At 43.2% G+C, this 144179-nt stretch overlaps 2 protein-coding genes and 2 long non-coding RNA genes across 20 annotated transcripts; 3 read left to right on the top strand and 1 right to left on the bottom strand.

Moving 5' to 3' along the window:
- Positions 1-13288: 13288 nt before the first annotated feature.
- Positions 13289-16513, bottom strand: LOC308589389 (2-oxoglutarate receptor 1-like). The gene is made up of 2 exons (XM_081198594.1): positions 16482-16513; positions 13289-14359 (listed from the first exon to the last, which is right to left on the bottom strand). The coding sequence occupies exons 1-2, from the start codon at positions 16496-16498 to the stop codon at positions 13306-13308; spliced, it is 1071 nt and encodes a 356-aa protein (XP_081054720.1). The 5' UTR covers positions 16499-16513; the 3' UTR covers positions 13289-13305.
- On the top strand, positions 14141-17200 carry LOC308589523. Of its 2 annotated transcripts, none has more exons than XR_014009351.1 (2): positions 14141-14229; positions 16520-17200. It is a non-coding gene; the product is annotated as an uncharacterized lncRNA (long non-coding RNA). The 2 variants fall into 2 exon arrangements; XR_014009352.1 differs by lacking the exon at positions 14141-14229 and adding an exon at positions 14352-14466.
- Positions 17201-33278: 16078 nt separating this feature from the next.
- Positions 33279-62001, top strand: LOC308589515. 2 transcript variants are annotated; one of them, XR_014009341.1, is made up of 4 exons: positions 33279-33337; positions 34675-34749; positions 58728-58960; positions 61868-62001. It is a non-coding gene; the product is annotated as an uncharacterized lncRNA (long non-coding RNA). The 2 variants fall into 2 exon arrangements; XR_014009342.1 differs by lacking the exon at positions 61868-62001 and having other exon boundaries at positions 58728-59079.
- Positions 62002-65209: 3208 nt separating this feature from the next.
- MBNL2 (muscleblind like splicing regulator 2) lies at positions 65210-142493 on the top strand. Of its 15 annotated transcripts, none has more exons than XM_081198545.1 (10): positions 65211-65343; positions 85387-86153; positions 103504-103668; positions 106155-106355; positions 107823-108086; positions 111950-112003; positions 112636-112789; positions 118822-118857; positions 122637-122731; positions 137473-142493. In XM_081198545.1, the coding sequence occupies exons 2-10, from the start codon at positions 85980-85982 to the stop codon at positions 137485-137487; spliced, it is 1158 nt and encodes a 385-aa protein (XP_081054671.1). In that variant the 5' UTR covers positions 65211-65343; positions 85387-85979; the 3' UTR covers positions 137488-142493. The 15 variants fall into 15 exon arrangements, with proteins under 15 accessions (XP_081054676.1, XP_081054677.1, XP_081054671.1 ...); XM_081198552.1 differs by lacking the exon at positions 65211-65343 and adding an exon at positions 75148-75292; XM_081198554.1 differs by lacking the exon at positions 65211-65343 and adding an exon at positions 75152-75173.
- The last annotated feature ends 1686 nt before the right edge of the window (positions 142494-144179 follow it).

Genomic DNA, 144179 nt, shown 5'->3' with positions numbered 1-144179 from the left:
AGGCTCTGTGGTTTAACCCACAGCGCCACCCGCGTCCCTTCATCATGCTTATAGGGAGAAGCATTTTCAGAAAAAGTGACCTAAGCCTCCATATAAGCTTTGGTGGGTGTATTTTAAGGATTAAATGCTGCATAAAGTGTTGGTGCTGACTCTTACTCCAGAGACTCAGGCCATTTCTGGCACCTTAAATGACATGTTCTCTTCACGAGCCGAGCCTTGCTCTTGCCCTGAGGTATTCTCTTGTGTAGAAATGCCTTGCAAGCTGGCCAGCCAATTAGTACTTTGCATTTTCCTACAGCAAAGGTACATGCTTCGCTGCGCAGATGAGAGAACGGCCTCTTCTTCTGAACTACTGGAAATATTGAGTGAGCCCCTAACAGGGAGCATGGCAGTGAATGCCTTTTCACGGGAACGGTTCATAAAATCATTCCAGCACTGGGGTTTATTTAGCAGTGAGGTTGCTCTGGCCTGGATCCCTTTTATACATAGCTGTCAACGTTTTCCTTTTTTTAAGGGAAATTCCCTTATTCCGAATAGGATTCCTTGCATGAAAAGGGAAAAGTTGACAGCTATGCTTTTAGAGAGATGTCCTTAGACAGAGTCAGAGCATTGATCCAATTGGCTGACTGTTGTCTACACCAGGTATTGCCACCTTTGGGGGCCAGTCAGTATATCTGGAAATTTGAGAAAGCGGATTTAGGAGTTTTGAACCCAATACACATCACTTTTGTACTAGCTTACATTGAATTACGTTTGCCATTTTAATGCACGTTTACACAGTTTGGAGATTTTTCCTTGAGCTCCTTCCAATCCTGTTTTATTCTTACAAGCCTGAAGAATATGGTGCCATCATTTTAAACTGCACTTACTGATATATAAGAGACCTGTCCTGTTATCCTATGACTGCTAAGCTTACACAGCAGGAGTGGATGCTTCATGCTTCAGAACTGGGGAGCGGAGAACAGGTGGGGGCGGGGCTGGCGTGCATCCTGGGGGCGGGGCATGCCACCTGCAGGGGCATGGCACCCAGCACGGGCGGGGGGGTAGCCGCGATGGCACCCTACCGGGATCGTGCTGCCAGGGACGGTGCGCTCCCCCTGCACTCCTCTTCCTCCGCCAGTGCCCAGCAGTCTTTGGTGGGGGGTTTAATCAAAAGCCTTTTGAAAGTCTCAGTATATAATGTCTACTGGCTCTCTCTTCTCCATAAGCTTATTAACACACTCAAAGAACTGTAAAAGGTTAGGGAATGAGACGTACCGTTGAGAAGCCATGTTGCTTTTTTCTTCGTGGAGATTTGTTCTTCTATATGCTTTAGAATTCTGTCTTCAATCATGCGTTCTACCGGCTCCACTGGAACAGATGTTAGATTAACCAGCCTCTAATAACCTGGAACATCAAACCTCTTCTAAATATTGGTGTTAGATTGGCCACTTTCCAGCGCTGACTTATGGAGACTGACTTTAGAGAAGTTACACATTTGTTGTTGTTGTTAGAAGAGCAACAATTTCACATTTGCCTTATTTAAGAACTCTCAGCTAGATGCTATTCCGGGCTTGATTTCCTTTTTTTAAAAAAGAAACTTGTTAGTAAGCTCTAGAATTTCAATCTATGCCTTGGTTCCTTTCCTGAGAAAGTTAGTTTAAGCACAGAGATCTTCTATCTTCTTCTGTGAAGAAAGATGCAAAAGGCTTCCTGTCCTCCTGTGTACTCTCCTTATTTACAGGCTCATCCAGATTTCCTTTTGCACTTCCAGGCCCAGTTCAGAGCTTTAAAGCTCCCTGGCTGAGTTGGGGGTGGGTTTTTGGTCCTTGTACTTTCCCAGGGAAAACCCACATTTTTCTGGTGAATCAGAGCAACCAGTCATCTGCTGAAAACCCGATTGCTGTTTGCTCCAATTTAGTAGTGAAACATGGACTTTCCTGGGGAAAGCACTGGGATTTAAATAATAATAATGATGATGCTTGTACACAGAGCTTTAAAGCCCAGACCTGTGCCTAGAAATGCAGCGCAAGTCTGCATGAGCCCTTCTTTTAGCACACCCTTAACTTCCTTGTCACCCAAGGGTCTGCTGCCTCTCTTAAATAGTGTACCTGCACAGTGTACCTTTAAAGCACATCTGAAATATATTCTTTTCCTCAAAGAATTATGGGCAACACAGTTTGCCCTTCACGGAGTTGCATTTTCCAGCAACCCGTGAACTACAGGGCCCAGAATTCTTTGAGGACAGAATGTGTTTTGAATGTGCTTTAAAGGTACAGTGTCTACATAGCCATACAGTACTGTATTTAAATAAGTATGTGTGGATGGTCTCTTTTGGGTTTTGTTCTTCCAGCTGTGTTACTTTGCTGCCATCCCATGGTGAGCAGAGATATGACGTGTGCTCTAAAATGCTTCTCCAAGGGATCAGCTGTGCCAGTCCAGGACAAGAAAGCAAGGATACATTATTATGCATTTTTGAGATGCAGAACTAACTTCCAGGTCGGATGCTGTCATTAAGGGGGTGGAGGCAGCTGACAGAAGTGCCTTTTAGGTAGCCAGGAGTAGTGATCAGATTCTTGGCAGTCAGTGCTGTTCATGTTACTTGCTATCCTTGCTGCCTGAGCATCATAGAATTAAAAACATTCCTTTTTTAAAATAAAAAAGTTACACAACCCAGTAGGTATCATTGTAAAGGTAAAGGTAAAGGTACCCCTGCCCGAACAGGCCAGTCTTGACAGACTCTGGGGTTTGTGCGCCCATCTCACTCTATTGGCCGGGGGCCAGCGCTGTCCGCAGACACTTCCGGGTCACGTGGCCAGCGTGACAAAGCTGCATCTGGCGAGCCAGCGCAGCACACGGAACGCCGTTTACCTTCCCGCTGGTAAGCGGTCCCTATTTATCTACTTGCACCCAGGGGTGCTTTCGAACTGCTAGGTTGGCAGGCGCTGGGACCGAGCAACGGGAACGCACCCCGCCGCGGGGATTCGAACCGCCGACCTTTCGATCGGCAAGCCCTAGGCGCTGAGGCTTTTACCCACAGCGCCACCCGCGTCCCAGGTATCATTGTAGACTTTGTTAAAACAAAACAAAAATGCAAGGGCCTTGAAGTTGTCCCTCTGCAGGTGGCATACTAACTGGACAGGCTCTGAACAGATGCACAGCTCATGGTCTTCCCTGCTATGGTGAGATGTAGTTTACTTCTACTTAAATGGTCTAAATTTCCACGGAGGTGTATAAATGAACATATCAGGTGTCCCTATTTTCCAGAGACAGTCCCAGATTTACAGAAGCTGTCCCAGTTTCTGACTTGATCCCGGAATGTCTCCCGCTTTTCCTTAGGACGTCCCTATTTTCATGGGATAAATGTTGGAGGTTATGATATGCATATCTCTGTCCCTTGTTTTGGCAAGGCACAAGTCATTTGCCTGCCAGTTACCATATTGTATCACTGCCAAGTTGGGTTGACTACAGCCCATGAGAAGGTTGCCTTCGACTGCTTGGCTCTCTTCGGGGACTCACCCAGACCTACAGGCACTTTACTATAGTGGGCCTCTTCTCCTTGATCTCAATGGTGTAGTTACTGCTTCATAGGGTGCAGACCTGATGGTCTTCTGGTCTCACGGAAGGACTGTTCGGTATTCCACTTCATGGCCCATGCACTGACATGACACATGTGCCCCGTGTGGACAACTGAGATGTAGGTACAATCAGCATGCGTGGGATACACTGGGACGACAATAACAAGCCCCACCTGTATCTTCTAAGCATGGTGGAGAACATGTGTAAGTTCTGTGCTCAAGGCCCAATCAGGAATGAAGAGGGAGCCCTGATCCCCATTCTATGTGTTCACTGTTCCAAGTTTTCAGGCATCGACTCAGCGCATGGGCATAGCCAGGATTTATCTTTGGGGGTGGGCAGGACACCCACTTGTCACCATCCTCTTTCTGGCTCTGTCTAGCAGATCCGGAATGAAATGTCTCAACGGCAGTTGTTTTAAATTGCTCTCTTTTGACTCCAAGTGCTCAGAAAGATCTGTCAAAATCTTCAGTCATTTGCAAATACAGATAAGTGGTAAACAGATGAAAACATTGGCAGGATTATTGTAATATCCTGCAGTTTTATAAGAGTATATATTCAAAGACGATGAATAGTTGAGCAAATTAGGGTTAATGTGGATATGCAGAAGATAATAAAAATAAATTTAAGGAACCACAGAAAGAGGGGGAAGGAAGTCAAGTTTTGAAATTTCAAATGATTGTAAAATTATTGAAATGTATAAAATTAGTGAAATGCATAAACTTGAAAAGTGTGTGTGTGTGTGTATAATCTTCAGTCATTTGAAAACTAGGAAGTTAAATAAAAAATAACACCAGGGAGTAGCATCCACGCAGTTAGCAAGTATATTTTGCAAAATTACAAAGAAGACGCCTTTTTTCATCTTTTAAAAAAATCTAAACTAAAACAAGTTTTCTTGGATTTGCTGAAAACGTTTTCAGTACTTCCTTCTCAAATTCCGCCTTTTTTCCAATACAGTTTTTTGGTGCACACTCATTAATCCTAGCCCATTGAGACGTTACCCTGTCATTGTCGACCTTAGCTAGGTCTTCACCCTCCGCAGGATACTGAATAACAAGTGACCTCAGTGAGCATTTCAATTTCAAATATTCTGATTATTTCTACTTTTAGTTAAGTGTTTTTATTTATTTACTTGACTTAGGCAGGGGCGAAGGAAGACTAACCGGCACGTGGTGCAGGGTGTGGGGCAAACTGCCCGGCGGTGCATATGCGTGCGCTGTATGTTTGGTGCATGCGTGCCGCCGCCACGTACTGTGTATGCACGTGCGCAGTACGTAGCGGTGGCGCACATGCGCTGCGGGGCGGTTTGCTGACAAAGCTGCTCAAGCGCCGTACGGATGGCGGCGGGATCCTCTGCTCATGGCTGGAGTAGTGGCAGGGGGATCCGTAAGAGTGCCATATGAGCCACTCAGGCACCGTGCAGACAGCGATGGGATTACTCTGCCACAGCTGTGGTGGCGCGACGGCTGAGGCTTGTGCCGCCATTCCCGGGGGCAGTGGGGTGAGCCCCCCGCGGGGTGCCTTCTTGTGCCCTTAGAGATGGCACCTGGGATGGTCCGCCCCCTGCCCCCCTTCCTCGGCAACTGGACTTAACCGAGTGCTCCCCTGGCTACGTCCATGGCTCAGTGCTTCACTAACTGTACCCTGAAGGCTCAGGAAGTAGCTCATATTTCCCCCAGCAATTGCCTGAACTTCCTTACAAAGACCCGGTCTCACATTTGGAGAACTGTGGTCTAAAATCAGCCTTTAGCCAATGGACTACACCCAATCCCTAAGACATGTTTTGTGCTGCTAGAGGACTGTTTATCAGAATGCTGGAAACCTCTGCTTTCCTTTGCTTCCTGTCTTTCTCGATTGCAGAAGGAGCAACTTTGAACCCAGGCATGCTGCATTTTCTAAAGTTCCAAATAGGCCATTCTTTTTATTCTCGCTCTCCAAAATCTGACACTTGGATTCCTCCCCACCCCCACTGTGCAACAACTACGAATGCTGATATGATCCATGTTGCAGGGATTCTATTCCCCGGGGTCTGTTTTTGGTATTAGAGATTAGTAGTTGTTGTGAAAACACAGAGTCTCAAAATGAGATCAGAAAAGATAAGTGCCTTTCATCTCACCTTTAGAGGTTCCAGGAGTGCGGGCTACAAACTAGTACACGATGTGCTTGCACTTGGCATTCTCACATCATCTTTCTCGGGGCGCCTAAACCGTCAACATTTATTTTGTTTGGTTGCAGTTTTGAAATTTTTTATTACTAAAGTTGTCCCAGTTTAGTTCCTAGTCAGGCTAATGAAAGCTCTGCAGATCTGGATAAATGCGATTTTGGTTCACACAGGAGAATCCATAGTATTATGCCAGTTTGCAGATGTGTGTGGTAGGATGATGAATAGACTTTTTGTTGTATTTTTTTTAACTGATCTGCTGCATACCATTTTCTTTGTAGCCTTGGGTCGGCTTTCATTTTTATGCCTTTTTTTTACTCTTCAGTTATTGCTTTGGAATTGCTTGTATTTCTTGTTTAATACTGTTGCTTTATTGCTGTTTTTATTGATTTGTTATGCAGTGTGCAACCTTGAGCCCTCCATGTAATTTAATATCTGGGAAATATACATCAGGCAGTGAATGTTTGGGCATGTCTTCTCTGGGGTGGCACCCTGCTTTAGTGTGTCCCTTGAAATTCAGCTAGAGCTTATGCCAATGGTATTTAGATACTAGCTTAAAACATAATTTTTTACATGGCCTTTTAGAAATTTTCATTGATACTCAGCTGAGAGTTTGTGATTCAGTGTGCTTTGCACTGCTCTTTTTATATAATTTTGTGGTTTACTGATATTATGATTTTATGGAAGTTTATTACTCATTGAGTTCTTTAGATTAAGGGCAAGACAGAAACCGTCCAAATAAATAAAAATAATAGGGATTATAATTAAAAGTAACAATTACAATGCACTGCTTTGAATTTAGTTCGACTCTTTCTATAGACATACAAAAATGTATTTAACAGATGGGCATCTATTGGTCAACTCCAGAGAAAATTATCTCATGATTTCTGCCAGTGGAAAAGAATATGCCTCTAGCATAACTTTTCATATGGCTTCCCCCCGCAGCCGATACCCTTTCTCTCTTTGTTTTCAAAGGGAAATTACAGTTGCTAAAAAAAGAACACACAGACGACTTCTTTCTTTGCAATATACAAAAGGAATGAGTCATACAGAGCCATGCTCTTAAGAGAAAAAAAAGGAAACGGAAAAGCAATTCTCTCTCCAACTCATCAAATTTCTCATCCAAAGGCTTACATCTGTAGTGTTTTTTAAAAGCTGCTTTCGCAGGCTGGTTCCCACTTCTTGAGGCAGATATCCTTCCGACTTGTGTGCTGATTACCTGGAAACAGAATCATAGAATTGTAGAACTGGATGGAACAAAGAGCGCCATCTAGTTCAACCTCCTGCAATGCGGGAATATTTCACCCAAATATAAAACCTCAAAAAAAATATAGTGGATGAGAGATCGACTAGAGATCCCTTGCATCTGTCATGTCTGAGGCATGAATAGCTGAATAGCTAATTCAGCTGGCATTTAATAGTGGGGTAAAAGATAATCATCGGAGACCTTTCTTCAACTGCCCCCATAGTGGGCTAGGAGAGCTGAAAATAATGCAGAATTAACACCAAATACACTACTTATGGTAAATGAGCCACCATCGCCACTAGAGGGCTGTGAAAATTTGTGTCCCAAGCTTTTTAGACTCATCTACCCGTGTACTATCTGATACCAAAGAGATGCATTAGTTGCCAGATGTGAAATATATTGGCATTATTTTCAGCTCCCCCTACCCCACTGTAAAGCCGAATGTATTGAGTTTCTACCTTCCATAGCCATATGAGACCTCCCCCCCAAAAATGATCGCATATCTGAACTTTGTGATGCAGTTCTCCAACAAGAATGTTTACCAAAAAAGTCTGCATTACTATGACTGGAATGTAATTGAAATTAATAAGATTTTGGAATGCAGAAATAAAGAATCTAGCACGCGGGTACTAATTTATCTAAATTATATAATTCGGTATTTGAAAAATTGGTATTAATTGTGTTATAAATTGGTATTGTTATAATGAGGCTTTTATTGGATTGTAATTGAAAACTAATAAAAATTATTATTATTATTATTAAAAACAAAAATGTCTGCATTAAGGACAGGAGGGCATAAAAATCATTCTATTAGTGAAAACAACATACAGGAGCACATTGCAGTGTGAGAAATTGCTTGCAAAAATGTGTACATTAGTCGATGTAAATGCTACCTTTGTACAGTAGACTAGTTTGTACACACACTTGCAGCCGCCCTCTCTGCCTTCCATTTAATCAAGGAAAAGGCAGTTTCAAGGACTTCCCTGCCAGGCAGTAGCAGTCAAGCAGCAGGACCAGTGAGGGGTGAGGCCTGGAGAGGGGTGTGTGGTCTGGGGAGAGTCCTGAGGGCCACCTAGAGAGGCTCAGAGGCTACGTTTGGTTTTCTTATGGTCTAGTCTAAGATTCTAAATGATACAGGCAGAGGCAGTTTGAGAGTAACACAGCCGGTTTAGTTGCCCTGGCCTCCATCCTTTAGGGGGCGCCACAGCAATGCTGTAGAATGGAGTGACGGGGGGGAGCACGGAAATTTAGTGTCGCACAGGACACCACTGAAATTTGAGAGCCCAAAGTCTGCCACTGACACAGGGAACCCATGCTCATGCAGCAGTAGGGGGCATTGAATTTTTCAGCTTTCATGTTCCAAAACTGAGGGGTCCTAGAAAGTTGTAAGATGTCTTGGGAATTCATGATATATTTTGGTCAAATTAATACCATTTAGTTTTGCTTAGAAATTAGAATGTGTGTAGAATTGCATAGAAATCATTAAAAATGGGGGGCCGCTAGGGGGTGCATTGGAAGATGGCTGACAATACCATCTCTCCGGCTCACACAAGGTAATTAAGAGGCTGTTATGGGAGTATGCAGCCTCCCTCGTTACCCCAAGGGAATGGGGAAAGCTGCCTTGCCTGCTGTGCCCATAATTCACCCCCAGATTCAAAAGGGGGTGAGGGCACTAGGCATAAAAGCCCTCGTGTGGGTCGGCTCTCCTGGACGCTGTCTCTGATCTGCGCAGCTAGTTGCGGGAACTCAAAATAAACAATTAGGACAGAAGCAAACGCACATTCTTCGAGCGAAGATCGGGAGTAAAGACTGCTAATTAAAGGGATCTCTGGGAAGTGGAGCGACGGGCTGGACTTAACAATAAATTAAGAAGAAGAATAAATCAAGAAGAAGATTCATCAAAGGATCGGTATGTTGAGCGAGACTGAAAAGGAGGGGGGGGAGAAAAACTTTTCTTTTTTTGGTCTTATGTGAGTACCTAATAATCCCCCCCCCAAGAATCGTTGCAATTACTGCTAACAAGCAGGAGGATTAAGAACTGTGTGGAAATTAATTACTATGCAAAGACGTGGCTTATGGGTGCATCAGAAAACGAAAGTAAGTCCTTTGTGACGCAGTCATAAAAAGAGATTTATCATGGCAGGCCCACCCTCAGGAGGATTCAGGGGGAGGAGGACTGGCTGTTACTATGTTGGAGTGTGGGTTCAGCCTAGCAGGGCCCCCTGAGAAAATTTACGAGGTAGCGGCGGGCCTGAGGAGATCAGGACAGACTGTTGGAATGTTTTGTACGGAGGTGTTGATATGGCGTCTGTCTACTTTTATGGCTCTTGGAGGAGTGCAAAATCTACACAGGACATAACAACGTTTGTTTTCAACCCGCTTGTGGAGACTATCAGAGATCACAAAGAAAGGAATACATGATAACAACAGGAAGATGAGGGAAACAACGAAGAGAAGATTGAACAGAACTGCGAATACTATTTTGACAGAACTGTGTAATTAAAGCAGCAACAAGAGAGATGATTGGATCGCTTTCGGAGCTCAAAGCATGGGTACCCCCAACAAAAATTTAAAAAATTTGGCTGTGTAATTTGGAATTATTGTGATTTGGAGTTGATGTGATTTGATTGGCCTGTGAATAAAAATTATTTTTAAAAAAGAAAGAAATCATTAAAAATGATTGTCAAGTACTTGTATTATTATTATTATTAGCATTATTAGCATTATTAGCATTATTAGCATTATTAGCATTATTAGCATTACCTGAAATTTTCAGAAGGTAAAATTAAAATTCTTTGGTTTTACAAAGCAGTTTATATGCTTCTTCATCAAACGTAGACTTACCAAGCTAAACTAACTGTTGTCCAATCACAAAAATAATGGCAGATTTGAATTCCTCACACCCAAATAAATTTGCAAAAAAAAGTTTAACCCTCTAAAATGGCATCAGCCTCCCTTCTGCAAACGTTCGGTCCTCCACCTTGCAGAGGGCAATGGGGCTGGTGAGCCAATGTGCTTGTCATAATAATAATAATAATAATAATAATAATAATAATAATAATAATAATAATAATAATAAGTTTTGTTATTTATACCCCGCCCATCTGCATGAGGGATTTGAACACTGCATTAGGACTGTATATAAGACTCTGAGGCAGTGTAGCCATGCCCAGGCTATGTCTAGTGCAGCCAGGTAAGGAGTGAAGGTGAAATAATGTGAGGTAAGAGACCCTCAAGGAAATGACATATTTCTTGTGGGATGCCTCTGATTTGTCTAGCATGTGTCTAGCAATTAGTAAGTGGTTAAAAAACAAGGTAAAAGGTAAAGGACCCCAAGGTGACTATGGGGTTGTGGCGCTCATCTCACTTTCAGGCCAAGGGAGCCAGCGTTTGTCCACAGACAGCTTTCCGGGTCATGTGGCCAGCAGGACTAAACCGCTTCTGGCACAAGGGGACACCATGGCAGAAACCAGAGCGCACGGAAATGTTGTTTACCTTTCAGCCACAGTGGTACCTATTTATCTACTTGCACTGGTGTGCTTCCGAACTGTTAGGTTGGCAGGAGCTAGGACAGAGCAATGGGAGCTTGCCCTGTTGCGGGGATTCGAACCGCCAACCTTCTGATCAGCAAGCCCAAGAAGCTCAGTGGTTTAGACTACAGCGCCAATTCTAACCTCCTAGTAGGTGGTGCACACTAGAATTTACAGTATGTGATAATCACTGCAAGCTGCACATTGATGCTTCCTGTTCACTGAATTAAAAGGAAATGTTTTCAGCTCAGTGGAGAGATTTGGGGTTTAATGTAACTGTCGCATTCCTAGCAATCTTCAGGCAACCACCTTTTGCGTGAAGTAGTCTTGCCTTGCCTTTTTGGCTCACTCAACTTTCGCTGCCCAGCTCTACCAATCCAATAGCAGCCTGTCCCCTGTCAGAACACAGCCATGGTCATGGTAAGGAAACATGATCCCAACAGTTGAACTAAATCCCATCCTTAGTCGCTCATGGTCCAGAAGGGAGTTTTGCCTGGATTTGGAGAAGGAGTTTGCAGACAAGTATGGAGATGTGTGTCCTGAGATAGCATGGTAACAACCCACGCTTATCTTCTAGGGATGTCAGTGAATTCTGGTGAAAACAGAGACAGGAGTGAAAATTGCAGACGCCTGCTTATTTCATATTAGAAATGGAAATCAATCCAGAAAAATAATATTCGCTGATGTTGCTGCTTTCAGGCCACAATCGATATGTAATTGATTATATTTCCACACCATCTGCATCATGTTTCCACCACATTCATTTTGAGGCAAAGACAACACAACTTAGGTTAATTATGCAATCAATTATGCAAGTTATGTAATTTTGCCATCATGGGGCTGCTAGACAAACAAGAGCAGAACAGAAACAATGGGACAAAAACAGGGCAGGAATGGAAAAGGATACATACCTACATCCCAAGTCATCTCCACCGTTTTTCATGGCATGGCCAGGCGCTGCTTTTCCACACTAATATTCCCAACTGCATTCTTTGTACACTAATCCCATAAATCTTTTCTGAGAGACGCTAGAGATATCATGCCTGGGTGCTGTCTGGCTCACACATATATTTCTTTTTCTCCCTCGAGCTCTTTGGTGAGTGATATCCTAGGGCTGCTATACATCCGGAATTTCCCCGGCATAGCCAGGATTCGCCCGTTCAAAATGGCGCCTGGGTGGAAATTTCGGAAAGTGGCTAAAATGTCCTGGGGAAACCCAGGCATATGGCATCCCATATTGGAAGTGCTGGTTTTTTGGCAATTCTCCTAAAAAGTAGGTAAATAACTTCATATTTTTTTTGGTCAGGATTTTCACTTTTTGAAATATGGCAACCCTGTGATATCCAGACAACTCTGCTTAAGCGTTGTGCCTTCAGGTCACTACATGCCGCCTGGGCTTGTGCCCCGGGGAGGTCACTCAGTGGTTTAACTTTACTCTGGAAATGCACTCCATTGTCTATCGAGACAAATGGATGCCAACAAAAACATTACACTCTATTGGCAGCACTTGGTGCTTCCTAATGCACAGCACTCAGTGATTTTGCATTTTTACATTGCCTTTGGTCACTGCACTTTCTGTTCTAAGGTATGAGCAGTGCCTGCCCCATCCGTATGTGCAAACTATGGAACTATGGCCTAGGACCCACGTACCTACAGGACCGCCTCTCCTGGTATGCCCCGCAGAGGATCTTAAGGCCCACAAATTACAACATTTTGGAGGTCCCAGGTCACAAGGTGGTTAGATTGGTCTCAACTAGGGCCCAGGGCCTTTTCAGTACTGGCCCCAATGTGGTGGAACGCTTTGTCACAAGAGACTAGGGCCCTGCGGGATTTGACATCTTTCCGCAGGGCCTATAAGGCAGAGCTGTTCTGCCTGGCCTTTGGTTTGCACTCAGTCTGACCCTTATGTTTCCCTCCCCTTATGGTCTTGATTTATCGGCTATTTTAAAATGAGGCTGCATTTTAAATTGCATTTTAACCTGTATTTTAAATTGTTTTTTTTTCTTTCTCTTTTCCCCCTAATACATTTTTACTGTGATTTTATTGGTGTTAGCCACCCTGAGGGTGGCGTATAAATAAAATGTATTATTATTATTATTATTATTATTATTATTATTATTATTATTGCTACTACTACTACTACTACTACTACTATTACCATTACCTGGGCTGCCAACATTCTTGGACCACGTGTCTTAGCTATATAAATGCCTTGCAAAAAAAGGTAATGCTTCCTGCAGTGTTGAAGGAGGCACCCAGAGGCAGCTTAGCAGGGATATGAGCCGGAGTTTCTGATCTCCAATGGATGCCCAGGGTACTTTTGCAAAAAGAAAAGAAGCAGCAGACACAAATGAAAATAGCATCCCAGTTAGCTCTTGCTGATTTAATGCGCTACTGTTAGGCTGCTTAGCAAGTGATAAGAGACACATAGCAAAATGTGCCCAGAGACAACCTTGGGCCACCCAAGCAACCATTCTATACAACTGAATTAAGTGCTCTGTTTTTTGCCAGTCCTTTGAAAGACACATGGAAGAACCTATGTCCTATGAGGCTGCTTTACTCATCGGGTTCATGTGAGCCAGAGATGGAGAACCTGTGATCCTCTAGATGTTGCTCGACTCCAGTTCTCATCAACCCCAGCCAGCATGAGCAGTGGTCGGAGATGATGGGAGTTGTAGTTCAACAACATCTGGAGGTTGGTTCTACACCCCTGATAAAAGCCACTCTTAAGACTTGGCAGCTGTGTTCAGCCTCTTTCTAACTTGTTTTAGGAGACAACCGGCACCAGAGCTACTGAAGAGAAATGCATGCATTCACAATTTTAATATTCCAGATCTATTGAAGTCACTGCTACCCCCTGTCTGCTGCATTAAGTGGCTCAACTTGCATCTCAGAAGAGACTGAACGGCTTGCTGGAAATTATCGCTGATTATGGCGTAAAGTAACAAGTTTCCACAGGTGTTCAGGGCAGCCAGCGGTCTGGATAGAATGTAGGCAGCATGGATATGGTTTTCAATATCGCAGCTGACTCGGTACAGCCTTAGTTCAATCCGAACAACCCTAAAAATATGGAAAGGTAGAAAGCACACATAAAAGACTACCAGGAGGAAAAATGCAAGTCTACGAGCCTTCTGCTTATAAGGGTTTTGAGTGTGGGGCCCTGTAGCCAAGGTATAGATGATCACAGTGTAGCAAAGAGTCACCGTTATTAATGGCAAGTAGAAGGCCAGGCCAGTTAAAAACCAGTTGTACCACCGAATAACATCCACGTTTTCAGAACTGGTAAGGTCGAGGCAAAGAGATTTGTTCTCCTCCATCGTCGAAGTAAACAAAAAGTTGAGAGGACCCATGGCCAGCAGCGAAATTACCCAAGATGCAACGCAGGCCGCAACAGCCCATGCCTTTTTCCGAACGGAAAAAGACTGTATTGGGTGGACAATTGCAATGTATCGGAAGATGCTGAAGCAGGTCAGGAAGAGAATGCTGCTGTACAAGTTGAAGTGGAAACCAAAGCGGATGAACTTGCACATGAAGTCTCCAAAGACCCAATGCTCTCCATTGGCGTAGTAGTGAATCAGGAAAGGAAGGCTGGATAAGTACAGGAGATCTGTGCAGGCCAAGTTGAACATGATAATGGTGCTGCTTTTCCAGGGCCTCATCTTGAACGTGTACACGCAAATCGCTATGATGTTGCCTGGGAATCCCACGGAGAAGATCATACCATACAAGGGTGGCAGGTAGGATTTCCTGAGTCCGTGCACGTCGTCCGTGCAGTTCTCAACAGCAACTGCAGCATAGTTTGGCAGTGCGCTGGTCTGGTTGGTTGCAGTTTCAAAGGCAGTTGCGTCCATAGCAACCATTGTGAGACTTCATGAGGGCGGGAGAAAGAAAAGAGGGTGGGTTTGGCTTAGACAAGTTTCAAAAACAACATGCTCAAGTTATTTTGCTATAGGAAGAAAACTTCTGGGGATGCAGTTAAGTACAATATAATCAGGGTGTTAGCTCTGTGAAATGTTCTAATGGTTTTGTTCCCCAAGGATGTAACACATCCAGAGAGAACGAGAGAGGACACCCGCTGCTGTATGCCTAAATGCTCAGACAGACATGGATGCAGAGGGTGGGCTGTCTTTTTCTCAATTCTCCTCCGTCCTTCCATTCCCTCAAGAATTGGAATGGAGGAAAAATTAAATTCATATTTCACTTAAAAGTGAACTCGCCAAATTTGCTCTTTCTAAAACAATACAAGAGCTGAAACATGACCAATCTTTGAAATTTGCACTTTTCTGAACTTTGCAATGCAAGTGATACAATCACTGTATTAAAGTATGCACGTAAGTGCATATATGAGCAAAAAAAAGTATAAAATCCATTGCGCTGCTTTGTTATTTGCCAAACCTGCACAATTTATTTTTTTTAGGAGAAATTCACAATGGGAGAGATAATTTTCATAAGGACCCCACCATCCCTAATCACAAATATGGAGAACTGAATTTAAGATTGGAAAAATGAGAAACAAAAAGAACTCCAAACTTTGCAGATCCCTCCCTTCCTGCTCAAGAGACCTTCACACATCTTAACCCCAAGAGCAAGGAGGTTCTCAGAAGCCTGAAATTAGAACGTGTGGAAACTGCTGGTGGTTGGGGGTGGGGAAGCTGGGTATATGTCTTGACCCTCCATCTTTAAGGAACCCCCAAATTTAGGGTTCTGTGCACGATCGGAGCATCTGCAGAAATAGGATCTATGCCGGGCTGTAGCCAGCCTCCAAGTTTGGGGAATGGGGGAGAGCGGATGCCAGAAAAGTAGAGAGACAGTTTACACATTAATGTAATACCTAAGATTCATTAAGGCTATATTAATGATAATAATGATTATCATTGTTACCGTTACCTGTGCAGGCCTTGTTGCAGGTAAGAGGGCAACTATTTCTGGGGTTGCCAGAGTACAGCCTCCTCTTCCTCCTATTGCCTTTCCTTTACTTCTTTCCCTCCTTCCATTTCCTCCTTCCACCCACCCACCTTCTGGTTGCTTTCCTACCTTTCCCCTTTTCTCTTCCTCAACTTCCCTTCACTCCTTTCATTAGAAGCCAGTGTGGTGTAATGGTTAAGAGTGGTGGACTCGTAATCTGGTGAACCAGGTTCGTGTCTCCACTCCTCCACACGCAGCTGCTGGGTGACCTTGGGCTAGTCACACTTCTTTGAAGTCTCTCAGCCCCACTCACCTCACAGAGTGTTTGTTGTGGGGGAGGAAGGGAAAGGAGAATGTTAGCTGCTTTGAGACTCCTTTGGGTAGTGATAAAGCGGGATACCAAATCCAAACTCCTCCTCTTCTTCATTTCCTTGCTCTGCCCATTCTCGGTCCTTCCCTTCCTTTTATGTTTTCACCAGGACCTTTTAGAGGCAGGGGAAGGGGATTTCCTAATTTTAAAATTATTTGTAAAAAAAGAGGGAGCAGAGAAGATTATGGGGAGGGCAGCCCCCCCCCCAGCTTCCCTCTGGCTACAGGCCTGGGTTCTGTATTCAGAGTTTATTGGTTAGATTGACTCTGTTTTTTAAAAAATTACGTGATTAAAAAGGTGCATTCTGACTAACCAACCCATTTTTTTATTTTTAAAAGATGAAGTTGATTTTTAAAAATAAGCATTTAAAGTAACTGCAGGTAGCAAGCACAGACTTCGAACAAGAAGTCCCTTTTTTAAAAAAGAAGTTGGTTTTAAAAAAATAAGCATTGCAAGCACAGACTTGGAACAAGGGGTCCCTCTTTAACTCTGACACACAAGGGAATACTACTAATGGCTCCTTCACCACCTCAGCTGAGTTTGTGCATTTTCTGTATTCTCACAATCCCATAATAGCAAGTCAGCACATGATTTTGCATGGGATTTGTTGCATGATGCTGTAATCGGCATGGAAATCCTACGTTATAAATCACACAGCATTTAACATTCCCCAGCTTTCTCTTGGTTGTTTTTAACGTCAGAAGGTTTGTGTACCTGTCAGTGATTTGCATCCCCTCTGATCCTCTTCATAGTTGGAAATGAGAAGGCAGCAAACTAGTTGGCTACAAAGGGAGCTGGATGGCAAAAGACGACACTCCTCAACTACTGGAGCAACTTTGAAGTTCCACGGAGATCCATTTCCATATTTGCAGGAAGAGAGAGAAACAAATGCTTGCACTACGGTCTGGAAAGGGAGGAACTCTGCCCTACGTTGACTCCTGTGCAACATAGTGCAGGTCTATATGTTTGTGTCTAGTTGTCTCCTGTCCCACCCTTTGCAGCAGAAACTGCTCACAGCCTGTCCAGTTTCGCTGTTATGGGTGTCTAAGGTTTACCAGGCAATGTTTCATGGAGGAAAGGTGATGAATCAGTCATATAGCTCTAACCATCCACCTGGGAAGATTTCTCCCACAGGAATGTAAGCAAGCCATCGTTCTTCTGCGTAGCTCATTGATGTGAGGGAAATACTTTAATCCTAGTTTCCTCCGAGTGTCTGTTTATGCTCCCTGTGCAACGAATTCCTTCTGCACCAAGAAATAAGAAGCTTGATAGCCGAGAGGAGCAGAAATGGAGAAATACATTCACTTGATTTGCCCTCTGCTTCTAATGATGGAATGCCACCCTGTCATCGTAGACCAACTGTAACAATCAGAATAATACGGTAATTAAGGAACTATGTAGAGGCAGGAAGTCAATAAATATACTGAACATTGTTCAAGTCCTGCCTAGTGATCTAAGAAGGCCACAATTTTCATTCTTAACTGTCTTTTTCAGAAATTTCCTACTTCCCACAAACAAATCAGAATTCATGCTGACTTAAAAGAGCCAACATTGTCTATAGTCTCCCAAACTTTGTGCAAACAAATCAGGATGAATGCGCCAAAAGTGGGTTATCTGGAATCAACCTTAATTTCTAATTCTACAGAAGTATTTCTTGGTCCTAAAATAAGATCTTGCTGTCACTTTGTTTATATAACCATGTCAAAGAACTGCTACAGAAGTGTTGGGTGGAATCTACACACATATAAAAACCTGTTTTTTAAGTGTTTTTAAAAATACATTGAATTTTCCATAAGGTTCACCATTGCCATCGAGTGTCACGTTGTATATTGCACTTAAAACACAGTTAAAACATTTTATTTGCAGCTGTACAGCAGCTGAGTCCTTGGTGTGGGCAGGAGTAATATATCAAGATCTAGAAAAGCCTCAGAGCCTGTGACAGGGGGAAAAGACTCATTGATTTCAGAAACAGGTTAGCAGCTGGCTTCCTTACTTCTTCCTTTTGATTCATGTATATGCTCTGCAGGATCTGTTTGATTAATGACATGGACCAGAACTGGATAAACTACAGTAGTGAATTAAACAAAATGCATTCGGTTATGTACACTACCCATTTACAGAACTGTGAGCTTTTACTTGGTGCCATACCTAAAGTCAGGCGTGTGAAACTTTAGCGATGACATCAAAAGTTTGAAATTAATATATTTTGGTTTGACACTTTTGAATAGTTCAATAACTTTGTATACTGTTTTTGACAAAGGTGGCTTTAATCTGCATGTCCAAAACTGCATTTTTTAGGTGTGTTGGATTCTTTTTTTAAATTAAATGCGGTGAAATTGTCACTGGAGTCCAAATTATTGGGTGGATGGATGGAGATACCGCTTTTGTATTCTGCTCTCATGACTCTGTTCCCACGGTGACTTACATGCCCTGTTAAAAATACAAAGACAACCCAAAGTTTAAATAGAAAAAAAAAATCAAATTAAAATTAATACAAAATAGCACCCACCTAACAAAAATCTGCTTTAGACCAGTGGACAGACAGTTTGCAAAGCCAGCCTCAGGCAGAAAACTGGAGTAATCGAACCATGAGGTCATCCAGTTTTGGACAACTGGAACAAGACTCCCTGTCTCCATATAGCTGTGTGCTTGACAAGTCAACTATGTGCTCCTCCCCAGCTTTACTTTTTCACTCGAAATGCCTCTTGTTTCTCTGCCTGCCCATTTTCTGCCTGCTTGCTTCTCTTCTGTGTCACAATCTGCTTCTGTTTTGCGATAGGCTCCCTTCTCTCGGCTCTCCCCGCCACATAAATCCGCTCGGTCTCTCCTCCTTTCAGTTTTATTTTATTGTTTCAGCAGTTTACATGCCATTAAACGTTTTTTAAAGGTCTAAGAGGTTTACAGTGTTGATCGTAAACCTTGTGCCAAAGGGATGGGCAGAAATCTTAGTCTCGCTCCTGCAGTGGAGAATGACCCGTGTGGGAGAGTGAGGCGATGCCCCACTAACCTCATTTGGTCCTCTGTCAGTGACCACCTGCCTGCCTTCTTATTTAGAATAATAGAACTGTAGAGTTGGAAGGGACCCCAAAGGTCATCCAGTTCAACCCCTTGCAATGCAGGAATCTCAACTAAAGCATCCATGACAGATGGCCATCCAACCTCTGCTTAAAAACCTCCAAGGAAGGAGAGCCCACAGCCTCCCAAGGGAGTCTGTTCCACAGCCAAATAGCTCTTCCTGTCAGAAAGTTCTTCCTGATATTTAGTCAGCATCTCCTTCATTGTAACTTGAATCCATTGGTTTGGCTCCTATCCTTGGGAGCAGGAGAAAACAAGGTTGCTCCATCCTCCATATGATAGCCCTTGAGATATTTGAAGATGACTATCATCTCTCCTCTCCGTTTCCTCTTTCCCCATGAAAGATACTCGGAGTCGAGTGTGGATTTCATGCTCTTTATTCAGCTCATACATTAGTTACACAATGGGCCCCACGTGATTGGCAAATTCTGGGATTCTCTTGTAGACCAATCAGGTTGCGGATTCACTTCCACCTGGAGTTGGATTGGGTCCTGCGGACCAATCAGACTGCTGCATTCTGGATCCTATGGACCAATCAGACTGCTGCATTCTGAATCCTATTGTTCTAGGACCAATCAGACTGCTGCATTTTGGGTCGTATTCAACTCAGTACATAACACCCCAACTCCCTCAACTCCCCATAAGGCATGGTTTCCAGACCCTCCTCTGCACACCTACAACCAGTGCAGGGCCTGGCATTGGTTTTCAGCTGTCGTCTCCTCAGTCTCAGTGTGGCCTTTGCAGAACTCAGCAGAGAGAAGGATGAGGACAAAACTAGAATGAGTTCGCTCAGCCTGTTGTTGACTTGGATACACATGTTGTGCTCAACTAATTATAAACATTTTTAACACAATGACATTTCCACAATCCGTTGTCTTGCATTGATAGACTTGAAAGCGACATGAGGAAATCAGAAAAGGGGTGCTTCAGAATAAGGAGGATGCAGGGAAACATTTATAAAAATAATTAATGCTATTTTATGGTAATGTGTAAATGTAGGCATCATGCTACATTTTTTATGATTGATTTTTATGAATCAATTTGTCTTCTTACTTGGACCCAGCTGTACACCTGCAAATATAATGTTTTAAGCGCATTATACAAATGTGGCACTAGATGGCAATGATGAGCTTATGGCAAATTCAATATATTTTTCAAAATGTTTCTTTTTAAAAAAATGGTTTTTTCACAGTGTTTTTTTTTATATGTGTCTAGATTCCACCTTAGTTGCACCTTAAAATGAATTCTTGACTTATCCCACAGGATCAGCATGTCTTAAAATAATTTATAAAACAATCCACTCCTGCTATATATTAGCTGAGATGGCTGATATACCTAATGAAACAAATCCATATTTCATTGCTTTCAGAAATTGTAGCAGGGAGTTAGGAAGAAGGCAACACATATCTGACCTGGTACACTTTATTTCCGGAGACCCATGCCCATCGGTCCAGCCACTGTATTCTGCCCCAGCTGTAGTAACTGAATAGCCTTAAAGCCATGAAGAATGTGTTGCAGCAGCAATTGCATTATCTCAATTAATTGACCATAACTGCTTTAGCTCTTTGCTGTGCTCATAATGAAAACTGATCTTCCAAATCTGCTCTTTGCATTAGCGGGAAAGTTCCCATTAATGTCAGTGGAAGCTTCCTCCCCAGTGCGAATAGGGGTGTCATCAGCATTGTAGCATGGGAGAAAAGAATTGCTGTTTCGTTCCTTGTGGGTCCCCCAGTAGCTGCTATTTGCATTTCTTTAAAGCATGTGTGTTAATTGCACCCATAAAACACATTGAGAGCCAGTGTGGTGTAGTGGTTAAGAGCGGTAGTCTTGTAATCTGGGGAACCGGGTTCGAGTCTCCGCTCCTCCACATGCAGCTGCTGGGTGACCTTGGGCCAGTCACACTTCTCTGAAGTCTCTCAGCCCCACTCACCTCACAGAGTGTTTGTTGTGGGGGAGGAAGGGAAAGGAGAATGTTAGCCGCTTTGAGACTCCTGAAGGGGAGTGAAAGGCGGGATATCAAATCCAAACTCTTCTTCTTCTTCATTTAACATTGTGGGGAAGCAAGAACACTGTACTCTCAGAAAGATCTCTGAATTAAACCATGAAATGAATGTCGTATTGTGAATGGTACAGAATTTCTTAATAGTGCAGGCTTCCCAATAATCCACTGGCAATTTTTGATGCACCAAGATCTCACTGTATCTCAGATTAATCTGTTTTCCCCTCTCGAAAGGTCAGCTTGGCTGATGTTTCCAAAACAGTTTCATATATCCTCCATCATGGTGCCTGTACACATTCCCCTTCAGTTTACACAAGCTGAGGGCAAGATGAGTTGCCACATACTTCAGATTTCTTCCAAGGCCAACTCTAAGCATTTCCTTCTCCTGCTCATGTGCTGAGACAATTTTTATAACTTGCTTGGCATTATTTATTTATCCACTTATTTTTGCAAGGGTAGGAACACAAATTCCAGGGTTGTAACATAAAAGAAAACAAAATTATTGTATATAAAATACTATCTGGAGTTTCATTTAAAAAAAAGAAGAAGAAAAAGAATGGCTTTAGAAGATGCTGAATTAATTAAACACAATATTCTCCACCCAAGAATATGGCCACTCGACAGACAGAATATTCCTGGTTTAACATAACATCTGGCATACATCATGCCTAAATTAAAGTTATTGGACTCCCAACTCTCATCACTCCTGACTGTTGGTCATGCTGACATATTCATTTGGAGTCCAACAACATCCACAGATTCCCCACCCTGTATTCTGGCTGCATCCAATCCATTCTTACATTTTCTGCTAGCAGGCTTAGCTGTTGACTCCGCTGTGTACAAAGGTGCATGCCTTGCCACATATATCTAGCCAACATAGATTTTTGCGGGGCAATTACGGGGCAATTCTATGGCAAGATGAAAGGATGCGGGGGGCGCTGTGGTCTAAACCACAGAGCCTAGGGCTTGCCAATCAGAAGGTTGGCAGTTCAAATCCCTGTGACGGGGTGAGCTCCCATTGCTCAATCCCTGCTCCTGCCAACTTAGCAGTTCGAAAACACATCAAAGTGCAAGTAGATAAATAGGTACCATTCTGGCGGCAAGGAAAACGGCATTTCTATGTGCTGTTCTGGTTTCGCCAGAAGCGGCTTAGTCATGCTGGCCACATGACCCAGAAAAACTGTCTGTGGACAAATGCTGGCTCCCTCGGCCTGAAAGTGAGATGAGCGCCACAACCCCAGAGTCGTTCGTGACTGGACCTAATGGTCAGGGGTACCTTTACCGTTACCTATGGCAAGATTCAAGGGGATGGGCAGCTTAGAACGCACTGGCTCTTCAGCACAGCCAGCTGATTCCTTCTGCCTCAGATGGCATTAAGTCCCCAACCCTGGCTTAGCCAAAGATACACCAGTGTTGCTTGGCTCAGTAGGCCATGGCTTAGCCAAGGCTCATGCAAGGTCCCCAGAGAGCGACTTGGCAGTGTCATGGCAGAAGCGGGACCAGAGCAGAGGGACCTAGGCTGGATCCTAAGCCCGTTCAGCTCAGTCACATGACTTGGCTGTTTTAAAGGCTTGCTTTTCCTCTGCCAGGCTTCAACAGTACAGCAGCAGCAGCATTTGGACCTAGTGTAACTTTACACCGACTTAACTTAGGACTCAGCTGGACCCATAAAGAAAAAGCGATTTATATGCTGTAGGTGCCACCTACAGCATTGTGCCACCAGATGGTGACGTGGAGTCTCGTCTTCCTCCACCCAAGAATATGGCCACTCGACAGACAGAATATTCCTGGTTTAACATAACATCTGGCATACATCATGCCTAAATTAAAGTTATTGGACTCCCAACTCTCATCACTCCTGACTGTTGGTCATGCTGACGTATTCATTTGGAGTCCAACAACATCCACAGATTCCCCACCCTGTATTCTGGCTGCATCCAATCCATTCTTACATTTTCTGCTAGCAGGCTTAGCTGTTGACTCCGCTGTGTACAAAGGTGCATGCCTTGCCACATATATCTAGCCAACATAGATTTTTGCGGGGCAATTACGGGGCAATTCTATGGCAAGATGAAAGGATGCGGGGGGCGCTGTGGTCTAAACCACAGAGCCTAGGGCTTGCCAATCAGAAGGTTGGCAGTTCAAATCCCTGTGACGGGGTGAGCTCCCATTGCTCAGTCCCTGCTCCTGCCAACTTAGCAGTTCGAAAACACATCAAAGTGCAAGTAGATAAATAGGTACCATTCTGGCGGCAAGGAAAACGGCATTTCTATGTGCTGTTCTGGTTTCGCCAGAAGCGGCTTAGTCATGCTGGCCACATGACCCAGAAAAACTGTCTGTGGACAAATGCTGGCTCCCTCGGCCTGAAAGTGAGATGAGCGCCACAACCCCAGAGTCGTTCGTGACTGGACCTAATGGTCAGGGGTACCTTTACCGTTACCTATGGCAAGATTCAAGGGGATGGGCAGCTTAGAACGCACTGGCTCTTCAGCACAGCCAGCTGATTCCTTCTGCCTCAGATGGCATTAAGTCCCCAACCCTGGCTTAGCCAAAGATACACCAGTGTTGCTTGGCTCAGTAGGCCATGGCTTAGCCAAGGCTCATGCAAGGTCCCCAGAGAGCGACTTGGCAGTGTCATGGCAGAAGCGGGACCAGAGCAGAGGGACCTAGGCTGGATCCTAAGCCCGTTCAGCTCAGTCACATGACTTGGCTGTTTTAAAGGCTTGCTTTTCCTCTGCCAGGCTTCAACAGTACAGCAGCAGCAGCATTTGGACCTAGTGTAACTTTACACCGACTTAACTTAGGACTCAGCTGGACCCATAAAGAAAAAGCGATTTATATGCTGTAGGTGCCACCTACAGCATTGTGCCACCAGATGGTGACGTGGAGTCTCGTCTTCCTCTACCTGTTTTCCCTCTTTAAATTTACGCTTTAAACCGAAACACTTCTTGGATCCAGCCATACACTGGCTTGTTTTACTCCAGCTTCTTGTGCATAGGCATACTCTCCCTTCCTATTTCCATCTGTGATATCAATGGTAGGTTGTTGCTGCGTACTTCAGGCATTGGAAAGCACAATGGTTTCCGGCTGGGGAGGCAGACACACATACTGCAAACTTTGCAAGCAACCCTGTACAACTGGGTAAGGCGGGGACTGATTTGTGGGGAGTTTAGATTGATATGTACAGGTGCCCTCAGCACTGGCAATAAACAAGTACATCTTTACCCTACAATTTCCCCTTGCTTGGGCTCTTCTGACCTTCTTTAAATGTGCCCTTGGTGGTATGAAAACCTTGTTTATATTGCACACTTCCTAGATGTTTTCTTATCTTCCTTCTCTAACATTCTTTCCTAGGTGTGTATCGTTCACATACCTGGCTCTGGGAAACTTTAAATGTGTTTAGCCTCTCCTGTGCCCACACCACCCGGTGTTTATTGGATCCAACGATAAATATATTTATATTTACGATTCTCTATATATAGCCACAAACTTTGGCTTTGTTTCTTGGACTAATTTTCACCAAGGTGTGTGGGTTCTGTGCCACTTCAGGCTGTGGTTTGGGTTCATTTATCCCTGCCCACAAGATTTCTATACAGAAAACAAGACTAGCATCGCACCTTCTCCTTGGGCATACAGTATTCAAAGCAGATTCCTCCCCGCAAAGAATTATGGGTATTGAAGTTTACCCCGCATGGAGTCACAATTCCCAATTTAGACCCTTGCAAATCTCTTTTTAAACAGACTTTCACCTTGCCAGCTCAAGGAAAATGTGGAGCTAAACTTGATTTTAGTGAAGAGGATGAATGAGATATAATCTGTTTATTCCTAACCTATAACCTGTTCTTAACCTATAACAAGGACAAACATTTTTTAAAAAATGATAACATGACTTTCTTGAGACATGACTTGCCAGAACTCTGAACTACCTTCTTCCAAAATAGTTCCCGTGAGGAGCAGATATAGTATAACCGCAGAGGACATTCAATATCACCTGTGGTATTAATTTATGAGCAGTGGGACAGCAAGTTAATCTGTGACTATTAAACTTCAACACTAGGTGGTAGTGTCGGCCCTCATTTAAGAAGCTGTATGTCTCTCATTCGGCTTTTCGCATCTTTCTTTCACAAATGAAAATTAAGCAAGGTTGTGTCAAGGGTACCTGAGGCAGAGGATACTGCTCTGGGAACCTTGTGGTGGACGGGCTGATCTGAGGGGCAGAGAGAGAAGTTGGTATTATGGGAAGGAAGATGCTGACACAATGGGCCTAGCCACACCACAGACTTAAACTGGTTTTGCTGTCCCCCGTCCCCAAACAAACATTATGTGGGGTTAATGGCAGCAAAAGAAGGGCAGGGAGTAGAGCAGGGTTGCATTTCTGGCTACAAGCCCTCTGCCTACTACTTGCATTCACAGACCCTCCCATAGCTGTCAACGTTTCCCTTTTTTAAGGGAAATTCCCTTATTCCGAATAGGATTCCTCGCAAGAAAAGGGAAAAGTTGACAGCTATGGGCCCTCCAAGTGTCCCGATTTTCCAGGGACATCCCTGATTTAGTGAAGCTGTCCCGGTTTTTTATTTGATCGCAGACTGTCCCACTTTTCCTTAGGATGTCCCTATTTTCATCAGAGAAATGCTGGAAGGTATGGAGTTATCCGACCCAGTCTGAAGGCAATCCTGTAGAGGGAAGGGGTTTTTTATGTTTAATGTTTTATTATGCTTTTATATATATTGGAAGCTGCCCAGAGTGGTTGGGGCAACCCAGTAAGTGTGGGGTATAAATAGTAAAATTATCATTATGGAACGGGACATCCCTATTTTCCTCAGAGAAATGTTGGAAGGTATGCATTCAGGATGTGGGCACACAGCCTAGACCCTGCTTCTACACTTTTGACTGAGCATAATGACACAAGACCAGGGCCGGATTTAGGTGTGATGAGGCCCTAAGCTACTGAAGGTAATGGGGACCTTTATATGTCCAGCTGTCCTTTGTCGGCAACAGATTATTGCTGTTTTTTTGTGCTGAATATATGCTATATGGTAATTTATATACCTAATAGGTATCTAAAGCCATTTGCACATAACAAATAGGAGCCTACACAACGCAAAACACTATTGCTGTATGTAGGTTTTATTTTATTTGTTTTTTATCTTATATTTTGGAAATGTACATCCAGGGTTTTTTCCCCCCTCTAAATTTTTTTGGGGCCCCCAAGAGAGTGGGGCCCTAAGCTAAAACTTGTTTAGCTTATATGTAAATCCAGCACTGCACAAGACACTTAGATTTGTTTTATACCCGTTTCACTGCCTCTTTGTAATACATATCTGTCGGAACTGACATCGGAGCTAGAGGCGGAGGGAAGGCTCTCAAATGATGCTGGAGAAGGGCCCAGCAGGGAGAGAGGCAGCTCCGCAGATGGGGAAGCAAATCAGCGCAACACCAGGGATATAGAGGGGCTGATGGGGGAATCGGCGAGAGGGCTCCAGGACTCTTCACTGGACACCAGCGGGGAGAGCACGGGTCCTCCGCTACCCACGCCCACCCTGCGCAGAAGACTTCCACGCAGAGAGAGTAGGAGGAGACTGGGTGTCAAACAACTTTTATGTTGGGAAAGATTTAAGAAACTCCCACTGGCGGATTCTGCTAGCAACTGAGGCAGCCACGAAGTGAAGGGCTGCCCAGACTGAAAGGTTTAGCAAGGCAACAAAGCCTGGAGAGGCGGCAACTTACGCACGAGCAACCCATACACATTACAATATCCTAAAGCAAGCATGTCCAAAGTCTGTTTTGGGGACCTAATCCAGCCCAGCAGTCGGTTAAATCCTGCCCCCATGGCAGTTTATTTTCTGGGGTAAAATTCTAAAATAACCTCAACAACTTCAACCCTAGAAAAGGTCAACAACTTCAGCTGGCCCTTTGGTCGGCCCTCACGGCCCTTCACTTTATCAAATCTGGCCCTCTTTGAAAAAAGTTTGGACACCGCTGTCCTAAAGGATCTTCACTGGCTCCCAGTACATTTCTGAGCACAATTCAAAGTGTTGGTGCTGACCTTTAAAGCCCTAAGGGGTAGGCAACCTAAGGCTGGGGGGGCCAGATGCGGCCCAATCGCCTTCTCAATCCAGCCCACGGATGGTCCGGGAATCAGCATGTTTTTACATGAGTAGAATATGTCCTTTTATTTAAAATGCATCTCTGGGTGATTTGTGGGGCCTGCCTGGTGTTTTTACATGAGTAGAATGTGTGCTTTTATTTAAAATGCATCTCTGGGTTATTTGTGGGGCATAGGAATTCGTTCATTCCCCCCCCCCCCAAAATATATATATAGTTTGGCCCACTACATGGCATAGCTGTCAACTTACAGATTTGAAAATAAGGGACCAGCAGCCAAAATAAGGGACCTGCAGCCTCGCCTGTTCCAGGCACTCCAGTCTTCCTGTCCTCCTGCAGTCTGGTCAAACTCATGCTGGTAGCTTCGAGAACACTGTCCAACCAACTTTGTAACCAGAGGTTCAACTGAATAGAATCTGAATCACATGCACCACAAGGCCTATGCAGCCTCAACTTAAGATGGCTCCCCGGCCTGGCTTTGCACTGCAAAGTTTGTAGCAGCACGTGCAACAAAATGGCGTCCAGCATTCAAAAAACCCCTCAGCTTGCATTAACTAGCCACACACGAGGCATGCAAGCTCCACCCCCCCAGTCGTTCTTAGACTTCTTATTGGGTGAGCAACACAGCCAAGCAACACAGTTGGAGCCTCCCTCCTCCCTGGGAGGGAGGGAGAGGAGTTGCTTCCTTTGAAATTTAAGGGACATCATTTAAGGGACATCCATCAATAAGGGACAGCAGCGGGACATGGCGCTGGATTAAGGGACTGTCCCTTCAAATAAGGGACACTTGACAGCTATGCCACATGGTCTGAGGGACGGTGGACTGGCCCACGGCTGAAAAAGGTTGCTGACCCCTGCCCTAAACAGCCTCGGCCCAGGATACCTGAAGGAGCGTCTCCACCCCCATCATTTGCCGGGACCCTGAGGTCCAGCTCTGAAGAAATTCTGGTGGTTCGCTCACTGTGAGATTGCATGGAACCTGGCAGAGGGCCTTCTCGGTGATGGCGCCTGCCATGTGAAATGCCCTCCTATCAGATGTCAAGGAAATAAACAACTATATTGACATTTAGAAGACATCTGAAGGCAGCCCTGTTTACGGACGTTTTTAATGACTGATGTTTTAATGTATTTTTAATCTTTTGTTGGAAGCCGCCCAGAGTGGCTGGGGCAACACAAGCAGGTAGGTGGGATTCTTCTTCTTCTTCTTCTTCTTCTTCTTCTTCTTCTTCTTCTTCTTCTTCTCTTACACATACAAATTCCAATTAAACGTTTTTAGACTGTGAGGTTTAGGTCTTAATTCTTTATTTAAGAGCCTAGTCCAGTGCTTCCCAACCTTTTTTTGGCCATGCCTCACTTAAGCATCTCTAAAATCCTGATGCCCCCCCCCCCCGGTGACATATAATGATTATTATTATTCAAAAAGTGAATTCCTGTTCATGTAGAGGAAGCCTAAAAGGCCATTAACTTGGTCTAAACAAGCTTCCAAAGAACATGGCATCCATGAAAGAGAAAAATAAAAGAACAAAAGGACAGTTGAAGTACTGAGGAAGAACTCACTAAGAAATTGTCAAGAAGAAGAAGAAGAAGAAGAAGAAGAAGAAGAAGAAGAAGAAGTGATATGATAAATAGCAAATAAAGTTTCAGAACATATAATAGAGAACTGAAATGCATAAATATAAAATACCGTCTTTTCCCATCTATAAGACGCCCCCATGTTGGGGCAACAACCAATCGCCAGTCCACCCTTGGCACTATCCGTGTATAAGACACCCCCTAATTTTTGACATTATTTTTTCGGGGGGGAACCTAGTCTTATACATGGAAAAATACCGTAATTTTAATGGAAGCTTTTTCTGTAATACTTTGCTATTTTAATTACTATACAATAAAATAAAGGTACTTAACAAATTCAAAATACAATTTTCTCGAATTTCCCCCCTTAAAAATCAAATTGCCCCCTGTGGGGCGTGTGGGAACCACAGGCCTAGGCAAACTGGTCCTGTCTACCACCTCTCTTCCCTGAGAACTTTCCCTTCGGCTTGAGGGAGTATACCATTTACCAGCCCTGTGTGGCTGATCTTAAAATGACAGAACTCAATATTCTACGATGCAAAGGAAGCCGCTCGCTGTTTAGCCTAAAACTGCACTGCCTCCCTTTTTGTTTGTATTGAAAGATGGCTTGCTTCCGCCAGCCATTCCAATCTAGTCCAGTAAAGTATGTGCATTTAAAAGCTGTCTTCCCCCCAAGTGCCTGGCAGCAAGTGGGTCCAGTGAAAGACATTCCTTGCCCCTCACATTTGCAGCGAACGTTTGTTTCATCGCTCCCCATGAAGCCTCCTTTCAGCCTGTAATGTATTTCTCAACCCTCTCTTCTGAAGACAAGGAGAGAAGGTTAATGCAACCTTCACAAGCGGGTTAAGAATAGCACTTCACTTGCGGAGACCATCAATAAAGTCTTCCCTGGCTGTATAATTATCTTATTAATTGGAACATTATTTACAGGGAGAGCTTCCTGCACAGCAGTGCACCTCTTTTCTGTCACGCTTACAGTGCCCAGCAGGCTGCCTTTGCATAAAGCCCAAGTTGAAGCAATAACAAAATGGCCAGTAAAAGGCTCCTTAATGGGAGCCCTTGCAGCAGAAAGAGATGAATTAAGAGAGAGGCCTTTTTCAAGCCGGAAGGGAGAGGGAAGTGACCCTTTCAAGGTTGCTCAGTCCCATAGATAAGGGTGCCCTCTTGCTGATGATAGTCATTCCCCTTTACACTTTGCTGCTAATTAAAAAAGCAAAGAAATTCCCCAAACAAAAAAACCCCCTGTATTAGTTTGATGGTCTGTTTCCCTTTACGAAACATATGTGGTTATTTATCTAGTGCCTTGGAACATTCCCAAGTGTGTCCATTTTATGCGGATACAGATGTTTAAATATGCACACAGCATACCCCCCAACATTTCTCTGATGAAAATAAAGGTAAAGGGACCCCTGACCATTAGGTCCAGTCGTGACCGACTCTGGGGTTGCGGCGCTCATCTTGCTTTATTGACTGAGGGAGCTGGCATACAGCTTCCGGGTCATGTGGCCAGCATGACTAAGCCGCTTCTGGCGAACCAGAGCAGTGCACGGAAACGCCGTTTACCTTCCCGCCGGAGCGGTACCTGTTTATCTACTTGCACTTTGATGTGCTTTCGAACTGCTAGGTTGGCAGGAGCAGGGACCGAGCAACAGGCGCTCACCCTGTTGCCGGGATTCGAACCGCCGACCTTCTGATCGGCAAGTCCTAGGCTCTGTGGTTTAACCGACAGCGCCACCCGCGTCCCTCTGATGAAAATAGGGATGTCCTATTTCAGGCACCCCCAAACTCGTCCCTCCAGCTGTTTTGGGACTACAGTCCTCATCATCCCTGACCACTGGTCCTGTTAGCTAGGGATGATGGGAGTTGTAGTCCCAAAACAGCTAGAGGGCCGAGTTTGGGAATGCCTGTCCTATTTCATAATAATAATTTTACTATTTATATCCAACCCATCTGACTGGATTGCCCCAGCCACTCTGGGCGACTTCAAACATATAAAAAAACCCCACAATAAAACATTGTTGGGACAGCTTCTGTAAATCTGGGACTGTCCCTGGAAAATAGGGGCACTTGGAGGGTGTGAAATACCGCATTTTTCGCTCCATAAGACGCAGCAGACCATAAGACGCACCTAGTTTTTGGAAGAGGAAAACAAGAAAAAAAATATTCTGAATTTCAGTTGCCAGAACAACAAGAGGGATTGCTGCGCAGTGAAAGCAGCGATCCCTCTTGCTGTTCTGGCTTCTGGGATAGCTGCGCAGCCTGCATTCGCTTCATAAGACGCACACACATTTCCCCTTACTTTTTAGGAGGGAAAAAGTGAGTCTTATAGAGCAAAAAATACGGTAGTTAAAGGTAGCATTTTAAAAATCAGGTTGATATATGGTTTTTCTCTTGTAGGCTTGTAAATCATTTAATGTGTCAACAGGATTAGAAGTTATAAATATTGCAGCTTTTGTATAAGGGATTATGATGATGACTGGAATGTACCGGTAATTAAAATCAATCAGATTTTGGAACGCAGAAATAAAGAAAACCATCAATTCTAGCATGTGAGGGGGCCACCTTATCTAAATTATATAATTTGGTATTTGAATTATTGATTCAGTGTTACCTCAGGTTACAAACTTAATTCGTTCCAGAGGTCCATTCTTAACCCGAAACCATTTTTAACCTGAGGCGCGCTTTTGCTAATGGGGCCTCCTGCTGCTGCCAGATTTCCGTTCTCAACCTGAGGTACTACTTCCGGGTTAGCGGAGTTTGTAACCTGAAGCGTTTGTAACCCAAAGCATTTGTAACCCGAGGTACCACTGTATTAGTCATTGTATTTTAAATTGTCATTTTTATAATGAGGCTATCATTGGATTATAATTGCAAAATTAATAAAAATCATTATTTAAAAAGATCAGATTGATAACACATTTTTATTGCCTTTTCTTGGTTGTTTATTAAAAATGAAGACAGCTAACAACACTTGGCACAATGCAATCTATTCATTACTGTAATTTACATTTAGCAAATACAGTGAAAAGAGGGCTTAACAATGTTTCCTGGAAGCATATAAGGGACAACTCTGATGTTTCATTCTGATACAAGTGTCATGGTTGCCACTTGCATACGGTCAGGTCAAACCACAAGTGCATCTTGTTTTCACAGAGGCCAACCAATGCCTATGTGGATGAGATCTTCCCTATATGAGCCCATGACTTTGCGGCTATTTCCTTATTACCTATATTGGTCCTGGCTTTCTTTCAACATGAAACTCAGTGAGTTTTATCCAATGCTAGTCATGCTCAGGACAGACCTACTGAAATCCTGAGCTGTAAAGTGGACTGGACCATTTTGTACTATTTAATTTTTGGTTGTAGAGGAGCAAGGTTGCTTGGTCTCATTATACCGGCCGCCAAATGAAAAAATCAGCAGGTGGCATCATTCGCTCACTGATGGCTGCTCGTTTCTTCTTCTTGCCTTGAGAGCAGCAAGAGGTGCTGTTCTCTGCATTCCTCATTACTGCAGACAAATAATCTGAGCTGGAGCTATCACAGAATGCTGGAAAAGGAAAACCTTGTCATTTCTGTCCCAGATGACTAACAATTCACAGATATTTTGCTTGTCATCTTTCTAACGCATACCTTTTACACTGACAGCAGAAAGAGTCTTGGCCCTGTTCAGTTATTAATGCTGGATTAAAACTGAGGTTGTGTATTGTGACTGTGGGAGCTGATCCATGTTTGGGTCAAGACATGCACCTGATGAATGCTTGGCGGTCAGGCTTGAGACCAGCAGGCACATCCTCCTTCCCTATGCAGGAGGAACAGAGCTCCTATGCAGTGGCATAACGTGGGCAGGCCACAGAGGTGGTTGCCCCGGGCGCAAAATTGTTAGGGGCACAAAATTTCAACACCCGGTGCTGCCTCAATACACTTCCATTGCTGGACTCCATTGAAAATAGCTTCTTCATGCGAACCAGGAAGTGACATCTCCAGACAACAGAACGACTCTACATTTCTTATCTCTGCGGCTATGGTCTCCTGGGTGACGCAGATGCCATTAGGCAGTTGAATGCACATGCGTACTGAATGTTTATCTCCCTACAATAATAATAACAATAATTTATTATTTATACCCCGCCCATCTGGCTGGGTTTCCCCAGCCACTCTGGGTGGCTTCCAACCAAATATTAAAAACACTATAGCATCAGACATAAAAAACTTCCCTAAACAGGGCCGCCTTCAGTTGTCTTTTAAAAGTAAAATAGTTGCTTATTTCCTTGACACATGATGGGAGGGCGTTCCACAGGGCAGGCGCCACTACCGAGAAGGCCCTCTGCCTGGTTCCCTGTAACCTCACTTCTCATAGCGAGGTAACTGCTGGAAGGCCCTCGGTGCTGGACGATGGGGGTGGAGATGCTCCTTCAGGTATACAGGACTGAGGCCATTTAGGGCTTTAAAGGTCAGCACCAACACTTTGAATTGTGCTTGGAAACGTACTGGGAGCCAATGAAGATCTTTCAGGACCACTGTTATATGGTCTCGGTGGCTGCTCCCAGTCACCAGTCTAGCTGCCGCATTCTCCAAGCTACCCCTCTGTGCAGCCTGGGCATGGGCAACCCCTGCTACACCACTGCTCCTATGTCACTTCAAAAATATTATTCTGGGATGTTATTGTGGCATGAGGTTGTATAAATAAGAGCCTGTTGTGACAAGGAAGGCTATGTTTGGCGTTCTGATTACCATGGATTTTATGATGTCTTCTCCTCCCTGTTGTCTTCCAGCTGCTGCTGTCTCACTATCCCTGCAACAACAGTCCTGGAAGACATAAGGTAAAGGTAAAGGTAAAGGTAAAGGTAAAGGTAAAGGTACCCCTGCCCGTACGGGCCAGTCTTGACAGACTCTAAGGTTGTGCGCTCATCTCACTCTAGAGGCCAGGAGCCAGCGCTGTCCACAGACACTTTCGGGTCACGTGGCCAGCGTGACAAAGCTGCTCTGGCGAGCCAGCGCAGCACACACGGAAACGCCGTTTACCTTCCCGCTAGTAAGTGGTCCCTATTTATCTACTTGCACCCGGGGGTGCTTTCGAACTGCTAGGTTGGCAGGCGCTGGGACCGAGCAGCGGGAGCGCACCCCGCCGTGGGGATTCGAACCGCTGACCATGCGATCGGCAAGTCCTAGGCGCTGAGGTTTTACCCACAGCGCCACCCGCGGAAGACATACCCTTCCACAAAATGGGCATACACTTAGGAACCAGGTGTTTTCATTATTTCAAAAGAAGGGTCTTCCTGTACTGCTGTCCAGCATTTGTTGCAGCTTCTCTGCTGCTTCAGTACATTTGGTGATGTTTTCTCTCACACATGTAATATTCCTGGATCCACCTGCAGCTTTTCATTGGCTGCTGGTGATTCCTGGCTTGCAAGCATTTTATTCCAGATAAGACAGTGTTGGCAAAGCTGCTGATCAGGCCAGAGGTTTGCAGTCATTTCAGAATGGGGTTGCATGCTCCCAAGTCTGCTGCTTGGAAGTCCTCACAGATGCTATCTGTGCATGGATTTATCAGTGGTTATGAGCACCTTTCACCAGCTTAGACTTGCTTGCCAGATGTGACCCTATCTAGAGAAAGTGTGCATTGCCTTAGTTACACATGCCCTAACTACAACCAGACCAGACTGTTGTAACGTGCTGTAAGTGGGACTGTCTTGAAAGATGGTTTTGGAAACTTCAGCTGGTACAGAACACAGCCATGGATGGTGGGGCGGCCTGACACTGGATTATATAACACCTGTATTGTGCCAGTTGTATTGACCACTTGTCTGAGGTGTTGATGGTGTTCTAAACAGTTTCAGACCAGGCTTCAGACCACTGAAACCTATATGAACTTGCTTCGGACCTGAAGATCTGTCTTAGAGACCCTGCTCACAGGCCATCCATCAACATCTATAAAACCAGTTTTGCTTTTTGGCTTCATATTTGTGGACCTCTCTAAGGAAAATACATATGACCCCATATTTATCAGTTTCAAATACATCCGTATTTTAATCTGCTTTTAATGAAAAACATATAAAAAGATGGATTTTATATATTGTTTTAAAATACTGTTATTTTTCGTTCTGAAATTGTTTTACCTGTAATTAGAGTACTTATTTATACTTTTTCCTCTGTGTAGGCGAACCAACAGATACTGGAATGAATGAATGAATACTAATATGAACTTCCAAGTCCAGTCCAGCTATATCATAAGGTGAGGGGAAACTCTTGTTTTAGGAGGCAGATGTGCAGAATTTAATAGCCAGCTTTATGGAGTTTATGGCACCATCTCTGAAAGATGTTGTGCCCTAAACACAAAGGTTTGAACTTCTCTCCAGTCCTAACATTCCCTGATCCTACAAATAATTTCTGTTGTGTCTGACCAGTTCATTTTTGTGATGAGCAAAACACTTTCTGGCCCAGTATTTCACACAACCTAGCAAGAAACACAGACATAGTCACACGTATGCATGCAATTATTGGGAACCACAGGCCACTTGTTCAGAAAATATCCAAGTGGTGAACAAAATATGCAAATACTGAACAAGCACATTTTAAAAATAATTTTAAAATACCTCCATGTAGCAGGGCCTGCCAGAAGCAAAACAAGTGCTTTTTTCTGGGGGTATGCTGGGGTACACATACCCCTAAACTTTTTGTGAATCTAAGTTTGGCCTCATTGAGGGGCAGTATTTCAATATGAATAGGAAAATAAGAATACCCCTAAATATTTTTTTAGAAGAAAAGCACTGGGCAAAACCAATAATGGGGACAGCACATCCTCATTGGGCCTCTGAAACAGGAATCAGAAAATGTCTCTCTGCTGACTAAGGACTTGAATACTGTACATCTAGATACCTCAGCTGTTACAGAGAAACGGAGCTGCGTGTACTCAATGCACTGATGACATTGAACCTCCAATCCTCCAATCAATTCCCAGCAGTTCAGTGCAGATCTGAAGCAACACCGGGGACAATACGGTGTCCTGCGACACCCCATAGCCAAGGAGCTGAAAGGCAGTCACCTAATGCTACTCTCTGGAACACTCCCTTAAGCAGGAGCACTTTGGCCCAGTTTTCCCGGCTCCCAGAGGGCTCCAGGAGGATGCAGTGGTCAAACATCATGGAGAGATTGAGCAGAAGCAACACGGTTGTCCTTCCCTTGCCCCTCTCTTGATAAAGCTCCTTCCTTGGGGCCCTGATCTGCACAGGCTTCATTGGGTGGGATCACACTGCAGATGCGATGCACACATGACTGTGTGCAAAAGGTAGGACAAAGTAATCTTATCCAGCACCCAGGAGTCTTTGTGTCTGTATGTTTCCAGCAGATACTCATCACGAGCTGTTTTAAAAGCTCTAACGATCTGTTGGTGGGGGGAGATTAAATGCAAGCACCTCCCAGGGGACTGGTGTTACCAGAAGCTTATGGCAAAGGCCATTTGGTAAACGTATTAATTGTGTACATTGCATAATCTTTGGCTGCAGGGTCACAGCACTGTTTTCATCGCAGCCCAAACCTTAGACCAGGGATAGGAATCCTGTGGGCAACTAGATATTGCCGGACCAGCACTCTCTCTCTCATCTCTGGCCATTGATAGATCTAACAGCATCTGGAGGGCTGCCAAAAGTGCATATAAGGCATCACAGATAGAAGTATTGCACAGTGAAATCTCAGTTTCTATCAGTTTGTTAAAAAATAAAATAATTTTAGTTATTGCTCTTGATCCTGAAGGTGCATATGCAGGAAAAGCCACCTAAAAAGCCATGCAAATTTACCTAGCGCTCTTCTCTGTTTCCTTTTCGCCTTCCTTTTCCAAAAGACCAGTGATCTTTTTTTAAAAGTCATTTAAAAAAATAAAACACATCATCGTTTTCAGATGTTGGAAAGTGACAGATTAAAACAGGTGGGGGCAGGGGAAGAGAAGGCGGAGGCTGCGCTTTAAGCCAGTATTTGCCTGGCCAGAGCTTCTGCGTTGCTAAGCAACCTCTCTCCTCCACCCATTCCCCCCCCCCCCGCCTGGTTGCCATAGTGCTGTCTGCCAGAACTATCAAATTACAAAGAGAGGGCATTACTCATTAAAAATTAGAGCTAGAGAGGCAAATAAACATTTCGAAGCATTTTCATTTGCCTCCTTTCGCCTTCAGCTGGAATAATGTGGGCTACGCTGTGTACTGTTCCATTCTGCCTTTCAATAGCGCAGCAATTTTCTTTCCCCTTTTAAAAAAATTAACCCACTATGTTACACCTTTATTCAGCCTTATCTTAAACAGGTTTACTTAAATGTTACATCCCAGTGAGCTCATTGGACTTTTCTCCCAGTCGTTCAGATTGCAACTGGATCCTAAGAATGTTTTCTCAGAAGTAAGTTGCGATGAGTTTAGTGTGACCCCAAGACTGCATTCCCTGCGAGTGAACACCACTCAAGGCAGTGGGACTTACTTCTGAGTAGATCTGTGTAGGATTGCACCTATACTCTCCTGAAAGAGTGTGCAGCACTACAGTCCTAAGACTGCACCCTAGCTGATAGACTTCAGTCCTGTGTACATCTACCCAGAAGTAAGTCCCACTGAACTGGCACACTGCTGGCTGATGGACATTCAACCTGATGGGGTTGCCTGGCAACCAAAGAGATCATGGAGGCGTGGCCAAAGAGGTTGTGATGGGATGTGCAGGCTGAGTGCAATCCGTGCTCCCATAGGTGCTGCTCTCCGAGTTGTCATCTGAACCTTCCTCTGCACTACCCTGCTTTTTTGTAATAGTATTTTGAATCTGCCAAAGTGTTTTATGGTCTTTTCACCCTCTCAACAACCCTGTAAAATGGACCACAATGCAATGTGAGCACAACAACAAAAGGAACACTACCAGCACCTTAAGGACAAACAAATTTATTACACTTAAGCTCCCCCCCCCTTTTTTTTGGCTAAAGTCCATCAGATGCATCGTTCTTGCTTGTTCATGCTTGTTCAATAAGGCATTTGCCCATGTTTGAAGTGCAACTTGTCTATTGCTTCGTTTCAGCTGTAAGCTGACTAAGCTGGCTACCCCTTGGATTGAAAGGGTTCCAGAGTACCCAAGACGATACAGTGAGCCTGTTCAGAGAAACATTAGGTCTACACATCCTCCGGTGGGCTTGTTTAAATAAAAATAAAAGAAGTATAAAGACAAGGAAGCTCTTGCCAATTGGCTTAGTGAGAATGAAAATGTGCAAGTGATATTCTAGCCACTCAAAGTGTGATGCAGCCTAAGGGTTTGAACTATTAGCACTACCGACTCCTTGCAAACCACAGCGTCCTCTCCAGGAGCTTATTTCCCTGTAGACATGTATAGGATTGTGCTGTTAATTTGGAGAGATAATCATAAATATAAATAGCTATAACCTAAAAAATGTTTGTTAACAGTTATCATAATAGGAATGTTTATTATTATTTTATTGATTTTAAAAAATGTGTTAGCTGCTTTTTATACTTTATTATTATTATTTTATTCTGTGCCCAGTTTTTACCATTTTTAGCTGCTGTGGGCATCTTTTGGCGGAAAGCTGGGATATCCATTTCACAAACAAACAAACAAATCAGCAAATCAATATGAAAAACCTCTACTTTGCTTCCTAGAAGCCTGTAACAAGCTAAAGCACATCTCAAGTTTTGTTTGTTTGTTAGAATAAGTCCGCTCCCATCCATTCTGTATGTATCGTGCTTGATATGACGAAGCGTTTGATGTTGATAAGCTGGTATGATAGGATAAACTTGGGAAATAGAGCTATCAAGAGTCTCTGCAGGGAAAGCTATCATTCTGGCTGCGATTAAAACCCGACAGAGGTCCTAGGGAGAAGTTTTGAGAGACAGGACAGGAATAGAAAGAGGTATCAGGACTTTGCGAGGCTGGGAGACAAGAGAACCCAGCAGCTAGGCAGCTGTAAAGAGACAGTGTATTGAGGTAAGGGTGGAGGGATGAGGAAGAAGTAGCTGAGAGACTGGTCCATTAAAATGAGTGGGTCACTGCTTCACCATCCTCAGTCTAGTCTCAGCCAGCCAGATACCCGCCAACCACAACCTTCCTAATTCCCCCTCCTCCAATGTTGTTGAAATATACTCAGAGTCGAGAGTGGATTTCATGCTCTTTATTCAGCTCATAGTGGTGAGGAGGGAATGGAAGTCCCCTCAAAGTATCTGCTTTATATACATTATTTACACAATGGGCTGCACGTGATTGGCTAATTCCGGAATTCTCCTGTAGGCCAATCAGGTTGTGGATTCACTTCCATCTGGAGTCGGATTGGGTGGCTCCTGCAGACCAATCATACTGCTGCATTGTTCTAGGACCAATCAGACAGCTGCATTCTGAATCCTATTTTTCTAGGACCAATCAGACTGCTGCATTTTGGATCCTATTCAACTCAGTACATAACAGTTGTCCAGGAGGTGGAGGACAAAACTAGAATCAGTTGGCTCTTCCTGACTTTGACACCACCTACTGTTGGTGGTGGCCCAAAACATTTTGGCCCATGAGGAGAACCACAAATGGGTGCTCCTCCTTCACAGGGAAGCAGGGGCGAGTGAAGATCTACATCGGGAACAAGGGAGAAATAATTATCTACACTGGGGACAAGGGTGAGAGGAGACCAGCAGCGCCTCCTAGTCTCTAAGAGGCTGCTGTAGAAGTGGGATTTGGGTGGCTGCTGAGGAGGCAGATCTGACCTCCAAGGAATGCACCACAGCAGCAGCAAGGGATCTTGCCACCTGAGGCAGTTGCCTCACCTTGCCTCGTGGGTGCGCCAGCCCTGCTTCCTCCCTACCAGTCCCATAGAGCACCAGCCACAATTGCCCTGAGGTGATTGTTTTGTTTCAGTGACCTGAACAGCTCAATAGCGCCAGCAAATTGGGCCACCTCACTGCTCACCTTTAACTCTTGACCATTTGCGAACAAGACTTGCGGTGGAATTTTCCCGTGAGCTAAAGAAAGCACCTGTCCATTCTGGAGGCTGCCTTCTGGGACCTCAGCGGGATTGCTGGAGGCACTTCAAAAATTCTAGAAACGAGGCATTGTCGGGGGGGGGGGGGAGCCGCCATTTTAAAATATACGGTCTGATGCTTTTAGGTGCAGTAATAATTCACCAAGCATGGCTGCTTATTGTCCAGCATAGATTTCATTGACGCTCGAGAGAGGAGAGACCAACACAGACTACCCCCTGTTTTCTAGGTTTATGTTTCATCAGGCTCTGTTACACAATTGGATATCAGTTTTCCTAAGTGAATGAAGGTTGACCGGCTGCAGTGCTTGGTGGATTTTTGCCCAGTGTCCTCATTTACCCTTTAATCAATCTCTGCACATCAGCCTATTTGAAGGAGTACCTAAGGTCTGGGCTGCTGGCCAATTTACTAAGCATTACCCTGAGTCTTGCGTCTCTTGGCTAGCCTCTGCTTTCTTTCCCTTTTGTCCTTGATAAGTGCTGCCTTTGCCTTCCCAGTGTAAGAATAGGCATGTCTAGAGTCCATGAGTCCCATATGCCCAAGATATAGTCTGTTTCCTTGGGATCAAATCTATCTGGAACCCTTCCTTAGCAGGCAATATTTTTTTGACCAGCTTCGGCTATGCAGATGACACTATTTAAGAGGCAACGTTTCCCAGCTTTAGGGAACAATCCTATAGCAAGGGGAAGAGGGATGAGTGGGGTAGGATCCAGTGGGTCTCCGTCTGAGCCAGCATATCTCCCCTATTGTCCCAGCTGGCTGGGCAGAGCTTGGTGGATCTTAAACCTGCATAAGCATTGACAGAGGGGTATTATGGGAGCAAGGTAGGGGCAGGTCCAGAGAGGGGGAAGCTTAGGCCAGATACTAAACTCATTCAACTCAATCACATGACCTGATAACCCGGTGTAAATTTAGCCAGCAGGAAGGGTTGTATGACTCAAATGCTATTTTAAAGGCGTGTTTTCTCTCTGTTCAGGCTTAGGGTGTTTCAACAAGCGTAGTCCCCACTCCTGAATGAAGACTGGATCTGGTGTAACTTTACACCAGCACAATATTCACTTCCCTGGAAGAATCCTGGAACTGTAGTTTGTTATGAGTGCTGACAATATTCTGTGAGGGTCAAACTAAGGTTCACAGAATTCTTGGGGTGGGGTGAGTGCTTTAAATGCGTACACAGCCCAAGTCTAGTTTGATCCTAACAGAGGCCAAACGTATGTGCGTTGTCTCTTTTTTCAGTTGTGAAGTCTTTTCTGCAGATCAGTTACATTTGATATGAGACGTTAGTGTTGTATTCTGTATAAGGTTGGGGAGGAAGAGAGGGGGAGAAGAGGGGTGGTGTGGTGAAACTGGGTCAACTGGGTAGGCGTCAGCGTCAACTGGGTAGGTTCTCTTTTTATTCGCTTATTACATTTCCTTAGTAGTGAGAGGGATTGGAGAGCTCCAGGGTATGCTTGGTTGTCTGCAGTGAGGTTTGTTTGCATGTGTGTGTGTGTGGGGGGGATTGTTGGGTCAACGAAGCCATATTGATTTTTCGTGCTGTCAGTGGGTTCTTGCCGTCTTGTTGGGCTGTGATTTGATAAAGGGGAGCTATAGTGGAGTGAAGGTGTCCTATTATATTTGTCCCCATGTCAGTTTCAGTCTGTTGGTCAGCTTTTCTAGTAAGGCTGTTCCCCATACCATTTGGTACCAGTGGTCCATGTTCACTCCTGACAAGGCGGCCTAAACCACTGAGCCTCTTGGGCTTGCTGATCAGAAGGTCAGCGGTTCGAATCCCTGTGGCGGCGTGAGCTCCCGTTGCTCTGTCCCATCTCCTGCCAACCTAGCAGTTCGAAAGCACGCCAGTGCGAGTAGATAAACAGGTACCGCTGCAGCGGAAACATAAATGGTGTTTCTGTGTGCTCTGGTTTCTGTCATGGTGTTCCATTGCACCAGAAGCGGTTTAGTCATGCTGGCCACATGACCTGGAAAGCTATCTGAGGACAAACGCCGGCTCCCTCAACTTGAAAGTGAGATGAGCACCACACCCCATAGTCGCTTTTGACTGGACTTAACCATCCAGGGGTCCTTTCCCTTTTACCTTTTACCTTACAGCTGACAGGTTTCTCCGGTGTCTGGCTATGGTGCTTCTGGCTGCTGAGAATAGGTCGGTTATGAGCTCTTTATTGTGTGAATGGGCATTATTATCTTGGGAAATGTTCAGTAGGGCCAGTTCTGGGGTGACTTCTAATACCTGTTTACCATATTTTTGCGTGTATAAGATGCTCCCATGTCTAAGACACCCCCTACTTTTGGGGACCCCGAATTTAGAAAATGGGCATATACACTATGCGTGTATTAGACGCCCCTAGAATTTTAACTTATTTTAAAGTAAAAAAACCTAGTGTTACACATGGAAAAGTATGGTAGTTATTTTGCATATTAGGACTGCTGTCCAAAAGGGTTGGATTTTGAGGCATTTCCACCTCATGTGGAGATATGTACCTGCAGAGTTGCAGCCTCTCCAGCATTTTGGTGAGGTTTCTGGGTGTATCAGCGCCAGTTTCCGTGGTGTTAGGTACCATCTGTAAGTGAGTTTCAGAGTGAGTTATTTTCTTTAGGCTGAGATGGATTTAAAGGGAGGTTTAGACCACATTCTAGTCCATTGGGTAGGGTTTATTTCGTAGCCTATACAGTGGTACCTCTGGTTATGAACTTAATTCGTTCCGGAGGTCCATTCTTAACCTGAAACTGTTCTTAACCTGAGGTACCACTTTAGCTAATGGGGCCTCCTGCTGCCGCTGCGCCGCCAGCGCACGATTTCTATTATCATCCTGGGGGAAAGTTCTTAACCCGAGGTACTAACCTGAGTCTGTAACCCAAAGTGTTTGTAATCCGAGGTGTTTGTAACCCGAGGTACCACTGTATTGTACTCACACTTTTTTATTATTATTATGTAGAGGGGGTTTGTGGGATTTTTGAGCAGTATTTTGTATATTGTTTATACCATCCCCTTGCTATCAATCCACTTCTTAAAAAGAATAGAACTTATTGTGGTTTGGAAAGTGACATGGAAATGCAATGAAAAGTGTGGCACGAACGAATGACTAAAGGAGACACATAAACATTCAGGATGAATGCTCATTGCTATATAGCCACCCTGTAAACAAACCAGAACGAATGCTCAGTAAAGACTGGGTACAATCTAACCGCAAGCCAATCAGGATGAATGATCAATAAATACGTTGTGGCCTAAAAGCAGCAATACTTGAACTGATAAAGCAGTGGCTAGGGGCTTTTCCCTAATAGAAAGTTTGAGAACTCTTGCCTTAGTGTTTGGACAGGAATATGTAGAGACAAGCGTCAGCATTTTGAACCCCTGCAGTTGGCAAAGCATGAGCCTATTAAGGTCCTTTCCTAGCTGCGTATTACAAGTGCATTTTGAACTCATTGCATCACACTCCCTTCACTCCATTCATAAGCAGTTTCCGTTGCCATATGGAGATGCTATTTGATATCAATTGTTGATCCATCTGTCCCACAGAGATCAAGGCTTCTTTTGTTTATCTGCATTTTCCTGCTTTACAGTTGATTGTGCCATCTTGAGAAATGAAACTGCACTGATCTATGTCCCTGTGATCCACCCATCTAAATAAGTGTCTTTATGTTAATATAGTTTCAAGACAGCATGTGTGTGTATATAGTGTTAAATCTGCACGGAAGAAAACTTGCTTTTATTACTTTGTTTTGTGATGCATTTCCTGGGGAGAGAAATAATAGCATTCTCAAAACCACGAGAACAAATGGGGATAATTGGAGCATATATATAGCAACTAATGTGGTAATAGATGCTTTCACGTAGCTACAAAAAAACATGCTACCTGTGACTGTAATAGTTATAATGCAGAAATACTGAAATTGGTGGTGAATGACTGAAAAAGGGAGATCATTCAAAAATTCTGAAAATCTCAGCTTTCTTTTTTTCCTTCTTTTTACGTCCTCATACAGAGAAGAACACTTTCAGGGCCAGTCCTACTGTTAGACAGAGTGAGGAGGCTTCCTCAGGCAACAAATACTGGAGAGCAGGGGGCAACAACAAGGTGCTGGAGGACAGACCATTGTGCTGTACCGCACAACTTGTTGTGCGTCTCCTAAAGTAGACTGCTGCCCTCAGGTACAGTGGAGGATACCTCTCCTTTGCCAGTGTTGAAGTAATATTTGACTGCTCATCCAGTCAGCTTCTTTACATGGAATGTGGGAAGGGAGCCTGTTTTTCCTTCATCTCAGTCAGCAAAATGTCTTGGGCCAGCCTGCAAAGATGGCATTACATTCTATGTCAGTGCTTCTCTGGTAATAAGAAGGACTGAAGTGTACCTTGAAAAATTAAGCCATGAGGTTGAATGACATCATCACTCTATGCCTAGGAAACCCATGTAAGGCTCCTCCTCTACTGGTATAAAGACAGGGAGATCATCTAGAGGAGAAGTGATGGTCCTAGAAGTATTATTACAATCTCTGGGGAAGTTCATTTCCATTCCTCAGTCCTGAGCAAAGGGGAGTTTTGGACTACAGCCTGGCAAGTAAAGGTTCAAATTTCCACTGGGCCACGAAGCTCACAGAGTGACCTTGAGCCAGTGACTGTCTCCTACCTTATTCTACCTCACAGGTTTGTTGTGAAGATAAAATGAGCGAAAGGGGAGAATAATATACAACAGGTGAGCTCCCTGGAGGAAAGGTGGAATTTACATGTACACCCAGCCACCCCACAATGAGGTTTTGTGTTGTTGTTGTTGTTGTTTTACAGTCGAGAGGTATATAAAGTTTATGAAATAAAGAAAACAACTAATAATAACTGGGTAACTGAGCCATCCATTTCTTTAAGAGTTGCCAGCTTTCATCCTTCCTTTAATTTAACTGGATAATTAAATACATAAGTAAAAGTATATACCGTCCCTCATCCAAGGATCACGGGGCAGTTGACAGCATAAACCACTTAATCACCAAAAAAAACCCTCTAAGCGGTTTATATATTCCTTTAAAATAGCAGTAAAATTCAATGTTTAAAAACAAGTTGACACACAGGTATCTTTCCTTTTTTTAAACCTAAGAGCAAAGTGTGACTCCAATTTTAATTTTGGGAAATGCTGCCCTAAATTCTTGACACGAACTCCAAAGATGTATTCCCCCAAGTTGACTGTGAGTCTGATTTCTCACTTGGCTTGAAGCATGCCAGAAGATAAGGGCACAGAGGGCAAGGCTTCTACATTCTGTTTGCCTCGGTCAATAACATTCAGCATCCAGATTCCTCTCGTTGATGCTTTTAAGATTACTGAGATATCTACCTTTGTCCTCAGCAGTGCAGATCAAAACAGAAAAATAAGGTACAGAAAAGAAAAGAAAAAGTGTTGATGTTTAAGTGATACGTCCCTTTATTTCATCTCAGATTGTTTTCTTCTTTGTTTAAGTCCCTCTCAGCTTGTATATTTGCATTCTGTGTTTTAGTGCCAAACGCTGAGAGTGAATTGCCTGAAATTGCCATTAATCCATTTAATGGAATTAGCATGGATCTTCTAGACCTTTGGGGAATTCTTGGGTAGAACAGAGTATCCACTAGGAAAAAAAGCTCCTGCTGACCACAGAAAACGACTTGCAATTCCACCATTATATGTATGTTCCTAGATATGTAAAAATATGTATGTAAAAATATGTAAAATATGTAAAAATATGTAAAATATGTAAAAATAGATAGTTAAAGCTATGGTTTTTCCCAGTAGTGATGTATGGAAGTGAGAGCTGGACCATAAAGAAGGCTGATGGCTAAAGAATTGATGCTTTTGAATTATGGTGCTGGAGGAGACTCTTGAGAGTCCCATGGACTGCAAGAAGAACAAACCTACCCATTCTGAAGGAAATCAGCCCTGAGTGCTCACTGGAAGGACAGATCCTGAAGCTGAGGCTCCAATACTTTGGCCACCACATGAAAAGAGAAGACTCCCTGGAAAAGACCCTGATGCTGGGAAAGATTGAGGGCACAAGGAGAAGGGGATAACAGAGGATGAGATGGTTGGACAGTGTTCTCGAAGCTACCAGCATGAGTTTGACCAAACTGCGGGAGGCAGTGGAAGACAGGAGTGCCTGGCGTGCTCTGGTCCATGGGGTCACGAAGAGTCGGACACGACTAAACGACTAAACAACAACAACAGATATGTACCTAAAACTCCATGTGGGTTCCCAGAGGACATTGTGGACTTGATCCACAAATGTTCCAAACCCATATTATCCATCCTGGTTGCTACTGGAAATTCTTCCCCTCTGCAGTCCAAGGATTGTGTAAGAGCAACCTATTTTTGACTTATTTTCCAAGCTGCCATAGCAAATTGCCCCCCGCACCCAATCCAAGGCACCCGACCATTCTGTCTCATTTCATGCTGCTACTTAGAATATCTCGATTCATATATCAAATCTGTTAGGTTCACAATCCCTGAATGTATAGTGAGCCCTGGCTACGTTCCAACATCCTTTCGCATTTCTGTAATTCAAACTGAGCTTAATTATGAGTTAATTTATATTTTCTCTGCCTGTGCAGTTTTTATGACTTGCTTTGTGTACAGGAAGTGCTGAGGCTTAGCTAGCGCACAAACTGTAGTTGTGCAGAATGCAGGATGATCCAGCATTTTTGTTTCCAAACTGAGGGCTTAGTCCAGTGGGCACTGAGGTCAATAGGAAACATTTCATTTCTGTCAACAAAGGCTGGATCATTCAAGAACACCGACAATTGCTATCAGTGATGTGGACATTTTGGTGTCTAAGACCTAAGAGCAGGGTGGTGCTTGGGTAATTGTATGGCTCGGTTCCAGACTCACACATACAAGAGACTTGCTGAGAAAAACAAGCTCAGATCAGAGAGTTTAACTCAGGAGGTCCCAACATGGTGCCCTGCAGAAGCTGTGGACTACAACTCCCATAATCCCATGCTGGCAGAGGCCAGTGGGAGTCTGGCAACATCCCAGAGGCATCATGTTGGCTTCCCCTTGGTTTAATTGCACTTGTTTAATACTTTGAATCCCTGTGTTAGTGTTACAGTTAAATAATTTTAGATTTACTAGACTTGCAGGTCACAGCACTTTGGAGGGTAATAGTCTGGCTCCAGATTTTTGTCAGAGATGGTTTTAGGATAGCAGAACCGGTTCAGCCGCACAAGGTACCATGACACAGGGGGCACCCCAACCATGCTGTTGACGTGTACGTGGGGGCGAATTTTAGCATTGCACAGGACGCTGCTGAAATTTGAGACCCCAAGTTCGCCACTGTTTTTGTTGGTTTCCAGATTGCACCTGTGCCTCCCCCACTTTTTTTTAAGCCCTGGTGGCTTAGTCATTCTGGCCACATGACCCGGACGCTGTATGCCAGCTCCCTCGGCCAGTAAAGTGAGATCAGCGCCGCAACCTCACAGTTGTCCGCGACTGGACCTAATGGTTTACCTTTACCTTACGCTTTAATAAGGGATGTGGATGATGCTGTGGTCTAAACCACAGAACCTAGGGCTTGCCGATCAGAAGGTCAGTGATTCGAATGCCCGCGATGGGCTGAGCTCCCGTTGTTTGGTCCCAGCCCCTGCCAATATAGCAGTTTAAAAGCACGTCAAGTACAAGTAGATAAATAGGTTACACTCCGGCGGGAAGGTAAACGGCGTTTCCATGTGCTGCTCTGGTTCGCCAGAAGCGGCTTAGTCATGCCGGCCACATGACCCAGAAGCTGTCTGCGGACAAACACCGGCTCCCTCGTCCACTGAAGTGAGATGAGCGTCGCAACCCCAGAGTCGTCCGCGACTGGACTTAACGGTCAGGGGTCCCTTTACCTTTACTCTTTAAATAAATGAATAATGTCCATGTATGCAAAATTCAAATTACAGCCATGTCACCTTTCTTTCTTTTTTAAATGAATTTACGTTCTGATTGCTTAAATGCTGGCCTCAAAGTGAAGGAAGGGTATGGACAGTTCTCACTGTTCATGGTCTTCTCTCACTTCCTGTTAAAAGTGGAACTTCAGAGACACCTTTGCCTATTGAGATCAAGCAGGTGCCTTTGCTGTATTCCTTTTGGCACCTGCTAACAACATTCTTGGTTGGATCAGCCTACCCAGATTCTGAGAAATGCTGATGCGAATTTTAGACTGTTTCAGTATTTTAACTTCTTTTTTAAAAAAAGTTTTTATTAAGGGTTTTTTGTGTTACAAAGTAAACAGATAAGCAGGAAAAGGTACATCTATTGTCTCCACTTTAAATTCATGGTCTTTTTCACAGTTTGTTTATGTCTGGTGAGAGACACTTTCATCATAGACATCTTGCAGTTGGCGGAAAGGAAACGGGGGGTGGGGGGGTGGAGATGGAGATATTGTTCTTTCCTTCTGTTGCCTACTATTGGTGTAGGCGTAGGGTTGCCATTTATCCTCTTTTTCAAGGACATGTCTTCTTTTTCACAGGTAAAAGTTCAGTATTTTAACTTCTTGCATGTGTTGTGATTTTTTCCTTGTTTTATGGTTTTATCTTTTTGTAAATTGCTTTGAGGTTGTTGTTTTTAATAACCAAGCGGTGTATAAATTTTATGAAATGAAAATAATTAAATGGGATCCTTGAGTCACACACTGACTGGGCAGCTTGCCCTTAGGGCTACATCTGCACACGGATTGAACACGCAGCGGTAGAGCATCTGACCTGTATGTGAGGTTTTAATCTATACATGCCAGGCTATAGAATTGGCATAGGAGGAGGCACCCCACTATTAACGTGGCAGACTCCCAAGGACAAATGGTACCTGCCTCGCCCCAGGGACATTTCCCGGTTGTGCTACAATGCTCTGTGCTTAAATCTGCTACTTTAAAAGTTACAGCATATCCCTCATTTTGAAAAGGCCACAGGAGAAGATGAAAATTAAAAGAGCTCTCAGTCCTATGGATTCTTTATAATGTTAGACTCACAGAACCGTAGAGTTGGAAAGGACCCAGAGGGCATTGCATTCCAACACCCTGCAATGCAGGAATTCCAGCTAAGGTCTCCTGCAAGGTCTGTACCGAAGGGATGACATTTTTGCAGTTTCACTGCATTTCGTTGCAGATTCCCCATCACAGTTCGGCTGTTTGATTGTGTTGCATGCCTAGATCTTACTTCAGAACACATGTGTAAGCCTTGGTAGCTCAGACTTGGTCTTATTTGGCATATCATGCTACTGTTCTGTAATGGGTTTGAGTTACTCGTGCGTAAACTGTCCCTGTTAGGGAGCTTAATTGCCTGGGTTAAACCGTCCTGACTGCACAGCCCATCTCAGCGTGGCTGCCTCAGTCGCTAGCAGAATCTGTCTGTGGGCGTTTCTTAAACCTTTTCCAGCATAAAAGCTGTTTGACTCCCAGTCGTCTCCGCCTCTCACTGCGCGGGAGTCTTCTGCGCAGGGAGGGCGTGGGTAGTGGAGGACCAGTGCTCTCCTCACTGATGTCCAGGGAAGAATCCCGGAGCTCTCCCTCCGCTTCCCCCATTTGCCCTCCTGGATCCCTGGTGTTACGCCAATTTCCTTCCCCCTCTACCAAGCTGCGTCTCCCCCTGGTGCTGGTACCTTCTCCTGCAGAATCGGGGAGCCTCTCCTTCTCCTTTCGCTCTGATGTCAGTTCCCTGACATGTTCACATGTCTCTGTGGTTTGTTATTTATTGTCTCTGCTTTGTTATTTATTATTAGTATTCTTAATTAAATTTATATACCCCTGCTTCATCCGGAAATCACAGGACTGTGCTTGAGGAATGCATTCCCAGCACAAAGTGGATTATAATTGTTCCAGCAAAATGCACTTTAGATTGACAAATAGTGTAGGGCAGGGAGGGCATGGGGATGCTAAAAGGTAAAGGAGCCCTGGATAGTCATCTCGCTTCTGGTCAAGGTGAGCTGGCGTTTGTCCGCAGACAGCTTTCCAGGCCAGCTTCTAAACCGCTTCTGGTGCAACAGAACACCATGATAAGTGCCAGAGCACAAAGAAATGGCGTTTACCTTCTTGCTGCAGTGGTACCTATTTATCTACTTGCACTGGCATGCTATCGAACTGCAGGTTGGCAGGAGCTGGGACAGAGCAATGGGAGCTCACCCCATTGCGTGGATTTGAACCGCTGGCTTTCAGATTGGCAAGCCCAAGAGGCTCAGTGGTTTAGACCACAGCGCCACCTGCTCACACCCACAGTACGCATGGATGATGTCATGTGTATAGCGCTCCCCCCCCCCAATAAAGATGCCTGCATCCAGCAGTGAATGTGTGTTATCAGGCAGTGTGTACACATCCTAAGTCGACAGCCCTGTAGGCACTTCCTTTGGGGTAAACTCCACTGGACTCAGTAGGATTTTCTTCCAAATGAACAATTCAAACGGGACTGAGCTGCTGCATGAGAAAGGAAGCCCACAAGGCAGTTTTCTTGTACAGATGAAGGAAAAGATGGCTGTTTAGGAGATGATGTTCCTTTTCTTTTTCTTTTTGGATAATCTCCTGAGAAGGGACAAAGAGGAAGACTGGGGAGAGGAGCTTAAGGAAGAAACTGAATGTAGGGGAAGTTGACAGGAGATAGCCAGTAAGCTGATTAGAAAAGAAAGGGGCAGAGTTGAGAGTCAAGAGTGGGAGCTTAAAGGAGAGGAAGTTGGCAAGCCCGCCAGACTTTCTCCGGAGACATTTAATAAGAAGTAGATGTGGGCAGAGCAATTTAAGGACTGAGCTGCAGTTGCATTTGGAACACACAAATGTTTGATTGTGAAGTACCACAGATCCAAGTTTTAGCAGCTCACTATAATCCAGGGCGGAGTGTGTTTATTCAGAGCTCAGATCCTGCATTTCATTCATTCTCTAGCTGTGTGCCATACACACAGAGACAGAAAGAGACACACATGTTTACCACATGAGTTGGAAAGGTGCGATTGCTCTTTCCTCCTTCCTACAAAGGCAGCAGCTTGACAAACGTTTTTGTTAAGAGCACCGTGTGCCACAATACAGTTTGCTCTTTATAACATGGGGGAGAACATTATTTTTCCCCCAGAACACTTCTTGCTGGGCTCATTTAAATCTTTATGTCAGAGAGACACGATTAAGCTGAAGAAGAGGGCAAACTTTCTAGGAGCTTGGAATGACTCATTTCCGAAAGCTTCGTCATCACCGACATGAATTTGTGCCGTGGAAAATTATAGGCAATCATCTTTATATCTTTATTCCTGCTTGCTTTGTTGTTGTTGTTGTTCTTGCCAAGATAAAGGGTGACCAAACTGGCTCACGCTGGTGTCTAAAGCCCTAAGCGACGTAGGTAGCAAATATCTAAAAGACCACTTCCAACCCTTTCAGGTGTTAAAATTGGCAGAGAGAGGCCCATTTGCTAGTGAGCGGTGATGGCTACAAACTTAGACAGTTTTAAAAGAGGATGTGTGAAATTGGTGGATGATCAGGCTGTCCAGGACTACCAGCTATGATGGCCATGTTCTGCCTCTGCTCTCAGAGCCGTATGCTTCTGAATACCAGCTGCTGAGAATTGCTGGCGGCAAAAATGCTGTTGCATTCAGGTCCTTTTGTGTGGGCTTCCCTGGGCATCCACATGGCTACTGTGAGACCAGGATGCTGGAATAGATCCGGCGGGCTGTTCTTATGCTTTTAGTTCCAGCATCTCAGAAGTGCAGGGAAATGTGGTGGTGGTGGTGACTTCCTCTGAGGCAACCCATAAATTGTGGGACATCTCCTATGCCTGGTGTCTTCATAGAATCATAGAGTTGAAAGGGACCCTGCGGATCATCAGGGAATATGCAGCTGTCTCATATGGGGATCGAACCTGCAACCTTGGTGTTATCAGCACCATGCTCTAACCATCTCAACTATGATGATGATGATGATGATGATTTATTTATACCCTGCTCATCTAGCTGGGTTTGCTGGGCGGCTCCCAACAGAATATTAAACACACAATAAATCATGATATAGCTTCTTCCTTCTGCCAAAGGTGCGCCTCTTTACCCCGGCCTTTGACAGATATCATTGTGGGACGCACCTTTCCTGCTTCGTTTAACCTCCACTCCTTCTGTCTGGGAAAGGCTTTGCTTGTTTTTATAATGTATACTTGTTTTACTTGATTTTAATTGTACGATTATATGGTTATGGCACCCACCCTAGGACATCATGATGAAAGGCAAGTGAGAAGCAACTAGATAAGATGCATGCAACACAGAGACCTGGAAAACAGGGAGTGACAGGACCAAGCAGTGCTGATTCCAGGTTTGGGGATATACCGGTATATTGGGAGGTGTCCTTGGCCAAGATGCCTTATGTCCCCCCACCTTCCTTGTTTCTCACACTGTTGCCCGTTCAATTTGCCTCTTTCCAAAGGCAGGATGCTGCTCTGGCTCCTCACAGTGGTCACTGCTTGCATACCCTCCAACATTTATCTGATGAAAATAGAGACATCCTATTCCAAGATGATGATGATTTTACTATTTATACCTTGCCCATCTGACCGGGTTGCCCCAGCTACTCTGGACGGCTTCCAATATATATAAAAACATAATAAAACATTAAACCAGTGCTTTTTTCTGAGGGTACTTAAGGTAGCAGTACCAGCACCATTTTTGCTTAAAAAAAAAAAGCATTGCATTGAACATTAAAAAAACCCCTTCCCTATACAGGGCTGCCTTCAGATGGCTTGGGGGTCAGCTAACTCCATACCCTCCAATATTTCTCCAATGAAAATAAGGGAAGAAGAAGAAGAAGAGTTTGGATTTGATATCCCGCCTTTCACTCCCCTTCAGGGGTCTCAAAGCGGCTAACATTCTCCTTTCCCTTCCTCCCCCACAACAAACACTCTGTGAGGTGAGTGGGGCTGAGAGACTTCACAGAAGTGTGACTGGCCCAAGGTCACCCAGCAGCTGCATGTGGAGGAGCGGAGACACGAACCCGGTTTCCCAGATTACGTGACTACCGCTCTTAACCACTACACCACACTGGCTCTCTGGGAAATTCCGGGAAAGTGGGAAATTCCGGGATCAAATCAGAAACCGGCTTCTGTAAATCTGGGACTGTCCCTGAAAATAGGGACAGTTGGAGGGTCTCTGCTTGCATGCTTAGAGAGGACTGAACAGGCAGCGACTGCAAGCAGGAGGAGCAACAACAGTAGGACCAGGATTCGCTGGGAGCTGGCAGTGGCTCTTGCAATGCTGAGGGGGTTTCCGCATCATGCAGGCAATTCCCAAGCCTTGTGCTCAGGCACGCTGCTGTGCCGCAGGAGAATTGCTAATGTGCTGCGAGAAACTCATTAATAGCTACAGGGTTTTGTGAGCCCCAGTGCCCACCCACAAAGAAGGCTGTTCACAAAGGAGGCCTAGCGCTCCGGCCTTGTTCCTTGTTTTGCGGCCTCTGTGGCGGAGAGGGAGCGACGCTGCTGTGATTTGTGCATCAGATGTGACTGGAAGATTCAATCACTTCTGGTAGGCAGAGACGCAGCAAGATTACTTGCCCTCGGAAGGAGGCTGCCTGTTGCATCTCTGTGTGAGCGCTTGCCCGGGGCTCTGCCCTCCTTCCAACAACTTGTGCACAGAAACATCTCTGCCGGGAGCAGTTCTTCCTCTCGCATCTGCAGCAATGAACCACGTGGGCCTACGATTTTTCAGCAGAAAGAAAGTTATCCAGAGAATGGGAAACACTGATTTATGTACGTGCTTCACTGAGGTCCAGAACCTCCAAGTGTCCCTAGTTTCCAGGGACTTCCCTGATTTAGAAAAGCCATCCCGGTTTCTGATTTGATCCCGGAATGTCCCACTTTTCCTTAGAATGTCCCTATTTTAATCAGAGAAATGTTGGAGGGTATGGAGTTATCCGACCCCCAAAGCTGTCTGAAGGCAATCCTGTATAGATAAGTTTTTTTAACTGTTTAATGTTTTATCATGTTTTTATATATGTTGGAAGCTGCCCAGAGTGGCTGGGGCAACCCAGTAAGATGTGTGGCGTATAAATAGTAAAATAATCATTATGGAATGGGACATTTTCAGTGGAGAAATGTTTCAGGGTATGTGAGGCCTAGGGACCAAAAACAAACACCTGGGTTCTGCAAGCGTAAAATTGTAGGGCAGCTTGCTAAGTCTGGAGCCCATAGCTCCCATTGTTGGGACTGGCTTCCAAGGATGGCCGTCTTTTGTCCTCTGAAGAGGAATTTTAGGCCCCATGCCAATGTAATCCCAGACCCTCCAAGTGTCCCTATTTTCCAGGGACAGTCCTGGTTTCTGATTTGGTCCTGGAATGTCCCGGTTTTCCTTAGGATGTCCCTATTTTCATTGGAGAAATGTTGGAGCACATAGAGTTCTGCAACACACACACCCCAAAGCCAAGGAGATAAGTAACAATACAACCTTTAGAATATATTTGAAGGCAGTCCTGAATAGGCAAGTTTTTTTAAAAAAATGTTAAATGTTTTACTATGTTTTTATATAGGAAACCAACCAGAGTGGCTGGGGCAACCGAGTCAGATGGGTGGGGTATGATGATGATGATGATGATTGAATAGGATGTCCTTATTTTCATTGGAGAAATGTTGGATGGTATGTAATCCAGATTCATTAAAATACCGTATTTTTCGCTCCATAAGATGCACCTGGCCATAAGACACACCTAGTTTTTTAGAGGAGGAAAACAAGAAAAAAAATATTCTGAACGAAACAGTAGATGTATGATTTTTGTGGTTCATGCTGTGGCCACAGACATGTGATTTGACGGTGAGTTTGGGGTAGCCCAATGCAAAAATCCTGAGAATCCATGTGGATCCGTGCTTTGTAACCATGTTTTTGCACCATTGCGGCCCCAGGCAACAGTGGGTGCGTGATTTTTTTGGTGCAGGCTGTAGCCATGGACATGCTATGTGATCTGATGGTGAATTTGGGGTCACCCAATGCAAAAATCCTGAGGATCCATGGGCTTTTACCTCCCCACTCCCAGGCAGCCTCCTTTATCGCTAGCGTCCCTTATCTCTCTCCCAACCCCACCAAACAGCTGCTTCCTTTCAGCACTCCCTCCCCTCTTGTTTGCCTTAGTGTCTTTTCCTTAGGTGGAGCAGTTTTTTGTTCCTCCTTTTCTTCTAATTTCTCTCCTCATTGATTTAGTCTTCCTGTCTCCTTTCCTTGCAAGTTTGCTGTCTTTACCTCCTCCCTCCCAGACAGCCTCCTTTATTGCTAGCGTCTCTTATCTTGCTTCCGATCGCATCCGATCAGCGGCTTTGTTTCAACACCCACTTCCCTCTTTCAAAAAAAAGGCAGGATCTGCTTTTCGCCCCTGGGCAATTCGGCTCCAGGGACCACGCATTCGCTCTATAAGATGCACAGTCATTTCCCCTTACTTTTTAGGAAGAAAAAAGTGCGTCTTATGGAGCGAAAAATACGGTAAATGGGGAAGGTTTTCCATTGGCCTCAGTAGAATGCGGATTTGTATAATGTGCTGAAACTCCCTTTAGGGTTATATCCTTTGAACATACGAAGGTGCCTGATACTGAGTCAGATCATTGGGTCACCTAGCTCAGTATTGTCTACACTGACTGGCAGTAGCTCATCAGGGTTTTTGATGGAGGACATTCTCATCCCAGTTTCAGAATTATAGGCTGGCCTGGCAATGCCGCCGTTTTGCCTTTTGGTAAAAGTCCTCCTTAGTTACTCTGCTAAGGGGAGTAGAAGTGCAGTTTGAGTGACTTGTCATAATAAATAGCCATTAAAATGTTATCAGCAACATCTGTTCCACCCATTAGGAAATAGCTCATGCATTTAAAAAGATTTTTAGTGAGTCAAGAGCTGAGATAATGCAAAATAAGACTTTCCCCCTCATACATTTACTCTTCTCAGTCACAGATTTTTTATTTTCATTTCCCTGTCCTTCCATATACCAAGAGGCAGCACTAGGATACAGTCAGGCAGAAGAGGGAGTTACCAAGCCAGGGGCTCGGTCTGGATAAAATTAAATATTTTACACCTCAAGTTCAGTGGGGCAGATTTAAGTAAACAGGATTGTGCTCCTCATATTGTGCAATCAAAGTTCATGGCCAAAGGGGGGGGGGAGTGAAGATGAAATGTAGACATCCTGTTCCAGTTTCTAAATATAAACCTGAAAGTTCTCCCTTCCCCCTCAAAGGAGCTTATCACCTTGATCCCTATAGATATGTGCAGCTGAAACAACATAAAGAGCTACAGCAGAATGCACCGATAAAATGAGTTTTATCTTTCTTGACACACCTCTTATTCCCACAGCCCCATTATTAAAGGCCATTATCAAAATTCAGAAATTGTTACTAAGAACTATTTGAAAATAGAATAGTCTGGGGGGGGGGGGAAGTCTGGTAAAAATGAGTTGAAGAACTGCAGTTGGCATTAGCCATAGTTCTGCTGATTTGAAAAATCAACAACCCTTTCCACTGGGAATCTGGTGCAGGTCTAACACTCTATCCCATATGGCAAGATAGCCGTGTTTTATTGGGGTGCTTCCTGAAGGGCAGAACCAGGTCTCTGGAACTGCAGATCAGTCATTCTGGCAAGTCTCCTCTGTCTTTGGTTTGTTGCATGACGGCGGGAAAAGGAGCAGGTCCCTTGCAGTTTGTGTCCACGCTAGAGAGGAAACATCACCTACAGCCTGGCTGTTTATCATGGAGTCTGATTGCTTGGGGCAAGAAGGCTGGTTTGATGCATGCAATTAATAATAATAATAATAATAATAATAATAATAATAATAATAATAATAATAATAATTTATTTATACCCCGCCCTCCCCAGCCAAGACCGGGCTCAGGGCAGCTAACAACCAATAATAAAAACAAGTTGATTAAAATACAATTTAAAAAGATTAAAATACAACATTAAAACATTAGGATGCAGCCTCTTCACAGGAGGAGAAAGGAAAAAGAAAGAGGGGGAGGGAATCAAACTGATTCTAAGCCAAAGGCCAGGTTTTGCAGGACCTGCGGAAAGATGTCAAGTCCCGCAGGGCCCTAGTCTCTTGTGACAGAGCGTTCAACCAAGTCGCGGCCAGTACTGAAAAGGCCCTCGCCCTAGTTGAGACCAATCTAACCTCCTCGAGGCTTGGGACCTCCAAAGTGTTGTTATTTATGGAACTTAAGGTCCTCCACGGGGCATATCAGGAGAGGCGGTCCCGTAGGTACGAGGGTCCTAGGCCATATAGGGCTTTAAAGGTCAAAACCAGCACCTTAAACCTGACCCTGTACTCCACCGGGAGCCAGTGCAGTTGGTAAAGCACCGGATGAATGTGATCCCGCAGCAAGGACCCCGTAAGGAGCCTCGCTGCAGCATTCTGCACCCGCTGGAGTTTCTGGGACAGCTTCAAGGGCAGCCCCGCATAGAGCGAATTACAGTAGTCAAGGAAGGAAGGATATAAGCAAGGAACATTTCAGGAGATGGGCCATGAATGCTTCTCCAACCCAGGGAAAGAGAAAAGAAAGGTGTGGAGGGGGAGAAATCTCCTACATACATCTGATGAACAATATTATGAAGAAGTGGGGGTGGAATGGGAAGGGACAGAACAGGAATGAAATCCCAGCCTTTCTACCTGGAGAAGATGCTTGAAACTTGACCAAACAGCTACTCTGAAATGGAGAAGCTGGGTCATTTTGGCAGGTAATCTGGATTCAGTATTATAGTATCAAGCTTTTCTCCAAACCATCATACAGGGATATTACATCCATCATGCAGGAGTATAAAGCAGTCATTTACATGTGGTAACTATATGTAGATGTTAGAAGATACAGAATTTCTGTCTTGTCTCATGGTGATCAGGAATGTTTCATGAAATTTGCTACTCATAATCAACCCTCCACCGCCAAGCACAGTTCTGCTGAACAGAAAGGCAAATACAGTGGTACCTCGGGTTACATACGCTTCAGGTTACATACGCTTCAGGTTACAGACTCCACTAACCCAGAAAAAGTACCTCAGGTTAAGAATTTTGCTTCAGGATGAGAACAGAAATCGTGCTCCGGCAGCACGGCGGCAGCAGGAAGCCCCATTAAAGTGGTGCTTCAGGTTAAGCAGTTTCAGGTTAAGAACAGACCTCCGGAACGAATTAAGTACTTAACCCGAGGTACCACTGTAGAATAAAACAGAGCAGCCATGGGTATAGCTCGCATAGACTAGAATCCACTTTGTGAGTCTTTAAGGAGACAGAAGATTTTAGTTCTTTTTTCTGCAACAGACTAACGCGGCTACCCTTAGGAAATAATAGAACAGAGAGAACAAACCTTGAACGAATGAATATGAATTTTGTTTTTGATCATGTATGTTGTTTATTTCACAGTATAGGTATGTTATCAGTAGCGTAGGAAGGCAAGGGTGGGAGGGGCAAAAAAAGCTCTGACCCAGGTGCTGGGAGTTGTAGACCCAAAACAGCTGGAGGGCCAAGTTTGGCCATGCCTGTTAACCCAAAAAACCCTCTGTAATAGTAATAGACTAGCAAGGTGGAAGCACAGAGCTTGACCCAGCCAAAGTTATGTGCATATTAGTTACGTGCAAGCAAATAAATTACCAATTCATTAGCTTGTTTTCTTAAAATTCTAGGGCACCAAGATCCAACAGAATTCATTTTAGTCATAGGCAATGTATTTTCCCTCCCTTGCTAAGAGACTGTTGAAGGCAGCTTTCACAATGAAACGAGGGCAGGGTGGCTTTTCTGCCTGCAATGGGTTATTTAGAATGTAGCATGAGGCACGCAGATGCAAATTATGCTATTGCTGAAACAGAAGCACAAATGAAACATTTGAAAACCGCCAGAGCGCTGGCTTTTTTGTGTTTTGTTTTAAACCAAGGTTGCTGGATGTGGCAGACATGTTGATGCTTTTCCACCAAGTGAAACACGCAAACACCTCCCCCCCCCCACCCCGGCCTTTTCTTTGGCGCCTTCTGCCTCTTTCCTTTCCTGAATGAAAGTGATGGAATTGAGAACGGGAACATTCTATTCTTGACAACCTATCCACATGGCCATTGTTTGAGCACTTAAATGCACTTAAAACACATGACTAGGGGGGAACAAACAAGCAGATAAGAGGTTTATTAATTATTTAATCCACCGGGTGGGTTCCACCAGGAGAAACCGAGTCTGCGCCCGAAATGACTGGGGTGTGCGGTCACAATAAAAAATGCTGCTGTGTGTTTACAAGGAATAAGGGGGACGTTGTAAAGTTACTCTCTGGCTGGCTTATTTCAACATCTTACAGAGTAGCAGAGACCAGCCATCATTCATCCGTCTTCCCCTCGGACCGAATCCATACCTGTTCATCTTACGTCAAAGGTGGAGAAACTTTCTCAGTGCCAAGAGGTGCATTTCCTTCTGGGCAACCATCCAAGGACCACATGTCAGGGGAGAATAGAGCCGAAACAAGAGTGGGTGGAGCAACGGATAGACCTGCAGTCTCTTTTCTCTTCCATCCAGGGATGCAAGGGAACTCAGGTGAGAAGCAGGGCGAGTGAGTTGTGCGCCCAGTGAGAATTATGTGGGTCAGACGGAGAAGCCTGGAGGGACACATTCAGCCTGTGAGGCTGACGGTTCCTACTTTAGAACTGCATTGCTATCTGTTATGTACTGAGTTGAATAGGATCCAAACTGCAGTAGTCTGATTGGTCCTAGAACAATAGGATTCAGAATGCAGCAGTCTGATTGGTTGGCAGGAACCACCCAATCCTGCTCCAGATAGAAGTGAATCCACAACCTGATTGGCTTACAGTAGAATTCCGGAATTAGCCAATCATGTGCAGCCCATTGTGTAAATAATGTATATAAAGCAGATACTGTGAGGGGACTTCCATTCATTCCTCCTCACCACTATGAGCTGAATAAAGAGCATGAAATCACTTTGAGACTGAGTATATTTCACTATCTGAAGTCTTGGAGGTGGTGACTTAGCTGGGAGCAAAGAGAATGCAAGGAATGTACAGGAGAAAATCCAGTGCAACTGCAGCTTTGCAACGCTTGCCCGCCCCTCGCAAAGTTATTCATTTCTAACTCCCCTAATTTTTTGAGCAGCAGACACCAGGGTTAAGATGTATTGTCAAAGTTGAGCTTCAGGCAGCTGTCAGGGCAGAGCAATAGCTGTTAAGCCATCAGGTCAGAGCCAGGCAGCAAGCTGAAATGTCGGAATAAACCAACAGGCTTGGATGACTGGCATTACCCAGGCAAATTCTGATTTTGAACAGCCTGTCCTGTTGAGGCATGTCTGGATGAGTGGAGTCATTCTAATATTTGCGACTCCTTTACTGTGCAGGGAAGGAGGTTCTCTGCAGCTATGCAGAGAGCCATGGGCCTACGATAGTAGCATCAGAGGCTCAATACAGGTACATTTGAGCTAACTGAAGTCAGGGTCAAATGAGAAAACTTCACAACTACAGTTGAAAAATCAATGGTTTAATAACATCTGAGAACTCCTGACAATGCAATGCAGGGAATTCCCTCAACAGGCCTTAAGAGGAAGGCATGCAATTTTCCAGGCAATTTCATCCTCCTTGTGATCATACGCACTCACACGTCACTTGGGAAACTCAAGCCCGGTATATTTTAATATAAATAATATTTCTGTTACGTTAACAAACCTATATATCATCCTTGGTCCTGCTTCTTATCCCAAATTGCTTAATATGTGCTATTATTTGTTTAGAGTAGCTGTAGAGTTGCTTAATAAGTCTTCAGCGACTTCCATTTTCATTGGTACTGTTCTTGTTTTTATTTGCATTGTTCTGTGCACTTATTCCAAACACTGCATAAATGACTCTCCCCCCGCAAGAGAATATTTCTGTATTTTTTGCCCTGCTAAAGTGAGACAAGGGGCAGAAAGTAAGGCTATAAACATTGTATCTTAAAAAAGCTACAAGAATCATAATAATGCCACATAGTTCCGGACTTTCCTGAGCCTTCAGAGTCACAGAAAGAAGTTATGGGTTTGTCCACATTTGAGCTTTATTTAGCTGTTAAACCACTCCCCACCACATTCGGATTAAACCAAAGTAGTCCACACCCTCACATATTGAATTTGTATGAGAAGCACCTTTGGTTTTTCCCATTTTACATTTGTCCCTTTTGTATTTATCCCCACCTTCAATTTTTTAAAATTCTGTTATACAGATTGATCAACTAGACAGGTTAACTACCAACAGGGAACATGTGCAGATAGCTGTGTGTGCACCTAGTAGTTGTTTTTTAAATTTCCCCATCCAGGAAGTGTGCAAAAACACACAGTCACACACCTGTAAATTCTGAGCACATACTTTGCATTTTCTGGTTTTGTGCAAATCTGAGGGACCAAAAGTATATATGCTCCTTTACAAGCACAAACAAAAAAATTTAAAAACGTATTAAAACCAGTGTTTTAAAAAATCTAAAAGAAAATTCCGTTTTTTAGAAAACTGGATTAAAACATCCTACCCGCAGAAAAGGCTACAATTAATTAAAAGCCAAAGGCTTGATGAAAAAGAAATGTTTTTGCCTGGCACTTAAATACATGTAATGATGGCACCAGGCGATTCTCCATGGGGAGAGCATGCCACAAGCAGACCTCCCATCATGGAAGGGGAATATGATGAAGTGTCTCAGATGACGACTGCAGCATCTTGGTTAATTCATATAGGGAAAAACAGTCCTTGATGTATTGGGGTCCTGAGCAACATAATACTGGATAGGTCAAAAATATCATTTTGAATTGGGCCCAGCAAATGACTGGTAGCCAGTGCAATCGGTCCAGGATTGGCGTTATGTGCTCAGACCATCTTGCCCCAGCGACTTGCCCCAACCTGGTTGCCAAATTCTCTACCGGCTGCAGTTTCTGAACAGTCTTCAAAGGCAACCCCAAGTGTAATGCAGCTATGAAAGGAAGACTGCTGCTTTATGGAAGTTATCCATTTTTAACAGTACTGGCCTCTTTGGCCACCTGAAACAAGTGAACAACTTAAAATATGCATCTCTTTCAAAGAAAGAAGTGAGCTGATGTAACAGCGCAAAGGGCAATAAATGAGGTGCAGTTTGTAACGTTCCCGAGATTGCTCTTTCAATACCCACCCACTAGGTGCGTGATCATTTGGCACATGATGGGAATTCACATTAGAAGACTGATGTGGCATTTTATTTCCACCACTCTGCGGAACTCATCTTCCACCTCCCGGGATGCCTAAGGCACACATTTTCCCATGCTCCGGGGGTGCTCCTTCAGTTCCCGCCCACTTGACAAATGGCCATTTCCAACAAATATTTCTTGGGACCAAGAGCAGGCAAGCAGAGGATTGTGAAAGGAACATCCTTCCGGTCCTTTGTCTGAATATCAGCTGGTGATCAGGAGCAACTTAGCAATATCTTCTTAAATTCTGCATGCAGAACCCGGCCTGAAAGGCAGCAATACTCCCAAGAAGGAAGAGAAAGGAGCCATAGTGGATGGACGCCGGGTCCCAGGCCTTACGAGCAGCCAGGGAGCAATTACCTCAGATACACAGGAATCTACTTTATACCAGGTCAGACCTTTAATGCCATGATGAACTGGCATCAAGTCTCCAGGGTTTCAGGCAGGGAATTTCCCTAGTCCTACCTGGAGATAAGGGACGCGGGTGGCGCCGTAGGTTAAACCACGGAGCCTAGGGCTTGCCAATCAGAAGGTCGGTGGTTTGAATCCCTGCGAGAGGGTGAGCTCCTGTTGCTCGGTCCCTGCTCCTGCCAACCTAGCAGTTTGAAAGCACGAAGTGCAAGTAGATAAATAGGTACCACTCCCGTGGGAAGGTAAACGGCGTTTCCGTGCACTGCTCTGGTTTGCCAGAAGCGGCTTAGTCACGCTGGCCACATGATCTGGAAGCTGTCTGCGGACAAACATTGGCTCCTTTGGCCAGTAAAGCGAGATGAGCGCCGCAACCCCAGAGTCGTCCACGACTGGACCTAATGGTCAGGGGTCCCTTTACCTTTACCTGGAGATAGGGAGGCATTTGTTATGCACAACATGCACTCTGTGACTGAGCTATGATCTTCACTCTATGTTAGTACTTCATAACAAAAGGCAGAACACACACACTTTGTACAATGATAGTATTTCATTAATGAAATATACCCATTAATTCATCATTGACAAGCTGGAACAATGTACTGCGTTGTAACTACATGTATATAAAGCAAAGAATATCTTCAGAGAGATACACAGCATTGATCAAAGCAGTGGTTATCAATAAAGATTTCTGCTGTGCAAGTAATGATTACAAAATAATAGGGAATATTGTCTTGGGTCTAATTATGCTAGTCGGTTTTTCACTTTTGGTTAGTGAGAAAGTGGAACCCAGATTTAAGAGGTTACTAAGAAGAATTGTTTGCCTCTTCTCCCCGCCTCTGCTCCCATTTTGCTTGTTACTATTTCCAATTCGTAACAGGTGTGTCACAATCCTGCCCCTATGCAAAGAGTAGGGGGACGTGGAGCTTCTCGTGACAATGGTGAATGAGACATCAACCAGGTGTGATAACCTAAGGCTATCATGCATGTCCCTTCTGCACAATACACTGAAAGCTGTATCATACAACTTTGAACAATCACAGCTCTGCCCACACCACACCAAGAATCTTGGGAAATGTAGTTTGTTAAGGGTGCTGAGAGTTGTCAGATTTCTCCTAGCAGAGCTACAATTCCCAGAGTTCCCTAGGAAGAGCCATTGTTAATGCATTTGAGAAAATGTCACTCTGTGAGGGGAGCAGGGGTACCCTTAGCACACTTAACAAACTACAGTTCCCAGGATTCTCTGGGGAGAGACATGGGTGCTTTAAGTAGTATTACATTGCTTTAAAAGTTTAAATCAAAAGTGCAGATGGGGCCCTGTTTGCAGCAGAAACTAGCTCTGGGTGATGCTGAGGGACTGGTGTTCATATCACCAAGATGCTCCTCCGCTCACCATACCCACATTTCAGGAACAGTTTTCTCCTTTGAAAACTATGTACAGTATAAAGTGATAAATGTAATGGAGAAATATGCAATCTGCAAATGCCAGCCCAAGATACTCTACTGCCTGAAGTGGGACAGCAAATGGTGCCTCTACCACTCAGTTAAAAATGCATCCTAGCCAAGGCCTTTAAAGTTATTTGGCACCTGAGGTGGAAAATCCCACAGGTGCCTTTCCTCTTCTCTGGTAGTAAAAATACAGTAATGATGATGATGATAATAAATTAAATGACCAACAATCCACTGTCCTTTCACAACACCCATAATCAGCTTGTACGGCAGGCCCTGCCAGAGGACTTTTAATTCCAACCCCTCAAATGATATCCCACCTAATGGACTGGGGAGAGAAGCAAGACTAGTGACAGCCTGACAAAGGATAGAACTTTCTTTATGTATGCTACAACAGCAGCAAGAACACTTATCGCAAAGTATTGGAAGACACAAGATCTACCCACCCAGGAAGAATGGCAGATGAAGGTGATGGACTACATGGAACTGGTGGAAATGACTGGCAGAATCCGAGACCAGGGAGAAGAGTTGGTGGAAGAAGATTGGAAAAAATTTAAAGACTATTTACAGAAACACTGTAAAATTAATGAATGTTAGAAGGATGCTGGAATGAAGTTATATGGCTTTAGCAGAAATGTTATAAAGAATTAAGTAAAAATAGACTGTTAATGGGCTAAAGGGGAAAAAATAAGGTTAGATTGTGTTAAGATAAATTATGGGACAAAAACTGAAAGATGGAAAGGATTTGCTGAAATAGCTAACTGAACTAGAATACAAAAAAGGGAGGTGTGAGGAGGTCGTCGAAACAAGTAAATGAAAGACAAGATATGGAAATATTGGATGTGTTTTTAATTGTTTCTGTTTTTGTTCTTGTTTTTGTTTTGTTAAGATAAGCAGTGTTTTTTGTTTTTTATGTATTGTATTGTTTTGCTTTAACTCTTTTTCTTCTTTTTGTAATTTTAAAACTCTTAATAAACATTACTTAAAAAAAAAAAGACTAGTGACAGCCGAGCTAAGAGCTCAATTCAGAGATTAGTTTTGTGCCTTTCACTCAAACGGTGCAAGCTGGAAAAAGCCAGGCTTATACGGCTGTTGATTCTCATGTTCTATGACGCCTGGCTCCTATCACGGTGTGCATGTTTTGAAAGCAAGCCCATTTCAAGGGCAAATAATGCCCGTTTTTCGTGCTTTATCAATAGGGTGGGGAAGGGAAAAAAATAACTAAGAAATATGATGGTTATGATAACTAAGAAATATGATGGTTATGGTTTGTCAGTTTTTCACAACTCGTGAGGGCCGAGGGCCCCCCAAGGCAATGCGAAGAGGGGCCTCGGCTTCCCCGTCAGCCAGCCCAGCCCCTCCGCGTTCACCTTGGCGGAGCCGCAGGACTGAGGCGGCGGCGAGGCCTGAAGCGCCGCGAGAGGGACTGTCGGTTTCCGCCCCACGTCACGCTTCGCCCGCGCCTGCCTCCCTGACTCGGAGCGCCTGGCTGCACGGGGGGGAGGGCCGGCGAGCTGAAAGCCGAGGCCGCCCCACGCCGGTGCATAAAGCTCCGAGGCGGGTGCGCCTCCGAGGGACGCGCGGCGACCCCCGGGCATGGGCCGCAGAGGCGCCGGGGGAGCAGCGGGCTCAGGGAAGCCGCCCGCGTCTCCCGCCGCCCGGCGTCTCCTCGCGCGCTGCCTGCCGGCGGGGGCTGCGGCGGCTCTGTGAGGAGGAGAAGAGGCGGCGCCGCGGCGGCTTTGGCCCGGCCCTTCGGGGTGGGCCCGGGCCAGCCCGTCCCCAGCGGCCGCCCCCGCCGCGCCGGCAGAGCTGGCAAGTTCCTGCCTTTCGCGCCCAGCCCCAGACGCGCGGACGCGGCTCGGTCTCTCCGCGGCAGGTGAGGGGGCGAAGCGGGGGCGGCGAGGGCGAGGGGAACCTTGGCGAGGCGCGCCGGCTCCTCCCGAGAGCGCGCGGCGGGCGGCCAGGGGCGGGCGGCGGGCTGAGGGGAGGACGCCGGCCTCTCTCCCGGGGGCGGCGGGGACGCACGTAGGGAACGCGGGCTGGGCGGGGGGTCGCGGCGAGGCGGCGGCGGCGGCGTCACCTCTCCGCCCGCCCGCGCGCAGCGGGTGCTATGGAGATGAGCGCAGGTTCGCTGCGCAAGAAGAGCCGCGGCGTTGCCAGGCGCCCTGTTTACCCTCTAGACCCGGGTTTACGCGTTTGGCGTGCTCTGTTCCCGGGGACCCGACGCTCGCGCATTCACACAAGCAGTTCGCGCCCGAGGGGCTGCCGGGTTTAACCCCTGGCTGTCCGGCTCCCCCCGCGCCGAGGCGGCACCGTGGCTGGTGGAGCGTCGGGAGAGGCGTTATTTGCAAGGGACGCGCGTGTGAAGGAGCAGAACGCCTCTCCCTCTCTTTGCTCAGGGAGGAGGGAGGAGTAGTTCTGACTTAGATAAGATTAAAAGCCATGATGGGAGCCAGATCCCTTTCCCTTAGGGTATGCCAACTTGGTCTACTACTCCTTCAATCCCCTCCCCCCTAATAATAGTAGTAGTAATAATCATAATCATAATGACACCAACGCCAAGGTCTCCTGCAGCTGACTCAGGCCTTTTTCAAATCTTTCCCCTCCCTTCCTCTCCCCGAGTAATGAGTAGCATATGTAACTTGGGATCCGCTTGAATGAGGCACAAATGCGTTGGTTTTCAACAGTTTTTTAAAAGATCTGACGCATCTGCGTCTGCCCTTGCGGAAAGAAGAATAAAGTTACGTGCCTGTCCGTCCAGGGTACAACAGTGTCAGGCTGCTGAGAACGTGTGGAAAGAAAGCCACGCACTCCCTATTACTTTTGGTTCAGTGCAGATTCACAGTTTTGTTAACTCAGCATTTGGCAACCCCCGGTGCTTTTGGTGGTAGCAGCAGCGAGCAGCTCATGTTTGCATTTGGCTGAGTTGTTTCAAGCAAGGAAGAGAGCCTGACTGCAAGGTGCTTTGTATGGTGGTGTTTTCTAAATGTTTTGTTTCCTGGTTCTGTAGTTGCAGCTGTTGGCGAGATTGGTGCAAGAAGTAACATTCGTAGGGACATTGCATTTACAGAAGTGATCTGGCGCCAGAAACAGAGTTCAGAGACAATAAAATATGTTGTTCTCTTGGCTGTAAGAGGGAAAGATGAAAGAAAATGCAACACTAGAGACAGAGGAATTTTACATAAAAACAAGGCTTCAGACACTGAGGCTGCATTGGGATGGTATATTTTTTCTGCAGGCTAGCAATTCATAAAATCCCATTTTATGCTGTATGATATTGCCTGAATGCAAGAAAACATTACATTTGTAAAAATGCTGCAATCCTATGCCTACTCAGAAGGAAGTCCCATGTGCTCACTGATACTTAAAGTGCAATCTTGTGTGTTTTTACTCAGAAGTAAGTTCACTAGTGGTGCTTGCTCCCTAAGCAACTATGTTTAGGATTTCAGTCTTCCTCCCAGTTAAACTTGCATGGAATTTCAGACTACATCCCACTGAAATCACTTGAGATTTACTTCTGAGTATATGTGCTTAGATTTGTGGTGTGAGTGCAGTCTCCTCCTCCTTCACTGGACTCGGTGAAGAGAACCACCTTGGTTTTAGTGGAACAGCTCCCACTCCTGACACAATCGTGCACCAAAGGCTACATACCAGTGGTGTGAAACAGTGGGTGCCATCTTACATTCTCATGCGTATTATAAGATAGATGGGAAGGTGGCACACTCCATTCAAACCATGCATGGTAGAAGGGGGTCATATACATTTGTTAATTTGCGCACCCATATCCAGTCTCCCGGTCCACCATTGGTGATGGTGGACTCTGCTTCCTGCATGTATCTCTCTTGGTGGGTTGGAACAAAAAGGTGTAGCCATACCCGTACTGAACTCATATTAAAACTTCCCATTTAGTGAGGGGAGATTGTTGCCTAGGGAGAGTTTGCAAATTAAAATGATCATAACATGCTTTAAAAATGGCATTAAAGGTTCTGCACAATTGTCAACATGTGGGAAAAGCTGGCAGCATAGCTGACATTTGTTTGTTTTGTACCTGGCTAGCGCTGTCTTGTTGCTTTTAAGTTGCTGCCTTAGCATTATTTATTTGATTCAGTTGTCTCAATGTATTTCGTTTGTCGTAACAGGCAGCTTGAGAACATTTTAAATATATGAAAACTTTTGAACTTTATATTAAAAAACCTGAACTGAACTGTGATTCCCATCAAAAATATTATCATGTGTTTCAAGCTGCTGAGCTGTGGCATTTAGACTTGCAGCTTGCCTTTGTAGTTCTGAACTAATTATAATAATTTTATAAACACTTAAATGCAATGTTATATTAAAGGATAAAATTAGCACTATATGGGTGCCTTGGAGCCACTTTTAGGATGTATGAAACCAACATATGGTAGTGAAATGTTGGTGGGCACCTAACATTGTTCCATCGGCTTGGGTAGACCATACATCCAGTAAATGAACTCTGAATTGCAGTGGTTGCTTAAATCTATAAACATAAGGCTATATTGGCCCTGCATAGGGAGTTAGTAACTAGGAAGTGGACACAATAGAGCTTGCTTCAAAGTAAACATGGAAAAGGATTCTGTTGCACGTTTGTTCATTTCTTTTAGAAATGTGGGGTTGTTAGTTTTTTCCTGACTAGTGAGAATACCGAACAGTCATACCAAAATGACTTGCTTTGGATATTCTTGGGTTAAGTCCCATTGAATTCATTGGGAGAAAACAATACTGTATGTGGATCGTAATTTAACTTTGCTCCAGATAAGTGAATTTTGTATCACTGTAGCATCTGATAATTACCGTATTTTTCGCTCTATAACACGCACCAGACCATAACACGCACGTAGTTTTTAGAGAAGGAAAACAAGAAGAAAAAAAATATTCTAAACGAAATAGTGGATATATGATTTTTGTGGCTCATGCTGTGGCCACAGACATGTGATCTGACAGTTTGGAGTAGCCCAATGCAAAAATCCTGAGGATCCATGTGGATCCATGCTTTGTAACCACGGAGGAGGGAAGGAAGGGGAACCATGGATCCTCTGCTCACGACTGCAGCAGATCCCCCCTCCACCCGCAGGCATTCACTCCATAACACACACAGACATTTCCCCTTACTTTCTAGGAGGAAAAAAGTGAGTGTCATGGTGCAAAAAATACGGTATACTACCTGGTTGCCTCCTAATTTAATATGTCATAAACGTAGTGGGGTTGTAGCTGCTGTATGTCATGGGGGAAAGGGCCCAACTCAGATATAATGAATACAGTGTTTAATTAAATATCTTAATAGGGGCATGTAGAAAAATGAGAGAACGATTCTTCAAGTTGTGGAAGAACTGATGTGTCATCAACTCCTTTCTTTTGTTCTCCTATTCTCATCCAAGCTGCAACTTGTTGCACACTCATAGTTTTCTCATTTAATGTTTAACTCTGCAAACACACCCTACCCAAAGGAAGATGCAACCATTGCCAGGCAGCATCTATTACTTCTTTACACATGTCTAAACCTGATCCTTAAAGCTGGTATCTCAATAGGCTATCAGTGAATCACATGGAATGCCAGATGTTCAAAGATAATGGGCTACTGCCTGTTTACAATGGCTGCACTTGTACATATTGCTGAACCATGGTCTAGCACTACATGCATGAGTGTAAATGAACTGAGGCTAGCTCTTCTGCAAAAATAGCCCTGCATTAAGGAGAGAGATCACTTTTTTAATTTTGGGGTGTGGGTTGAGCACAGTCTCTGATGGAAAATGCTTGTCCATTTTTGAAATTTTATCAATGGCAAGATAAACTTAGATATTGTTGACTGCCCACCCCACCCCAGCTCACATTGGGTTGAGTAAAAAATAAGTTAGGGTACTTAAAAATAAGTGGATCATCTTATTTTTGGAAGAGCCCAAATTTAGACTCCCTTGTGGCCCCCAAACCCCATGTCAAGGTGCAATCATTATAAGCTATGGAATTTCTGTGGCTTATAATGACAAAACCCCTCTAATTAGGACCAACCAAAATGTCACAAAATAGTGGCAGACTTTCTCTTCATCAGGCAGCTATTGCGCAAAGCAGATGATGGGGCAATGAAGAAAAAGCAAAAGTAAAATAACAGTAAAATAAAAGCAATTTATAGTTAAGCATGCCTGAAAGGAATCCTCTTGATGTTCTCTTATCAGCCTAGCCTCAGGAAAAACCCTCTCCAGAGTAGTTAATTCTCATACAAATATACCTGTTTACCACATTCTTTTCATAGAGTTTGCAGTTTCTGTGCATTTTGCCTATTAAATGGTGAGAATGTGCATTGTGTGAGAGGAGGCAGCTGTCTCCTTATCCTCCCATTCTTTTAAGAGTTATTTAAAAAATGGATCTGTTTGGGAGCTCTTTTTTTTGTAGAGGGGAGGACAGTTTTCCTTCCTGGTGTTCTGGCCAGGGCATTTGTCAGTACCTGCCAAACGGTGATGCTGTATGGCTGCTCATTATGCCCTGGGAGTTGTCCTTGGAAGAGCTGCATCCACTTTCTCCAACATAGGCATCTACCAGGTAAAATTATAGAAGCAAATTACAGCCAGGGTTGGAGAAGCTGTAGCCCTCTAGATGTTATTGGCTGTACACAGAAAACATTTTCGGCTTACCTTGAAACCAGTAAAGTGTAAAACAGTCTTCAGATCTTGTGGTGTGAAGTGCTTACTGTGTAGCTGACCACAGTGAAGGACTCCATGCATGTCTATTTACCAAAGCCGTGTCCAGATTAAATTGAATTAATGAAGATTGACAGGTATTGTGTCCTCAGTGGGAATGATAGGGACACCCATAACAGATAGGGATCAGTCTCCTCTTGTCACTCAGGTCTAAAACCTTGGGGACTTGCATAAACTACTCTTGTAGTTGGAATGCTTTTGTGTCAGATTCTTAAGGCTGTACAGTGGTACCTCGGGTTACATACACTTCAGGTTACATACGCTTCAGGTTACAGACTCCACTAACCCAGAAATATTACCTCTGGTTAAGAACTTTGCTTCAGGATGAGAACAGAAATCGTGCGGTGGCGGCGCAGCAGCAGCAGCAGGAGGCCCCATTAGCTAAAGTGGTACCTCAGGTTAAGAACGGACCTCCAGAACTAATTAAGTTCTTAACCTGAGGTACCACTGTAACACTAATGCACACAATGCAAGATTGCTCTTGAAGTTGGTTTCGAGGCTTCAGCTGGCGCAGAGTACAGCAGGAGTCAATCTGCTTGCTGGATTAGGTCATCACTGGCACAGCACATGACGTGGGTCAAAGGTCAGCATTGTTGGGCAGCTACCTAAGCACCGGGAGCTCTGGCGGGCTCATTGCCAATTCCACTGCCATTGGAATCCCTTCCACCACCAGAGCTGTGGCATGACACTGCTGCCACCACGCTATTACATTCTTCAGTCACTTCCCCTGCCTTTGTGCCCTCTTTCTTTTCATGATGCTTATCCAGAAGCAGTACTTATTACGGGAGCTTAGCTGATACTTGGCTCTGTTATGCAGCAGGTGGCCATCATGGCAGAGGCAATGCCTGACGTTCTTGGGGAATGTAACCTGGTGGTTGTCTCCTTTTGGCTCAGATCACACACTAAGCAATAACTGCCTGCTGCCAGGTGGCATGTCTGTGGAGATAAGGAGACCAAAGTGAGTGTACAAAGGAGATGTGCCGTATGGGAACTCGGGTGGTAGAACCAGCTGGGGCCCATTAGTAGCATGAAAAGACTGATTTAAACCTGATGTTGCCCTGCATGTTTGTGCTTCGTAATCTGAATGGACTCCCCAGTTCTATGTCTTGGCCTTGACCTATAAGTCATAAGTGTTTGGGGAATTCATATTGACTAGCAGACAACATGGCAGGGCTGCCGCTGGCTGAGTTGCTGCTGCATAATGGGAAAGAGAGTGGTATGGGTAAGGCAGCTGTGAGGTTGGCGCAGTGCAAACACACGGGCAAGAGCACAGGAGTTGTAATGCGCTGGGCTAGATGCTGTATGATTTTGTTGTCTTTTTACTTATTATTTTGTTACTTATATATTGCATTCTATAGGTTTCAGATTGTAATGCAAACCAATATAAGAAAGGAAAAAGAAAATGCAATATTAATATTTAAACTGATGGATTGTTGCCTTCCGTATTCCACCATGCATCCACAGATATGCCATGGACCAAATGAATAAAAATGCAATATTAATACAGTGGTACCTTGGGTTACAGGCGCTTCAGGTTACAGACGCTTCAGGTTACAGACTCCGCTAACCCAGAAATAGTACCTCGGATTAAGAACTTTGCTTCAGGACGAGAACAGAAATTGCGCGGCGGCAGTGTGGCGGTAGCGGGAGGCCCCATTAGCTAAAGTGGTGCTTCAGGTTAAGAACAGTTTCAGGTTAAGAATGGACCTCCAGAACGAATTAAGTTCTTAACCCAAGGTACCACTGTATTTAAACTGATGGATTGTTGCCTTCCATCTTCCACCATGCATCCACATATATGCCATGGACCAAAATAAGTTTTCAGGCCACAGTTTGGGAACCCCCAACCTAGAGCAAAACACTGGGGCTGGGAGCATATCCAGTCCATTCTGCAACCGTTTCACCTGCTGTTGGTTCACTTCCGTACTGAATTCAAAGTGCTGGTTTTAACCTTTAAAAGCCTTTTTTGGACTGAGTGGCTTTCCTACTGTCCTACCCATCATAAATTATAAGGATGGATTGGGTGCTGAGCCTCTTTTTATTTATTTTTAAAATATATAAGCTGCTCTTCTTTGTCAAAACACCCTCAAAGCGTTGCACTTGAAATTTAAAAACAAAACACACAAGTCATAATCAGAACAAATCATACTTAGCTTTCGGGAAATGCATCATCTGGTGGTGTTAAAAACACGTAGAAATGGGATGCTTTTCACAATCTTCCTAAACGTTAAGAGAGAAGGCACTAGATATGCCTCTTGAAGGAGAGAGTTTCAGAGTTTAGATACTTCATCCATGAAGGCCGTCTTCCAGCTGAACAGGATGTGGAGCAGAGCTTCCCTCTAAGTTCTCAGTAGGTTGGCAGAATCTTGTAGGAGGACAGCAAACCTTTTTTGCAAGAAGGTGTGTAGCCTATGCTGCGGGTGTAAGTGACAGAAGGCACTCCTGCGAGGTGCAGTATTGAGTCCAGGAGCAACATTGGCCTGTAAGTCTACTTTGATGGGATAGAGCAAAATGCCCCTTGAGCATCAACATCAGAGAGACGATGTCTGCATTCAGTCTCAGCCTAATCAACCTCATCCACTTCATCAGTTCCAAACACTTGCTTTAGCACCTAGCTGTTTAGTTAATGAAGTATAGAACTGGGTTTCATCAACACGATGATGATACCCAACTGCACAGCTCCAGACTATCTTGCCCCATGGCTTTGTGTGTGTGTGTTGAGCAATGTGTAATAGTATCAACTCCTGTGGAGTCCCACTTGACAGAACCCAGTGAGGAGATGAGCTTGCCTCATCAGTTATGGCTCCTTTGCATGTGTTCAGTTAGGCTTCCCTTTCGTTCCCGTTAGAATAAATCACATTTGTTCTTCAGAGTGCTATTAAATGCCCAATGCTTACACTTTGGTGACTGAATGTAGGGATGCTCTAGTCTAGACCATGTGTTAACAAGCTGGTCCATGGAACAAAAGTCTCCACAGGCATCATTCAGGTGGTCAGCAGTGTATCCTGTGAACCTCCCTGAGACCTGCGGTTGTAAGGCGGTATACAAATTTAATTAATAATAATAATGATAATGATGTCTATGTATTTGTGGTTGAAGATGAGTGATGGCACATCCATTGCAATAAGTATTCCTAGTGATTTTGAATTGCATTTTATTGTTTCTCTTATTTCTTATGATTTAATGTATTGCAATTCGAAATCTACAGCATGCAGTAAAATACAGCGTATGAGAAGTAACATTGTACAGCTTCTAGCACAGTGCGTTATAATTGCTGCAAGAGGCAGACAAGTTGTCTTCTAAGACACTCAGCATTTTTCAAGTGGTCCATGGGCGGTGGGGAATGTTTGGGAACCACTACTCTAGACCATTATCTTGTTGAATGTATGTATTAGCTGTTATAGATCATTGTAGTGTAGGAAGGAACCTAAAGGAACTGTTTATTCTTCAAGTGTTAGTTTTTCCATGAAGCGAAACTCTCAGGAAATAATAATAATACTTATTTATTAAATTTGTTAGTCTCTTTATCTTGTCCAAGGCAACCTGAAGCGACTTGCAACCAACCAAGCCATGCCAAGAAATCGCGGGAGCTAATTAAAAAACGCATCTCTATTGTGCCCCAGGAATTATATCTCAATCTGTACCTCAGCATCCAAATTATTGGAAGATACGTGTTTTATATATAACCCATTTATTTATAGGATTTCTTACTTTGACAGTACGTCCCAGGGCAAGCTGCAACAATATAAAATAAGTTAAAACAATTTACAACAGAAAAACTGAGCGATTCCTAAATTATACGGGTTGTATCCAATGTTAGTTTTAATTCAGAGTGCATCAATAGAAATTAATGAGCATGGCTAACTTAGATCCATTAATTTCAGTGGGCCTACTCTGAGTAAAATTTAGTTGGCTACGGCTCTGAATCTCAACTATTAAACATCAGGCGATGCGTCCTCAGCCTGCAAAGGAAACTATGCAACAAAAATGCCAGCTGTGCTTCTGTGGGGAGCTAGTTCCACAGGTGTGCCCTCTCTGTGGCTGGGCTGCCACATCCTGAACTTCTGAAGGTGGCAAAACCACCAAGAGGGAACCCCCTGCTGATCTTAACACCCCCTCTCCCCAAAAAATAATAATTCTGCAGGGATGAAGACAGTCTCTCAGGTCTTTTCCTACCTCATGTGTGCCGAATGTAACTTAAAAAATATAACATCGGACTCTTTTCCAAATTTAGAAGCTAAATAAATGAGGTAATGCTATAGTACGTTGTTTGTGGCAAACCTATTTCTAAGAAAAAAAATGCAATTTCCACATTGAATGTGGAGATTATAAACCGCTTGTCTAAATTCATCAGCTTTTATTTTGGCAACCTTTTTTTAAAAAAAGTGAAGGTTACATTACTTGGATTAATATGCACGAACAAATCTCAGTACCAACAGATGGCAGCCTGCTACCCATAACCCCTGTACATGCCAGCACTACTGCTTCTGGGGGGGGGGGGAAGCTGGTGGTGTTGACTCTTTCGTCTGATTTTAAAATGTAAATTATTTCCTTCAGTATTTGTGTGCATGTTCTCATGTGTTTTCTTTCAAAGCATTCTCAAATCAGCCTGCAACTGAATCGGTACCTGAGCATCTATTGGTGTTTCTCGCCTACCCGCTTCTTGCATTTCTGTTTTCTCGTAGAGGTGTCATTTTACCTTCTCAAGAAACACCATTTTCCAGGGAGATTCCTTTCTCATTGGCGTGGACGCATTGTTTTTGCACATTAGGCAAGCTGCGCTGCCTTGTCAGTCAATGCATTCCAACCAGTTTAAGACCAACAGGGCTGCTGAACTTCTGTGTGATTGGCTACAGTGGACTGGGAGGGATTTTGCTGGAAGGAAGGGCTGCGGTTGTTCACCAACAGAGTTCAGTCTGCCTTTGCTTCATCATCGAAAGGAAAATCCCCAGATAAAGCGTACGGCTTCCAGAGAGGCGGGAGAAAATAAGCAGCGGTAATTATTTCACCGGAGACTTGTTCATCGTCATGATGCAATCGAAAAGATAGGACCGCTATTGCATTAGAGTGTTTTGTTTGCGTGATTTAAGTGTCAGATAGACAGAGCAACACAAGGTACGTAGGAGGCTGGCTTTCTTTTACTGAATGTTTAAAGAGTTTGCTGCAGTATGCTGCATACCATATGTGTTGCTTAGAGGGGCAGAAAAAGAGACCCCCCCCCCCATGTACAAGGAGTCTCTGTAGGATGTTTGTGTTTTATTAAGAGAATTCAGTGTAAAGCAATTCAAGTGATCCTGTCACTCTATAGGGTGATGGGGCAGGTCTGTTGAAAAATAACACATTTTTTTGTGGGGAAACAAGCAGTCAATGTTTCCAAAAGGTATTGCATGTCTAAATGAATCCCAAGAACCTTGAATCTGGGAAGGGGATTAATGAACTTTGCAACAGACAGATTCGAAAGGAGTTCATGGAATAAAACATTCTGTCTTGGGGGGGGGGCGCGGGCGGATGTCAGCTTAAACTAACAGCACGACCCTGTGCCAGTTTCGTCAGAAATAAGCCCCTCTGTGTTCAATGGGGCTTACTCCCAGGTAAGCCTGTGATTGTTTTAGTTAAACTACCTGCCAAAATTTGGCAATGGCCATAATTTCTAAAAGGAATCTGTTTCTTCACAAAAGAACAGTGGAAATCGTAGCCCATTGCAATGTACGTCTCCATGATTTGATAGCAGTGATTGATTTGGAGTGTTATTTTCAAACTTGTCATGTTATTTCCAAAGTTGTCAGTACTGTAGAACCCTTATATAAAACAGAAATGGCCAGGCTAGTAATAGTTACTGCAGATATCTTATCTATATACATTTTTAATGAGAACACACAGCCAGCAGAATAATTTAATGAGGAGGTCTGGCTTTTAAACCCGAGGCATGTCAGTTTACTTGATAAGAACTAGCTACAAGCAGCAACAGAAGATTTATGTTGAATACCCTCACTTATGAGATTGGGGAAAGCTGCAGTTGGGATGGAAGACTCTGATTCTTCTGAATAGAAAGTTGGGTTTGGAAAGGCAGAGTTTACTGTTAATTTCACTGTCTTCTATACCCACTGTGTTCAAGAAGAAATTAATTTGCAGAAATTGGTTGTTAGTTGTTCATTTCTCTCTTTTTTTCATTCTTGACTATTGTTTTTTACACACACATGATTTTATGATGAAGGTTTTTAAAACTGAAGCATGAAAAATACTAATTCATGATCTGCCATGGATATTTAAGCATACAGTTAATTTCTCAAAACATTTCTCAATTAAAGGAATTCAGACTGAGCATGCTTTCAGAGCTGAACTATAATATCATATTTAGCTGCTACCAAACAAACTGGTATTGCAAAAGCAGAATAGTAACTGTCTGGTTTTTAGGGCATGTACTTAAAGATTTATCAAGTTGCTTCTATGCAGTGCAACATCTCTGTAATTTTAAGAAATGTTCCAATTTTGTTTCACTGAAAAATGTTGTACCTATCTTTACAAAGTTGCACATAATTTTTAGTTAATCCAATTGCGCAAGGGATTTTTCTTGTAAAGTATCTGTTAAGTGAGGAGTCGCTTAACTTCTCATTTGTCCTATCATTTACTTCCTGATATGGCAGAGTGTTGATCGGAATATAGCTGGTGCAATATAGCTGCAATTATATATTCAGTTTTCTGGGATTAAACTTTATTGAACCCAATGAGACTTTTGGGTAGATATGTGTAGGATTGTTCTGTGATTGCCTTCATTTGTTCAGAGAGCTGCTGGAAGGTTGATATTGATATAGGCTGCTTTTCTGGTGCCTTTTTGAAATTACTAAAAAAAGGGGGGGGGGGAGAATTGCCTTTAGGAATACTTAAGGAGTAATTCTACACCAGCATAAAGCAAGCTTGCCATAAAGTAAGCCAGTTTTAAAGTTACACCAGATCCAAACTCTGTTAAGCAGTGGGGTTGTTGCTACCAGGCCTAAGCCTGGCGGAGCAAAAACAAGCCTTTAAATAGTGTTTTAGTTACATTTCCCTTTTTACTGGTTTGATTAATTCTGGGTTGCCAGTTCATATGACTGAGCTGAAAGGGCTTAAAATCCAGACAAAGTCCCACCACACCCCAGAACACCCCATTTTCAGGGCTTTCTCCAGTTTGAGATTCACTGGATCTCAGGTAAGCTGGGATGGAGGAGATACACTGGCATATCTCTGGCTGAGCCGAGGTTGAGGGAGTTAAGACAGCGTAGCCCAGCTGTGCCAAGAATCTCCCTGCTCAGCCAGAGATCTGCTGGATCCTAACCCATTCATCCCAGTGGATCATTTTATCATTTCCCCTTTAATTGTAGCTCCTTGTATGGCATTGTTTTTTAATTCTCCCAACTTCAGATTGCTTGTAAAGAATGTAAAGGGAGGACACTACTATGCAACTCGCTGGCTGATGTTATATGTAAGCTCTGATAGATAAATTGAAACACCAAATCTACGAGTCCAAAATGAAGATAAGGTGCCACTCTAACAATAAACAAGACCCAAGTTTTTATTTGTATTCTGTTAGTATTATCTGTAAGTAAGATATCTGTCACATATATCTAATATATAATTTAAATAACTTTCCTTAGCCACAACCTGGTGACCTCGAGATGTTTTGGATTCTACAGCCTCCACCAACCTCTGCCAGTGTGGTCAGTAATCACGGATGATGGAAACTGCAGTTCAAAACATCTAAAGATTGTGGAAGGATAGTTTGGAGTGTTTCAGCATCTTACACGGCATCGTGGCAAATACCGCTTTCAGCAGATATAAGAGGAAGCACATAGCACTAGTACTTTGGGGCTAGATTGCCAGCTCGGTTTCAGGCCCAATTCATGGTTCTCATGTTAATGTTTTAAACCATAAACAACTTAGGCCCCAAATATATGAAAGGACACTTCCTTCTCTACAGACCCTCTTGGGGGCTAAGATCAACAGAGGGTAGTTCCTCTGCCTGCAGAGGTTTGGTGTAGTAGTGACTGGAAGAGAGGGCATTCTCTGTGACTGTCACTGCGTTGTGGAACTCCTTACTTACAGAGGTAGGTCTGGAATGCTCATTATACAGCTTGCGGCCAATTCTGAAGACGTACTGCATTAACTGACTTTTGACACTCAGGGTGTATATTTTTAGGACCCACCTTGTTTTGGGTGTTGTAAGTTGTTTTAAAATGTTTTAATACTGTTTTTTTAAATGTTGTAACCTGCTCAGGGACCTTGGGGGAAGGATAGGATGATGATGATGACGACGATAATAATAATGATAATTAATAATAACGTATGGGGTGTTAAGGGACGCGGGTGGCACTGTGGGTTAAACCACAGAGCCTCGGACTTGCCTATCAGAAAGTCGGCAGTTCAAATCCCCGCAACGGGGTGAGCTCCCATTGCTCGGTCCCTGCTCCTGCCAACCTAGCAGTTCGAAAGCACGTCAGAGTGCAAGTAGATAAATAGGTACTGCTCCAGCGGGAAGGTAAACGGTGTTTTCGTGTGCTGTTCTGGTTCGCCAGAAGCAGCTTTGTCATGCTGGCCACATGACCCGGAAGCTGTATGCTGGCTCCCTCGGCCAATAAAGATAGATGAGCTCCACAACCCCAGAGTCGGACACGACTGGACCTAATGGTCAGGGGTCCCTTTACCTTTATGGGGTGATAGGGGAGGAGTAGCACCTCTGATCTCCACTATGCACTCAGCTCTCACCTGTGGCTCCTAGAAGCTGTCAGTATGTGACAGCAGCCACACACCTGGAAAGGCTTCAACTGGATGGCTAAACCAGGTGTGGGTAGCTGATGGGTCTCAAACCCTCAGTGAGTTAGGGATTTCCCCTACATGCAAAGATAGGCTCCAGCAGATGGAGTGGAAAAAAGCAATAGTGGGTCCAGTGGTCAAGAAGGCAGTTTTGGCACATGCCATAGAGGGAAGTGAGGGGCAGATTGGGCTCATCAACCTGAGAAGGCAACCCATACAAGAGAAGGAGAATTCTGGTCCTAAACCTCCACAGCCTTACATGATATCTTCGGGAGAAGAAAAGGCCAAGGAGTAAACCCTACAGAAATTCAGAGTGGTGTCCCTAAGACAGTTGGATGGGGACTTACATGCCTCCTTCTGGAAAATTCTGCAGCCAAGCTGTTGTCAAACGTGTTGCTCTGCTTTCCTTTGGCCCACATCAGAGAGATCTTGTTGTCTGGGCAGCCCAGGACCTCCATAAACAATGCGCAGGTTTGCATCCCAGGTAGGTCACTGGTGCTGCTAATGTTCACCCGTGGAGGTGCACTCCATTGTCTCTTGAGACAGATGCCAATAACAGCAGCAGCAGCAGCAACAACAACAACAACAGCAGCAGCAGTAATAATGGAAAGCAGACTTGGAGGAAAGCAGCCACTGCGATAGCAAATGGGAAGAAAATTGAGCATGAAGTGTGGGAATGCGCTGTAACAATAGTAGCTGGGGCACTCCCCTTGTGGAGGACACTGGGCAAGGCAAGCAAGATATAGTGCACCTGAATCATACGTTTGCAGTACTAGCTACCTAAAACCCAAGCTTTTTTTCATTCTTCTAGTGACAGTTTTGGGTCGAGACAACCTTTATTAGGATGATGGTACTCTGTGAATTGGCCCTATGCCACAGTACTTGGGATGCGATGGAGTTGCGTCATGCATAATTTCCTTTTTGCACGATCCTCTGGGGATCTGACTAGTTTGGAAAAGAATTGTCTGTACATATAGGCTGGACACCACTGAGCAGGAGTCGCATGCGCCTCCGTCCTTTTGCTTGAGACATCAACAACTATTTGCTTTCTAAGTTGTTTTGTGCAGTGCGTCAGCTCTCTCTGCTTGTGGCACATTGTGCTCTGGACTGCCAAGACTTGTGAATGGATAGTCCTGCTGTTAGGCAGGAAATTGTGCTAGAACACTTGTGGCAAAAAGTCTGTGATTACCAAGGTGTGTGCCCTTCATTGGGTGGGCACTGAATGCTCTCATTGCAGAAAGCACAGCTCAAGAGAACTTGGCAGTATATTTTTAACTTCAAGTAGTGTGAGGAAAATGTGAAGTATATACATCTCTAAATATACATGTGGACACTGAGGTAAGGCATGCTAGCCTGAAAAAACTGTTCCAGAAGTATTTAACACTCTTTGCTTTTACTCGTGATGGACGTTGCCTGAGGCTGCTAGCAGAATACATTATGTTTAGAATAGGGAGGAAGGGTACTCCAAATGCCAGGTGCCGTATTCACCTGCAGGTATAAGAAGAATTCGTTAGCAACCATGAAGGTTTCATTTATGCACTGATATTAGAGGGAGTGATGGTGGAAATTGGTATGGTTGCTATTGCATGTTACCGTGTTGACTCTTGGGGCATGATCCGGTTCCACTGATTTTAATGGGAATATTAACCATGTGTTTAAATAACTTGCACTGAAATCAATAGATGCTTAAAATCTTTGGTCTGGCAAGACTTTGGCCTTTTGATTTATATCTCATTAGTGCATTAGCTTTTTGGAAAACAAAGAAGAGGTAATGCTTAATAAACATAACTTGTGTATATTCCCTATTGAATTTAATGGGGCTTATGTGCACCTACATTCAATCAATCAATCAATCAATCCAATCAGTTAATTAATTAACAGCCCTTCAGCCCAAGGATCATTGGGCGGTTTACAGTATAAAAACACAAAAATACATTTATATAAAGATACTAGTTGGAGTTGTTGTAGTAGTAGTAGTTGTTGTTAGGTGATATTTGCTGATGTGGTATTTGAATTTAGAATACAATATATGGATACTTAAGAATGACATTGATATAATAAAACTACTACGTATTAAGCAGAGAGGACAGTCTCGTGCAAAAATAAGATTTGAAATTTGCCTTATGTCCTCGAATTCCGCAAACATCCATCTGGTAATTGGTAAATAACAGCATATCTACAATTTGAGTTCCTGCATGAATTAATTAATATCCGCATATCATCTCTTTGATATACTGTGCTCTGCTGTTGCTCCCTTGAGTGTATTGATCTTAATTGCCATTCTTTTGCTAATTTAATTTTAGCTTCTGATGGTAAATTCTTTCCTGTGTTCCCCTCACTCCTTCCTACTACCTGGAGTGAAGCACGAATTAACATTACATATGGACCCATTCAAAACATGTTTCAATAGTTGACAAGGGATGCGGACCATTATATACATTTTGTAATTTAATAACCATACATATTAAAACCCCAATATATCGAATCCCATTGATTTCAGTTGGGTTTATTGGCTTGGAGAATTTGTGGATACTTTACAGTCTGATCCTAATCCTAACTGTGATTACATGGAAAATAAATTCCAATAATTTTGGCAGGTCTTGCTTCCTAGGAAGTGTGTTTATACTGAAGTCTTTGGTTTTTATTTATCTCCCGACTCAGTTGAAATATTACCTTCTTGATGGTTGAGCCAATTCATCACAATGGGATTTCACACTACCAAAAAACCTCTGTATGTCCAAATCCTATGAGAATTATGAAGTACTGCTGACATTAACAGCAGAAACCAGATTCTGTGGGGACTTACTAGATAGTAGCTAAGCAGTTTGAACTCTCCCACGTGATTGGGATGGAGAAACAGGGCTCAAAGGAGTTGAGATCTGGAGACAGCGCACACACACACACACACACACACACACACACACACACACTGTATATTTAAAGCACATGACTTACCTCAAAGAGTCCTGGAAACGGTAGTTTAACCATTGCAGAGCTACAATTTCCAGCATTTAGTTCCTAGACTACTTCGGGGAAAGTCATGTTCTTTCAATGTGCATTAAACATGTGGTGTGTACACAGCCAGAGAGGCAGCTCCCGCCCAGCAAAGGTAACCTTTAAATCAGACCTCAGCGTAAAGGTGTCCTATAGAATCTTTCCACTTTCAGAGCTGTTGCAAGTTTGCATTTGCTAACATAGCATACGCCTACTTACACTTTTAACTTGCTTTTGTGGCATCAGGAAAGACACCCTCATTTAAACAATGTGCCTTTTTGCAGCGAGTTACTAATGGCTTTGAAACTAACCTGACTGGCCTGATCACTTTCCACTTGCAAGAGTTGTTATCCATTACATCTTGCCTGGGCTTGACCGACAAACCCACAGGCAGAGTAGACCTAAGGCAGCAGATTTTATTAAAGATTTCACAAACTGCTTCCAAATCCTTGTTTGAAATTGAAATCCTAGTGTGACGTAGGTTTGGAAGCGGTCCTGGTTAGGGCTGGCCTTAAGTTGCATGGCATTGGCAAGCTTTGGTTATTGCAAACCACAGAAGGGAGGGGTGAAGCTGCTGCGCGTGAGGGGGATGGGGCAGAACAAGGACTGCTCAAACTTGTGGAACATTCCCAATCATTTGTCGATTAGGTGGGCATGACATGTGAACCAGTATGGTAAGCTAAACGTAATTGGCCTGTTGGCTTTTCAAAGCGCATCCCAACAAAGAATGGATGTCTCTCTGCAGTGAATTCAGCGTACAAGCAAGCCCCTATACACATTGTAGTGACTTCGAAGTTATTTAACTTTTACCTTAATATGTGTGTATTCTTATTTCAGCCTATTCTTAGGTGAGTTATCTTAGAAGCATAGAATTGGAGGGGAAGAATCATAGAATTGAAGGGGACTCCAAATGTCATCTCGTCCAACCCCCTGCAATACAGGAATCTCAGCTAGGGATACCTCAGTTGGTAGAGCATGAGACTGTTCATCTCAGGGTTGTGGGGTCAAGCCCTGCATTGGGCAAAAGATTCCTTCATTGCAGAGGGTTGGACTACATGATCCTCACGGTCCCTCCCAACTCTTTCATTCTATGACCGTGTCTTCTGTTCTTAACATTAGTTACACTGCAGATTCTTTGAGATTTGTTTCTGATGAGTTGTTTAGAACAGCCTCACACGTCATGCAATACCTGCGTTTGCTGCTCAGTTTCTCAAGCAGGTATAATTTGTGGACTTGTAATGCTGAATGCACACCAGAAGGGGACCTTCAGCCAGCTAGAGCTGTTAGCATGTGCAGACAGCTGTTGGTGTGCATCTGCCCTTCATACTTAATGTGTGTTAGTCAAGACACTGGTGTAGTGCTAGTATATCCCCAACAAGTGCTGCGTACAGAAGTTTATGTGCATTTGATGGGGTTGACCAGTTTTAGCTCATTTCTGAAAGAAGCAGAGAAAATCATAACAAAAAGAAAGAGAGTAATGATCTAAGAATTGTGTAAGAAGAAAAAGGTGCTGCTGGACTCCCACAGGGATCTGCAAGCAGTTTTGTGTGGATATTGAAAAGCATGGGGGATAAAATGGAGCCTTTAGGATCCCCATGGCCTAATTGCTGCAGAGGAGAGCATCCGTCTCCCAGCACAACCGTTTTGCAAATGACTGTCCCAAGTAGGGAGAAGAACCACTTTGGTGCTGTACTGCGTGCCGGAGAGGGTGGAGTTGCCACGGAAGTGACTTTAGGAAGCTGGTCAGACTAATGGTCCATCTAGTTCAGTATTGTTTTTTCTGCCTGGAAGTAACTTTCTAGGTTTTCAGATCATGTTCTTTTCCAGCCCTTCCTGGGGCCCTTTGGATGTGCTCTGTTGCTAAGCCATGGCCACTCCCCAAAGTCCAAAGACCCTCAGACTTGCTCTTCTCAGCTCACCTAGTAGAACATTGCAGCTGATGTGAGGGTCCGTGGAGTCCTGAATCCTTCAGACCCTGGTCTGCAGCACCATACAGAGGAGCACGATAACCCACCACACCCAGGAAGGTCCCAGCGTTGTAGGGAGAGGTACAGCCGCCCTGTCCTGTAGCTTAAGGACCAGTTCAAGGATTTAACCATGATGGGAAGGGAGATGATGTTGGCAGAACAACAACCTGTGATGAATCCTCACTGCCATTATCGGGGCACAAGGGGTGCCTTCTCTTGTCACAACAGATTTCAAAATACATTAACTAAGCTGACCCAATACACAATTATCCAGCCTTGCATAAAGGAATTCTTTTCTGGAGAGTTTTTGCCGTTGTAGCAACAAGGGCCCTGCTTCCTTTGCAGCTGGTGGTAGATTTTTCGTCCCGCTTTCCCACATGGCCTAAACGCCACCCGTGCTATTATAATATAAAGCCAGCTTTGAAGTAAACCCAATAGATTTTCTTAATAAGCTCATTGCTATCCTGTAAATAGCACATTAAAAAAAAACCCAACCTACCTTATAGTGGCTAGTGGATCAGTGGATCAGATTAAGTAATCCTGGCAAGGAAGATGTGGTTCATTTTAATGAAATTGTTACTTGTAGGTGAACATTATAAATAAGAAAACAAATAAACAAAGCTTGATCAGCCTTGCAAAATAATCCCATCCATTTGATTCCTAGTACACATTTTGCTACATTTTAAGTTTAATTCTGTGGTGCCAGTCATGATATTTTGCAATGAAATCTATTTAGGGTTACAGACTTTGTCTCTGCTAAGAGATGAGGAACGCTATTTTTTTCCTGGAAGAAGGCACATTCAGAGAAGGCCTTTACCTCCTGAGGAAATGAGGGCAGACTGCTTGGAGATAGCTGCTAAATAATGCAAACTAGGATTGCAGCCCTAAACACTGAGCATGCATAGGATTGCCTTGTGAGTAGTAAAATGATGAACTGGAAACTGTTATAGAGCCTTCTGAATAGTAAGCATGTTCATCTGCATTATGCTAGGACTAGAATGATCAGTAATTTGTTTTATATTTTTAATTTTAAAATATATAGCTAGCCCCAAGACTGAGTGTCAAATGCGTTAAAACATTAAGAACTTGGTCTTCTCCCAGCTTAATCCTTCCCTCCCAAAGTCAGCCCAGACAGACAAATATCAAGTAACAGTGGAAAATGCTCATTTGTGTTAGGTCTGAGGTGGAAAAAACCTTACAACTGATACTGATAGTGAAAGTGACTAGTTAATAATAATAAAAAAGAAGGAGTGTTTCCTGCAAAACTTGTGTTTGTCATTTAAGGATGAAGAGATTAGCTCATTGTGCAGTTTGTGCTATATTTCCTTTACATATCCTTGGCTTTAAAAATCTGTGGCACATTGTAAGAAGCAGCTAATGCCATAAAGCTACTTAGATAGGGCGAAAAACCACAGGTAATTTGAAAGTTGTTTGAATAAGATTTCTGCTTTATTTTCACAGGTCCATGCATTGCAAGTGCCTTTCTGAAGTCACTCGTACAAGAAACAATTCGTCTGCTTTTTTCCAGAACGATTTCTCTGCCAGCTCTTACCTTATGTGTCATCTGCAGCAGTTTGCCAGACACTTGATGCAAAACTGACTCCTATATTTACACAGCCCGAGGAAAATATTAGTTTGGGCATGAAAACTGCTGAATGTGTAGCTCTTTCCGTGTAATTAATGCCAACAAAGAGGACACAGTGGGCTAAAATGTTGTTGAGGAATGTCATTGCATGAAAATAAAACTTGCTTAACAAAACGGTGTCAACAAAACCATCGAGGGACTCACATTTTCTACATCCAGAAATGCTACCGAGCATGAATATTGTGCAGCCAAAAGTCTACAAGTGGCACATATTGATTGATGATTGACATGCTTGCTGATAAATAGTTGTCTCATTCAGCTTTGTGCGCATTGGACTCTCTGAAGCATTTATTACATCATTGCTGCAAGGAGCTATTTACATTGAAAGGGTTTCCCCGAGTTGTTGGAATTCATAACTTGAGGTGATTTCATTAACAGCAACTCTCAAAATCTAAATCAATTGTACATCATGGCTTTGAATGTTGCTCCTGTAAGAGATACAAAATGGCTGACATTAGAAGTGTGCAGGCAGTTTCAGAGAGGAACTTGTTCACGCTCTGATGAGGAATGTAAATTTGCACATCCACCCAAAAGCTGCCAGGTTGAAAATGGAAGAGTTATCGCCTGCTTCGATTCCCTAAAGGTAAGAACTAAACATTATGTGTCTTGTTTATGGCAAGAAATAATGGTTTATTAAGTAATTTTAAAGATACTGCTGCTGTTAATAGTTGCAGTGTAAATTAAATACAAATTATGGTTTGTATTGACAGCAGCTTAGAATCCAGACTACGATGTGATGGAACCATGGATTGGAACTTGCCTCTTTTTGTTTCCCAACCCCTCTCTATACCCAGCTTAATTAAATTCACTGCTGTCTGTGTTTCAAAAGTCTGGTCTGGATAGAACAGCAGACTATGGTGTTCCACAGACTAGGACAGGCATAGGCAAACTCGGCCCTCCAGATGTTTTCCCATCCCATCATCCCTGACCACTGGTCCTGCTAGCTAGGGATGATGGAAGTTGTAGTCCCAAGACATCTGGAGGGCCGAGTTTGCCTATGCCTGGACTAGGAAGTCAAGGAGGGAATAGGAGAATGGAGGCGGGTGAAGGGGAACGCATGAGCCTGAAACTATTAACGAAAGCCAAACATGGGTTTTCCATTGCATCCAAACTAGATCACCACTCCTTTTATTTGAGGTATTGTCTGAATTCAGCCTGTGTTGTATCTTATTTGAAGAAGAAGGGGGGGAAAGGGGAGGGGGAGACTGCATATTTTCCTTGTATCTGTGAATCTCAAAGTCTGTGGTGTCACCTAGTATGCCATGAGTAATAAATTGATTTACATAATTATAAGCTCCTATGTTCCCAAAGTACTACCAAAGGAGGCTGCCCACTGTTCCTGCAGCTTTAATTGCTCTGGCCTTACCTCCCTCCTGTCAGCCTCCACAGTGTGGAGGTGCCGTATTTTTCGCTCTATAACACGCACCCGACCATAACACGCACGTAGTTTTTAGAGGAGGAAAATCCGTAGGCATGCCACCCACAGGCATTCCCTCCATAACACGCACAGACATTTCCCCTTACTTTTTAGGAGGAAAAAAGTGAGTGTTATGGTGCAAAAAATACGGTAATTCTTACACACAGGCTAATACATTGTGAACAACTTGTCTATAAGGCCACTTTCTCAAATGAGTCTTAAATGGCTATGTTTTGAAAACTTCTAATGTGAATGTTCAAACTAGATGCTCTGGATGCACACTCAACTTTACTCAATCCCCTCTAGAATTAAAACTGATGATGCGATTTAGAAAAATCAAGAGATTCAAATGTGTTTAATACTGTCATATTCTGAAAGCACCCCAAGCTCCTTTAGCCACAGATTCCTGCAAATGACACCTTTAGATGAGGTACTTCTTCTTCCCTTGCTTATTCTATCCTTCCCAAGTCAACTGGCCTGGTGTGTGAGAGTCAGAGCCCAGTATCTCTTGCCTGCGTCCCTAAACCCACTCTCCTATAAACCCCAACATTTCCAATTAGCATACTCAGCATCCCAGAAGCTGTAGAGCTTCACCAAAGCTGTTTGATAGTCAGTTGATGCTACAAGGTGCACATGTCTTCTTTCTTCAGCCACTACCTTCCTAAGCTAAGGGCAGCAGGGTTTCTGGGAGCCCATTGGCTTTTCAGCCCTGCTCCTCACCATCAAATTGTGGGATCAGCCTGAGAAAGTCTGTCTGGCTTCTTGAAACTTTTTGTTTGTATAAAGCATAAGAGTAACAAAAGTTTTATCGTGCATTTTTTATTGTAATTGGTTTGGTTGTTTATACAGGTATATTAAGAGTCAAACGCTTAGTTCTGAGAATCAAAAGACCTGTTTAGTTTTAAAACGTTGATGTGGTTAAATGATTAAGGCTATTTTTGGCTAGTGGTGGTACTTGGCTAGTGTGTAGACTTTTATGCTCTATTTCTCAGAATGGTAAGTACTTGTCTATCATGCCCATTCTCTCTTTGGCTTAGAGCCCCTTTCCATAAAATGTTTTTCAACTTTGTATGTCTTAAATCTAAGACATTTGGATATATGCATACCCTTTAAGAAGAGGAAGTGTTTGCATCACCACCAAGATGCAAGTTAGTCTGCAAATGTACATCTTAGCAGTAAACAGGTTCACACGATAACCTTCCTTTAGGATATTTCTGGTGTGTTTCTGGTCTGGAGAGAGATGTATGCTAAAGGTGGGGGGAGAGGAGAGAGAAGTAACTGTAGAAAAAAGAAAGGCCCCTTCAGGAAAATCTGTTGGCTTTATATCATGCAAGTCCTTCACACAAACAATTGTCTTTGTGCACTATTAATGACCTTAATCCATGGATTATCATATTGTGTTTTAATAGCTTCTTAAGAGATGTTCTAACTCATTTAGGACAGTGGAAGCATGCATGTTTTATTGTTACATGCACATCCTTTGCTCTCTTAGTCTATATGCGCCGCATATAAACCATTTTATGTCCAACGCAACTTGCCTTGCTACCGTAACCCACTCCTGGGTTAACTCCTAACATCAGACTTGCTCATCCCCATTAGTCACTGTCAGTCCCTGACCTCTCCTCCATCGCTGTATTGCGTGTCCGTTGTCAACTGTTTGCCACTTTTGTGAATTTGTATAATACCAAGGAAGACTTGGCGCTATGTGCAGTTAAATATTTAGCAGCAGGGAGTCCAAGTGATTGAACGTGTGTGAGGGTCACCATTGCCATGCTTTTCATACAAGCAGAGTTATCTTTGCTTAAATTTTTATGTAAGCAAGTTTGCATGATGACCCTGGGGGCTGGGAGGCTTGTTCGCAAGTCGCAGCACAGGGACAAACTCAGTATGATGGAAGCAAAGACATTTGTTTCTTCGTGGATATGCCCTTATTCACAGGTAGTGTGAGCAGTGAAGGTCTAGAAAGAAAGGGGGGGCACCTGTCACTTCTCACAAAGATGGTGTGGAAAGTTCAGCCCCTGCCAGCACCCTTCTTTTTTTGTCAAAAATTTGACCCACCTATCCGTTGCTTTTTGTCTGATTGGACAGATATGGGAACAGCAAGCACAGCTGCCCCAAACCACTCTGTCATTAACTCACTTGGTGATTTGGGGCAAGTCACAATATCTCAGTCTCTGTCCTCAATCTCAGTAAAAGATTAAGCACCTCCCTCCAAGCTGAATGAATGAACAAGGTGGAGAACTGTAAAATGATTAGGGCATGAAAACTTCTTGCCTGCTGCTCAGAATCTGCTCTCCTTCTAGTTCATATTTACAAGAGACATAACCCCAGAGGGGCTGCAGTAGAGCACGTGTATGAAAGTATCGGGGTTCTAGAGAAAAGGAAATTCCTAATTGAAAGCATTTTGACGGCCATATATTTTTACAACTTTTATTCCATATTCATGAAATCCTTAACTGTGATACCAATCACTTGGCCAAATTTGCTTCAGATTCTCAGTGGTTACTAGCAGAAATGACCCACTGGGTGTAGCAGAGATGCCACGCTGACGTCCTGTTAGGTGGGTCACTATTGCTTACAGGAAGTTGGCACAGTGTAGAAGCACCAGCGGAGCCAGTGGTGTGTTTTCATCATGCCAACTTTTCTGCCACCTTACTCCTTCTTTACGTCTTTCTCCTGCCTAGAAGTTATATTCCAGGTATACCAAGTTAACATTTCTGATATAATATATTTGCAAACTTTCAGAAGAGAATTACCACACATATGGACAATAGCCTTAGACAGTTTTCAGCAGAATTAAACACTAATCCAAAAGTCTTCTTAGAAGGAAGGCTTGCAGTGAAGCCAAAGACATAGTATATCATCTTCTCTGTAATTTTCCAGTGGGGAAGTATTATTGCAAATATGCATCAATATTTTTTTGGATTTAGCCGCTGTCTAAGGGCTAGTGTTTGTTTGTTCATTAAAAGTATGAACGCATGAAGACCCATCAACAAGAAAGCTTCACGAAGGGAGAATGGGAAGGGAAAAATCACCATGAGGTGATCCAAATTATTGGATAACCAGGGCCAAAGCAAAAGACAGCTTAACATTACTATCCATATTTCACATTAATATTTGTTAGCTGTATTGACTGGCAAGATACCAGGTGTTTTTGTTTTCCTTTAACATTATAAGCAATCATGTTTGTAGGGGGTGTTGCATAATAATTTTAAAAATGCAATATTTTGAAATATTTCTGCCCAATAACTGGCCTTTATAAGCCCAGAGGCTGTGGGTTATCTCTTCATCAGCTGAAGCTGATGGAAAGGTGCTTCATGAACAGAGGTCACTTGGGCCATACCTGGGAACCTGATCATTTTAGGGGGAGTGCAAATCAATTCAGAACAGGCTGAACACCATCTGCCTGACCAGATGTACCCCTTACCCATAGCCACTTTTGGACATATGGTGAAAAGTGGGGCATGAATGCCTTAAATAAAATAATAGAACTTCCATCTTGTCAGGATTGAGTTTCTGTTTAATAGCCTTCACCCATCCCATTGTCTATCCCAGGCAGTGATTCAACAGTCTGAACACCTCACTTGTCTGAGATGCAGAAGGGGCTGGATGTCATCAACCTATTTTATAGACTGATGCTCCTGGGACATGGGAACTGTGAGGATCTGAATGCATCCGATCCCTGAAATAAGCAACCTTGTCTGTTTTAAAGACATCTGTTTTCTGTACCAAAATATGAATACATACATAATGTTTATATCTTACCTAGGGGTGGCAGGAGTTCAACAGTAACTAATCCCAGATCTAAAATTGTGGCCCTCCACTCTTCAGCCATTTAATCCAGATCAATACTGGAGTAATCACATGGATTATAATGAGATAAATATTTGAAGAAAACATGCATGCTAATTTTTCCATTCCATACACATAAAATTGGCCCCAAATGTTTGAGACTTAAATTGTTTGGAACTTCAATGCATCATGTTCCTTAAGAATTGTTACCTAGAAGCACAAGTCGCACCAATAGCTAGCCCTGTGCCGGAGTGTTCTCTGCCTGAGAACAAGGTACTAATACTAAACTTAGCAAATACATATCTCAGTTCCAATAGGAGCATATCTGATGTGCATGGCCTATTAATGTTTAAAGTTGATACTGGATCTGATATTATATCTTTGCTGCTGAAACAGATTTAATGCAGGCTATCCACATACCTTTAAGTAAATGATGAAAAGTAGCATCAAACAACCCCCCCCCCCATATTCATTTTTACTAAGGGAGATGGCAAAAACATTGGTTGTAATCTTAAAAGGTACTGTTTAAATCAGGCTGTAGTATAACAATACTTAATGGTTGTAAAGCGTTTTCACTTGTTCACAGTGCTTCACGTGCTTTCTGTGGTTGCAATCCTTCTGACTCTGCAAGGTGTGCAAACATTATTATCCCCATATTTCAGATGAATGGACTGTTGCTGAAAGAGAATGTCATGCCTAAGGACACATAGTAGATTCATGGCAGGGGTGAGATTTGAACCAGCACTCCAACTGCAATTGCACCATACATTTGTATAATGGCATTACCATATTAGCATTTTTTTTCAACTCCTTTCCTAATACTCCCTAAGATGGAGCTGACACACAGTGACAACCCCAGTATCTCTTTCCTGGCCAGTCATCACCAGTTCAGACCCTACTAATGTATATATGTCGTTAGAATTTTTTGAATTTAATAATCACATAAAAATGATTTAAGTAAGTGCAGCTTCCCTTAGATTCTTATAATCTAATAACCCCCTCTTTTTAAGGCTTTCATATTAAATAAATAAGAAAAATCCTGCTTTAAAATGATTTAAATCAAACTTCATTTTTACTAGTCAGATATTTTCTAAAGTTGGTTGTACATCAGTACAACAACAACAACAACAACAACAACAACAACAACAACAACAACATAATTTATTAGTTGTACCACACCCATCTGTCTGAGTTGCCCAAGCCACTCTAGGCAGTTTCCAACAAAATCTAATAGAACATAATGAAACATCAGGCATTAAAAACATCCTGATGACTACGGAAAGTTGCATAATTGTGTCTCTCTTTGACATCTGAGGGGAGGGCATTCCACAGAGCAGGCGCCACTATCAAGAAGGCCCTCTGCCCGGTTCCCTGTAATTTCACTTCTTACAATGAAGAAACCACCAGAAGGCCCTGAAAACTGGACCTCTCTTTCCAGCTGGGTTGAACGATGGGGGACGATAGAGATGCTCCTTCAGGTATGCAGGGCCAATGCCGTTTAGGGCTTTAAAGGTCCTCACCAACACTTTGAATTGTGCTCGGAAACGTAATGGGAGCCAATGTAGGTCTTTCAGGACCAGTGTTATATGGTCTCGGCGACCACTCCCGGTCACCAGTCTAGCTGCTGCATTCTGGATTAATTGTAGTTTCCGGGTCACCTTCAAAGGTAACCCCACGTAGAGCGCATTGCAGTAGTCCAAGCGGGAGATAACCAAAGCATATACCACTCTGGTGAGACAGGACGCAGACAAGTAGGGTCTCAGCTGGCGTACTGGATGGAGCTCCTGGACACATAATTGGCCTGTGCCTCCATGGAATCCAAAATGACCCCAGGTTGCGTACCTGGTCCTAGGGGCATAGTTCCAGGGAGTCCTCCACACCTGCCCACTTGCTGTCCCCAGTACTTCTGTCTTGTCGAGATTCAATCTCAATCTGTTATCCATCCTCTAAATGCCTCCACAAACTCACACAGTTCTCTATACTTGCATGCTCTAAGAGTAAGCCTCACTGAACTTAATGACGCTACTTTTGGGTATGCCTCTATAGGATCTCACTGTGATTTGATTTGAAAGCACGGGCTTCTACTTGTTGTTCATTAGACACATGTCAATCCCAGAAGAAGAGTTCACATTCTTTACAGAGAATAATGTATTTTTTAAAATAATTTTTTTAGAGCTGAGCTGACTGCTGAGGTAGCTGGAGGGTATAAAACTGGATTCTGTTCATGGATTATTCTGAATGAAAAGAGATTGGCTTCTTGGACCTACCTAGGGGCTGGATCACAATACTTTTGATGATTTTGTAGTCCCTGTTCTTTCTCTGGTTACCATAATAATGCACTACTTCTGTATATAGATAGAGAGATCTCCTCATTATGTTTGAAAGAGGGTCATGGAGTCAGTTGTAAATGACTTTGCTTTAAGATGTTTGAATTTAGCATGTTTGTATTGTATTCAGACCTCCTTTTAAATCAGCCCCCCCCCCAAAAAAAACCCACTCAGCCTTATAATTGGAAGAATAGGTCAACCAATGATATTTACCAACATATTTAGTAGGACTGCGTTTTGTTTTTCAGGTTTTCGGGGATTTTTTGTTTTTGCAGCTGTAGCATCTCTTGAAGTAGAAACATCAAGATATAAAGACACATTCACAGGCTTGTAATAGCTTGTCTTAGTAATTATAGATTTGTTTCAAATTGTAGCCTTCTGCTAACAGAAGAGTGTCATCTTACATTGAAATGAGCAATTAAGTGTACAACTTGTAATATATTTGGTTGTTTAAAGAGAACCACAAAATACAATATGTTTGTTTGCGTCTCCTTTTCAAGTTTGGGATTGTACATTTTTAAAAGCTGAATGTTCATTAAGAGAAATTATATAATCCATTCAGCGCAGTTTCCTAATTATTAGATGGTAATTGATTTACAGTACAATCCTTCTCATGCTTACTTGGAAGTAAGCACCACTGTGTTTATTGGGGATTGACCCCTCTAGTAAGTGTGTTAAGGATTATAGCTTTAAAGAATCAAGATTTAGTGCTCCCCACCTTGAACTAGTGGGAAACAGAGAGAGTAGAAATGGGGAATAAAAATGCCAGGGAAAATGTGTGATGTCCTCTCCTGGTATGCCCCACGGAGGACCTTAAAGTCCATATATAGCAACACCCTGGAGGTCCCGGGCCCTAAGGAAGTTAGATTAGCCTCAACCAGAGCCAGGGCCTTTTCAACACTGGCTCCGGCCTGGTGGAACGCTCTGTCTCATGAGACCAGGGCAGTGCGGGATCTGAGTTCTTTCCGCAGGGCCTGTAAGACAGAGTTGTTCCACCTGGCCTTTGGCTTGGAGTCAAGTTGATTCCCTCCCCCTCTTTCTTTTTCCTTTCTCCTCCTGTGATGAGGCTGCATTTTAATGTTTTAATGTTGTATTTTAATCTTGTTTTTTAAGTTGCATTTCAATCAACTTGTTTTTTATTGGTTGTTAGCCGCCCTGAGCCCGGTCTTAGCTTGGGAGGGCGGGGTATAAATAAAATTATATAAATAAAATTATTATTATTATTATTATTATTATTATTATTATTATTATTATTATTATTAAAACAATTAGATATGAGACTTGTTGATTTATCTGGGAATGCTAGAAATATTATGAGCCAGGAATTTCTAATTTAGAACTGCAGTCATACCTCGGGTTGAAGTTGCTTCAGGTTGAGTGCTTTCAGGTTGTGCTCCGCGGCGACCCAGAAGTAACGGAACACGTTACTTCTGGGTTTCGCCGCTCGCGCATGCGCAGACGGTCAAAATGACGTCACACGCATGCGCGGAAACGGCAAATCGCAACCCGTGCATGCGCAGATACAAGTTGCATTTACTTCAGGATGTGAACGGGGCTCCAGAACGGATCCTGTTCGTATCCAGAGGTATCACCGTACTGATCTATTCATGATTACAAAGGGAAGACACCCAGGAGTAAAATTTTAAGGTTTTTGACTGACAGTGCATATCATTGCAAGTTAAATATTTAAAAACCACCTCATGTATCCTCCTTTACAGTAAACTCCATTGAAAGTGTGTATTTTGAGTAAACCTTTATAGTAGGAGTTGCCAACTTTCGAGAACTAGTGTGGAAATTTCAAATATTGAGCAAGTGATGGGGTGCCAGTCACAAAATGGCTGTTGTGTTGTGGTGGTGGGGGGCACAATACAAAATTAGAGAGGGGCAACCGTCCCCTTCTTTATGCTTCTTGTGGGAAGTCCACTGTGTCCTGCTGGTCCTGATAATGGAGATCATACATACAAACATTAATGCTGGTGCTGTCTATTAACAACAGAGAGCATTCATCAGTACCAGGAAAAATATACGAGTTAGCCACACCACTCTCATTTTGCAGAAATCAGAAGTTATATGCACATTTTGCCCTATAGCTTGCTTTCGAAGTGGGCGAAAACCTTTATTATTATTATTTTAGATTATTATTATAAATCGCTTTAACAGTAACAAAACACAAAAATCAAGAACAACTTTGGTGTAATGGAGTAGAACACAATTACATAAGATGTTAAGTCTGCTGTACAAATACACCTAAGAGCCCAAGCAACATTGCTGAATTTTCAAATTCTCCTGTCAAGAATTGCTGGAGGCTGTCTAAACCTGCCCCCTTCATTAAGACACTTAAAAAGGGATACCATTCATTAATAATAATAATAATAATATTTTATTTATATCCCGCCCTCCCCAGCCAAAGCCGGGCTCAGAGCGGCTAGCAACAGTAAAAATAGCACAGTTTACATAAAATCACAGTCAGTTAATTGAAACACATTCTAAAATCAGTTCAGAATCAAATTAATGGCAACCATTGGGCTAGAGTTCTATGAAGATTATAAGTTCAGTCCCCCCTTAAATAATGGTGGTAAGTTAGATGTTCTGAGAACTATATAATCCATATATTTTTATACCACATCTCTTGAGATTTCCAGTGGGATGTTGTTACTAGTCTCACATGGCGCGAGTCACTTTCTAGGGACAAGAGGGCTAGAGCTGGGTCTGGAATTAGCTTCTGAGGTGCAATGCACACACACACTTTGAAAAATACTTTTTTAAAACATGAAACTGGGGCGTCTTTTTAGGAGCACCCTGAAAGCTTTCATGGGTTCTGGGACGGCAGCCCCTCATGTATAGGATTGCACTAGGGCAAATCAACACTGAAAGGGGCTGGGGCGGTGCAGAATGGTGGATATACCACCACATCCGAAGCCCTGGTAAATGATGAGAGGCTTTCCCTCCTTTTTATTGCTGTCGCTGGTCCAAGGTCTCCATGACCTTGCGCCCAAACATCCCATTTTGTGGCTTCCACTGACTGCTGTTGGCAGGAGAGACCTTCATATCAGTTCTCACCTCTGCCGGTGGAGAGATGACTGCTGCACTGTTACTACCTTCTTGTTGTCAACATAGGGAGGTAGGATTGCAACCTAAATTTTGAAGGCAGCAATTACTTAATAAAGTCCTAAATAAACTAGCTGCTATTTAAGATGTGATCCTTAACATCCTGGCTTAGAAGTGAGGATCACTAAAATTCTGACAGGATTGGACATCACAGCTAGCTACCAGATTTGCAAGTCCAGTTCTAATTTGTAGATCTCTGTATGTATAAAATTAATTTCAGACATCTCTGTTGATAGGAATAATCTGTAGCAATCATTTGCAGTGACATGTTGATGAGAGCTGTTCATCCCCTTTCCTCAAGGAACAGCCGCATACAATTATTAATTTCTTTTAATAAAGTAAACTTGAAATCCTTACCAAAGTAGGGTTGTTTCTGCCCTCCAGCTCAGAGTTGCCTAGTGATCTGGCTGTGTGAATTTTCTTCAGACAAAATGCTACTTATCCATCATAATTTTACTGTCACACACTGGTATAAGACAGAAAAAGAAAAAGACTTCACTCAAGTAAATCAGTTATTTTTAGAATACATGTCGTTTGAAAAGCATTACGGAAAAATCTTAAACTTGAAAAGGACTAATGATAGAGCACAGTTTAAGCTCTGTTATATTTTTAACCTAAATATCTTTCAGATCTGAAGTGCCATGGTGATTTTAATCATGGTATGAGGTACATGTCAGAAAGAAAAGCTTGAAACAAGTAACTCAGTCATCTTTGTTATAAGTGGTTGGGACTGTGGCATGGAGATAATTAGAAACATGCATTTGCTGTGTATTACAATGCTGTGGTCATCCTGAATGTAAAAATATCCATCTTGAATGCCAGAATTCGATCAAGTGAAATCAGATTTCTGAACTAAGCTAGTATTTGCTTTGGGTTGTCTGTTCAGAATAATTGCCACCTATGTCCTTCATCGTACTCTGACTTTTCTGCTAGGCAGCTTTGCAGATATTGCCAGAGACAGATTAATTTTGTTAATCATATTTTGACTAGCTTCCCTGATTCCCTTACCACTCTTGGTGTGTTTTATTTGCATAGCACCTAATAATAATCATAATAATCATAATAATTTTATTTATACCCTACTCATCTGGCTGGGTTTCCCCATCCACTCTGGGCAGCTCATCTGATAACAACAACAACAACAACAATAATAATTTTTTTCTATACCGCGCCCTCCCCAGCCAAGACCGGGCTCAGGGCGGCTAACACCAGGTACAAAAACAATTGATTAAAATACAACTTAAAAACAAGATTAAAATACAGCATTTAAAATGCAGCCTCATTTCAGTAGAAACTCAAATCAAAAACTTTTTGGGGATGAAAACGTCAAATCTTCACCAAGGCCAACTATCCAGACTGGTCCTACGTGGGCCAGAAAAAAGCCAGGGAAGTCCCCAAATAGGGGAGGGGATCAAGTTGATTCCAAGCTAAAGGCCAGCCGGAACAACTCTGCGGAAAGTAATCAGATCCTGCAGGGCCCTGATGATGAGGCTAAGTTTGTTCAGGCTCGCCTAATGGGAGGACCCACGAAAGTTGTAGAACTCAAGTAACCAAGAAGATGACTTGATGAGAGTCGGAGCCAGCTCATTCCAGTCCCCCCCACCCCACCCTTCTCAGCAATGATTTGTATAACAGCAGCAATGAGACTGAGAAGGGCAAAGCTGACAGGCAGCACCATCACCTGGAGAGGTTGGAAAGCAGGCAAGGAAGGCTGACTGAGGCTGGGAGGAGCAGCAACACCCGGTCCACCCAACAGACGGATCTGTTATGCTAGACTGCAGGTTAGATCTTGTAAAGGTGAGAGAGGTGGATAATGAAAGTATTGTGCTTATTTACCCCATGGCAGGGTGATCACTTTCAGTCTCAAAGGAGGAAAAGGAGCATCCTGGCAGAAGAAGACAAATTTCCCCTCCCCACAGCCTCTAAGGTCATTCCCAATAAGCAATGTTTACACCGGCAGACCCTGCTTTAATGTAATTTTTGCAGGAATAATACAGGATGCGTGCAAACTCTGCCTTGGCATGTGAGATATTCATTTCAGCTATAAATGTGAATGGAACCTGGACTGTCTTTTATTTTCTTTAATCCCCTCAAGCTCTGCTTTATCAAGATTAATGAATGACTCGGCCAATGAAGTTCTTCGTTTATTTTTAATCTGCTCCCCATAATTTTTTGTCACCTTCCCAAGGAACTGGAAATGTTTTATCATGCTGCCCTCTCGTTGGGAAATCCCGCCCCCCTAAACACATGCATTGTTAATGGCACAGTTGCAGCTCTGGCAGTATCATTAAGCAATGAAACCCGGCCAGCCAGCCTCACACAGAGATAAGAGAATGTGCCTTTGTATAGTGGTGGAATTTTCATCCATCTACTTGAATGCTTTGCAAGATTGTTGCGTTTTGCCCTTTTCTAGGAAAACCACTTTTCTGGTTGGACAATGAAGGATGAAGCCTACTAATAAAATAAAGCCTCTGTATATTGTTCATAATACAGTAAAGCTTAGAGACGGTTGGTGATATCAGACTCGCATTGTGCCAGGCACTTGGGGCATATGTAGTAAAAATGTAGACCTTGCCTCAGAGAGACAGTCATATGTAAGCCACTGGTATTGACTTTCCAGCCAGAGTTTAGCATATTTAATTCCTATTGAAATCAACAGTGCCTAAAATAATACTTAACTTTGGCTGGATCCTGCCCTGGGTGACCTTCTTGATACGTTCTTAACACATCTTGTTCTGCAGGCCAGTTGCTTAATAACCTCCTATTTCCATTTCTCCAATTAGCAGTGTCATCTAGTTAGTTCCCAGATCTGAAGAATTCAACCTGTTCTCCAGCAAAGGAGAAGCCATGGTCTCAGTCAGGCAAGTCTTATGGATGGTTAGATGGTCAGAATAATAGAATTTAGGTCCTTTTAATCTCCTCTGCTGTACTTGCCCCTTTAGTAATTGAGTTTCCATTTATGTAATTAGTGCAGAAGGATGGGATTAACATATGTAACAGAAGCAGATAATTTATTAATTATAATTTATGTTCACTATAGTATGCAGATGGCTTTATTATAGTGTTGTGTGGAGGAAAGGGGGGGGGTTCCTTACTTTATTAACAAAACCCAACTTCTATTACAATGGTTTTCTTAAACCCATACTTCTGCCACCATTTAATTCCACCTCTGTCCTTAATAGCCCAGTGGGATATAGACGTGCTTCAAAGCCAATCTGGTATAGTTGCTATACTTAACTATGATATTAATGTTTATTTCTTACAAGATTATGTAGTACACAGGCTTATGTGGTTACGTTAATATAGTTCTATCTCCTTAAATTCTTATACACTTTTCTAACTTGTTACTGGAACCTGAAATACCAACCAAGACAACTTGGAGGATGTAATCTGTTACAGTATTAAAAATCTTCTGCTCAGTTGCCTTGGTATTTGACTCCACTCCAGTTAAGCCTTACTAACAGTGTAACTGAGGACTTTGGCAAAAGCCCTTGTTCGGTCACTTATTCAAGCATAGGATCTGTTTATCATCTTCTTCTGGCTGTCCACCACAAGGACCAAGCACCAAGCTACATTGATTTATCCTGACTAGCACCTAGCCATATATGCATTTCTTCTGACTCCACCCCACATCCAGCTCCAGCCAATCACACTGTCCAACTAAGAATTCTACCACCAACCAGAATTTGCAGACCTTCTCTCCTCCTTTTTCATACTGAGAGTTCCTTCTCCAGCCCCTTCCCAGCTGTCAGTTAGGGTTCCCCAGTGACTGTTATAAACCGACTTTCACCTGACCAGATAGAAGACTTCTTCCATCACAAACATTATACAAGGGTTGGGTGGTAAAGCTTATATTCTTCTACTTTAGTGTAAGGGTCTCTTCCCCCCTCCTTTCTTCCCAAGTTATTCAACACTAAAGTCTCACAACAAATGTAACTGATCTGTAGAAAACACAAGCTGAAAAAGAGACTATGCACGTGCTTTTGTAAACCAAGAAAATCTTTAATATTTATTTTTTTAAAAAAATAAAATCATGCAGCAGACATTACAATACAGAAAAACACGCTAAGTTACACAAAACAGTCAAATCTCGGTTTCCAAATGCCTCCGTTACTGTATGTAACAGGATTTCTTCGCAGTTTGCAAAGTAAATTGGGCTCCAGCTTCTAAACATTTATTTAGTGTCAATAATGTGTTATGCTTAGGCTTGTAGGAGGTAATAAACAATTATATATGGATTTAAGTAAAAATAGCAGATATTTTGTAAGGTTAGAACTGCACTGGGTAGTTCTAGAGAGGAGCGGGGGGAATCAGAGGAAGGATACTCGAGACACTCTGTATGTGATCTCTAGGGGAAATGTCACCCTGTTAAAATCTCCCTACAGTGGTGCCTCGCAAGATGAAAAGAATCCGTTCCGCGAGTCTCTTCGTCTTGCGGTTTTTTCGTCTTGCGAAGCAAGCCCATTAGTGCCTTAGCGGATTAGCGCTATTAGCGGCTTATCTGATCAGCTGATAAGCGGCTTAGCGGATCAGCTGTTAAGTGGCTTAGCGGATCAGCTGATAAGCGGCTTAGCGGATCAGCTGTTAAGCGGCTTAGCGGCTTGGGAAAAAGGGGGGGAGGGGAAAAAAACCACAGGAACTCGCAAGACATTTTCGTCTTGCAAAGCAAGCCCATAGGAAATTTGTTTTGCGAAGCACCTCCAAAACGGAAAACCCTTTCGTCTAGCGGGTTTTCCGTCTTGCGAGGCATTCGTCTTGTGGGGCACCACTGTATTTTCAAAACAAAAAACAAACAGGTTTTCTGTCTGGGAGTAAGAAGGGATGCTATTTTTTTATTATTTAACTTGATCAAATGTAAAATTGTGTTAAATTGAAATCTGAGACTAATGTAACAAAACAAATGGAAGTCTACATACAAAAAAATTGAATCCCTTACTCTTACCAAATAGAAAGACTCAGTTTGAACAACTGTATCTTGGCCTTTTTAGTTGTGCACACAGTCCCTTCACTCTTCTCTTTGCAGTGCAGACATTCAAACCATTAAGTCTCTAATTAACCATTGTTTCTCATTTTGCCCAAACTGGGAAACCTGACTTCAGAACCAGCCAGGATGTTAATCCACTGTTTGAATTTGGTTTAATATCCTGTCTTGGCCCAGTTCTGGTAACCATAGCTTCCCTGTTTGCACAAAACTGAAAACATGGTTCATTAAAGACTTCCTGGTTTGAGTCCCCAAGCTGTGAAGGGTCTGCAAGCACAGACAAAAAGCTCATTTATATCTCATTTATATAAAGGTTATTAAGCTGAGATAGGATTCTCTACACACAGCCATTAAAATGAAGCCTGTTTCTTATTGTTGAACAAATCAAAACAAAGGGCTGTCAAAAACATTCTCCTTTTGAGATCAGACATTTCAAATGTGGCATAATGAGTTACATCCCAGGTGGCCTTTCTGTAAACTGAAGCAGCTCTAAAGTTTTCAGAAGGGGCTGTAATTTAGCAGCGGTCTCTGCAGATTTTTACTACTTCTTTATTTACTACATTGCAACCAAAGGAGGAGGGCAACCAAAATGGTCAAAGGCCTGGAAACGATGCCTTATGAGGAACGGCTAAGGGAGCTGGGCATGTTTAGCCTGGAGAAGAGGAGGTTAAGGGGTGATATGATAGCCATGTTCAAATATATAAAAGGATGTCACATAGAGGAGGGAGAAAGGTTGTTTTCTGCTGCTCCAGAGAAGCGGACACGGAGCAATGGATCCAAACTACAAGAAAGAAGATTCCACCTAAACATTAGGAAGAACTTCCTGACAGTAAGAGCTGTTCGACAGTGGAATTTGCTGCCAAGGAGAGTGGTGGAGTCTTCTACTTTGGAGGTCTTTAAGCAGAGGCTTGACAACCATATGTCAGGAGTGCTCTGATGGTGTTTCCTGCTTGGCAGGGGGTTGGACTCGATGGCCCTTGTGGTCTCTTCCAACTCTATGATTCTATGATTCATTGCTATCCTACCTTTCTTCCAATGAGCTCAGGGCAGTATATCTGGTTCTCCTCACCCCCTTCATTTAGTCCTCACAACAACCCTATAAAATAATATAGGCAGAGAGAGAGAGAGTGACTTGTCTGAGATCACCTAAGGAGCTTCTGGGTTAAGTGGGAATTTGAACCTCCGTTTCTCTAACCACAACATCACACTGGCTTCTGGAAGAGTGGAGAGTTCTGCTTTGGACCTTTGGATCCAACCCATTATGTCATGTGTACGTTGTTACTTTTTGAACTGTGAATATCTGTCAGTTAAGATAGTATGGACATTTATGGTTTATCTCATGAAGTAGGCGGCAGCTTTATTGAATATCCAAACGGGTGGGTGAATGGAAGACTGTAATCATGGTAGTTCTCATCACATCTGCTGGAAGGAGGAGAATGGTGTCAAGCAAAGGTTGGTCCTGGGAGTATGCCTCTTGACCCTTCTCCATTGCAGGGCACTTGAGGGTCTTTAAGAGGCCTTATACCAAGAACTAACTTAGTTGGTCTTTAAGGTGCTACTGGAAGGAATTTTTTTACCTTAACAACCCATCCTTCTCACTTCTGTATGGCCAAGTTACTGCCTCATATAAAAAGTGGTCCCTATTTTCTATATTGGCCTTTTCTCTCTCTCTTGGCAATGTAATTAGCCCACCCTGAGATGTGTCCTGGGGTGGGATTGAGCCTGGAGCTAGACTCTAGCGCAGCCTTTCTCAACCTGTGGGTCCCCAGATGTTCTTGGACTACAACTCCCATCACCCCTAGCTTAGCAAGGCCAGAGCTCAGGGATGATGGGAGTTGTAGTCCGACAACATCTGGGGACCCACAGGTTGAGAACTGCTGCTCTAGAGTCTCCCCCATTGAAGCTCTTGGAGTGTGGCTGAGAAATGCAGTTCTGTGAGCACTACGTCCAGTCTCGTGGCATATGTCATGGGGTGTGTTTGGAATTAGAGCAGGGCATGCCTCTCTGCCTTTTTCGCTGGATGTGATGCTCCTAAACCTTCAACTTCTCCCTTCATTCCATCCATAGAGAGCAGCACCAAGGCTCCACCTAACTGCCGAAGTATTATTTTGCAAGGCCGTTAATGATCAGACCACAATACTAAATATGCTACATACAAGTACTTCCCATTGATTTCAATGGAATGCTCAGTATTATTAGGATAAGGATGTAATGCCTTGGAGAAAGGCCAACCATTGCAGATGCTTTTGTGATAACACCAGACTATAGTTAAATTTCCAGAACTGAGTAATATTTTCACATTTTTCAGAGCCGTTGCACAAGGGAGAACTGCAAATATCTTCATCCACCAACACATTTGAAAACGCAGCTAGAAATTAATGGAAGGAACAATCTGATCCAACAGAAAACTGCAGCAGCAATGCTTGCACAGCAGATGCAATTTATGTTTCCAGGAACGCCTCTTCAGCCAATGGTAAGTACCTTTAACAAAAGAGCTGTCTGTATTACCTTTACAAGTCATTTCCAGATAAACTGACAAATGCATTTCAAGTACTTTAAACATTTCCACCTTAACTTACGTAGTTATTACAATATTGCTGTTGTGAAGTTCTGAAATAAAATGCCTAGATCAGTTTTGTAAATTAAATTCATATATATCTATATCGATACATACATAAATAGATTTGTGCAGCTGTTTTGAAACATTTCAGTTTCAGGACTAGGCAGCTTATTGATTATTAGGCCAATAAGTGAAAGTCTGAGCTGTGGAGCTATATTTGGATAGTTTATAAAAATATTTTTATATAGCATAATTTGTATGCATTCTTCATTAAAGGCAGGGTTACTGGGGGGTGTTCTTATTCTAGAATGGCTTTTTTTCTGAAAGTTTAACCTATAATGTGGAAATCATATTATGAACTTGCAGCTTTTTGTTTAGCATTCTTGTTGATTGTCCTTTAGCATTTTTGTCATCACAGTTTCAGGTGTATGCTATTCCTTTATAGGTTCAGATAATACCTATGAATTTCCTAATCTGTAACTGACAGTTTCTACTTACCCTTCTTTAGTCTGACTAGAAGTAGGCCATACCATAATGTATAACAAACCGTGGTTCAGATTTGTTTTTTGGACTTCAGATGGGTTATGCAGATGGTTGTACTCTGCAGTCACACTTGGGAGCAAGTCACGCTGGCTGAAATGTTTTGGATTTTGAGTTAACATTATCTGGATAACCACAGGTTTCCTTTTCCTGAAACAGTATTGCGTACCCCTCACAGTTTTCCAGAAGGATCATTCCAAATATATGCCTTCAACTGGATTTGCAGGTTTATAGTTTAGTTAATTTTACCGATGTAAAATCACCCAGCCATTTACTGGTTGGTTGTGCTGCCTTTTTCCATCTTTATTTTATGCCTTTATGTGCAGTACTCATATATCCTCCCACACAAAAATGACTTAAGAACTCCTCATATTGAGCCAGTTATAAAATGTGAACTTCAATTTTTCTGCTTCTTAATGTCTGTTTTGGTTATTCCTTTTGGTCCAATTTATGGAGGCTAAGCCATGTTTTTCCTCTGAGGCTGAGGCCTGTAGTGGAAGCTACCTCAGCAGCACGTAATATATTCTAGACACAATCACAAATGCTTTTCAGACTGGTGAGTCACTTAAAAACAATGAAATGATATGTGTTTGGAAACATCCATCTATTTGCATTGTGAGCCCTCATACATTACACATACTATCCCATGTTTTCTTTGAGTAGCCTCAGGTCCATAATTTCAAACTACAACCACATATTTCAGTCTCACATGGTTAAATCATTCCCCCACTTCAAGAAACTGCTCAGATGTCTGGAAGCTTCCCTGTTCTCCCATCCTGTTTTGACCAAATTCAGCAGAATATTCTTTCCAACCTGGCAATTGTTTGACTCTGTAGTGAACACTGACTTTTTTAAGGACCTGCTTGGTTGTATTTTACTATTTCTTTTTAATGAAATACCGTATTTTTCACCCTATAGGACGCACTTTTTCCCCTCCAAAAATGAAGGGGAAATGTGTGTGCGTCCTATGGGGCAAATGTAGGCTTTCGCTGAAGCCTGGAGAGCGAGAGGGGTCAGTGCGCACCGACCCCTCTCACTCTCCAGGCTTCAGGAAGCTATCCGCAAGCCTTGGGAGCCCACGGGAGTTCCTGCCGGGCTCCCACGGCTTGCGCAGAGCTGCCTCTATCCCGAAGCCTGGGCGCGCTAAGCAGTCGCTCCCGGGCTTCGGGTAGTTCTCCGCAAGCCGCGGGAGGGCTCCCACGGCTTGCGGAGAGCAGCCTGTTCTGGGGGCTGGGGTCGGGGGAAGCTCGGGCTTCCCCCGCCCCAACCCCACGCCGGGGGGGGGGGAAATAATTCCCCCCCTTTATTTCCCCCCAAAAAACTAGGTGTGCCCTATGGGCCGGTGCGCCCTATGGGGCGAAAAATACGGTAATTAAAACCCACCCACCTGCACTCACACACCCCTGGCAAATTGCCTAACTCCAGACTCAGATGCTGAGGAGGCTGTAAACAGTCCATGCAGGGCAGACCATATTGACTTTTGTCATAATTCTCTGCAGGCAAGCTGCTTCCCTGATATGAACCTGTTTATTGCGGCAGTGTTTGTCTGGAATGTGAGTTTACCATCACTGTAGGCTCTGGACACATGAACGTCGACTCGGTTTATATCTTAACAAGAGAAATTCTTTTTTTCAAAGTTCCCTGCAAAGTCTGGAGCAGCGTTCTGGAGGCTGGCCAGTGTAGTTGTGGTTCTCCTAAAAAGTGGTGCATCTGGATGGACATTGAAGCCAATTTTGACCCTTATTGTTTTTAATACAGAACCATGTTTGCCTATAGGATTTACACGTTTGTTTTTCATCTCTCTCTCTCTCTCTCTCTCTCTCTCTCTCTCTCTCTCTCTCCCCTCCCCCTTTCCTCAGCACTCATTTCCTGTAGGGCCAACAATAGGATCCAACACAGCACTTAGCTTTGCACCATATTTAACACCCGTCACTCCTGGGGTTGGATTAGTTCCTACTGAAATTGTCCCCACGCAGCCTGTCATTGTTCCTGGAAGCCCCCCTGTCTCAGTCCCTGGTTCAACCACGACCCAGAAACTCCTCAGGACCGATAAGCTAGAGGTATGGTGAGCACCATTATGCTGATGCGTATTTCGTATGTTAGGATTCTGGAAAAATGGGGGGGGGGAGGGGTTAGTGCAGTGAAGCAGTTCCCTAACCTTAGTTACCGCTGAGCAGAGGCATTGCAGATACTACAGCAGAGATCAGCTCAGAGTAACAGGAGTACAGAAGTAATTACATCATTATATTACTGCTGTTGTGTTTTTATATGGCGTGTGTTTGAGGCTGTTAGCAGTTTTACACGTAAAGGACCTAATAAATCCGGAACATAAACCCAGGGAGAGACTCTGCGCACCAGCTATTTATAGGTCTGTTACCAACTAAACATGCACAATTGTTTGCTTGTCCTAAGTTACCTACCAGTTTGAATGAAAAGAAAACAATGTATTTTGGTAAAGCGGAGCTACTTTCCCAACCTTGTAACACAGGACAACTAGCACAAAATGGGCCAGAGGGATAGCAGGAGTGCTCTATGCTAAGTCGGAAGCGAGGGTTCCATCATTTTGCTCTCTTCCTGATGGCAGACAATACGGCTGCTGTGTGACCCCTACCACTAACCAGCTCTGCTGACACTATAAACAAGAAGAGCAAAATTTGCTTGTGTTTTTGAAGGTGCTTGTACATTTCGAACCACACTTAGGCGACTTTATAGATTTGTGAGGAAGCATTAAGGGTTAAAATACCTAATTCTCCTAATGCCTCAAAGGTGATTGCAGGCAGGTACAAGGAAAATCTAGGCTGCTGGTCTTCATCTTGTGGGTTGTGAGTTTCGCTAAGTTGGGGTGAGCCAATGGCAGGAAAACTATCCTACAGCGAAGGAGGAAAGGGCAGTGTAACAGAGATGGAAATGGGGAAAGGGCTAATTTGAAGCGAGAGGGCATGGCGTGGATCCTGAGATAAAGTAACTTAAAAGTTCAGCGAAGGAAAGTCACCTGTCCCTCTTGCAGCCCCCTGGGCTTCTACTCTGAAAGGTCAGGTGCTCTTCCTGAACAATGGGGCATGGGGCGGCAGGGGGCTGGGGAGGGGGTGAAAACAAGGAATGAGACATTTTCCTTCTGTGAACTTCCTTCTGATAACTTACCCTAGCATTCAAGTCCCGTTTTAGCCAATTCCCCTCTTCTCCAGGAGCCACCAGGCCACATTATTTAAACCAGCTTCTAGAGAAGGAAGGCTTTTCAGGGGAAGCAGGGGGCTGAAGGGGGAAGAAGGAGTCAGGAAGCATTCCTTCAGTGAACTTCCTTGCCTTACGTTATCTTATGATCCAGACCTGTGTGCCTGAAGATATATAAGTTGCAGAGCGGTTGTAGGTTGAAGTTGGAAGTTTGGTTTGAAAAGCACTGGAGGCCATTTGGTCTCGAGCCTTCGGGAGTTACATTTTTGAATGTCTTCTCTTGTTCAGTATATGCAACTACCCCACCCCACCGCTCCTGATCTAGTATGCATAATGAGTATTGTTTTGCGCACCAGGTTTGCAGGGAGTTCCAGCGAGGAAACTGTGCACGGGGCGAAACTGACTGCCGCTTTGCACATCCTGCAGACAGCACAATGATTGATACAAATGACAACACCGTAACTGTTTGTATGGATTACATAAAGGGGCGCTGCATGAGGGAGAAATGCAAATATTTTCACCCTCCTGCTCACTTGCAGGCCAAAATCAAAGCTGCTCAGCACCAAGCCAACCAGGCTGCAGTGGCTGCCCAGGCAGCAGCTGCAGCTGCTACAGTGATGGTAAGTGCAAGAATGCAGGATCCGTAATTACTGCTTTTGTGAAGCCAGCATTGCTTTTAAGAGTGTAATTTAGCTTAAAGCCTTTACCAGAATACGGTCTTCTATTAATTTACGAATGCTTATCTAACGAAATAATCCAGTGATCCAAGGTCCTTTTTCACTTTGTACCTTTGGCACAATAGGCATCCTTTTGGAGAACAGCGTACTTAATGCCCTATTTGCCATCGTTTAGGACGGGTTTTTTTAGGAATGGCTGGGTGAGGAGTCTATTTGGATGTTCAGAAATTTGGATAGGCTCGTCTAACAGCAACATGCAGTTAACATTTGCATAGTGGTTTCTGGGACCCATAGTTTTGATGTAGCTGTATAGGAGTCTCTGATAAGTTGGTTGCTGTGTTCTTAAGTGACTGGAAGTGTTGCTTTTTGATTAAGCAGGATATAAAACTTGTTAAATGAAAGCTAGCAAGGGAGAAGAGGAAAAAATGCTTTATATATGCAGGTATTGAGGACTGAAGAGAATAGAATCCTAAATTTATGTGCATTTAGGGCAGGGGCCAGCAACCCTTTTCAGCCGTGGGCCGATCCACCGTCCCTTAGACCATGTGGTGGGCTGGATTATATTTTGAAAAAAATATATGAATGAATTCCTATGCCCCACAAATAACCCAGAGATGCATTTTAAATAAAAGCACACATTCTACTCATATAAAAACACAAGGCAGACCCCACAAATAACCCAGAGATGCATTTAAAATAAAAGGACACATTCTACTCATGTAAAAACATGCTGATTCCCGGACTGCCCATGGTCCAGATTGAGAAAGCGATTGGGCCGCATCCGGCCCATGGGCCTTAGGTTGCCTACCCCTGATTTAGGGTCTGTTCACCTGACTAGTTTGATGTGGAGGTAACATGGTGAACATGCACAAACCAGTGTGGCATCTTGTGAATTGAGATCTCCTAAAGAAAATTTCCAAATGGGGATTGAGCTTGGGCGTGGCAGACTTCCGTGCCCTTGGCATGCCATCAGTTACCACCATGATTGTTTGAACGGACGCCTCATTTTTCTTTAAAAAATTAAAAGAACACGCTGTTATCTCAGAAGGTTGAAGGATAGCTTAATACACTGACTTGCCACAGCATTTTTGCACAGTTCCAAGAACTCCTAAGTGCTTAGAAGGGTTTGTGCAGGTACACCCAGGCTTCTGAAAAAGCTCATTGCACTGTACTGAGTTTTAAAAAAGGAATGCTGAAAGTACCCGCTGTACACTGAAAGTGCGCAGGTGCATATAGAGCTAACCACATGACACATTCTGCTGCTGTTTTTAAGACTGCCAGGAATGTCATACTGATGGCTAGAGAAAGTATCTTTCCAGAAGTGGCTTCTTTTAGTTCAAAAGAAGTGCTGAAAGAGCTGGTTTTGCCTCACATTTTTCTCACTACTTCTGGAATGTGGGTACTTATCATCCTGAAAACTTTTATATTGGTAGCAAATTAGTATCAGTAGAAGCAGAATTTTCCTATCTGGAAGATAAGCTGACTCCACACACAGGTCAAAGAGGCATTGTCCTCATTCCTGGCACTGGGCAAATATTTCAGACTTCTACTGTATGCAGTATGAGAAATACAGCACACTACAGAATTTACTTAATGAAAGCCAACCTTCTGCAAAGAAGAGAACAGAAATATTTCAAGGTCAAAGAATACACATGTTTTAGAGGGAGAAAGGAGGATGCCTCCCACTTCAGTGTATGTTCGCAGCACACCAGAATAATCTTAAAGCATCACAGCTATTCTAATGTTTGTTTAACTTAAAAAGCAGTTTAGGGTTTGGGTGTGAATGCGGCTTAGAGCGAAAATGCCTCTGAAGCACAGAGGAACTGCACCTCCTTTTAAATTTCCATAAGCCAGTGTTCAAACTGAACATTTGAAAAGGATGGTGTGTTCCATTGATGACTATAGGAATGCAGAATCACTGGCCTAGCAGTTATATCCTTAGGGTCAAGAACATAATTTTATCTTTGATTAGAAGCCCAGAAGCTACCTTACTTGTTTCTTAGCCTCTGTGGCCATCATTGCCCTTGATCCACACCTTGTCATGTGCAACCAGTCGTACGCAACAGCTAGTGGTATGGCTATGCATTTCCACCTCTGTGAAGAGACACATTCATTTCAGTGGACTCAGATGAGCATGAGAATACAAATTCAGATGTGCATCAAACATGTGCATTGACTAATTACATCTTAGCCTGTTTCTGCTCATAGCTCTCCCTTGCTGGGACAGCTGTCTTAAGAAGCAAGGTCGGAGGGTTTCCAAAACATGCACACACAACTTTTTTTGATTGCTGCTTAAAATGTCATTCAAAGCGTTCTTAAGTACTAAGAATAAACATATGCAGTCGTACAAATGCAGCAACAACCCTTTCCAAGCATCCACAGACTCAAACTTGGTACCTACAGAGCCTCTTCCCTTTTTTTGTTTGTATATAAGTATGACCTTTGAGTGACTCCATTCTCTTTGGAGAGTTATGTGCTGGCAATGCTGCAAAGATCAGGCTTTCTTCTTGTTCCAAGTGTGGCGCCACGACAAGAAAATATGACCCCCAAATACCGTTGTCTCCAGAGGAGAAACCTATTGTGCTGAGAGTCTAAATGAGAGTTCAAAATTTTAGCTTAGAAGAAAAACTTCACAGACATTTATTGGAGGTGTAGTCAAGCCCACCCCTCTTTGTTACTTTGAAATATTGACGGTCCAAACTTGTATGAAAGAGGTCTCAAGAACCTCCAGGTCAGCAATTAGTAAGGCTGGTAAAGAAGACTCTGGAAAGCCACTGCTACACAGGGTAAAAAATAGCAGAGTAGATGATACGGCTTTGTGGAAGGCAGTTTCATATGCTTTTTGTTCTTACACAGGACGTAATGTCTTTAAAATATTATACAGTGCAGTGTTGCCATTTCTGCTTTGATCATAAAACTTCTGACTCGTAATGAGCAGTGTTTTCCATTACTATGTTTTATTAAAACTTGGTATATAGATTATTTGACTAAAGGTGAAAAAACAACAACATAGAAAGTACTAATTCAAAGTAATGTGCAGTTTTTCTCTGCTTTGTGCGGTAAGTTCACTGGAAAAAACCTTTAAGCTGTTGTTCCCAGCATAGAAAAAGAAAAAGGCCCGTGCTGAATTTGCTGATAAGTTAATTATCCTAAATAACATTTACTAAATACACCAAAAAAAGAAATAGATTTTAAAATTAAAACAGATTTAAATTTTTACACTTTGCTAATAGAAGATCTGTTCCTAATAACATGGTAAACCTCTTATGTGCTCCTTCCATTAAATCGTTTTAAAAAAACGTTTTCAGTTGTTTAGATTTGAATGTTAGCATTTGGAGATTAACTTGTGCTTTTTAACATGGCATAACTAACTTATCAAAAATTCTTTTAGGAACAACTCCCCCCCTAAAATAATGCTTTCCTATGTAGCATTCAAGCTTACTGGTGCTTATAAATGCTTAAGGGTGTCTGCAAGCTGCTGTTTTAATCAACTTTCCTAAATTTCAAACATCTATATTTTACTCTCTTATATGCTTTTAACTAAGGTACAGTAGATGCATTTTTTGCTTCGGTACTAATTCAAGATGTAATATTCATTTCTTTAGAAAACAAAACATTTTTGTTGTTGTGCATGCCTAGTGTTTTGTATGTTGTATATTGCATTCAGAATATTTTTTTCCTTCTCACCTATCCACAATGCAATGCCGTTCCCATGATGCACCTCTGCTTGCTGTTTACCTGTATGTTAATTCGCTTGAATCCCATTGGCCCACTGCCATCATGTGCTCGCTGCCTGTTATTAAAAGACTCAGTCGACTGCCAAAGCAATGAAGCGACCTCTCGAAGCAACTGTAGACCTGGTACTTTGACCTTTCACCTTTTGCTTTGCATGTAGCTTTTCCGAGATGCAAAATAATTTTTAATGTTAACTGAATTTTCTTGTATTATTAATTTTACAAAAAATAATTTCCGTATTTTAGCCATTTCATTTTCACATGTAGTGATTGCAAAGCAACTTTCCGCCTTTCCTAACACAGTTTCATCTTCAAATATATTCCCTTAAAAGCTTTTTAAACATCCTGCTTTTGTAATTGAAGATGCTTCTTCTATGCTAATTAATATAGTTAACGGTGCAAAGATATTTAACTTTTTTAAAATGTTATGAAAGACAAGTGCTGTTTTTCTTCTTCTATTTTTAGCCATATTTAAAGAAAGAACTTTGGATTTCTTTAAAAACCCCTTCAGTCTTGAAAAGCTTTTTTTTGTTTTGTTTTCGTTTCAGTTTAATTGTTGTGGTGCTATAATTTTAGTTTAATTGTGCCATGCATTTACTATCAATAACAAAAAAATGCCATCCATTTGACATTGTTCCTGTTTTGAACTAATGTGCATGGCAAGGCATCTTCGACCAAATGTAATATTTTAAGAGCAGAACAACCTATTACAGCTTCTGTCAACCTTACTACTGCTACTCTTATTATTCCATTTGCAGGCCTTTCCTCCTGGTGTTCTTCACACTTTACCAAAGAGGCAAGCACTTGAGAAAAGCAATGGGGCCAGTGCTGTTTTTAATCCCAGTTTCTTGCACTACCAACAGGCTCTTGCTAGTGCACAGTTGCAGCAACATGCAGCGTTTATTCCTACAGGTAGGTCATTTTGAGAGTTTAGTTTTGTTTCTTTAAATCTCCGCAGCAGAGATCACCTCTTTGTGATCACATTCATTGTGCTTTCACTTGGACAAATCCGTCATTTTCTAACCTCTTTTGTGACCAAAAAAAAATTATGTGGGATTATATTTTACTTCTGAAGAGCATTAGGATTTCAGAAACATGTCAGTGTGGTCAAAAGGCTTTGGGTTGGATCCAGACCCACTCATTCTTAGAACAGACCCATTGAAATCTGCGAGTCCCATGGAGATTTTGGTGGGTCTGATCTAAGGGTGACTAGGCCTGGACCCAATACACTGAATGTGAACAATCTACAGGACTGCTTATTTTTGGTCTTTCTTCATATGTGTCACAACAACCCATTGGGACAGAACACAGTCTGTTCTCGTCTCCATTGTTTTCTGTCAGCTTGAAGCATGTTCTGCAATACACCTCTTTGCACAGGTGTTTTGGGAACTGATGAGAAGAGCCTTGAAGGACAAAGTAGGCATTCAGTTTCACGAGGAGTATGTTAAGTACTTGCAGTTAACTTCCTCTGTCCTTCAAGTATATCTTGCATGGCTTACCTGTACATTTCTCAAGCAGAATGAAATTCCTACTTAACACCAACCTGCTTGCTAATATTCAGACTCTTTCCGCTATTGCTATAAAAAACCAAGGTGACGATACCTTTCTGCAGCTAATTCGCATGGGCAAGGAGAGCATGTGTTCTGTACAGTTACCCAGAGGCAACAGGTGGGATCAGGCAGTGGCAGAGAACAGGGCTTCCTGAGAATTTTCTACTTTCCCTGCTGTCCATGCTTTGGTGGACATCTGCTGGAGAGGGCAACCTGCCGTATGTTCCTGGGCTCCCTCTGCAACCAGACTACCCTCCCAAGGTGTTCCCTCCTCAGTACATGGACAACGGGGGCTCGTGGGAAGGCAGGACCCATGAGTGCCGCTCTGCTCTACCCCCTTAAACAATAGTTAGTGGTACGGTGTGAAATCTTGAACAGGGCTATTCTAATTGGTAATGGAATCCTAATAAGATAAGAGTTTCCTTGCCCCTTTGAACACTGAAGCCAATGCATGTGTTATTGGAGCTGGTAGATTACTGTAATTAACTGCTCACATGAGTGGTCTACTCGCATGAGCAGTATGACACCGGATGCAGAGATGTGTAAAAGATTGCAGCGGCTACCTCCGCGACTAGAAAAACCCCTAGTCACCAGAATAGCTGCTGAGATCTTCAGTGTGCTTAGCTATAGATGGTAACTTACTCACGGAAAATGAAATGGAAGATCTTTCAGCATGTCACATTAGCACTGGCAAGCACCATCTATAATTTCCGATAATATAGTACAGGGATATATTTTCTTTCTCAGAAAGAAAGATCACTGCACAACTAGATATGATAGTTTCTCAGGGACAGAATCAATGCTTGATTCTGAAGTTTGTAGTGTTTACAGTGCCTGGGCAAACATCAGTATCACTATTTAATTGATAGACATGGATGAGTGATTGTTTTGAAGTAATTTAAAATGACCACCCACATGTAACCCCTAGTATAATTTTGGAAGGTTTTCACTGTGCAGTTAAATATATGCACATACATTAAAGAGTTCAAAAGAAATTCAAGCTTTGACTATAGAAAAGTAAGGTTTATGGTCCTGCCTTATTAATTATATAGAATTTGGACAACCCCAGTTCAGATGTAATGATAAACTCCAGTTAGTTTAAAATGGGACTCACAAGATTCCAATAATTTCCTCACAAAGGAAGGGAGGAGGAGCTTGTGAATGTGAGGCTCACATCATGCTAAACATGGTTTAGTGTTAAGTCTGAAACGAGCCGATACTTTACAAACTATAATTAAAAACAAAGAGCGAAAAATATGTCAGCTTGGGTGTGATGCTGTCATGCACATACAAGCTCTGTTAATTTTTATGGTGCTTAAAGCTACATTATTGTTGCATTTCACTCTCATAACAAAAACTGTAAATTAGGCTGAGCATCCCAGCTGCAGCTTAACTTACCTGTGCCTGAATTACAGGTGGGTATGCTTATCAGTCTTTTGAATACAATGAATTTTGTTACTGCTATGAATTGCATGTGCATGCCTCCGAAACATACTTTTTAACATTAGAAGAAGCTGTTATAAAGAAAACAATGCTTATGGGATCTCCAGCTTTGGCCTAGTTCAGACATAATGCTAAACTAGGCATGAGGAACCTGTGGCCCGTCAGAGCCCCGAACAGTATGACTGTGTGGGTGAGCAGCTTGGGTCAGAGGAGTCCTGCCTTCCCTTTGTTCTTCTTGCAAGCCCAAAGAGGAGAGTGGATTGGAAGCTTTTGCTTTCTGTTTTAAACCAGAGCTTTTGATTGCATCTGGACTTTGGGGACTTTGGTTAGATCAAACTGTGGTTTGTTCAAGCAAGATAGGAGCACAAACCACAGTTTGATCCTGGCTTGTTGGAACAAACTACAGGTTAAACCAATCAGCGTTCCCTCCCAGTTTGGACTGCAAAGAGAAGGCAAAGCTTTCAGTCTTCTCCTCACGGTTCACTAGAGAAGGTGAGAGTGTAGAGCCTGAGGCTCGCTGCTAGTGGTGGTGGTGAATCTAGCACTAAACTGGTTCAGTGTTACACCTGAAAAGGAAAATTTCGTAGTGCCCAGTATCAATTTATTGCTAAAACATTATCGGGATTATTCATTCTTCTTTGTTGGAAAAGGTTTCTTTCTACATTTTGAAAAAAATTTGTTGCCTTATGTTATTTTATTTAGAGGGCAGTCAGGAATAAGAATTACATCTGTGAAGGAGCTAAAGATGTTCTCCTTTGTCTGGTATTTCCAGCAGCTGTATTTACAAAATGGCACAGATCTAAAGAGTAGTTACATGAATAGCATCCACCTGCATTACAGCAAATTTTTGTATTTGAGTTTTTTGGCAGCGCAGAGGTATCTTGCCCAGTAACCTATATGAACTTTGAAAGCACCCATTTTCTGCAGCTTTCCACAAAAGATCAATAACAAATGATTTTTCCATTTGTTTCCGTTATGAAAAGAGGTAGGAAAATGTAGTGACCCCTAACAAAAAACAACAACCTGAAACACCAGTGAAGACGTCCATAAAGACAATTGGACTGGAAGATCTTTTAATATGTCTCTGCAGAACTCTACCCCTTTTGGCACAACTTAACTCCAATATGTAGTGACTTGAAAATTCAGATATAGATGTGGCCTGTACTTTGTTCCCAGCTAAGGGGAATCACCAGTCATTGCCTGTCAGTGTAAGTGTCAATTGAGAGAAGTGCTTGTGTCTGGTACAACCTGGAGCCAATCTTGTGATGTGCCAAAGAGAGGGAAAAGAGGCAGTATGGGCACTTCTCCTCTCCAAAATCCTCCATTGGAGGTTAGATGCCATGAGAGAGTTGATACTCACATGGTGTAAGAAGGCTGCAAGTCTGCTGCTGCTAACACAAGGAAAACAGGAGTGTATTAAAAGAGATGCATCCCTTGCACAGACGCATTTGAGCAGCCTCTCAGTGAGGGGAGTACAGAGAAGTGGCTTTCTGCATTTGCAAACAAAATTTAAGAAGACACAGAAACCATGGTCAGCTTTCTTCGGTGCTCATTTACATCTTCCCACTAAGTGGATTTTAGCTTTCTGCAATTCTGACATTATCTGTGCATGTGTTGTTCATCCCTGGGGAAAGCAGTAAGACTGCGATCGGTAGAACATTGCTGCTCCTGCAAGGCAGCAGGTGAGCCCTGATGCCGAGAGGGGGGAGGAGCAATGCCTGAGGTTTTCTTCTCTGAAGAGGCAATGAACAGCTTCAGCTTGTGATTGGGGCTCACACACCTCAACAATATCCCCACCCCCCAATAGGCAGCCCCTTTTCTGTTGAATCTGACAGGGGCTTCCTTAAATGCTATGGCTTACTTTTTCATACCTCTCATTTATTGAGCAGAGTATGCCTCCTAAATCAGGGTGGTCCAACGTTTCATACCAAGTGGGTATGAACCTGCCTTGTTGCAGGGGAGGTGGGAGTGAGGCCCAAATTTGACAGTCTCCAGCTTTCTTCAGGCTTTGGGAAGGAGATGTGAGGCTCTGGTCAGGCCCTAGAGCCTTCCAGCTCCTTCCCAAAGCTGGGAAAACACTAACTAGGATTTGGGAAGGAGACGGGAGGACTCTAGGACCCCACCTAGAGACCCCACCTCATGCCTCCTTCCTGGAGCCCAGTGCCCCACTTATCTGCCTTTGGGAAGACAGCAGGCGGGCATGAAATATTGCTGAGGGCCACCAAAAAAGGCCTCAAGGACTGCATGCAGCCCCTAGGCTGCACAATGGACTGCCCTGATCTAAATAATAATGTGAAGGAGCTTGCCTAGAGGGGCACCTAGAGGAACACAACGCCAGTTAACATTTGTATATCTGTCCCATGTGAAAATGGGATTTTTTACTCCTAAAACCTCTATTTGGGGGAATGTGGGAAAATACATATGAGGTTGTGGTTGTTTTTTAAACCAAGCCATGTGAAAAATACGGAGTAGCTCCCGTCTCCATTTTTCAATACTGCACGATCCACTACTGCTACCATTCACTGCCCACAAATGCTAGAGTCATCTCATTGATTCTTCCACAGTAAGAAGAATTAAAGTAAATGGATTGTGGGCTATAGGCAAAGTTACTATGCCTTTAGCATAGTCATTTGGTAATTTGGTGCCTGGTTTGCTTTATGATCTGCAAAGGAACAGCAGTATTTTTCGTCAAATACTCGTTTCTTGGGGGTTTTTTAATTGAGCATGATAATAGAAATATTGAATTATTCACTGGAGGTTGTTCCTTCAAGGCAAGGTCTTTCATAGCTAGCTAGCTAGCTAGCTAGCTAGCTAGCTAGCTGTAGGTAATGTATATGGAACTGCAGGACGTGCTGGGATTTCAAAACATTTTACATATACAGATCCTTCCCCCCCCCCATCTGCCTATTTTCTCCTAACTACGAGGGCCCTAGGGAACACTGAGTTATTGCAAAGATGCAAAAGAACATACAAAAAATATAATGGTACGTCAGGCACTGCGTCAGGTCAAAAATGAAACCCACCCATACTAACAGCACAGTCCTATGCATGTTTACTTGGAGGTGTATTCCGTTGTGTTCAGTGGGACTTACTCTCTAGTAAGTGTATTTAAGAGTATAATGTGAAGCAGACTTAATAGCTTTGTTAATGTAGAGTATTAATACTTTTAGGTTGCGATGCTATAGCTCGGAGTAAGTCCCGCTTAACTCAGTGCAATCTCGTTTTGAGAAGACATTTATGCAATTGCATTGTTAGGCTGCAGTCCTAACCCCACAGGCTGCAGTCCTAACCCCACTTACCTGGGAGTAAGTCCCATTAAATTCAATAGGGCTTCCTTCTGAATAGGCATTGCAAGCTAAAAACTATCTTTGAACGTGAAACGCAGAAAAAAACACCCTGATTTATCTTACCTGTGCGTAAAGCAAATTGTTTAAATGATGGAGGGTAGCTCAATGCTATACATATTTGGAAGGAAGTCCCACTGAGTCCAATGGGACTTACTGCCAAGTGTTGTCTGCACAGATTTCCTGTCTGTCATGGCTGCAGTATTAACTATATTGGCTCTGAAGTAATCTTGTTTATCTTAGTAGTACATTTTGGGGGCTTAAAACAGAGCTGCGAGTTGTAGATCGTGATACAGACCATTGTTGGATAACCTAGGCTATTCAAAGTGATTGCTTTTTAAATAGTTAGTTCCCGTTGCTGAAAGGAAATGCTAAAGAAAGGCTCTGCCATATGGATTTTGATTAATGTGCACAATGTGTTGAGTGACTATAAGAAGAACTGTTTTAAAACAGCAAAGAAGCTATGAATGATCTCTTTGAAATTGTATTTAACTAACTTTGGCTTATCTTGGGGATGCTTGGATCTCACTTTGAATGTTAACTCTAAACAGCTAACCTGTTTCTTCCCTTTATTCACTTTTTCCACCTATCATTGCATGACACCCAGGGTCAGTTTTGTGCATGACACCCGCTACCAGTATTGGTAGGTTTCAAACTTCTTTATTGATCTCTTTTTTTATCGTATTCTGTAGTTTCCTTTGTTTTGAGGAACTGAAACATAACTTAGACAATTGACTCAATCTGATGATCCATTTGGACTTCTGCTTGAACAGTTAAATTTTTCAACTTAATTGTTAAAAAAAAAAAATGAAACAAAAAACCCTGCTGCTTAGATGCAACATCACTTGCTATGACAATCCCACTGCAAAAAGCACAAACACCATGAATTCCAAGCTGCTTTTCTGTTTTCAAAAGAAAAAAAAAACTTTTTCTATATTTTATATTGCTAGCATTATTAAACCATAAGATATTGAAAAAGCAGTCTAATTTCATTAGTGTTCTAAAGTTTCATAGTGGTGTGCCTGTTTCTTCTTTTTGCTGTGTTGTGAGAAAGTTTTATCAGTGTTTCCCAGAAATCCTAATTTTAATACTTGCAATAAAAAGTAGAGAAAAGTATTTAGACCTAAAGAATATTTTCCTTTGATTGAAAATATATCTGACTTAAGAGTTGAAACATTTGAAAAGTTTTCACTTTCTGGTTTTAAAAAAATAAAATTAGAGTTTGCCCAGCAGACTTCCCCCAAATTAATACTGAATATCCATTATGTCTGTTGCCTTTGAACTACTCATTTGCAATCAAACTTCTGCCTATGTGCTATGATAAGAGATCAATTTATCTATAAAACTGAACCAAAATAAATTACCATAATAAACTGCTTTCCTCCTCAGGATCAAATAATATACTAGCTAAATCTTATAGCAAGATCTGCCAGGATGAGTGGGTTGGGATCCAGTGGCTCTCCAGCTGAACTGTGTCAGCCTAATTCCCTCATCCTTGACTCATCCAGGTCACAGCTGGATCTGAAGCTGGCGAAAGCTTTGAACAAGAGGGGTTTGGGGGGCAGGAACAGGGAGGTAGCACTTACACTGAATCCTAAGCCCTGTTCAGCTCAGTCATGGGACTGGACAACCCAGCATAAATTAACAAAAAATGTGGTGTATCTGAAACCCCATTCTAAAGGCCTGTTTTCCCTTTGCCCAGGTAAGGTTGGCTTGGCTGCTGAACAGCTTAACTCGCACCAGCTTTCTTTATGCCAGCTCCTCGTGTAGAATAGCTCCCTCAGAAAATGATTACAGACAGTGAAATAAATCAGATTTCGACCGAGAGTCATAAAAAGCAAAAGGATACATTTAAAGGATTGAATGAGTATCGCTTGTCTTTTCAAAAGACAAAACCTGTAAGCTTGATATAAGAACATAAGAAACCAAAATTAAGTTTATTTCATTTTCATAATTGTACCTTTCCCATTTCAGAAGGAAATAAAGCAGGTTGTGCCCCTATTTCGGTGTGATAGTATAAACTGATTCCGTTTGCTAAACCTCAAGTTTTATATCAATCTATGGCCAGTGATTGCCAGTTTTCTGCATAAGCAGCTGTCCATGCATATGGCGCTAGTGGGTTGCAGGGCTGCATCTTTCATGTAGCTAAAATGCGTGTCTCTATAATAAGATTAAATCATCCAAACCCTGACTTTATATAGATGGATGGAAGGATGTAGTTAAGTGCAAGTAAGGTGTTTTGAAGGACTTAAAAGAGAGGAGGTGAAGAATGTTTGAGGAGTGAGAGAATAAGGCAGCTAGAGGCATAGCTGTCAACTTTCCCCTTTTCTTGCGAGGAATCCTATTCGGAATAAGGGAATTTCCCTTTAAAAAAGGAAAACGCTGACAGCTATGGCTAGAGGACCCTGCCAGGACCTGAAGTAGAAATAGGCGAGGGAGTGTGTTAGGAAGCCCCGGAAAGTAAGACTTGGCACATTGTGCGTGCATTTTTGCAGTACCCTAAAGAAATATTGGGACACGGGTGGCGCTGTGGGTTAAACCACTGAGCCTAGGACTTGCCGATCAGTAGGTCGGCGGTTCGAATCCCCGCGACGGGGTGAGCTCCCGTTGCTCGGTCCCTGCTCCTGCCAACCTAGCAGTTCGAAAGCACATCAAAGTGCAAGTAGATAAATAGGTACCGCTCCGGCGGGAAGGTAAACGGTGTTTCCGTGCACTGCTCTGGTTCACCAGAAGCGGCTTAGTCATGCTGGCCACATGACCCGGAAGCTGTACGCCGGCTCCCTCGGCCAATAAAGCAGAAAAGGCTGCAGGAGAAAACTGATGGGAACAGAAGTTGAGCAAGACCCACATGACCTGTATTGCTCCTGAACCAGATATTGGGGGTCAGAGGTGGCAATAGAAAATGACAGAGGGTTACTTCAGGAACCACCATCCTATATGCAGTTAGGGTCAATATGTTCCATTATATTCTGTGGGGCTTCCTCGGAAGTGTGCATGGGTTTTTTAGCCTAAAACAGAGTAATGATGTAGTCATAACATCTGGGAGGAGCACTTATTTTGGAAGACTTCTCTCTTTCCAAAGTGGGAAGAGGTGACAGAAATGGACACAGAGGTGAATCCAGTAGTTTAAGAGTAATATGATCACAGGCTTGCCTAAGGATTTTAGTACCAGCTGCTCATATACAGTGGTGCCCCGCAAGACGAAAAACTCGCTAGACGAAAGGGTTTTCCGTTTTTGCGTTGCTTCGCTAGACGAATTTCCCTATGGGCTTGCTTCGCAAGACGAAAACGTCTTGCGCTTTTTTTTTAAAGCCGCTTGAAGAGGCGCAGTTGCGACGGACCGTGCTTCGCAAGACGAAAAACATTGCAAGACGAAAAGACTCGCGGAATGAATTCTTTTCGTCTTGCGAGGCACCACTGTGTAAGAGCAGGTTTTGGTAAAGATGATAAGAAGCAGGTGTCAGAACATTGTCACATGCGGGCAGGCAGGCAGAAGGTGAGAGCCCAAAATTAAGTTTATAGGATCGTAATTTCTAGGACAGTGACGGGAAAGTTTGCTAGGCAGAGGGTTTGAGAAATGTGAGGGAATGGAGCTTTTCTGCACTCTCGTTCTTAATGCATCCCTCCTGTATTCCTCCAGAAAACACCCTCTGGAGGGTTAGGGACTTTTCTGGAACAGCCTTAGGCAGGAACTGGGGAATAACCTTCATTCTGCAGATAGAGGTGTCTGCTGCCTGCTCAGGAACACCTTCAGAGCCAGGCAATTGGGCCTTTTAGAAAACTAGGTTTGTTTGTTTTTTAAAAATATAAATGAATTCCAAATACCAGTAGTTCTGGTTTGGGGTGATGCTTAATGAATGTGATGGGACCCCACTCCCTGCCACCCCCCTGTGCCCTCTATCTGCTCTTGAGGGTCCATAACCTTCCAGAGCAGATTTGGGGAGCACTGGGGGGGGGCAGGCACTGAAGAGAAGAGGGTAGGAGGGGGAAGTCTGGGGGCTGACGTCACTGGATATCATCCTTGGCTTTTAAACTTTGACAGAGAACCCCCTACTAGGACACCTTTGTTATTTTAGGGGGAAACCACGCCAGCTTTTCCATAAACGAACTGGCCATTTTCATGAAAGCATTATTAAATAAAAGATACCAAAACCACGAATTAATAATTCTTTTCTGGGAATCGTTGATAACTGTGACATTCTTCCTTTAAATTGTACCTGTAATAAGCTATTTTCCCTTTTGTTTTATTTCTCTGCCACGCTTTCTTGCTTTGCATTGTGATTGCATGCCATCTGCTGGTTTAACCCATGATGGCTTGCTGCTGCTGCTGCTGCTCTGATATTCACCATGCCAAAATTCCACTGCCATTGCCATAATGCTACACACTCCTGTTCATTGCTTCCATGGCTCCCCTCCTGAAAGTACCCATGATGCACAGCGCTACGTCCGCCACTGTCTCTGCAGCAACAACTCCTGCAACAAGTGTCCCCTTCGCCGCAACAGCCACAGCCAATCAGGTTTGCTCCTTTTAAAGCTTTCTTTCACAAATCCCAAACTCTAAATGAGTGCTGGTACTTATTAAAAAAAAAATTCTCCTGGAGAATTTTTTTCTTCATGTTTTTACCCATCAAACTTTATTTTGAAGTAGTCCTTTAGCAAGTATTTGTGGACAGGTTGCACTTATTTAGAGTTAACATTTATTGCAAATAATGGTATAGCTATGTCTAATGTTGCACTGTTTGTTTTTTGTTTCTAACACTGTGTAATTAACCCAACTCATATACATTCATTTTAGCAGTGATCTATTGGAATGATCCAATTAACTTTTGGAATTCCGGGGGGGGGGGGGTAATGTGTTAAATCATTTTTCAAATGCTAACTACCTTTTCTCCACACAGTAAGTATAAATAACTAGTCTTTTTCTTAAGGCTGAAACAAACTCCAAAAGGACAAAGTCAGCTGCAATAACAGCTGGAGGATTTATCTATCATCTATCTATATTTATTTTCCTGCCCTTCCTCCTAAAGTCACCTGGGTACCAAACAACAAAACAGAAAAAGGAATTCATTTTTTAAAAATAGAATCAAGTATCCATCAATTGCTGGGTATAGAGAAATGTTTTTAAGTTCTGCCTAAATGTTAATAAGGGAGGGGACATATGTCTGAAAGGGTATTCCATCATCGGAGAACAACTACCAAGAAGGCCCTGTGTCAAGTCAGTAGCAGCACCAGTAACAGGGCCTCCTTTGTCCACCATAAAGCCCAAGATGGTTGATTTGTGTGTGTTGTGGGGGATATCGTGTAGACCCTTGGATCCCAAGCCATTTAGAGCTGTGCGCATCAGTACATCACCTTGAATTGGCCCCTGTAATTCACAGAGAGTTGGTGCAGTACTTCCACCAACCTGAAAGCCACTTTCTGCACTAGTTGAAGCTCCCATGCCTCCTTCAAGGGCAACTTCTGTAAAGTACATTGCAGTGGCCCAAGCTGGAGATGGCTACTGAGACCAGGCTATCCCAAGTCCAAGAACAGCCACTGCTGCCAAACAAGCCCAAGCTGGGCATAAACTCTCCTATCAATCGGGAGCTCCATTGACAGGAATCCAGGAGTACCCCCAGGCTATGAACCTGCTCCTTCAAGGGTCGAGAAGCTCCTTCTAGAGCAGGTTCCTAGAAACAGCACCTAGCCACGCACTGCACTTCCATCTTATCGGGTTTCTGCCTCAGGTTATTGGCCCTTAATCCACCACATCACTGCTTCTGGGCAATGGTTCAACATAGAACTTTCTGATTTGGATGGAATGGGGAGAGAGAGTGCTTTGTGTCATCAGGATATTGGTGACACTGTGCTCCGAATCCTGATGACAGCTTTCAACAGCTGTGTGTCAGATAGCAAAGGAGACAGAATAGACCTTTGCAGGACCCTCCCCCCCAGCTCAGAAGCCACAGTCACGTAGTGCTGCTTTCTGGTTGCAGCCTTCCAAGTAGAAGGGCAGTGCTCTCCACTTCCACTCTTAAGTTATTCCAGAAGGACAGCATGGTTAGTGGTGTCGAAAGACGCTAAGAGAGCCAACAGGGTCACACTGCAGTCTCTCTCATCAGTCAGGGCAACTAAGGTTGTTTCAGTGCTAAGACCAGGTGTGAAGGCTGACCAAAATAGGACGATATAATCTGCTTCCTGCATGCACACCTGCAGCTGGCTTGCCACCTTACTCAGGGAGTGCTGCCTCGCTTTCCACCCAGGAATTTTACATCTACAGTGGTACCTCGGTTTACAAACTTAATCCGTTACAGAAGTCCGTTCTTAAACCAAAACCATTCTTAAACCGAGGTGTGCTTTCCCTAATGAGGCCTCCCACCGCCGGTGCCCTTCCACCGTTCAGATTCCGTTCTTAGACTGAGGTAAAGTTCGCAAACTGGGACACTACTTCCGGTTTTGCAGAGTTTGTAAACCGAATCGTTCGTAAACAGGGCTGTTCTTAAACCGAGGTACCATTCTACTGTTCTAATTGTGCTTCTCTAATTTATCTGTATGCATGCTTGTATATTCACATTCACGGGCAAAATGTGTGCATCAGTTAAGTGCCAATAGTGAACTTCAGAACTGTGTAAGCACAATTTGTCTAAGCCAAAACAGATGTGGCAGATGTTAGGAAGCCTCATAATACTATTATTTTTTTGCTTTTGGTAAAATGGCCAGATTTCAACCAAGATCTTAAATGAGCAAGTCTGCTCAAGCCTTCAGGCACTATGCCAGAGCTTTCCAAATTTCTCATGTTGTTGGCACACTTTTTAGACATGCATCCTTTTGCGATACAGTAATTCAGTTTTGCTAGCAAACAAGTTTTCCAGCCCCCAGAAGGAGCGACACACCTATGTGTCGCGACAGAGTTTGGAAAGTTCTGTACTGTGTGCCCCATATTATTGCTATCTTCGTACATGGTCCTTCAAATCTGCCTAGTGCATAGAGCAGAGGGGGAAAGCGGAAGCAGTAGGAGAATAGATGAAAGCAACAGTTTAAGACTGACTCCATCCAGCACAGAGGTGTGGAGCTCACCTATGTGTATAAGGTATATTCACCTCCCTGCCTTCCCTAAATGTTTTCAAAACAGGAACAAAAATTCCTTAGGCACATAAGAAACTCCCAATCTATCTTGGGCAACTTACTCTTTTATTAAACGTCCCACTATTTTTCTGTACTATCCAGAGCTCACCTCTCTTTTTGCTCTTTTGTATTTAGTGCTTCTCTCTCTTTTGTGTTTGGAGTGTGGAGGGGTAAAAATGGGCCTGTACACTTCATTTAGTGGAAAAAGTAGACTTCACCACCCCCTATAGCAAAACGAGCAATCATGGTTTGTTTATTTGTTTGTTTGTTTGTTTGTTTGTTTAGCAAAGCAAAGACATGCACAGCTGATTTGACCAACTGACTATGAACAGTGCTTCTCTTTTAAAAGCATATTTTCCCCCCCTGAAATCTGTGTGCATTGACAGGAAAGTTATATTGCAGTGTTTGATTTGTGATAGCCGTTTCACACATGCATGCATGAATGCATGGATATGGATTATGAATCAGCCTTTTTTGCTTACACTCAGAATCTGATTGATCACCATATTTGAGAGAATTAAGAAATATACCACCAGATAGTGGTACTCTCAAAGGGATCTCTCTCATCTTTTCCTTGGAGCTTAGTTTATTTGTTCATATCACCAAATCAGTGAACACCCTGATTTGGATTGCATTAGTTGCTTTGTTTTTACTAAGTGACTCGAAGTGACTTACAAAATGAACAGTAAACCAAATATAAAAACGAGTAAAAGCAATCTAAAATGCTGATAGATAATACACATACACATAGTATTATTTAGTATTATTTACTAGCCCTTTTACTCAGAGACTACTCCAGTCCACTAGCACCAATCTCAAAGGCACAGCTATTTATCTCTTTAAGCCCTAGCCCTGATATCTAAGCTGCCTCTGACACACTTTCCTATCTTGAGCAAGCTTATGCTTGCTTCTTCATACCTGGCCCTGGGGTTGGTTCATATAATCTGCCACAAGCCTTGATGACCTAGACTATACTTGGGAACGTAATGGCATGGAGGTTATAGTATGGCACATTATGAGCACACTGCTTGGAAACGTGCTACCATTATTATTATTATTATTATTATTATTATTATTATTATTATTATTATTATTATTACAAGCCCTTCACTATAAGGACTCAGGCCAGGATTCGACCATTTAAAATGCAGCATTAAACACAGTTTAAAATAAATAGTACATGCATAGGTACGAATGTCTTAATGGGAAAGCACTTAGCACTACGGCAGCCGACCAGAGCATGTCACAAAAGCTGGCAGACCATTATTAAAATCAAAACAATCTCGTACAGAGCAACAGTAGCCATGCACTGTGGTCAGCGCGCCGCAAGTCAAGTCTAAGCTACAGAAGACTGTGCCACTCTAATGCGCTCTGCTGTGAAGTGTTTTTGGAGGCGGGGGTCAGGACTCTAGCATTCAGAGCCAGAAAGCAGGCAGCACAACAGGCAGGCCAGACTAAACCAGACACCATGTCCTAGCTCTGTGCCCCCCCCCCCATCCTCCTGATCAGATGCAACATAAACCTGTGTTTGAAGAACCCACCCTACAGATTGTCCACAATACATAGCCTACTGCCAAAGGTAAAAAGCTTTGTTCTCTGTAGGATGTTGATTTTGTCAGCAATAGAAAAAGCATCCACCTACTTGGCTGCCTAGAACAATTGTTGTTGTTGTTGTTTAGTCATTTAGTCATCTCCGACTCTTCGTGACCCCCTGGACCAGAGCACGCCAGGCACTTCTGTCTTCCACTGCCTCCCGCAGTTTGGTCAAACTCATGCTGGTAGCTTCGAGAACACTGTCCAACCATCTCGTCCTCTGTCGTCCCTTCTCCTTGTGCCCTCCATCTTTCCCAACATCGGGGTCTTTTCCAGGGAGTCTTCTCTTCTCATGAGGTGGCCAAAGTATTGGAGCCTCAGCTTCAGGATCTGTCCTTCCAGTGAGCACTCAGGGCTGATTTCCTTCAGAATGGAGAGGTTTGATCTTCTTGCAGTCCATGGGACTCTCAAGAGTCTCCTCCAGCGCCATAATTCAAAAGCATCAATTCTTCAGCCATCAGCCTTCTTTATGGTCCAGCTCTCACTTCCATACATCATTACTAGAATGATTTAGGACTTCTTTGTTTCCTTCTTATTAAAGATGCCATTTTACATGGCTGTCCAATAGTTTTGCAGCACACAGTCAGTAAACTCATTAATACATATTTCACATGCCCTTTTTTTTCCTTAATTTTCCACATGCCACATTGCTTTCCAGCACTTAAAACTTGTCTCCAAACAGAACTTTGCAAAGAAGGTTGTTTTTCGGTAAAGGTGCTTTGCATCAGCTACAGCCACAAATTCAAAGTTAACATTTGCCTTCCAATATGTGATAGCACTACTTTAAGAAGTGTGAAATACCATTGCCTATCTGAAAGTGAACTTTCGTGAAATTCCAGAGACTTCATTTGTATTCTTCAGTTTCAGGTTTGGGAATAAGTTAGTGAAGCAGTATTTTGATCAAAGTTTTCTCAAGTACAGGTCATGTTTTAAGTTATAGGAAAATTTGTGTAACTATCCTAATAAGGGAGTGCTAGTATGGCTGATTTTTAATTCCACTAATGTGGGATGGAATGTCTCACTCCAGAGTTTGCTTTGGATACTTTTTTTAGTTTGCAAATGTAAAAATAAATTCAGCAAGCAGTAGTGGAGAGCTAAGGGTTAAGATTATAACTTAGAGCATGGAAATGCCTTCTGAAGAACACAGTGATGGCTTTGATGAGCAAACTGTCCAGAATGCACCACATACACATAAGAATTGTTCAGTTCAATTTTGTATGTAACTTGCAGGGAAAAAATAGCATTGTTTCCAGTAAGTGCAATCTTGTGAGTTTCTGTAAGATATCTAGATTCTAGAATGTACTTTATCATCATATTTACCTGCTATGCCACTCACGTGCAAAGGATTGCTTTAAAAAGCCATTTTATTAAAAGGAAGCTCTGTTGCCTGCAAATATCAGTGTTTAGCATCCTCTTCACAGCACTTTCAGCCACTAAACGTAATTTCCATTTCAGTTTTCTGCAACTTGTGGACTGCGACCTATTCAGCATTTACTATATGAACTCTGAAAAGGCATCTTCATAGTCTCTTAAGAAAAAAAAGTAAACAAATAAATAAATTCCAAAACTCAAGAGAGACTTAATAGATCACAATTATATATAGAATTGTAGAGTTAGAAGGGATCCTGAGGGTAATCTAGTGCCACCCTCTGCAAAGCAGGATGCGTGCATCTAAACATCACTGAGTCTATGTAGAGCAGCCAATGGTATCTTTCAATCTGTCTCAACACTGCCACACATCAGCAGCCAATGTGGTAATATGTGTGGCAGAACTGTTGTCTGTATATGCTCACAGTGTATGCCACTCTGGGCAAGTATGTGAATTGCTGTACATTAAAACTAAAGACTATAAATCCTCCATAAAACACCTTGTTACCCAAAGGCTGTCCCCTCAACAGTCCATAACAGTAAAACACACACACACACACTTACGATAAATGTCTAGAAAATTAGTAAATAGTGAGTTGTAAATCTCAGGACTAATCAAAAACCTTTCACAAGTGGCCAAAATTCCTTTTTATTTCTGTCATTTGTCGATGCAAGATCATGCAACGATTAGTACCTCTCAATAAATACCATGCACTTTCATCAGGACCATCAATCCCCAATCAGCAGTTGGGGGGATAATACTGCTGACCTACTTTACAGGGTTGTGATAAGGATTATAGTGTGGTAATGCAGATGAAGACTCTGAACTCTTTGGTTGCTATGCCAAATGTTAAATATTAGGGAAACAGCAATAACTCCACAATGTATCACATGTTTAGCAGAAGGTCCCAAGTTCAGTCCCTGGCATCTCCAGCTTCTGCTGGAAGACTCTCGCCCAAAACCCTCGAGTGGAGAGCTGCTGCCAATGACCCTACTGACCCGATGGACCAATAGCCTTGATGCAATGTAAGGCTAGTAGTCAGTGCCATGAATTATCTGAAGCAGAAGGTAGAAGAGCTAGCCACACACACAGCTGTGCTATTTGTATCCTATGCTGTCTTCAAGTCAGTGTCCTGAAATCTGAGCATGTCAGCTGCTCAGTCCCACTTGGCAATTCCACCTGTAGCAACAATGAGCTGAGCAGCTTCTTGCCAACCGCTGTACCTTGTGCTACTCTTTTCCTTCCATTCACACCACTTCTGCGCAGGTGATATTTGTTCATTTATTGCACTACGCCAGAAGGAAGCCGAAAGTTGATGGCTCCAAAATGTAGGGTGGGAAGGAATTACTCTGGTTGGACATGGGGACGGATGGATATACCAGGAAGTCAAAATAATTCTTTCCTCAAACCATTAACTTTTTGGAATACAGTATCCTCTCAGTTCAACAGAAATCTGTTTTAGTACCTTTAATAAAAATCATATTTTACATTCCAGAAAATGTTTGAGGAGCAATTTGTTGCTTTAAAAATGTGGACGTTTTCTCCTGGTTAATGTTGGAAGTGAAACTAATGGTGGAAATGAAACTAATTTATGGAGGGATTTCTGAGCTGTACCAGGATTGTCATCACAAGACTTCTTAAAAACACCTACATTGGTGGCAAGAGAAATATCAGCAGATGAACCTGCCTTTTTCAGGCCACTGACTCATTTAGCTCAGGTCTGTCCGTTGTGACCACCAGCAGCTCTCCTTTGCCAGCACAGCATCCTCCATGGGCAAAGACTCTGCTAAGGATGGAACCTGGGACCTTTGGCATGTAAAACTGCCAGTATACAGATATATTTTGTACTTGGAAGACTCTGTTCAGCTGGGGAATGTTCAGAAAGGGGCAAGCAATGGAGTCAGTGGGCTGGAGCAGCTCCCCTATAATGAAAGCTTATAGCATTTGGGGCTTTTCAGTTTAGGCAGTACTTCTTCATACAACGCATAGCTGGAACTATGGGATTTGTTCTAACAAGAGGCAGTGAGGGACACCAACTTGGTGCACTTTAAAAGGGAATTGGACAGATTCATAGAAGATAAGGGTATCGATGGCTTCTAGTCATTATGACTACGCCCTACCTTCAGTATTGGCTCTGAACATCAGTTGCTTGGGATAAGGAATGAGAGTACTGTTATGAGTTATGGCTCCTCCCGAAAATGTTCTCTATTCCCACTCCTTTTGTGATAATTATGAAAGGGAGAAGGAAATTTGGTTGCTGGGCTTGAGAACTGCAGTAAATGCATAAATACATATTTATTACTTTTTAATGCAATGTATTTTGCCCTGCTATTCTGCCAAAAATGTTCCCAGAGCAGTTTACAGATCAATAATAAAAGGAGGACAGTCTGTGCCTTAATCTAAGAGACATGGCACCAATGGAAGAAGAAATTAAGGGGGAAAGGGAACCCAAGCAGACTCAGGAACCTACTCTTAAAGTCTCAGAGTTCTTCTAAGAACTTTTTGGGATGGAAACAGTTGGACAAGAGGTGGAATCTAAAGTACATTGGGAGAGCCAGAGCAACGGACCTCCTACTCTTCCTCTTCTTTGCGACAAAATAAAAAACAGTGCCAGCTTCCTTATCGTGAGATCGACATTTGCAAACACAAATTGAAGTTGGCTATGCGGTATGATAATGGGGAGGTGTCACTTCTATTTTCTATCAATTCAATCAAAAATAATAGCCAGATGAATAAGTCAGCATATACTTCCAAACCAGAATTTGCTACCATTTCGAACTATACCTTTTCTTAAGTTGATTTAAGTTATACCATCTTGTTCCTCCGGTCGATTTAAATTAGTAGAGCAGCTGCCTTGTTCATTGTATTCAGCTGATGGAGGCGGCCACTGCGCCAGTCGCCGCCAGCCACCATATTTCAGTTGTGTGTGTTTTTAATCATGGAAACCCACACACTGTAGCAGCAGGAGGAACAGACACATTCTTTATAGATCAGGATTTCTAGTGGTAGATCTTTGCAAGATTTGCAGTAGATCAATAAAGTGTTCTGATTGTTTAACAATAGCAACAGAAATGCACTTTACAGTGGTACCTCGCAAGACGAACACCTCGCAAGACGGAAAACCCGCTAGACGAAAGGGTTTTCCGTTTTGGAGGCGCTTCGCAAGACGAATTTCCCTATGGGCTTGCTTCGCAAGACGACAACCCATAGGGAAATATCCGGGACAGCGGGGAAGCGCAGCGCGTCTTCCCCACTGTCCTCGGACCTCCTCCGAAGCCGGGCGGTGGGGCGGGAACACCTGCCCCCGCCGCCCGGCTTCGGAGCATCGTTCCGAAGCCGGGCGGCGGGGAGGGAACACCTTCTGAAGGCGGGCGGGGGGCGAAAGTCTTTGTTCCCCCCTGCCTGCCTTCCCGGGAGAGCGGAGAAACACAGCGCGTTTCTCCGCTGTCCCGGAGGGCTTTTGAAGGCAGGCGGGGGGGAGCAAAGACTTTCGCCCCCCGCCCGCCTTCCCAGGGGCTTTTAAATCGCCCCGGACAGCGGAGAAGTCCTCCGCTGTCCCGGGGCGATTTTAAAATGCCGCCCGCCAGCATTTTAAGATCGCCCGGACAGCGGAGAAGTCCTCCGCTGTCCCGGGGTTTTTTAAAATGCTGGGGGTGGGAAGAAAAGCCCTTGTTCCCCCCCCCCCAGCCTTCAGAAGAGGTCCGGGGACAGACTGTCCCCGGACCTGGTCTGAAGGCGGTTTCCCTAGGAACGCATTAATTGATTTTCAATGCATTCCTATGGGAAACCGTGCATCGCAAGACGAAAAACTCGCAAGACGAAGAGACTTGCGGAACGAATTAATTTCATCTTGCGAGGCACCACTGTATTTCTTTCCTTAAGTACGCTGCTGAAATGAATAAAATGTTGGGGAAACCAGGAGTTAACTATGACTATGAGCTCAGTTCCAGTCCTGAAAACAAATTTCTTGGCTAAACACAGGCTCAGGGGAACCCTTTGCCTCAAGAGAACGTATATGGGTTGTATTCAACAAAGTCCAACTGAGAGTAAACCCACTGCAATTAATAAACCTATGCTAGCCATGCCCATTAAATTCAGTGAGTCAGCTGTGAGCAGGACTAGCATTGATTGCCACCCTATGTATTTCACATGCACATGGACAAGTCGCTGTGTTGCACCAAATTCTGACTGGTGGGACTTGGGGTTCTAGTAAAATAGAAGCAGAGTCTGAGTGATCTGACCGACTTGTTTTGATGCTTGCCTGCGCTTGCAGGCTGTGAGGCCAAACCCAGTGCTAAGCCGGACGAAACCCCTTGCTATAACTTTGGGTTTCCCCCTTCCTTTTAGCTGCGGTTCCAATGCAAACCCCTTCCCGAGCAGGATTTAAACCCTTTCAAATTTGGCCTGTTAAGGATCTGGCCTGTGCAGCCAAAAGGGTTTTGCATGCCTGTACTGTGGTATAGCATTCAGGTACTTCTCCCAGAGGCAAAAATTCTCTGGCACTGAAAAGTAGTTTGTGACGCTGTTTGTTTGAAATTTCAAAATCTCTTGCAAAAGAACCCTTAAGGTAATGCACTTTGATCCTTGGGCAGGTAACCTCAGGTAGAGGTGAAGTGTTGATTGTGAAAGAGGTGCCTAGATTGTCATTCCCAAAGGATGTGCCAGTTTTTCATTGATAATATTTAAAAAATATGCAAATATATGTATTTATATGTATTTGTAAATGTATGTATTTGGAGAGTCCCGTTCATTCAAGTTGACCAAGAATTAGAGAATATGGCGTGCAGTCCCAAAACAGATCTCACTGGGCCAGATATAGCTTTGGAAAGAGCATCTCTGTCCTGGAATGACCCCGAATCACCATTTTTTAATTTATTTTGGCCCTTTGATTTAAATGAGATAAGCAGGTCATGTTTGTTGCATTGAGTTGTGAACATTAGCTTGTGCTGCAGTATACAGAAGAGTACAGCGGCACCTCACCCTTGCTCTATCACGACCAAATCCCAAAGTTATTTGTTCTAAATAAAGGTATGGGGCATAACATAACAGCAGTGGAAGGATGCAATCCCATGGCAAGATCTGCCGGGGTGAGCAGCTTAGGATGCAGTGGATCTCTGGCTTGGCTGGTTGACGCCCCACGCAGTCAGAGCTAAGTCCCCAACCCCAGCTCAGCCGGTGTAATATGGTCATCCTGGCTCTTTTAGGGCTGAGCCGAGGCTGCTACAAATTCCCCAAAATGGGTGTTCTAGGGGCATGGCACTTGGCCAGATCCTATACCTGTTCCTCTTGGCCACAGGACTGGGCAACTCAGCAGAGAACATTATTTTTAAGGCCTGTTTTCCCTCTTCCAGCAGCAGCCCCACTGCTGAATGGGGTTTGGATCTGGCTTCATACCAGCTTCCTGTGATTAAATTGCCCCCCTAGTTGCAGCAGAGGAAAGGAAGAGTTGTGGGGAGTTGCCCCGTTTCCTGCCCTGCTCCATTCCCAGCTAGTCATTAGAGCAACTTTTAACCATGAACTTGAACCCAAGTTCATTTATTCCTCCCCCCAATCCATTTCCCTTTTGCGTCATGTCTGTTTATATTGTAATGCTGCTGACAGGGACTGTCCATTTTTAGTGATTTGTGAGCTGCTCTGGGAGCCTTTTTCTTGGTCTTAAAAACAGAATTAAAAATAAATAATATTTGAATAAATAAATGATAGAAGCAGCTACAGCAAGGAGAAAGCTATGGCAGGGAACATCTGTGGATTAGTGTAAGGCCTCAGATTCTTGTACTCTCACTCTAATATTATTAGAATAGTGTTGTGATTGAAAAATATGTTTCCCATAAATAAATGAAACTCTGTAGAGCTATCTGCAGGAAGCTGGATAAAATAACTTGAAATTATTATTTGCTTATTTTATGAATTGTCCATCCTGTGGTTTAAGCTTGGTCTCTCACTAGTCTTTTATATTCTCATATCTGGCTCCAGCAACTATTTATTGATAAAGGTGTTGATTCTTTATGTGGCTGAAATAAGCCTCCTAATGGCTAATGTATTTTAGCTTTTTGTATTAGTTTTTAGTAATGTATTATAGCATTTTAGTTTTAGACTGTAGGGCAGAGGTAATATTTCACTGTAGTTAATAGTTCATGTATGTCATACAGAATATATCCATTTGCCCTGAGAACATGAAATACACCCACCATTCTGATGAAGACTGCCACCTTTTCTCAGAAATATGTTCTGAAAGTTATGTAGAAAAATGTAGCAGCTGCATATTTTGGAACTGTAGGCTCCATGCTGGTGTAGCGTCTCATGGTGCTCAGGTGATGATACAGGATTCAAACCTTAAACAGTCGTACCTTGGTTTTTGAACAGCCTAGTTCTCGAACGTTTTGGCTCTTGAACGATCGAACCCTGGAAGCGAGTGTTCCGGTTTTCAAACGTTCTTTTGGAAGCTGAACGTCCAATGGGGCTTCCAATTGGCTGCAGGAGCTTCCTGCAGCCAATCAGAAGCCGAACTTTGGTTTTCGGACGTTTTGGAAGTCGAATGGACATCCGGAACGGATTCCGTTCGACTTCCAAGGTACGACTGTACATTGAACTTTAAAAATCAACCAGGAACATCCTAAAGTGTCCCCAATTAGATCTTCATAGTGGTTGCATTTCCCATAGCAGTTTTCTTCAACATTGGGTCCTCAGATGCTGTTGAATCAGGGAGAAGTAATTTGGAAGTTGTCACTTTTTCTGAATCCTAATTGTGTCATTCTGACTGACAAACTGGTTTAATATTAACTATGATAATATTTACCTTCAAACCATAGTTAACCGACGCTGGCTTGTTCAAACAAACCATAGTTAATGCTTACTATAATTGTGGGTCCAAACTACATGGCAAGCTGTGGTTAATCAAAAGCGGAATCTTTTGAATATCTGGCCATGCCGGGAAATCAGTGCACAAGCCTGAAGCTTGCTGCAACTTGTTCATCTCATGCTAAATTGTGGTGTGCACATGCATATAAATTTTACATCTTCTACTTTAACTGGAAAACTGTGTACAGGCAGCTCCCCACTTGCACGTGACCGTGCACACATCTGGTGCCGGGACGTGGGGAGCACCCTAGAGAATCCTCTTGGTTCACATGAAAACCCTCCCCAGAGAGAAGACGTCCTCTTTGGTCACCTGGGAGGCTCTCCTCGTAAGTTGGAGGGACAGTGGGGCTTTGTTGAGATGCTCATCTGATGTGCGGGGAAGCGGCTGCTGCGCTACCCCACATGTCAGCTGCTAGGCAGGGAGGCTGAGCAGCCTCAACAAAGCCCCGCTCCCCCTCCGGCTTGCAAGAAGGCCCTCCCCGGAGCTCAAAGAGGATATCCTCTTCAGGTTCCAGGTAGTGTTTCCTTGCAAGCCACTAGGACTCTTCAGGGTTTCCCCCACTTAATGTGCATTTCACTGACACGTGCGGAGGCCCAGAATGTAACTTCTGCATAAGTGGGAGCCTGTGCTAGAATTTGAGAGTTGAGGCCTCAAGGATCTACCAAGAGAAATTTACTTTCAAGCAGCTCACCTGGTGGGTCAGAGCTGCGGCAAGAGTCTTCTGGCAGCAGCATCTTTGCTTCTTGCCAAGAAGGGCAGCTGCATGGTTGCGGCTGCGTGGGTGCACTGGCAGAGCCAATGCAGTGTTCCTGCTGAGATGCCCGTTCAGCGGTTGCTGAATGGCATCAACACTGTTGCCTGAAGGCTATTGCTGCAGCTCCACCCCACCAGGCAAGCAGCTCCTGCTTCAAGCAGTTGAGTTTAATAATAAATCAGCCTTGTAAATAAGTCCACAAAAATTACTAGCCCATTTCATTAGTCTTACGGTGCTTAAATTAATAATTTGCGACCCTGAAAGAAAAAAGCCACCAATTCTTCCTTGCCCAATTACCTGGAGGCGTTTTCCCTTTTATTCAGTCTGAGACTGTCCGTTGCAAGGTTGAAGTACATTTCCCAATTGGAGACTACTTTTCAGTATTTGTGGATTTCTGGTTTCTTACTAAGCAGGTTAGGGTGGAATCTGCACACACATTTTTTAAAATGGGTTTTTTTAAAGCTTTTTAAAAAAATACAGTGGAACCTCGGTTTTTGAGCATCTCAGAAGCCGAACATTTCAGAACCTGCACGCCGTAAACCCAGAAGCGAATGCTTCCATTTTCGAACACGCCTCGAACAGCTTCCGAGGTGCGTTTCTCAACTTTCTCCATTCACTTTGATGATCGCCCAGTGCACCTCGGTTGTCGAACGTTTTCAAAGCCGAACGGTCTTCCGGAACGGATTGCGTTCGACAACCGAGGTTCCACTGTACATTGAATTTTCCATAAGGCTCACCATCACCATCTAGTGTCACATTGTATATTGCACTTAAAACACTCTTACAATGTTTTATTTGCAGCTGTATAGCTGCGTCCTAGGTGACATATTGGGCAAATATTCATGGATACATCTCCCTTTCCAGGTTAGTCTCTGGTTCTAAAGGCAAGCTTGAAGTACATTCCCTAATTGGAGACTACTTTTCCCCGGCATAGGGGAAGGTGCCTGTGGAAGAAATAATGATGTGGCACAGGAGAACCCCAGCTGAGCATGGTGCTGGGGTGGCGCCATTCAGAGATGGCAGCCAGAGTATTCCCAGCTCTCAGCAACATCTGTCAAGACAGAGGGCAAAGGCACAGGGCACAGTGGTGAGTTTCCGAATACAGTGCTACCTCGGAAGTCGAACAGAATCCGTTCTGGAAGTCTGTTCGACTTCCAAAATGTTCGGAAACAAAAGCGCGGCTTCCAATTCGCTTCAGGAAGCTCCTGCAGCCAACGGAAAGTTGCGTTTAACGTTCAGGTTCCAAAGAAGGTTCACAAACCGGAACACTCATTTCCGGGTTTGCAGCGTTCAGGGGCCAAAATGTTTGACTCGCAAGGTGTTTGGGATCCGAGGTACGACTGTATTGCATGTCCAGGAAATTATTGGGAACACACACCATTGTAACAAATGAGCACTGTTATTCTTAAAAGGCTCGCATACTATGCAAGTTTAGTCCATAAGAACATTAGGCGCATCATCTGTGTGCTTCATTCTGAGGCAACATAAAAGCAAAAGGGGGGGGGGAATAGTCGCTTCATCCGAATTGAATAGCACACCCAAAACCATGTTGTTGCTGTTTTTTCTTTTCTTCTAACAGATAATCCTGAAATAGTCAACAGGAATGGGATGGAATGTCAAGAGGCCTCGATGAGGACAGCAAAGCATTGTTACTGTACATACTACCCTGTCTCTTCAATAGAATTGCCACAAACTGCATGCTGAGTAAAGAGTTTGTTCGTCTGGACAAATCACAAAAACACTAAAGAGCTAGTGCTGCTATATCATAAAATGAATATTAAATATGGTATGCTTAGTATATTCCAAACTAATCTAGTTAACTATCTGATGCCAGCTGTGATGGTTCAAGACTTAAAAAAAGGGTAACATTTTACTTTTAAAGGTTTTATACAGCACCGTTTACTTCTTAGAAATATCGTCTTACCGCCATGATTATAGCTAATGTAAGTAGTCCTATTCATATATTATTGTAGGGTTCACAACTTTATGAATCTTTCAATGTTAGCAATAAATGATTTACATTGGCCACTAAGCCCAAGGTCCAGAGAACCACCTAACTAGCTCCACGTGGGCGAGGGCCCCGGCCACTTCGCAGGGCAAACTGCTTAGGAAATTGTGGAGAGTTCCCAAAGCTGTAGGTGAGACGGCAAAGGGGGTTCTCCTGCTCAGAGGAAGCGGGGGGGGGAATCAAAGCACGTGCAAGCCCTCGGGTGCCCACCCCAGTCACCCTTTGGATCTTGGCCAATCTTCACCAACTGCAGACTTAACTTTTAACCCTTTGACCACTTTGTACTCTCTTAAAAAGCTCACTTCTCTACTAGGCAGTTGATGCCAAGGCAAAGGAGGTGATGTGAAAGCCGAACCCTGTATCCCTGCACATCACCCGTCAAAAGCTCCAAAGCAAAGCACAAATTGCGGAGATGCACACGAGCTGATTTTGGGCAGGTGCGGAGAAGCTGTACTGGAATCGTGGCATTCTAGAACTAAATTAAACCTTTGCACAGTATGGTTTCCATACCCCAAACAAAGTCTTGACTATGTTATTTTACAAAGAGAGAGGATATTTTTTAAAATAAAGCCTTTGCAAAAGTGCCTAAATTTTGCCACATCAGACTTGAAACTTATGTGACACTGATGTCTATAATTGAATTTACACCAAGTGATTAAGCTTTCAGATTTGCAATCAGGTTACCAAAAATAAGAACTTGTTATGAAATAACTTCTTCCCAATTAAAGAAATGGGTCTATAGGTGAAAAGATAGCAAGATATTCTAATTTAACTCAAAACGGAATAATTGAAACTGAGTCATTGAAAAAACTAATAAGTGACTTTAATCTAGATGACTAGGAGAATACTGAACAAAATGTAGAGAGAGCTTCAGTTTAATCCATTGTTACTGTTGCCGTATTTTTAAAATCAGGTTTAAGAAGTTGTAACCGGATTACAGCACAGAGAAAGAAACTAGTTCTTTTAACCTTTTTTTCTTTAAAAGCTTATTTTATGTCACAGAACTATGAAGATATCTTTAATACAGCTATATACATATTATATATACACATACATATATATGGACAAAACAGATTTTAATGTTTACTTTTTTAAAAACTGTGTTGATTTACAAGGTAATTATATACATTTGATTAATGTAGGAGGTTTGTTTTTAAGATTTGTTTCCTACACTGTTGTACCAAATATGTCACATTTCACATTTTATATGTTGCACATATATCAGACAAGTACATAGTTTTTAAATTATTGTTTATAAAACAAAAAAGCAGCTGTTCTATGGAAATATGTATAATTGTTTGAAACATCTGGTTTTTTCCATGTGAACATTATAAATGATTGCAGTATTTTAACTTAGACTTTTCAGATTGATTCTAAGCTACTTAGCTCTGGCGGCACTGCCTACTCAGAAAGACCAGAAGCACTAATTGATTTTTTTGTTAATGAAATTATTTTTCAGTGTTAATCTTGCTTTTCAAATGTCTAATATCTGTTTATATTCAAACGATAGCTTCGATCACCTAAAAGAAGGGGGGAGGGGAACAAAGAACCCAAAATCTGATGGTAAACATAGTGTTTGTAATCTTGCATTAGTTTTAATTTGTGAGGAATATGTATTTCTTTTATCTTTACTTGTAAATTTTCTCAGATGTTTAACCTAGGTTGAGAATATGGCCGTTAACCTACATCTGTAGTTTGGGTTCTTTTTTTTTTTTAAAAAAAAGCATTTAAACATTTGATAGTTTATTGGACAATACTAAATGGCAATTTATGTATGTTGTTTAAATATTTAAACTGTAGAAAGAATGTTTTATCGGACATTATGTTTAAACAATTATTTTCTTAGAATCACTGCAATGTTCTGTTCTATTCATTAATGATCAAACGTCATTATCTTTATTTCCTCCTGAACCAAGAGAAAAAGAGAGATCCTATTTTTAAAAAAAGAGAGTTCCACTGTATTGACATATAAGTTTGTTCTGTTTCTACATTTCTAAAAATATTTATGTCAAACCACAATCCACTGGCTCCAAAATAGCTGTGTTGTCTCAATGGGGCTAGGCTGGACTAAGTGGTTTGAGAATCACAGCTTTAAGAGCATGAGTCACAGAGGTTGCACAGGCAGAGAAACCAGCAGCAGCTAGAATGAGTCCCACACAAACCACTCCCCAAATGTCCTCCAGGAGCCCTGACTAAGCTTTCATCTTACCTGCATCGTTTTCCGAGTCTGTTGCATCACCCCATTTTGCTTTGGTCTACACAGCTTCAACAGCCTCTGGCTCTGAAGTAATTTATAATTTTATTATAGTAACAACATATATTAATCCACTCGCCCCTGGCACGTTCTCACTTGCAACTTTTAAAAATCCTGCTCCCTACTACTGTGCCAGCCAGGGCTGGCCCAACCCTGAGGCGAGGCAAGGCAAGATCCAGCCTCCACGGAATTTGTTGCCAACCTCTGCTGCTACATATGCTTTGGGGGCAGGATCTACCCCTCCTGAGCTGCTCCCGCCTCCAGTGCCACTGTAGAAGTCATCGAGTAGAAGGCTCTGCTAGTCTCCCACCCCTAAGGATGAAATGGCAGGGGCTGCCTTCTGGGGTGTTTGGGCTCTGAACCAACCCCGTGTGATTCCAAGCCTGCCCCCTTCCCCACCCCCCATTCCCAATATAGATATTCACTCCCTCACCCCTTACTCCCAATGTAGAATTGTAGAGTTGGAAGGGATCATGTGGGTCATCTACTCCAACTCAGAGCAATTCAGGAATCTTTGGCCCAACGTGGGGCTCGAACACACAACCGTGATTAAGAGTCTCATGCTCTCCTGAGCTATTCCTCTCCTTGCTCCCAATGTAGAACTTCATGCACCCCTTCTTCCCTGATGGGCGGGCAGGGCGCCATTTTGTGGCTGGCCTCAGCTGCCAAAACGTCTTGGGCCGGCCCTCATGTCAGCCCTGCACTCCAGAACCGATTCCTCCTTTATCTCTGCTCCAGCCACCCAGCTGGTCTTCATATAGTGTTTATTCCAGCCTCAACCCAATGTTCTAACCCTTAGAGCTATATGCATTTTAATACTTGCTTTCAGCCATTTGGCATCTAAACACAGGGCTTTGTCCCACTGTTTGTTGCTTGCCTCATTTTACTGTTTTGGCTTCCATTTTCAGCCCGCAACACAAGCCTAATCCTGTTTTGCATTTCTACCAGAACGCGTCCCATCAGCAGAACTAACAACAAGAACTTCTCATTTTCACCCGCAAAGGAAGTCTAACCCTGTCCTTTTCAGCAAGGGCTACCTAGGAGAGCAGAAGTCACGCAAATGCATGACTCTAGGACAGCAAAATCACTGGCCCAGTGTGTACATCACATTAAACCAGGAGTCAGCAAACTTTTTCAGCAGGGGGCCGGTCCACTGTCCCTCAGACCTTGTGGGGGGGCCAGACTATATTGGGGGGGTGTGTGTGAACGAATTCCTATGCCCCACAAATAACCCAGAGATGCATTTTAAATAAAAGGACACATTCTACTCATGTAAAAACACACTGATTCCCACACTGTCTGCGGGCCGGATTTAGAAGGCGATTGGGCCGGATCTGGCCCCCAGGCCTTAGTTTGCCTACCCATGCATTAAACCATAGTTTAAAGCAAATTATGGTGTGTTTGCTAGCACATGCTGCTAAGAAAGTTTTCAGTGCTGCTTTTCCACTGCTGCCACCCTGTGGACAAAATAGGCCAGAATCTGCCTTGTCTCATCAATCAAACCCAGGTTTGTGGTTCATTTCTCCCCAAACAAAACACTAGTGGTAAGCTAAAAACAGATATTGGCTGGTTTGGAGAGCAATGACAATGAGCCCAGGTTCAGACAACACAACAAGGCCGACTCATTGTTTGATCCACAACGTGGTAGGAGTGGAAGAGGAGCACCCACTATCTCACATTAAACCACAGCTTGTTTTAAGCTGAGATTGAATGTGACGTGATACCCAAGCCTGGTTTCCTTCTGCCCATTCTCAACTGCACTTTGTTTAGTCTCAGTGCCTCCTGCTTTTAATCTGTACTCATAGTAAAGAAAGAACTAGCGTTAAAAAAAAAAGTATACAAGAACATAATTTTTTATTTATTTTAGAGTAGTTTTGTAGAATACATTGAATCTGGAAAGATCTAAACCTATTTTTCTGTATAAATATTATTTGCCAAAACTTCATTTATATTTTGGAAAAGAATGTCTAACGATGGTAAATCGACCTTACATTGGTTTGTTGTTGTTGTTGTTTTTAATACTCCTTTGAAGCAACCATGAAATGGGCCAATATAGTCAGCAAGTACTGAAGCCGAGACATAATTTCAAGTGTCTTGGGACGTCTCTGTATTTTCTATAAGAGCACTTCACCAAAATACCTTAATTTGCCCATACAAAATGATCAATGGTGACATTTACACTGCATCCTTTGCTAACAGTTAAATAAACCCCTTCTCTTATGCCATGTACTGTAATTATTTAGGAGCCTGATTTAAATACTCATTTATGAGTTGGTTGAAATATTATTTAATTACCCAATGTGCAACCATGGAAATAAAAAGAAGCATTTTAAAATGATTCTGGTACTTCAGTGTTATTTCATTGTTGTGACATACTGAGAAAACGATTCCAACAAAGAAAAGTGGATCAATGAGCCTTGCGTTTAGAAAAGCTATAGGCAATAAATATATGAAGAAATGCTGGAATTTAGGGTGCTTTTATCAGACCGGAGTTTATGCCAGGCACCCCTGGCATTCTCAATCCACATGCAATGCTTTTTAGTCAGAACAGACTGGTAGCTCTGCACTGCTGGCACAATCATTCTTTCACAAATTCAGAACTTCCTTCCCTTTTCCATTTGGCACAGACAAAGAGCTAGCTCAAAACGCCCTACAGGTGATGATTTTCTCTGTACCAGGGAGCCTGAAATAAGGGAAGCCAGAGTTCCCCCCTTAGAGTGACTTCACGGAAGTGCCGAGGCCTCTCAATAATGATCAGACAAAAAATGACTGCTCTTGTAGTCAATTGGTAAAGGTGAGTTCTAGAACCCACAAACGTACCTACAGCATCTAGATTGCTGTGCCTTGAGAACAGCCCAACTGAGAACTAGGCTTGAAATGGAAAGCAGAGACGCCGATCCCTGAACAGTGATCTGCTCCTTCTACAGTTCTGTAATACTCTACAATTCTATGATTCATGGAATTACATATTTTCAGCACAGCTGGGATCCTGTATTTAATTTTTAATTTGATATTAGACCATCTTGAGGCCCTCTCTCGCACCTTAAAAACAAACACCTATGGTAACCCAATACCTTGGGTTACAGACGCTTCAGGTTGTGCATTTTCGGGTTGCGCACAGCGTCGAACCCGGAAGTACCAGAATGGGTTACTTCCGGGTTTTGGAACATGCGCGGAAGTGCCAAATCATGACCCGTGTGTGTGCAGATGTGGCACTGTGGGTTGCAAACGTGCCTCCCGCACAGATCACGTTCACAACCCAAGTGTCCACTGTACAAGGTCTCTGCTGCGTTACTAGGCTGCAGATCTACAGCTATTCCTAACAACTTCAGCCTAAAGGTGGTAAACCTGTGTGGTCTTCCAGGAAATATTTCTTTCCTTGCAGTTTTACCCCATTCTTCCTCGGAATGGAAGTGTGGAGCTGCTAACAATACAATATTGCAGGTAAGCAGCACCGCACAGTAAAATGTACAAGGCAACAGTAGTAGAGAGCAAAAATTATAGCCTCTTCAAAAAAAAAAAAAGTGCTTGCATCCCAAAGGCCTGGGCAGATAGGAAGGTTTCTACTTTTTGTGCTTAAATGTGGGCAAAGTGGAGAACCACATGTTTTATGGGAGTTCCATAACAGATGGGGGGAAGTGCACCAGTAATATTTCCTCCATTAACAGAAGCAGAGCTATAGTGCTCATGTCCTCCTTGTGTGCTTCCAGTAGGAATCTAATTGGGCACTGACAGCAGGTTATACTGGACAAGGTGGGCCCCTGATCTTCTATCCCAGCACATGCTTGCCTGTGACCTTCCAGTTCCACAGAGCCATCCAGAGAGACAAACAATTCCATCCTTTCCTTATGTCATATACTGCTGGAGCTGTCTTGCAGAATACCTTTAAGTAAAGTCACCTCCCTCATTTCAGATATCTCCTCAAAATTTATTTTCCCATATTCTGCTTGCACAATCCCAGCCCCAGTGCCCTAGTCTAAGGCTGACACTTATTGAATAGTAAGCCCCATTTAACTCTGTGGGG

The sequence above is a fragment of the Podarcis bocagei genome (genome assembly GCF_964188305.1).
Source record: "Podarcis bocagei genome assembly, chromosome: 6".
Lineage (NCBI taxonomy): Eukaryota > Metazoa > Chordata > Lepidosauria > Squamata > Lacertidae > Podarcis > Podarcis bocagei.
This window is presented reverse-complemented; position numbering and strand designations above follow the sequence as displayed.

Bases quoted from the DNA above. Each gene is read 5' to 3' on its own strand.
- MBNL2 (XM_081198545.1), top strand. From the start codon at position 85,980: ATGGCTTTGAATGTTGCTCCTGTAAGAGATACAAAATGGCTGACATTA. The intron at 103,669-106,154 runs GTAAGTACCTTT...CCCTTTCCTCAG, and splicing joins GAACGCCTCTTCAGCCAATG to CACTCATTTCCTGTAGGGCC. The intron at 106,356-107,822 runs GTATGGTGAGCA...TTTGCGCACCAG, and splicing joins TCAGGACCGATAAGCTAGAG to GTTTGCAGGGAGTTCCAGCG.